Raw genomic sequence first — 144,179 nt, forward strand, 5'->3', positions numbered from 1 at the left:
CCACAAACAAGCAGCTACTGAAGGCAGCCTGTAAAGACGGCATGACTATGTAAAGATGTCTGTAGTTCCTGAAAAGTTAAAAAAATATTTGTTGTTCAACCCATTAAATTACAACTGAAAGTCGACACATGAATCACATCTTGACTGCTTGTTTTCAAATCCAGTGTGGTGGTCCACAGAGACTACATAGTGACAAATGAACTACTGTCCAAATACCTCCAGGTTCATTCAAAATTCCAAAATTCTCATTTTGCATCCATCAAACATCCTGAAATGTTCCAAAACACACCAGATAATGATTTGCTATGTGCTGTATGTGGCCACAGTATGTTGTTTAGCAGAGTCCAGCAGTGACTTCAGTCTAAGACTACACTCACAATCACAGAGTCTTGTTTTAAAGCGGCCTTTTGAAACAAGAAGGATCTCTGCCCAGATCATGAGAATCACATCAGAAATAACGTTCATTCTACACCCTGAAAACACATAGTATCATGTGACCATTCACACCCACTTGTCATGTTCATGCATGTGCTATCAGATAGCAGAAAGTTAGTTGCTTTGTTACAGAGTCGCATGGTGAATCCGATATGAACACAGTGACCGATGAAACCCGATCAGGAAGATACTAACATGGTTTTCAAAAGTCTGTTTCCTTGTGTTCGAGTAGCCTGAAAATCATTACTGTGATACTCTTTCAAAAAGTCAGTTTTTAATGGGCTTAAACTGTTTGCACATTGCCAAAACACATGTTTTACAAATCCTTCTATATGTGTGTGCACAGTGTAAGATCTGGTGAATGTGCTTGTGCTAGTTGAAGAAATATAATGAATTATATTGCAACCATGTGTCTGCCAGCTGCTGCTACTTTAAGATTTTTTTTCCTGTTTTTTCCCCAAAGCAACTCATAATAGTTGCATGCTATTTTAAAAGGAACCAGAGCTAGATGTTGAAATCACCTAAACATTATTAGCAGTGAACCAGGTTGTGCCAGTGTTATCTGAAATAAGGTTTTTCTACTAACTTAATTTTGGACTGTATGTTAAACCTTATACACCCTGTGAAATGTGAAGTCAACGAAGAACTGTCTTACAACTGCAATGTCTCTATTGGCCAGTAGGAAGTGACTCCTTGGGGAGCAAGACAAAGTCAGATTTTATGGAAATCTATGAGAAAATTAGCCTACTTCTCACACAAATGACTTCAGCAAAGATTTGCCTGATAAGTTTATGGTTTCAATCACTAGTTTTAGGAGTTCTTGAACACAATATGATGCTCGGTTTGTAAATTATGGTCCCATTAAGAGGATAACCAAAGATAAAGCATGTCTTCGGGTGAAGCTAACTTGTATTTGATACGTTGCTAAGGTATCATTATACATAGTGTCCTCTCAGTCAGATTTACCCTGGCTCATTGATTCTGATTTTAAAATCCCATAGTGACGACGACCAAATATAAAATTTGAAGCTTAAAAACAGACCAACAGGTCACGTCATGACTGATACATGGATCTTTCATTTGTAGTCTATAATCGTGTCCCAATGCAGAGGCAGCGTCCGTTAAATTTTGGGTCCTTTAAAAGAAACAAAGGCGGCATCTGAGCATTTAAATGAGACGGTCTGACATACAATGGACTTCTTGCTTGCTTTAACATGTCCCATAGCGCTGTACCTGTTGTCTAGCATCTCTTAAATAAGTTGTTTCCTGTTGGAACATATTCATCACTGCAGTATTTATCCAATGGAAGGCTCTTACCTATTTTTACCTCCGCCAAGGAGGTTATGCGACACCCGGCGTTTGTGTGTCTGTCTGTCTGTTAGCAAGATAACTCAAAAACGCCTGGGCAGATTCAGATGAAATTTTGAGGGGATGTAGACTATGGTAAGAGGAAGAGCTGATTTAATTTTGGTGGCAATCCGGAAAGGATCCTGGATTCTGTTTTTTTAGTATGTTTTTTTAGTATGTGGTCCAAAATATGACAAAAACATCATAGGTTAGTATGTCGTCCAACAAAAAGGAACAAGGTGTCCAAATAGCTCAACTGGTTAAGAAGGTGATTCATAAACAGAACTATGTCAGAGACACAGGTTCGATTCCAGCTCATGATCCTTTACGGCATGGGTTTCCTGTTTTCCTCTCTATCCTTGGCGGAGGTCTGCGGTCTCCGAGTGCTTTTCTAGTTTCTTAGTTAAATCCAATTTTTTTGGCCAGGCAGTGTATTTAAAAGTATAATCCTCAGCCGCTGATAAAGCTATCCTTTTAATAATGTTGTGAGCAGTTAAAACTCTAGCTGTTGCAATGAGTCTTGGGATATGTGCGGCTGCGACGGATCCACCTGATGCATCCTTCATAGCGAGGATAGGAGGACGCATTCGTTGGCTGCATTTGAAAGTCTTTGAGTCTTAATTAAGTGGAACAGCCTTGGTCGCAGTGCTGTAGCGTATTCAGCCTGGAAATGCAGCCTTCAAAAGATGCAGCTTCTGACTTGGGACACAGCGTATAGTATCCTCTCAGTCAGATTTACCCTGGCTTGTTGATTCTTTTTTATAAATACCTAATTGTTGATGACCAAATATAAAATCTGAAGCTTGAAAACAGACCAACAGGTGATGTCATGGTTGATCCATGCATCTTTTATTGGTAGTCTATGGCTGGCACTTGCTGTTTGTAAATACATGTAAGCTTATGCCTAAAGTTCTGAGCAGCTAATAGCAAGTTTCATTTTCCAAGTTGAGTTGCACCAGTCAAACCCTAACTTAGTAAAACCTTTAGTAAAGTGTGAAATGGTCACTAATAAAGTTTCATTTAGTGATCCTTATTTCTGCTCACAACTGAATCCACACCTCTGTAAATGTGAACGTGGTGCAGTCAGTCAGTGTTTGTCTGTACGTGTTTTTATTCCTGTGAAACTATTTGGCTGTCATCGTGTATGTAGCAGTTCCATTTAATAGTCAGTAAGTGTAAATATTTAGTAGCAACTAAAAGCTAGGTCAGGGCTTTATTTTAGATGCGCGTAAGGAAGTGCTCCAATCATACATAGTTTGAACTTACAAATGTGTTCACTGTTTTATTTGAACTGCAAACAAGTTGGATTTAATCGATTTGCATTTGTTTTACATCCCTGTATTTATATTTTACTATTGTAGCTTTTCATCCATTTTTCTCTCTTCATCTTTCTTTACACAGCATTGTAACAGAGCTCAAATTATTTACATAATGAAATTAACTAGACACACTACAGGTCAAAAGTTTTGAAACACTTTCTCATTCAAATAAATGAGAACTTGTCTCAAAACTTTTGACCAGTAGTGTAGTTTGTGTTTTTGAGGCCAAGTGTGATAAAGCTGCTCCATTTTCATCCAGTGTTGTGTATTCTTCTAACAGATTTGATGGAAGTACGCAGGACTTGGAGCTGCTGTTTGACCCTGACTTCCTCAAACAGCACATTAGCCTCACTGACGGTAAGAGAGACACTATTTTATCAGGGTTTGAGGCCACTTAGCAACACAACATTTTGAATTACATGATGCTTTTTAAAAATAAGATATCAATATTTATCAAAAAAAAAAACTCAAACAAAGAAAGCTCTGATAAACCAGATGTGATTAGAGCTATGTGTGAGAACAGACTTTTGCAGATTTATTGGATACTTTCCATTCATGCCATCATTTTATCATGTTTTGTTGCAGATTATGGTGAAAGGCCTCTCCCTCCTCCACTGCCACCCAACACTGAAAATCAACCTGACTTTGAGGATGAATACTACTAACAGAAACCCAGCAGAAAAAGCATAATAGAATAAAAACAGATTTCCAAAAAAAACTGCATGGTTCCTTGTAGCCCCGTGATAGACTGATGACCTGTCCAGGGTCACCCTAAATCAGCTGGGATAAACTCCAACCTCTCCGCGACACTAATGAGGATTAAGCAGTGTAGAGATGATGGATGGATATGTCCGTCCTTGTAATTTTGTCCTGTTAAGAACAACAATTTTGAGATTTAGGTTATTATTTGAGGCAAACAGGGACGGCTGGTATAAATTGGCTAACAAGGCTAAGCCATTACAGGCCAACACAAAAAAGATGAGAAAATTATTTTTCAAATAACTTACAACAGATTGTTTTAAGTTTTGGTGAAAACAAAGGTAGCAACAGCACCAATCAGTCAAAAGAAAAACATAGAATATCTCTAAATGGGCTTATTTTTTACAGCCCCAGCAGATACAGTCCGCTTTAATTCATTTCATTCTTGTAAGTGATTGACAGGTGTCATGTCCCGCCTCCGTGATTTACTGATCATTTGGGCTAACTTCGGTCAGCCCACAGGCCTTTGACGCAGCGAGAAAAGGTTAAGCGATGGCGGGCGTTAGCATGAACGAGGTGGATGTTTTGCTTTCATGTACATTTTCCTCAATGTCTTTGGAGGAAAAGCTGGAAGTTAAGAGACTGGGATCACATCGGCCGTCGATGTGAGCTTCTTTTCAAATAAGGTAGGCCCATGTTGACCTGTTAAAGGACTGTGACGTCTTGTTTTTGCTGAGGTCATCTGTTGTACTGAAGGCGTGTTTTGCACTACATGTCGCCAAACAGTTGTAATAAGACAGTTGCAGCAGGATATCTGTGGGCAGTCGTTGCAGTTGGAACACGTTTTGTAGTGGGGTGTGTGTGTGTGTGTGTGTGTGTGTGTGTGTGTGTGTGTGTGTGTGTGTGTGTGTGTGTGTGTGAGAGAGTGTTGATGTAGAGCACTAAATAAGTATAGTGTACCTGTAATTGATGTAACTGTGTGTATCATAGGTGATGTTGCTTTTGCAACTGTGTTAACCATTTAATCGGTATTATGCATTTTTTTTAACCCACCCAACAAATTTCACCACCAGCCGCCACTGGAGGCAAACATTTCCTTCATGAGCTCTAACTCATAACTATGGCTTCTCCACTGCTGTGCCATAAACCACGTTGCTGTTTTTCATAAATGTTATTGATAACAATAATGTTTTGTCATACCCAACCTGCCCATGTGTGCATTCTCTTTTCATTTAAAATGTTAGTTGTAAATCCGTTCATCCATTATCTATACACCACTTAATCCTCATCAGGATTGTGAAGGGGCTGGAGTCTATCCCAGCTGACTTAAGACGAAGGCAGGGGACACCCTGGACAGGTCATCAGTCTACTGTAGGGCAAACAATACATATAGAGACAAACAATCACACTTATATTCACACCTACAGACAATTTAGAATCCCTAATTAACCTTAGCTTGTTTTTTGGACTGTGGGAGGAAGCCGGAGAGCCTGGAGAAAACCCACGCATGCACAGGGAGAACATGCAAGCTCCATGCAGAAAGATCCCAGGAAGCTCGGAACGTGAACCAGGGATCTTCTAGCTTCAAGGCGACAGTGCTAACCACTAACCACTGTGCAGTCATCAATTAAAAATACTATTCAATTCAATTGTATTCATATAGCACAGATTCACAACATATGCCATCTCAGGGCGCTTAAGGTAAGGTAAGGTAAGGTAAGACCTTTCGACAAGCTCAAACAGAGAACGGAGAATACCCAACAATTCAAAATTGCCTTTGGATTCCTGATCAGCGACCGTGGGAAGGAATGAAAAAATCCCTGGGATAGGGAGGGGAAGAAGCAACCTCTGACAGAACGAAGCTCAGGGAAGGTGGCCATCTGCCTCGACCGGTTGGGTGAGAGTTAGGATGAGAGGGGTGGGAATGACAGGATAGAAAAATTACCACATGTTGATCAAGACATAATTCTGTGCACATTCACTTAGCTTCTTCTCAAACTTAAAGAAGCTGAGGGTTCACTGTGTTTCACAATGATCAGGTAGCAACCAAAGCTAAAATAACAACAAAAGCTACTGTTGTGTTCTGTAGTTATAATAAGCTGTCACCAGAAGACGCTACTGAGCATACTAAGGTGATGTACCGGCGGTTTCAGTAAGTGATGGAGAAGAAGAGAATAAAGCTATGAAGTGAAGCACAGAGGACGTTTCTTCGGCTGGTTATTATTTATTTCCTCAAACTGGAAATACCACAGCTACACATGAAGAGTCACTGGTCATCTCCCTGACCAAACAGATACTTGCTTGGTTGCTTAGTTTCGCCTGATGGTGAACTCTGTGAAGAGCTTTGGTGGTTCCAAATCTTTTCCTTTTCACAATTAAAGACCACTGTGCTCGAGGAACACTCAGACTTATGCCTAATCAGTTTTATCGTGGAGTCCTATAGAGGTCTTTGTACTTTGTGGCTTGTTTTTTCTCTCAGTCCTTATCAACAAACACTGAAATAATTTCCAGAGATGGATAAAGTTGCTAACTACAGTATGCTACTGGTTTTATCAGTAACTGCTAAAACAACTGCAAGTGGTCATAACAGCAACAAAGAATAACAATGAACGTTATTACTGGAGGCGCAGGTTGAGTAGCAAGTTAATCCCTGCATTTCACTCACAAGCTTGAAATTGAGGGATGCAGTAACTGTCACTAAAGTGTGAGTCAGACTGCAGCAGTAACATGGCAGTGATTACACAACATTAAAACCTCTATGGGGCTTTGGGACCTCTGGTGGTGTCTGGCATAAGTTTGTTCTTGTGAATCTCACAGATGTCTGCTCAGATCTGGGGTGTTTGAAGGCTGGATGTCTTGGACACTTTTTTGTATTAATCTTGTGCAAAAACCATTTAAGAATGGCTCCTGTCGTGAGTTGCATTGTCCTGCTGGGATGGCAGCTGCATGGGGACTGACACTGCCATGATGGGATGTTCTTGATCTGGATCAATCTGTAGGCAGATTGCAGGGTGAATATTGTTCAAATAAAACACCTGGCAAATTGGGCCACTTAAGCTATTTTTAAGGAGTACATAGAGTAACCCTAAATTACTCATGTAGTGCTGAGAAGGAATTGGATTAAGAAAAATTTCTTGAGTGTGATGTCATAAAAGCTGTTGTGGCATCACGTACAATCACACTTGATCCCAGAATCACAGTGATAACTGAAATGACAGCGTTTAGTGTTCTACACCAAAGGAACTCTTCACAACCCTTTTACATAAGAGGGATTAACATAGTCAAAAGATTGAATCAATGATACACTTATTTTAAAAAGAAAAAAAACCTGATGAAGATCTTTTAATGCACATACATTATATTGCCAAAAGTATTCGCTCACCTGCCTTGTCTCGCATATGAGCGTAAGTGACATCCCATTCCTAATCCATAGGGTTCAATATGACGTCGGTCCACCCTTTGAAGCTGTAACAGCTTCAACTCTTCTGGGAAGGCTGTCCACAAGGTTTAGGAGTGTGTTTATGGGAATTTTTCACCATTCTTCCAGAAGCGCATTTGTGAGGTCACACACTGATGTTGGACCAGAAGGCCTGGCTCTCAGTTTACGCTCTAATTCATCCCAAAGGTGTTCTGTCTTGTTGAGGTCAGAACTCTGTGCAGGCCAGTCATGTTCATCCACACCAGACTCTGTCATCCATGTCTTTATGGACCTTGCTTTGTGCACTGGTGCACAGTCATGTTGGAAGAGGAAGGGGCCAGCTCCAAACTGTTCCCACAAAGTTGGGAGCATGGAATTGTCCAAAATGTCTTGGTATGCTGAAGCATTTAGAGTTCCTTTCACTGGAACTAAGGGGCGAGCCCAGCTCCTGAAAAACAAGCCCACACCATAATCCCCCCTCCACCAAACTTTACACTTGGCACAATGCAGTCCCACAAGTATGGTTCTCCTGGCAACCGCCAAACCCAGACTGGTCCATCAGATTGGCAGATGGAGAAGCGTGATTGGTCACTCCAGAGAAGGCGTCTCCACTGCTATAGAGTCCAGTGGTGGTGTGCTTTGACCACTGCATCCCACGCTTTGCATTGCACTTGGTGATGTACGGCTTGGATGCAGCTGCTCGGCCATGGAAACCCATTCCATGAAGCTCTCTGCTGAAGCTCTGTTCTTGAGCTAATCTGAAGGCCACATGAAGTTTGAAGGTCTGTAGCGACTGACTCTGCAGAAAGTTGGTCACCTCTTGGCACTATGTGCCTCGGCATCCGCTGACCCCGTTCCATCAGTTTACGTGGCCGACCACGTCATGGCTGAGTTGCTGTCGTTCCCACACACAGCTGACAGGTGACTGTGGAATATTTACAAGCAAGGAAATGTCACAACTGGATTTATTGCACAGGTGGCATCCTATCACAGTTCCATGGTGGAATTCACTGAGCTCCTGAGAGCGACCCATTCTTTCACTAATGTTTGTAAAAAGCAGTCTGCATGTCCAGGTGCTTGATTTTATACACCTGTGGGCATGGAAGTGATTGGAACACCTGATTCTGATTATTTGGATGGGTGAGCGAATACTTTTGGCAATATAGTGCATTTTTGCAAATTAAATGGTGTGCAGCAGTCCAATTGAATCTTTTGGAAATGAAATAGTGTGCTCAGATTAAAATGGCTAACCTTTTAGTGTTTGAGTCCATTTTATTTTGGAATGGGATGTAATTATGAATCAAAATCACTAAGAATTAATTCTACACTCTTTTGCACTATTGAAAATTATAAAATATGTTGTTGCATTTTGTCAATGGCACGTATAACAATTTAGATAGCTTATAAATATACACATTTTTTAAGCCAACTAATGAATAGGCTGTTGCGGTGGCCCTGGTCAAAATAGTTTGATAAAACAGTGTTTGGATTAATAAACAGAACAGAAAGGCAACAAAATGCCAACAACATTTAAATCATACTCATCATATTGTTGACACTACTTATTTTAAAAATAATTTTTATTATCAAAAATATTTAGTGTCCCATTTTGCCACGAGCGCCGGGAGAGAAAGTGGTTTTACGCAGCTTCAGATGGAGTCATAATTCATTCAGTTATTTATTTTCCAGCAGAATGTTGCATTGCGACATTATTGATGTAATATTCTGTCAGCGATTTCATTGCTGTGGCTGATCGGTGTAAATAAATGCGTGCTTTTAAGTGACGGCAGCAGAATAACGACAGGACACCGAGAGATCTGCATTAAAATTTTTAAATCAAGAATAATTCACAGCTAAAAATAATAATTAAAAAAAATCCAAAATAAAAAGAAATTTCACATACTACATGTTGAATCAATACAATGTCATATTCATAATTACAGATATTAAATTTTTTATTTATATATGGCATGTCTGTACACCCTTTTTAAGCCCCCACTACAGTACATTTTCTCCTGTCGGGCCTGGTCGGCTCTTGAGAAGGGAATTCATATAAAAGTGAGTGTTGATCTCTTGATGCGAACACAATGGCTTTCAACAACAGCAGACGACTCGTGTGTTTATTTTGAGATTTTTTTGTGTGTGTGTCTTGTCTTTGACAAACTGTGGGAACTGGTGAGATGGCTGAATATAAAATTTCCATATCCTTCATTAGTTAAGCTTTCTTTCACGGGCATTATATCCTCTGTTAAATATAGATCACATGAAATAATCTGTTACAAATCAGTGTTAAATGTGATAAATGATGAAGAACACTTTGCTTTTCACTGCAAAACAACTGTGCTGTACTTGCGTTGCACTCAGGATGACGTAAAGGAAAGAAAAAGGCGATCCTTTGGTTTTCTGGGGTCAAGGTAGGTCAGGTGTCAGGTCAGCGGCAGCAAAAATGATTTCAATTTGAAAAGGATTGGAATATTTATCAAAAGATTTTGATTTCATTTGTCTGTTGCTCGACTAATCTGGTAATTTTTGTGAGCTAACAGCAAATTGAGATGCAAGTCTTTCAGATATCTGAATGCTCACCAGTGACTGACTTTTGCTATTGCTTTGCATTTAACTTTGTGTAAACACTATCTTTCATGTCTGACATCGAGACCCTTTGATGCACTGGCTGAATAGTTTAGACATGGCATTTGGTTCTCCAAAGCTGTCTGTTGCCATCCTGTATATATTTTTTTGCAGATTTTCACCAGATCAAATATGAGGCATTAGGCGGTTCTACTTTCCAATCTCCAGCAAGTTAAGTCTCTTAACATTTGATGTTCCAAGTTTGTATCCAATGATTTAAGTCCAATTTTTAGAGTAAGGAGTGTCTTAAGTGTAAGCATTGAGCATAGGTGTTGATTACTTAGGTGCTTGGCAATTTTTGGGAATTTTTGTTTTCTAAAAAAAAAAAAAAATCACCTGTAGTCGACAGGCAAGGCTTCAACCTCATTGGTTCCAGGTCACATGGTTAAACAGTGACCAGTCTCAAGCAAAAAAATAACTTTAGTATTCTGTATATGCTGATTCATTTGGCATTTGACTTGCTTGGTAGTAGACAGAGCTGGTTCTGCTTTATCACACTGTTTGAAAACTTAAGCGCAAGGTGTTGAGGCTAGTTTGGTGTTTTTGTATGATCTCTGACCACTGAAACCATCGACTTGTTCCAGTTCATACAGGACTAAGCAGGATATTTGTGAGCTTTCATGAGCAGTGGGACCATGTTTATGCTTACGCTTGCTTTGCATGATCCGAAAGACTCTTCAGGATGCTGTAGCCTGTTCAGCAACCAGAAGTTAGAAATGGTATCTTCTTGACTAATTTTCCATTAGCGACAGACTTTTTTTCCTGTGTAACTAAACTGTGTGGCCAGGACACACGTTTGGGTAGGCCCAGTCAACATTTGTTTGTTTATTAAAGATTTTTTTGGACTTATAATGTTGTGGTAATTGGTTAGAAGACAAATACGAAGCTGACGGCTAGATGTCTGCCTTTGTACAGTTTAAAGCTTGTAGTGTTTTGTTCTAAGCAACCACTGGGTGAAAGTGAAATGGGTGCCTCAGGGCAGGTTCACTAACTGCTAGTTACCAGCTAATGACACAGAGCTTCTTCTACAACTGATCAAATGTGCCTAATGTGCTCAACAAAGATATGAATATTGTAGAGAATGGATTTTGCTGTATATTTTTTGGGCTTTGCTGCATTTTTATCTCCTACATACTTGCATACTACATCATTTTCTTGGACTTGGTACACTTTTTCAATCTTGTCTGTTCAGATTCTTGCTTTTGGGTAACAGACACACTCTGCACTTTACATGAAATCTGCACGAAAACAAACCGATTAAAAACAAGACTTGGGTTTAACAGTGCAGGCACAGTACAGCACATTTACTGCAGTGGAATTAAAAGCAATGTCACAGCAAAACCTCTAAATTTGCATTCAAACTCAACACACACTCAATGGCAATCCCTTAAAACATCGTGGTAATGTTCACTGAGGAAGCTTACAATGATCTGATGAAAAAGAGGCACTACTAGTGAAGATCTGAAGACACCAGAGTTTTGTTTCTGCTCCCCTGTTAGCACCTGCACCTCCTGTTCCAAGCGCTGGCCTCATCTTTATCTTACCGCTGCTACACTGAGAGCATTCAATGTTTCTGATGTGGAAACTGAGGAGCAAGTTTCTAAAACACCACATGAAGGAGATTCTGTATGTCGGACCTCTTCTTTATCCCCCTATTTAACATCGTTGTCGCTGATTTCACACCTAGTTAGAAGACACAGTAAAGAAGCGCAGTGTGTCTGCATTAGACTAGGACTCGAGGACTAAGGCTTTACTGGGCCTATGGGGGGGGGGGCTCTTTAGCTTAGCACTACACCAACAGAAGCTGCTAAAAGTTTGAAAGGAAAAATCCACATCCGTACACCCTCACACTGTTTTTTTGCTTGTTTTTCGTAGCATTGACATTTGACGCGCAGCGCATTTTAGGAGTTCTTTATGATTTGAGGTTTTTACTGGGGATGTCCCGATCCGATCCAGAGATTTTTTTGAAAACTGATCAGTATTGGCAAGAAGTTTAGCTTCATCCTTTGTTAGTGTCTGCTGTCACTCCAGTGATGTAAAAGGAGAGCACAATTAGTGCCAGGACAGTAGAGTAGGGACACAAATTTTGATTCATTTTCGGAAATGCAGAATTCTCAATTAATAACTATTTGAAAATACAAATTTAGCACAATGGACATTTGTCTTGCTGTATTTTTAATGATTTGGTCAACAGACACTTGATTTCAGCTGCAAATGCAACTCTACATACGTAACTAGAATATTGATCATGGTGTTTTTCAAACACAAGCTGTAACAGGAGGTTATTAAGCAGTGCAGGAGTCTTTGTCATGGTGCCTGTTGCTAGTTAAACTCTTACAGTGCTCTCTACTAGGCAACACAACTGCCTGAAGTCCGATTGACCACCTCCTCTGGTTGCTACAGCATTAAAAAAAAAATAAGAGACTCCACCTGGTGGTGCAACCAGGTAGTACAGCCAGTCTGCAATATTAGAAGTGTGCATTTGCTAGGAAAATAGTATTATATTGGCAAGCTCTAGCCGGAGGCCATTAACCGTCACAGCAGTCTTTGTCATAGTGCCCGTTGTCAGCTAAACTCTCGAAAATGCTCTCGACTAGCCAACATGGAACTGCCCCTAGTCTGAGTGACCTCCTCGGTAGCAAACAATAAGAGTTACCAGGTACTACAGCCAATCTGCAATTCTAGAAGTGTGTAATACCAAGGAAAATAGTGTTGCATTGGTGCTAAATATTAAACAACTTGGATTACGTTGGGCCCAAAAAACTTGATCGGGACATCCCTAGTATTTAGTCTAGCACACCTTGTATACTCCTATTTTAATTTGTGATGAGCCAGTAGTGTGGGATGTGTTGTTTTGCATCCTAATCTACTGCCTGCATTTTTTGTGTGTGTTGAAATCCCTCCATCTGATTGTTTACCACTGATATAAGCTGAAACCAGGTCATTTTGGCATTTTCACTTCAAATGACTTCATCAGCTGTTAAAAATAGTTTCAGACTAAGGTGAAAAGCAACACAATCCTATGCTGCTCCTGTGCCCCATACAGCTGCTTCTGGATTGAACGGTGACAGCTGTCCCTCCTCAGAAAACATCTAAAGGACCCAAAAATGCAGAAGACATCGCTTATAGCTGTTATTTTTTTAACAGTGATTTAGGTGGATTTTGTAGTTTGAACAATGTGAATAACACCCTTATATGAGGTGTGCTAAAAGGATAAAATTCACCGTTCCTACATGGATTTTTTATTTCATTTAGTGTACATTTTCAGTGTGAGGATGTTGTTTAGTAAATATACACTTCCCTCTTTTCACACTCTTGATATTAAACTCATCACTTCTTAATTTTCCCCCAAATCTCAGCTAATGTTTTTTTTCACGAGTGAAAGCACAGTGTGGTGCAGTCCAGTATGTCTCCTGGGCGTTTCAGTGTTGCACCTGCTGAGATGATGCTACAGGCTAACTAGGGCTGCCAAAGGCTGCAGAGATACAATGTTTGTGCTTTCCACTGACAGCCTGCGGTCACCACTTCATCACCGACGCCATTTTGCATATTTTCTTTTCATACGACGCTCCTCATTTGGCTCATTTTCATCTCTTCCTGCTGCAGTTCCAATACTTGATCCTTCTTTTTCCTGCTCGTTTGTCAGATGTGTTAATTATTTTCTTTTCGTTTTTAATTTAGGTATGTCTGTCCTTCATGCAACATTATGTTATGATACAGGTGTACTGTACAGGGCTGTGGTTAAAGGCAGGGCTATTCCAGGTAGATGTCCTCTGTAGGGCACGAGAACTCCACAAACTCTTTATAGTACAACTGGAAGGCTTTCCTGTAAAACAAAGAACATGTAACACAGTCAGTTCTAGTCCTTGTTTGATGGATTAAAATGTAGCTTTGTATTAAACTGAAGCTGTATTTAAAGAGAGTTTAGCTTCCTTTTTCTGGGTTCGGTGTCCACTGTTTTTTGATAGTTGGTGCGTAACCTAAAGTAAATGACATTCGGCACAGTTAAGCAGTGAACTGCTGTGGACTGAGTCAGCAGCAAAATGTATTTTATCAACCTTAAAAAAAGGTTTATGCACAAAGACTATATCAGTTTAAATGTACGCTGTATTTTGAAAAACAGGTCATGATAAATCTTAGCACTCCAATGGAAGGTAACTGAAATTCTATTTGGTTCCTGAAGACTCTTCACCTCTCATCCATTACTAAAGCATTACTGGAAAACTGAGGTTCATGTCAAACCTTGAATTTTATGCAGGGGGTCCTCGGTTTACAATACCCTCCACCTACGGCGTTTTGTCGTTACATCGGAACTGATTACATGGAACTAGTAGGTGAGCGGAGCAGACGAATACGTCGTCATGCGGCGCTATAAGACGGCTTTGTTTACATTCACCGGTTGTACACCATCTTGGATTGTGCTACATTCACTACCTTTATGCCCTTCATTATGGCTCCCAAGCATAAGTCAGACTCTTCTGATGGCAGTGTTTCTAAGAAAAGGAAAGTCATCTCCATGGAAGTGAAATTAGATATAAAACGGTGCAACATATTCTGCCATCTTCTTGTAAAATGACTCATACATGCAAGAAACTAATTGGTATTCATGATTTTTCCGAAGAACTGATCGATATCTCAATGCACATAACGACTTTGTTTACGTTGTTGTCGGAGTCCCAACTTATGGCAAAAATTGACTTACGTCGATCCGTAGGAACGGAACTCTGACGTAAGTCGAGGGCCCCCTGTATACTGATAAACTCTGAGTGACTAAATAGAATCGTGTCCAGTTTTGCCACTGCAAAAATCTACCGCAAATACAGAAAACACAACACTGCAAAATAGCAATAGTTTGAAAAATGACAACAAAAAAGCCTCTTCCAACGAGGGCTGCAACTAACGACGCGTCGACGAATCGTCTGAGCACGATACGTCATTATAAGCGGAAGTGAGCGCACAACGCAACAGAAATCACCGTCCGAAAAAAAAAAATCGCCGTCGGACCGGAGCGCGGAACACGGACGGACATCGGCCAATGTCTGTCCGTGTTCCGCGCTCCGGTCGGACGGCGATTTGTGTTGCATTGCGCGCTCACTTCCGCTTTTGATGACGTATTGTGCTCAGACGATTCGTCGATGCGTCATTAGTTGCAGCCCTACTTCCAACAGCATCCATCACATTTTACCTGAAAAAAAATCATTGTGGTTTTCACTATTTGCAGTGTGTCTCTATATTTGGTTGTGATTTCAATATTTAGTAATATGATCCATATTTGATGGTGATTTTTGCAGCTTGTTTCTATAATTGGTCATGTTATTTTTTCTTAATGTTGTGGGTGTGTTGTCAAATTGAAGACTCTCCTAATTTGCTTGTGCTTTTCCACATTGCGGTTCACAGAGCAGATCAGAGCAGCCTTAATCCAGACTTTACATCTGTATTTGTCAGCAGAGACTAAGCAAATACGCAAATCTTCTGCATGAAAAGTATTCACTTCGCTAATACATGCAACTCACCCCACTGACTCTGCAAGAGGTTTGGTGGAGTTTTCAGACACAAACACATGGCAGGCAAATCTCTGGTCCGCTGGGTGCTTCGTAATGAAACCAAAATACCTGCAGAGAGGACGGAAAAAAACGTATCGAAGAGGGCATTCATCACAGCACTCTATTCTTTGTGTCACATATCAGTCATAAGCTACTGTTTTACATTTCATCAGTTAGCAGGCAAGTCTACTTTTGAATTTTAGTTGAATTTGGATCTGTTCTCTGCAGATAAACAGCAGCGGGGTATGAAAATGTTGCCCTTTTTGATGGTGTTTCTTTTGCTCTTGTGAGATAGTACAAAACATTTGACTCCTGCTGTCACTTACTTGTTGTTTTTGGGGTGATAGCCGCAGAAGGAGACGTTCTTTAACTGGAAAAAGTGACTGCACTCGTTACTCTGTAGGACACAGGCAAAAATAAATGTCTGAGTGGAACATCAAGAGGACTGTTTGAGTCGTTTATTCTAACAAAAATGCCAAAAATGTTCTTAGTCATTCTGCTTTTCTATGTTAAATATGACTGTAAACTAGACTGATTTGGATTTTAGATTGTTCCTAAACTAATTTAACATAATTTCTTTCATTTTTTTAAACAGATGCAATACTTTTACAAGATGTATCTCATAAGTTGTGTTCACTTTTGCATTAAAATTTAGCAAATGTTCAACATTTAAAACTTAAATGTGAAAAGTAACAAATGACAAGTTGTCAAATAAATGTAGCAGACACAAATCCTTCAATGTTTCTCTGACAAATGTTGACAAATATTAAGTTTAAAGGTGCTGAAAATGGAAATAATTCATCAAATCTCCTCCTCTGCATGTTTGCTTTGCAGTTTCTGTTTGCAGCCACATGGGGGAGACGTGCTACAATCGTTCAATCAGATTCTGGTATAAAGATGAGCTTTTGTTTGACAGAGGGCCACGAAGCTGCACTTAAGTTCTTTCACTTTAGACACACAAAGGGACAGTAAGAGTCTTACTCGGTCACAGGCATAATAATCCTCCTGAACTGCAAGCTTGATGCCTTTCACACTGATCTCCAGGATGCAGGAGGAAGGCGGGTTGTGCTTCACTGTCATCCTTCTGTTGGTGGCAATCTGCAAGACAAATACAAAAAAAGTTTCCTAAAATGCAGTAAGCAATTCTCTGCCAGATATTAATATGACAGTAATACTGAAGCGCTGTCAAACTATGACGGCCAAAAATCCCGTTAGTTCAAAGATTAAAAAGGTAGCAGTTATTCTAGTATATTTCTGTGGATCCAATTATAGAAATTCTTCTTTTTGGGTGTTGTCAGCTGTGTGATGTGTGTTTAACTCTGCCACATTCCTGAAGTGTAGTCTGGTTGATTTCCACAGTTTCATAAGCTATGGATGAAGTTATTTTTCCACTAAGGACACACTAAAGTCATCTATAAAGTGCTTAGAACAAACAAATACAGATACATAACATGCCACAGTTCCTCCTTAAACGTGCTACCACGTTTTCTAAGACAATAGCTGCATATGAGGGGCGATCAAGAAGTTCAGAGACTCTTCTTGGTTTGTAAATCCATATTTCCATACTATATAACATGCCAGAAACACATTTAGTACATCCCAGTACGTAGTATGTTCCAATATGTAGAATGAGAAAAATACCCAGATGTCCTACTACATCCAGTCGGATTCTAAAGTATGACCACAATTGTCTGTGCAGTTACATCACATATGTTGCGGTGGTGGTAAATTTAAACATGCTTAAGGCAGTAACTGTGCACAAACAGCACATTTTGCACTACCAACTGCATGATTAAAGGTTAAGGTATTATGATGTTCCCTGTTAATGCATGTCACATAAAGCATTATGTACTTTACAAGGGAAGGTGTAGTATGTACTTAGAATGAAACGGAAAAGTATGTGATTCAGAACACAGCCTGTTTTGTCACTAGTAGCCTGGAATGATCCAAACTTTATGTCCAGAGTCATCACTGGGATCGACTGATTATCGACCTGACTCTTTATTGTAGCTGATATTTTTGCATTGTCGGTATTAGTATTATTGATTGTGGTCTCAGAAATATCTCTAAAGGAGAGACTGTACAAACTGAACAAGAGACACAAATCAGAAAATTATCTTCTCTCACAGTGCCTAAGGCTACGCTAACAGCTAGCAGCTAAGTTAGAAGGTAGCCACAGATTAACCTGAAACCAAGTCTGGAAAACAATAATTAATAAAGCTTTAAGATCTGGATTTTAGTGGACAATAAAAGGGGTAGAACAGTGAAAGATTAAGAAATCAGAGAAGAACAGCAGGAGAACACTGATCAATCTCAGATGATCCCACATAAACAGAGGAGAGCATCCTAATTTAATCACTCCTATTTCTATTTTACATATTCACTTAGAGTCATCCTTATTAATGAAGATGCCTAGTTATGAATGACAGGTTCTTTGCTATCACATGCTGTTTAAACAATACCTTTATGATATATTGATTCTCTGCCTTTCTCGATTACCAGTAATTGGCATTGTTATTGGCCCTCAAACCCTGTATCGGTTATCTCTACTGATGACAGGATGTAAATCTGTGGCTCCGACTCAGAGACCAAACAATGTTTTCACAGGAGAAGAGCTGCAGTTTCCGAGACCAGATGAATGACAACACCAAGAGCACGCTTGTTTGTTTCTTGACATTTACAAGGTTGTGCATCATGAATTCGCCTTACAGGATCTGACTGGTGAGGCAGAGTTCTACTGTAACGTCCTGAGGCGTCGGACGGAGAACATTTGGCATGATACTGCTCCAGAAGTCACAGCGCTGTGACTACATGTTGGTTTCCTGGCTACGAGAACACAGTCGTCTCTCCACTTGCCTCCACTACCTGCCACATTTGGCTCTCTGTGACTTCTCTGTCTTCCCCAAAATTAAATTCAAACTGACGGATTGCCGTTTTGACACAGTTTAGGAGGCTCGGCGCCCGTCGCAGATGGTGCTCGACATGCTTACATAAGGGGACTTCCAGGGAGCGTTCCAAGGATGACAACAGCTCTGGAAGGGTTTGTGTTGTCGGACAAGGAGACTGCTTTAAACGGACGGCAGCCAAATTTTAACCAAGTATGGATTTAGATTGTATTTTAGGTGCTTTCTCAGAACTTATTGATTGCCTCTCATGTGCATTTATAGATTTAGCACTCCTTAATGTTGTTTTCATACCTGCAGACACACACAAATGTGGAGAAAATGGGTTTTCTACCTTCTGCATAGCTGCACACAGAACATCGTTTCCTTTGTGGTAGGGAACCTGAACTGAGCCCAGGAACTTGAGCCGGTATCTGTCCATCCATTCGCTGCTTTTAACTGCATAGAGAAGAGAGGAAAAACGGGATTAGAGCCAAAACTTAGGAAATAAAAACCTGAGGCAATAAACAACATGGCATTACATAACACATCGCATTAATATATTCAGGTTCTGAAATTCAAATGAGATTTCAGTAGGTTAAAAATAAGTTGCTGGGTTGTTGATCAGCTCCAACAATTGAAACTCTGTTCCAGCTCTGTAGTACTTTTGCATGTTTTAGCCATATGTATCATTTCATATGTTTTCCTCCTGTCTCTAGATGTCTAATCGGACTGAGAGCAGCTTCAGAAGCAGGAGTTAATGCTCCTCAGAGTTCACTTTAACCTGCAGATCACAGCACTCTGCATTTCTAAATGAGTTTGTACAAAACACAACAAAGCCTGAGGCAGCGCTACTGGGAAGAATTACTAGAAAATCTGGGTCTGTTCAGCGGTAGATTTCTGCAAACCCTCAGCAGTGTCTTTTAGAATTTTGATCTGAGCAGAACTCTTTACATGAACCCTAAAACCGAGAATGCAACAGACAAAACATTCACAATCTGTCTTCACTAACAACAACAAAAACAACAACAAACTACCACTATAGTTTCTCTTAATGACAACTTCAGTTTACATTTATTATTGTTATTACTACAAATTTATTCAGATTGATTAGTTAAAGCTACAAAATAACTAAGCCTAAATACAACTGCATGAAAAATACAGACACACACTGGGATGTCTCTTAACTCTTTTAGTCTCCTCCTTGCTGCTGCTTTTCTTCTCTAATATAAATAACTTCTAAATATAGATCACTTTAGCCAAAGTTAGCATGTCACGTGCATCACTGTATTTGTGTGTAAAGACTGAAAAAGTTACTAAAAAACCCACACAAAAATGAAATAAACAACCTTCTCATTCAGAGCTAAAACAAAGCCGTATGGACTTACTTCAGTTTATTGAACACAGAACTGAACGTTGTTTGAATAGAAGGTAAAACATATTTAATAAACTCAAGCAGTACGTAAAGCCTTCACCAGCGTTTTTACAGGATCCGCTACAATGACGGAGTTCATCGAGGTTCATTTTCTGCAATAACACAACTAGCTCTATGATTATCCACTACACTGTATACTTATATATTTTTTCCTAGTACAATGTACATTTTTACAATTAATGCTCATACTTTTCTACTTACATTCACATTTTTGGGGCATATTTTTTCTACTTTTATTCATCTTATTTTTTTTTAATTGCTTAAATATTTAAGACTTTGAATGGGAGCAGCTGTAGAGTAAGCAATTTCCCCTCAGGAACCAATAAAGTGTCTCTGATTCTGATTCTTTAATATCAGTTACTATGTTAGCCGAGTACAGAAAATGAGAGAAATGAAACAGTGATCAGACGGCCAAAGTTCTCTTGTGCTCACAGGTAAATTAGCTTTCCATGAATCTATTTTATTCTGAAATGCTATAACATGATACTGTCCACATATAAAGTTAAAAAAAACAACAATCTACACATGTAGTAACAGTTACATTTTACTATCTCATTATTTAAAAAAAAAAAACCTCAAATTCAACTCCCAGTGAATGCTAACAGTATTATTGTTTTAGATTTGTTGAAATCAGGCGTTTGAATTGGCTTATCAGTGTTACAACAGATTCTTGTTCATCTCAGAAAACATCACTTGTAATGTTTCAGCTTTTGAGACCAAAGGAAGCAAGAAAAGGAGAAAAATATTGTCTAGTATGGAACAAATTATGTGAAAATGTCTGATGTTCAAAGCATGACTTCTCCAAGACGAAACTAAACAGGTTTATAAATCTGGTCTTAGAAATGCTTCATTACACGGTGGTTTTGTGCGCGGGTTGACCTTCAGAGGGCATTTCAGCATCTTCATTAAAACATTCCCCCAAATCCCGGCAGGAACAGTACCTTTGTAGCTCTCGGCGTCCTTGGTCACCTCTATGGCGTAGTAGGCGGGGAAGATCCCACGGGCGCCGGTCCGCATGTTGTAGCCTTCGTACCAGTAATCCTCTGCCTGGACCTCCACCAGCAGCGGGTCGTCCACCTCCAGCTCCAGCTCGTCGTCGTGTCGAGGGACGAACCTGATGAGACAGATGTCATGAGCTGGATGACCATCTTATGCAGCTTCTGCTCCAGAAACATGGCTCAGATATAAAGTCATTGTTCTCTAATAAACAGCTCGAGCATCCAAAAGCAGGTGCCTGCTTTTCATATACACTGACCAACAGAAATCCAAGTTTTGACATTCTGTTGAGGATAAAATACGAAATAATGATGAGACCAAGCTACAGATGGCTAGTCAGATGTGATGCTAATGTCCGTTGATGAAACATAGGTTATAAAACACAAACTACAAAACCCAGTAACACTCTGTACCAAGCCTGCAGCTTCAAGCTATGCATGGATAATGTTCCATACTGTCGTATGATGTGTTGGTGCAGAGAGATGCTCCTGTTCGCATGAATGCATCGCTGTTTCCCACCAATGCTTTTCTCTTTTTTTAATCAGCCTGAGGTGTTTACAGCAGCTGGAAGTCCTCACTGTTAACTGGAGTGTGACTTACTGAGGATATATAAAGAAATTCAGTGTGTTTTGGTGCTCAAAGAGAGAGGGAAAAAAAGGGAAGTGAGTGATGGAGATGGAGGTTGTAAAGGAGAATTCCAGTTTTTAATACACGGTTGTCATGATTAGACCTCTCCTGAGTAGCATTCTAGTCACTGCTGAGAGTCTCTGTCAGATGATCAGACATGTAAAAGGGTATAACGCATTAAACTGTCACTTGAAAACCTTTTCTCACTCTGGTAGTGATGATTCAAGCCTGAATTCACTATTAAATGTCTGAGAAAAATAGCTTGATAGATGCTGGGCTATAATTTTACTATCATTTGACTTTAAAAGAATCTGAGAAATGCTGAACATAGATCAGCTTTTTAACTGATTTCAGCAGCCAATGTTTAACCAACTAGAGGAGTACATCCAACCGGAAATAAAATGTGTAAAGGTGGTAAATAAAATTACAATTATTAGATCCATGGAAATGTCACCTTTGCTGAAAATAAATCTGATGGAACAAGAAAGAAGTGCATTCAGAGAAACCTTTTCTGACTCCAGAGGCATATTATTTTAATTACTTATTTGAATATTTAAAATGCATTAGTCAATATGCACATAGAACATTTTAATGAGTATTTCAGGTGCCCTGATCCTTGCTACAGGCCCGTATTGCTGCAGTGCTGTGTGTTTTTTGTGTTGCAGGGTTTCATCTGAGTGTAACTGACTGTAATGCTGAACACATGGCCAGCGTTGTACGAGGTTATTTTTACTCCATCTGCACGCTGACAAGTTAAGTTTTATGGCTCTTATCCAGGTTGTTTTCTCCTGACTACATTCTTGCTTGTGTTGTATCGACTCTCAGATGTACGCTGCTTTGGATAAAAGCGTCTGCTAAATGAAATTATAGAATTGTCTGTCTCCACACCACGCTTTCGTTTGCGCTACGCTGTGGTTTTGTTTCAGGCATGCCAACACATCTATACACTACCAACTGTGATCTTAACACTTTGTCCTTATTTCATTCATCTATATATAAGCTTATTTACTGTGGCCTGCTAGGTGCGCATAAGTTCCTCTGCAGAGTGCAGAAAAAGGAAAATTCATGAGGTAACAACACAGCAAAGAGTGAGCTGTGCTTAGTTTCCTATCGTCTAACTGTGACAGAAAGTCCTCTTTTCATAGAAATAACGCAAAAAAAAAAAAAAAAATCAAAAATGACCCTCTCACTCATACCACAACTGTCCAAAGAGCCTCTAGGACACACATACAGTACACAGCACAGTCTGCACACATGCAAATATATACAAATGCTTATTCACAAAAACAATAACCTCTCAATGTGGAATCATGCATCTGAAATGATAAATTCATTAAAAATAAGTAAAATTTGAAAAAAAGCGTCATCTGTGTTTTCAACCTGTCTGATGAAAGATATAAAAGTCTGGACAGAAATCACAGAAAATGCAGAGTTTCTAATGACAACTGTCACGCATTGTTTTAATATATGAATGCAAGCATACAAGAATTTGCCAAAATATGATTTCATCGATGCCTGTTTCCACATTTGTTATTGAAGAAACAAACCATCAGGCACAATCTTGTTTGCTTTGCATATTCTGTATCATTTTCACATTCAGTAAGCTAAAACTCCAGTTGTTTTAATGCAGACTATCATTGTAAAATTTGGTGTCACTCAGAAATGTGTATATTTTTGAAAAAAAAGCATTTCTTTTTTAATGAAGATAACACTAAATTAATCAGAAATACAGTCACGACATTGTTAATGTGGTAAATGACTCTTCTAGCTGGAAACAGCTGATTTTTAATTAATATCTCCATAGGGGTACAGAGGAACATTTCCAGCAACCATCACTCCTGTGTTCTAATGCTACATTGTGTTAGCTAATGGTGTTGAAAGGCTCATTGATGATTAGAAAAAATTTGTGTAGTTATATTAGCACATGAATAAAAGTGTGAGTTTATACAGAAAACATGGAATTGCCTGGGTGACCTCAAACTTTTGAGTGTTAGTGTAGGTGGTAATGATGATGATGATGGTGCACTTCTTCCTCACCTGTAAACTGCTCTGTGGCTCTGATCCTTCTCTTCTCCATTTATGATACAGGAATATAATCCAAAGGACTCTGCACCTTGAATGAAAAAGAAAGAAAGCATGTGTGGAGTGTCGGATTCTGTATTAAAGATTAACGAATGGATTCAAATAGCAACAAAAGTTCGTCACATACGAACAGAAAACACAATCGGGGCACTTTGAGTTCACTTTTAAGCACACATGCATTCCTCAGGAGCTATAAATCAAACTTTAATAAGGCTTGAAGCGATGAGCTTTGTGTATTTCTACCTACGTCCCCCCAGAGACGGCCGTGACCGCCTACACGGATAAACTGCTGCTGTGGTGGTTCTAATGAGTCTGTAGAATGCATGGACGGCATCCAAGAGAGCAGCCAGGACGATTAGAGGAAATAACCACACAGAAAAACAAATCCCTCCGCCTCGGTCTCTTCTCATGAATTCTCCCACGCATTCACACCGAGCTGCGGGTCAGTGAATGTCCCAGTGTTTCCTCCAAGGTGAGAGCCAGCATAATGAAGGTAAAACCTGCGATCCTCCATCAGAGGATCATCCTCTGCCTTCTCAGTGCTGAATTTTCTTTGCCACGGGGGAGAGGACAGAGATACAGTCATGAGAAGTCTTTGAACTGACTGTCTGAGGATTACATATTTTAAATTCTCCCTGCGTATGGCTCGTGACCGGCACTGCAAAAAAAAAACCAAAATAAACAAGACGACATGGTCATCAATATCCCCCGTCACATGTGATGTCTATGAGTCTATATCCAAAATAGTGATCAAGGGCCATAACTCTGTTAAATATTATCGCACAGGTCTCATTTTCGAACTTGATCAAGGTGTCCATGGTGTGAAGCTACACACTAAATTTCGTAATCCTAGCTGTAATAGTTTCCGAGAAAAGCTGTCCCCTTCATCTCGGACAGACGGACGCACGGACGGAGGCCAAACCTACATCCCCCTTTTCCACTTCATGGAGGCGGGGATAATAAAATAAAATCACTGAGCAAACTGTCAGCAGTCGAGTTGCATTGTGGGTAATGTAGGCACCAATTTCTGAAAAGAAAAGCTTTGAAAAAGAGTTGCATTTGGTTCTGTTGCACTGATTTGTATCCCAATTAAACCATTTAAACTGGTGGACTACTCTTGTCTTTTGACAATACAGCTCCGGAAAATGCAATGTGTCTGATAGCACTGCAGCTTCTGGGGATTAGCTAACACCAAACACTACAGAAGGCAGTCTTCGACTAAACTGGCACATATGTTCTAAAAAGCTCTGGGTAACAATAAAGATTTGGCAGCTCCAGCTAGGTAAACATGTCATTGCCTTTTTTTCCCTCCCTAGTGTTTCCAAATACCATCCTGAGAACAGCAAATGCCAAGAAAAAGACTGCGTTTGATCTGGACGGCAGAGGAGATGAGGAGGCGAGAAGGAAAATCCAAGAAAGTGCAAGCTGTTTTTGGCTCAGTGTCCTTTCACCCTGCAGGCAGTCTGACTGTCCAGCTGGGTTTCTGCTGCTGTCAGACTGCTGATAACAACATCAACAAAGCAGCACAAACTGCAGCTTTTACTTACAAGGCCGAGAAGCTGAAGCGACAGCATTAAATAATACAACTGCTCTAAAAATGCATGAACATAAATGGAACACTGTCACTCAATGCTACCGGCAAAACCTTTAGTCATCATCGGTTCAGCTACGATGATGAACCTACAGAATGTCAGGGTGGATCATGTCCTGTGCGAGAAAATTCCAGTTTCTGAACATCTCTGTGGCTCTGCTTCATCAGCTCCACTGCTTTAAGCCCTGAACGCCGCGCTGCCAGTTTGGCTAGACAGCATTCACTGCAGTCTTATTGTATGTTTAAAGGGAATTACACAAAACAACAACCTGCAGTTCTTTGGCTGTTTCACACACATTTATGGGGAATTTAAAGCTTCTGTAGGCAACATTCAGAACCACTGGATGTCGCTAAAGTTCCAGCATCTCAGACGAAAACAAAACAGGCGTGCCAGTGACACTTCTCCGCCTCATTTTATGATTCATTTACAACCAGAAAGGATGTTTTCAAGAGCCAAGTAGACACAATTTCGCCACTTGACCAGTCGTGGTCCAGATAGGATATATGAAAACAAGAAAGGCACAAATATGACAATGACAAAAGGCCGCATCACTGCCAAAATCTAATCAGTTGGTCCTTGTGTCATTTCTAACCTTCTCTGAAAATTTCATCCAAATCCATTCATCTGTTTTTGAGTAATGTTGCTAACAGACAAACAGACAGACGGACCAACGCCGATCATCACATAACTCCGTCAAAGCTCAGCCTTCTTGGCAGAGTAAAGATACAGTAAAGGAGAAGCAGCTACAAAATGGCAGTAAAGACTCTCACACTGAGCTGAAATGAAACAAGTGTGCACAAATTAGCTAAACAAAACGATGCTTTTAAATCCGGACTGCATTTTAAACAGAATAGGAGGTCGCCTCAGTCTGTTTTTGAAATGCAGGAAGAGCCATCAGTTATAAAAAGCAGGGACTCATGCACTAACATGGACATGTGGCCAAATCGGATGCCAAAATCAGAGAAGCTATTGGATTACACCCACACAAACCTAGCGTGACTTCCCTCTCTACTAAGGCCGTCACTACTCCACTACGTCTTTACATAGCTCATAGCTGTTTGCTGCTATACCGATGCTATATGTACGTTCCTGCATATTGCAGCTTTATATATTTGGATGAAAGAATATAGTCTGTAAAATGTAAAATAAAGTCTCATAAATGTAGTGAATGAATCAGAACCCACATTAAAAGAAGCATGATGCTGCCCCATATGCAAAGTAGAGGGAATGTATTTGCATGATGTTAGTCTTTCCAGTTGCAGAGCAAAAACTGAAACTAAACACTTCCAACTACAATCACTTGTGCTAGTCTGCAAACAAACTTTAAAGATTTGAGTTTGTCCATTTGTTTACTTTTGTAGCTATCTGTTATCAGGGAATAGCAGGGACTTACTGGAGGAGCGAGATTGTCCATTCATGAAGACATTGAGGAACTTCTTGGAGAAATGGAGGTCTGCCTCTGGAGTGGAGTCTTCAGAGAGGCAGGCTGTGGCCTCCCTCCGGACTCCTCCTATCCGATGCTCGTCGTCCTCGTCTTCCTCCTCGTACTCCTCACCGATGGCCGACTCGTAGGGGGAGGAGACGCAGTTGTCGTAGACGGTGGCCGAGTCGCTGTCATCGCTGTAGCCTTGGTAACACTGCCGGAGACTGACGAGCTCCAGCTGAGCGTGCTCGTCCACCACCAGCGTGTATTTGACTGAGTCATACGATAAACCGCTGGCCTCCGAGCTCATGGAAGTCCTCAGCGGGACAGCTCTGCTGCCGCCACCGTCTCCCCTTCCTCCCCCCTTCCTCATCCTTCTGTCCATTATTATCCTGTCCACCTCCTCATCCTCCCCACAGTAGCTGTCGTCCGTGGCGTCGACGTATTCCACCGACGAACCGCCTCTCAGCATGGCCCCGGCCCCCGTCCCCTTCAGGCTGAGGTCCAGGGCGAGGGAGGAGCGAGCTGAGACGGCCATGCTGGGTGGCGTGATGAGGGACTCTACGCAGGAAGCATATGAAGGTGGGGCAACGTAGACCTCGTCCTCCTCGAAGATGGAGGGGTTGGTCCGGTCTGGAAGGGGCTGGTAAGGAGGTGGACCCTCTGTGTCGGAGCTGATGGACATGCGGCCCTGCTCAGTCTGCTGCGAGAGGAACGGCCGGTCCTGGGCGTTGGTTGGTTCCAGGGGGTCGGCAGAACGTTGCACAGGAGTCAGATAGATCTCCTCCGTGGGCTCCAGGTGAACATCCGTGTGGTACCGGATCCTCTCCCGGTGGTGCCCGCCGCCATCCGCCTTCCCCGTCGGGTACAGGGGAGCTGGTGTGTAGTTCTGCGGCGGCGGCGGTGCGGGCGGCTTCTCCTGGAGCTTCGAACGCGTCGCCGAGGCCGTGGACGAGCCGTGCGAGTGTCCCGAGGTGTGGCTGTGTCTGCAGGGGGCGTCGGTGGAGGTCCCTCGGTCTTTGGTCTGTGCTCCGCCGCCCTGCACCTTGTCCTCGTCGCTCAGGCAGCTGTGCTCACGTGGAGGCGTGAGGTCACCTGGAAGGAGAGCGGACACGATCAGAAACATGCAGGCGACCACACAAACGCAGACGCACAACGGGCAGACGCACACACACAGCAAAAACACGTGAGAGGCAGACATGACCGGCGGATGTGAGGGCAGACATGGCAGCGAATGCACAGGCAGATAAAGTGAAGCACGGAGGGAGAAAAGTAGAAATGGTTAGGTAACGCATGTCAGGAATCAGGATTACGCAGCTAAATCCCCATTACTCATCAAATTCAGAGTGCAGCCAGTAGAAGGTGATTGATGCGTTATGTCATAATCCAGGCATGATATTTATTTCTGCTGTGCATGATGCAGCTCTGGAGTGTGAGGCCACATGACAGCGGCCAACAGGTGACTGCTTTTATGGAGGATGTTTCTCCTCAAACGAGTTAAAGTCTGCATATTTGTCAATGCATCATCACAGAGTATTTGATGCAACAATTAATCCTCTTCTCATGTCCAAACTGACAGCCGGGGATCTCCTCGTGGAGAACTTCTGCACTGAATCGCTTTGATTTGCAATTCAGATTTAACCGAGTTTTATCAGGAGACTCATAAAACAAACTAAAAATGAGTTTTCGGTGCTTGTAAGGCCACGGGATGTCATTTGCGAATAATTACATTTGCCTAATAGCCCCATTTCTATTCATTAGCAACACAGTAGGTCTAAGAATTGTTGGCGAGAGGAGGAAATAACTGCGACTGTGAAAATGACTGATGGAAAGTGAGGACCCGAGGCACCTCCGAATTAGGCGTACGTCCAAACAAACACTTCCTCGTTAGAAAGATTTCTTTTTTAAAGACTGCAATCCTGATTTTTACCAAATGGAAAAACAGGTGCAACACTGGCAGGCACATCTATATAAAGCCAAAATGAATGCTCCAGATACAGGTTACAGCACATGAATAACAGCTGAATTTGCTTTTGTTTGACTTCAGCGTATTAAATACAACTTTTCAATGAATCATGACTTGAATACAGCATTAAGTCCTTATTTTTATGCTTGTTTTCTCAGTTGTGTTTAAAACTGATTCTAATAACAAGTACTATTTCAACAGTTTTCAATGAGTTTGGTCAGTTTCGCCTCACATGGTGTTCTGAAAAGAGCCGTAACAAATGAGCTATGACAGCTCCCAGCTATATAAACTAACAGTCTGTAGAAGAGCCTCGGCTAGCAGCTAATCTGAGCCTCAACAATGTCCCTAAGGACCAGAGTGATGTACAGAATGCAAATCACACATACATCTAGAAGGAATATTACCACATTCTGGTCTGCGCATCCCACTGTTTACCAGCTTAATGAGAAACTTGAGGCCGATAATATAAAACGTGAACTTGACGATATAAAGATGTGCTGGGAAAGGAAAGCTTACCTGTTTTCAGAGGCGAGGACGAGCCTGAAACCTTCTCTTGCCAGCTGTATTTCTTGCCAAAGGAGTTGTTGTTTAATGTGTCCTGGAAAGAAAGAAAAAAAGAGGAAGAAGAAGAAGGGAGTGGTGAGAAATGAATGCAGAGTTTAGACAGAGAAACGGAGGAGAAGCGAGAGAAGAGTTTGGTATCCTGACACAATGTATACAACTTTTTTTTGTCTCTCCCCTCCTCTTTCTCTCTCTCTCACACACACACACACACACACACACAAACCTTTTATTCCGTTGAATGAGCAGGGATTCTTTTGTCCGTGCTCCGTGGTGTGCATTTAAAGGGACCAGACGTTTTATCAGAGCTACTGGGAACACACACAGTCTGTAGTTGCCGATAGAAACCAGGACGGTTCTCAAGTACCTCCTTTCAATCTCTAAAAGGTCACTTTGACCAAATCACACACAAGAAATAAAAACTCAGTTTTATTCATAAATACAGATATAAAGCAACAGATACTCTCCCGGAAAAGACGCATGGATAGTATGATTAATAAATAGAGGAGTATGACTGAATAATGCAGAAGAATTAGCAGCTCAGCAGTGATTTAGAAGAGTATTAAGGTTTGTTTTCAGTGGCAGCAACGTCACTGTTCAGTGTTGTTATATTCAACCCAGTGCACTTGTGACCCAAAACAGCCACACCCAGTCTGAAACAACAGCCAGAGGGGGCAGTGGAACACTTCAATTCAGCCCTAGGTTAAGTTATTCTTTAATTAAGTGCTCTATGAAAATTTCATTCAGTCATGTTTTTAATGAGAAAGTATTAAGTGAGTGAATATGATGGTTATCTGAGTGGAGCTGTCACAGAGGACAAAACCAGCACTCACAGTGCTACAGAACACACTTATAATAGCTCTTTTGATTTAGAAAATACGTCTTTTATGCAACTTTAGCTTTGTGGTTGTCAAAAAAGGGGTGATTCTATTGTGCGTTTGTAATGGAGGACATACAGCCATGGCCATAAGTTTGGACACAAGTACCATGACGCTTGCGAATCTTAGAAAATACCACAAAATTGTCACTTACAATATAAATACCAGTCATAGCCATCAACCAAAATGAAATACAGATATTTCCAGTGCATAAATTTGATGTTTGACAGCAAATAGTATATGAAAAACTTTCGTCTGTCAATGACAAAATTTGTGCAACAATTTGCAGTTAATATTCCAATGTCAATATTTGCTGTCAAACATCAAATTTATGCACTGGAAGTATCTGTATTTCATTTTGGTTGATGGCTATGACTGGTAAGTGACAATTTTGTGGTATTTTCTAAGATTCACAAGCATCATGGTACTTGTGTCCAAACTTATGGCCATGGCTGTAGTAGGTGGTTTAGAAGTATTACTAGAAGCTTCATAAAAGTAGAATTCATGGCAAAGTTGTATTTGATTAGATTAGACACACAAAGGTGTGATGGAAAACACATCCAGTTTCAGTTATTTCCTTTTAAATTGCAAAAACAGTGACGATTCTAACAATAGCACAAAGTTCACACTGGTGGAGAAAAGTAATCAAGTACATTACATATAGGAGTGCTGAGATGCTTCTCCTCTGATACGTTTCACATGCAAATATTGAACTTTTTATTCCACAGCTTTTATTTAAAAGTAAGCCTAGGTGATAAAACAGCAGTGATGTGTCTTATTTGTTTCTTATTTACAGGTCTTATTTGCTTTCTTATTTAATGAGTATCAAGATAAAATCAGTCCCTCATCCTTGTACTTAATTTATTTAATGTGCATTTATTTATTGATTGCTGTATTTACTATAAAATCATTACAAGTGTACTTAAAAAATAGGCTACAGCAGTTAAATTCTTATTTCTCCTGGTCATTCTAAAAAAAAGGCTATAAAAATCGTCATAAAGAATCATCAAAAGTTACAAATATTGACTGAAATGAAAAATTTTGTCATCAACTTTTCAGCTATGTCACACAGTCATATTTTAAAGCTTTCGCGGCTTCGCAGATTAAGATTTTCACTAAAAGAAAGTCCGTGCCCTGTCTTGAAACTTCAACAAAAGTAGTCCAGATTCACACCAGAATTGCGCAAGAAGTTTTGTTACATATAGTTTGGTAGTTTTTGTGTAGTGTTGCTAACAGAGAGAGACGGCATAACAGACAAATATGTGGCACTAATGGCAGCCTTATGCCTTGGAGTAAAGTTATATACTTACATATCAGAGACACGTAATATGTGATTCTTCTAATTAGACAGTCTGCATATTAAATACTACTTCTTTGAGTTCATCTTTGGTATTTTAGGTGTATATTAATCCCGATCCCTTTGGTCTGTCATTGAAGAAAACTTCTAATGTCTGACTTTAACATGTAATAAAGTTATCTACTTTCTGAAATTGCTACATATATTCAAGAAAGTGATTCAAAAACGTTTCCTGTCCCTGACTGTGGTATAATATCACTAAAAGTAGATGCAAAAGCGCCAAAATACTTTGAAAAATCACACATAAGAGCAACATGAAAGTCTCGAGAAAACAGATTTGTTTCATTTGAAGAAGGTGTGAAAACCAGACAGGACTGTGTGTTGCTTAAAGTGATACACAGCTAGTGCCAGTACATTTGTTTTAATGTAACACCTGTTAATTAAAGCTGTTCAGTTATTCTTTCTTGCAGGTTTACTGTTTTTATTCACTCTCACTGCTTTCATAGTTTTCGGCTAATCAAAAAAATCTCTAAAATACCCCTTGTGCGCTCCTTACCCAGCCTCAAACAGGAGACAGACAGTGAATAATGACAACAACGTAGAATTTAGCTCCTAAAGAGGCAGGTATTTTTCTTAAGAAACGGTGGAGGCTGAAAACGACAGTGGACAAAATTTCAAATGAGTCACAGCATCGCTCAGATCATCACCGCTGCATGTGTGAAGAAGCAACCAAAAGGGATGACATGTCAACATGATAATAAGCCGTGAATCAAGATTACAAATCATCCGAGACAAGCTTTCAGCATCTCCCACTTTTTGTTTCTCGATGGTTCAGTCAGCCTCAGAAGAAGACGGTGGTTTTGATACTCGGCTCTAAAAGAGAAAAGATGGTAAAAGGTGGATGTTGAACACACAGAAGGAGAACTGGAAACTCCTGTGACGACAAAATGTCCAAAAATAAGATTCTGGTCCTCCTCCTCTGTCCACCTACCACGCATGACTCACTTCCTGTCTATGCGCACCAGGCGAAGACAGGGCTGTTGCCGTGGTAACGAGTGAATCAGCAGGTGGGAAACAGCAGCATTGATCTAAAGTCTGAAGATCACTGCTGGTGTTAGTGTATCAGTGACTCAATTGTGCATGGACGTGACCGTGATGAGACACGACTTCAACAGGACGATGTTCTCTAACGAGTTATTAATACTGATAATAAACTGGATTAACTGGGAGGGTGTTTGTCTGGATTGACAGCTGTCTCGTACACTTGATTTTTGAGCAAAATTGATCATATTTGGATTTAACTTGTGCTGTAATATCAAAACTGGAAGTGAATGACCAACTGTGTCAGCTGTATTTATGGTATATTTCCACTGAAAGGCTCTAAATTATGAGGATATCTGCTGTTCTAATTAGCACTTTAAACTATTAAGGCTCTTTTTCACCTCACTCTAGAGTTTGATTTTACTCATTTCCTGTTGTATTTGGGTAGAACTTGGAGTGTAGCATACAAATACACTGCATTTTAAAAGAACACACACTTGCTTTCTCATTCAGTTGCACATAAGGAATGTGCCAGATGAGCGATTACAGTCGGACTCGGATTAAGACGGAAGAATCCCTCCTGACGTCTGTCTTTCTGTCCATTCAATCACTCAGTCTGTGAAATAAAACCTTCCCTATTCGTGCAAATGGCTCGTTCTACTGTGCAGATTTGACTACTTCAGATTTCCAATATTTTTCTCTTTCTTTCCATTTATAATTAGTAGTGATTATTTTTAAATTAGTACCAAATATATTCTGACCTGCTCAGCATCTAAAATAACTAAGATTTCCATCCAAGTTTGGCAAATTGGCACAGAGGGATCTAAAAATATTGCTCTTCAAAGGCCTCCAACCCTGAGCAGTGTTCAAGGCTGCTTTTGTTCAACCGCAGAACTCTGCCAAATGATGCAGAGCCAAATGTATATTTTGCATTTTTCCTCATCCACTGACCTGGAAACAGTCACCCAGTGTGCTGCCTCTTTCCCTCCCTATCTTCTAACAGCAACAGTCTGTGGAAAACTGGAAATCATCAGCAATCATCTCTCTCGAATTTGTTTTGTCTGAGCTGCCTGAATAAACGTCACTGTCAGCTCTGCTTCAAATGCCTGAGCTGCTGCAGTGTCTCAATTATAGGTGAGCTGCAGAACAAAAAGCCTCCATGAAACATCATCTTTGTTATGAGGCAGATTTTCTGATGCAAAATCAATTTGGTTGTTTGATTTAATCACCATATGGTCTGAATATGTACATTTGATCTGCATTTTTAGGACAAAGACTGTATGGATCTGCTCTGTACCTCCATAATAATCTGATGAACGCATATATATGTACCAGGGGAGTGTCCAAGCTTCTTTTCATGATAACAATGAGGCATGAATTGGACTTTTTTGCGATTATTGATAGATTACAGATTAATCAAATGCATTACTTTGAGTCTCTCCCTGTCTGCAGTAACTCTCTGGTCCCAGCAGTGTGTCTCTAGCAGAAACACAACCCACAAAAACTGAACATGAAACACTTGCCAGCTCCACAAACCAGGAAATAGGCTACTTTCACAGGGGCTATGGCTAACAGGTAGCAGCTAAGCTAGAGAGTAGCTGCAGCCTAATATTGCTAACGTACGTTGCCAGCATATTCATTAGGTTATGGTAATCCTATTATTGAAGAAGCCCATGAATGACAGGTTTGTTATTATCATGTGCTGCTAAAACAAAACATGTAATGTACATCAGTTACAAATATCGGTTATCGGTCTGTCTTGATTATTTGTATCTGCCCTAAAAAACAAAACAACAACAACATATCGGTCGATCCTCAGAAAATTACCAAGAAATCATCTCTGCTCTATGATGTTCTCAGGATTTATGGCTAAGCTGTTCTTTAAGTGCTCATTCTATAGCAAAAACCTTTAAAAACTTCAAAATAATGCTTCATGGATGCACAGCTAAATCTCACATTAAACCAATAAATTCCAGAAAAAGACAAAATAAAAGAACACCTGTAACTGTGACCAACCTACAACCTGAAGCATTAATATCTCCTGCAGATGGATTCATGTCTTCAATGTTATGAAAATATACATTTTAGGGAATCTTCATATATTTAAACAGTGAAATGTTCACTTTCATTCCTAGGTGTTGCACAAAGGGGGTAAACAACCAGCAGACAGGAAGACCTCCCAAGAAGAAAAAAACATTTGAGAGCAATTATTTCCTTTACACTTCCCTACTCCGACAGCTCGAACAACACACACAAGAACAAAAGGCACAGAGGCGGACTACAGTAAGCTTGTTTCCACTTCATGGAAACTGGGCAAAGAACAAAGCGCAGACAAATATAGAGCTGCTTAGTTGATCATGTTGACAGGCTGCACCGTGGGGGCGTTCATGTTCGAGTCGCAGGAAAACTCACCAACGTACGCGATAACATCCACGTTGCATAACTGCAGGACTACCACACAGGCATTCACTGTTCTATTGAAGTACATTTTCTGTAAATTCATGGCACAAATGGGTGTGACATGAGTAGCGCTGGAATGAAAAGCATTTAATTTGATCCCTTGAATTAATTATTCATGGCCTGAATTACTCAATCTTGTCCTCGAACAAGTTAATTCCCTCAAGTTATTAGGTGCTGGAGAAGGGTGGAGGCTTTGTTTTAGATTTAATTGGTCTGTAAAGTGACAGAATTCATTTTCCTCAACTAATATTTGCATGCTTTGAATGGTTTTAGCATAATCATCAGACAGCATCATGTAAAACTGTTTGTCTCTTGTAGCTCTACGAGTAGAACAACATAATGTAACTCTGGTCTTTTCTATCTGTAGCGGTTCAAGTGCAACAACAGGATTGCAGCACAGCTACTTGTTAATTGAAGTACAGTTATACACATTGGTGTGTCCTACAGTTGGATGCATATCCATCATGCCATATCTGAACATGTGAAAAGTGTGAAGGAAAAATTACTCTTTCCCCTTTCTAAAGTATTTCCTTGCATCTGTTAGCTGACTTCATCCCAAATTATCTTCTGACGAGTAGAAGCTGTGGGAGGAAGACATGCCAGGACTCTGTGCTATGATCAAGGTTAGATATTGTCTATTCTGACGTGACTAAGCAGACGAGTTGTTCACATATCGGTTTGGAATCTAACTCTGACCCCTCTCCCAACAACAATATACTGAAGATCCTCGATTTGGGTTGAAATTCCATTCCTACAGCATGGCATCACTCGATTTTCTCCCTAAGTTGGAACTCACATATTGTGAAGTATGTGGTGTACAACTGGTGAATGTAAACAAAGCTATCTTCCTTGTACAATGCCACGTGACGACGTATTCATTCGCTCACCAACTAGTTCCCGTGTGAAATTTGTTTAACGTTGCAAATGCTGTAAGTCGGAATGATGGAACAAGACTTTCTTAAGAAATTTATGAGAGATGGCAACGTAACCACGAAACACTGTAGGTGAAGGACGTCATAAACTGAGGATCTGCTGATACCCAAAGATCAGACAGATGCTTGCATGTACTGCTGCTCTGTCGGTGTCACTTCTTCTGATATCAGTAAACCTTACTCATAACCCAAGTCATCCGAGTCTCCAGTCAGTCTCTCTGTGTCTGCCTCCTCATCCTCTCTCAACTTCCACAATAAAAGGTGTCAGACCCTTTACTATACTTGTACTTTGCCATTGTACTTTATGTATTTCTTGTCTTGTTTCTTACGAAACCTGCTCAGTCAAATAACAATGATTAATATAAAAACACCGAACCCTGCAGCTCTGTAGAGACCTTCAGTCCATTCTACCACATAGTTTTGGTTCTACGGCTCATTCACTCAACAGTTGACTCAGCTTCTCTAATCAACTTTGGCGTCTGCGGCACCAGACGCTTCGTTTCACCTAACAAGATCTGATAAACCCACTTTGCACCACCTGCCCGGCATTAAAGATGAGGTTAGTGAGTGGCTGGAGCTGAAAGTGGAGCATTTGGCCGCTGAATGTTTTCACAATGAACAAAATCAAAGGCCAAAGTTGTATTAACCTGAACTACTGAACTAAGGAAGGATTTCTTGCATGTGTTTCATGCAGACTTTCCTCCAAAGACGAACAACACTGTCAGCAAGTGTAAAGTAATAATATATATTAAAGCTCAAGTGAGGAGCCCTATAGCTGCCTTGGGGGTTATTACAGAAGCAGGTGAAGTTATTATAGAGTGAGAAAGTTCATGAGGAGGCTGGAGGTGCAGAATATTTGACATAACACGCTGTTCACTTTATGTTACCAACATTTGAACATGCTTATCATTGACAACAAAGCTTTCAGAATCTTTCCCTTTTCCTTATTCACCTATTTAAACCAAACCATCATCTTTCCTTAACCCTAACCATGTAGTTTTGATGCCTCCCCCTAACTAAACCTTACAAAATTGATTTTAAACTGGGATTTACAGCATTTAAAGCCACAAATTAATGGCGTCCTTGTCGAGAAAAGGACTTTACATCAGAAAATGCTTGTATGTGTCGTTGTGGAGTGCCTATACGAACAATTTTCCATGCATACCTACACTCTCACACACACAACCTCCCCCTAACACACATATCCCTGCTTGTATGTCTATGCCGCTTACTGATTCCATACGTTCCCTATGTTAAATGCTAAAACCGAAACAAAATGTCTTCCTTATTGAAGGTTGGTTCTCACAAAGATTGACGTCCGTGGACACAGACACACAGTCACGAGCTCCAGCAGCATTCAAGCACAAACAGAGACAAGCACCAAGGAAAAACAAATCTGTGTGTCTTGACAATTGAGGCTATTGTTCAGTCCAGAAAACACATCCTGTCAGAGAAGCAATTGTAGTGGATCCAGTGGTGGTGTCCGGCCGCTCCGTTTGTCCGCTCATGTTGTCATTTTTAAATGTAATATCTGTGTGTCATTAGGAGACCAGACAGGCAGATGGAAAAAAAAAAAAATCAATCCCACCAAGGCGACATTTTCTCCAATCTTCCTGATTTTTGATCAATATTCGGCCATCTGCCAGAAGCTGGAGAGTGTGTTTGTGGATGTAGATGAGGTTGATTCAGGCCCTACCTGTGTGCGCGGCACGATCGGGAAGAGGTTAAGGGTCGTGGGTCTCTTGGGCCGGTAAGTATCCATGGTAACAGGTGCTGCGGGGTCCTTGGTGACTGGCGGGGCTGCGATGGCGGACGCCTTGGAGGACTCTTTGTCACCGCGGTAACCGTCAGCACCGTCGATGAGGTCCAAATGCAGCATCTCTGCCTGAAGCTGGCCGACTGCTCCCAGCTCCGCCTTCCCAGACATGCTATTGGTTCCTCGCCTCACACGGCCCTGCAGAGATTGGAGGAAACACGGCATCAATCAGGTCAGAGGAAGAGAGAGAGGGAGAGGGAGAGAGAGAGAGACAGAGAGAAGTGTGAGGACGGGATGAGGAGACTGAGCCGGCCAATTAGAAGCTGCTCTGTCTTCAGTAACAACACTCTCATTGCCAACATTTGGCCGCTTCAAGCACAGATTTATTTCCAGCATCCGCTTCTCGTGACAGCAGTCACCTGCAGTAATGAGGTGAAAATGAAAACTCCCTGTGCTCTGCTTCCCAGTGCTCACTTTCATGGCTTTTTCTCATTTCAGTCTCAGTCTTTTGATGCACACAGCAGATAAACTTCATTTTCATTTCCCGCCTCGCCTGATAATCGGACTCAATTTAGATTGTGATTATGATATTTTAGTGTTGTTATTTCACCCGAACCAATCAATAGTGACGGACATATCTGTGGCATAATTTGTATTTGACATCTTAATCAAGGTTATTGCCATTTTTCCCAATAAAAAGCCAAAACATGGCTATGTTTGGTTAAAAATGTCATGTCATTGGATTGCCATGACATTTCACAATCCCCAGAGAATGAATCCTACTGACTTTGGTGATTCCTGGTCTCCATTAGTATTTAAATTTTCAATGTCATATGTTTCCCCCCCCACAAATGTCAGTTATCTCAATATTATGACGTATCACAACATCTATGCATTGAATTAGTACAAAATTGTGTAAATGTGTTCATAGTTCCAAGACAAAAACTCCTACTGGCATTGATGTTTCCCAGACTTTTCCTCAACTGGCATAATGGGGTTGAAAAGATTATTTTTCAAATTCAGAACTCACCATATAATCTTATACAAAATGAGATACAGGCACTCATGGTTCCTTAACTATAATAACTTTAATCCAGCATCACCACCAGTGCAAAATGTCCATTTCTTTACTGCTTTTATGACCAAATATCTCCAAAACTACACTGACTCAGCTGCTAATTAGCACATCTTAGCTGCTAACAAGGTAAACAATAAATGCATTAAACCACATTTAACTAAATCTAAGACATCAGAGATACTAGATGCTCTCATTTATTAGGATAATCTGTTATAAATACCACAGTGGGGAAGGTTTGCAGTGTTACAGCAGAAAAGGGCAGTGTGCAAAAAGGTAAACAAAAATAAACAAGAAATATACATAAATACGCAATATGATAGTCTCAAATATAATGATAATAATAGGAATATGCACATATATTAAATACTGTTATTGCATAGGGATGTTTTTCTTCTAAATGTATCAAATATTGCTCATGATGCACTTGTTCGAATGCCTACATGTTCCACCAGATTAAAATCTGCCAATTTTTCAGACCACTTAGCCAAATTCTACACAATAAACGGTTAATAAGTACACCGGCCAGGGCTGAGGTAATATTCCACACGACATTTCAGCCAAAAATAAATCGGAGCAGTTGATTAATTTTGTGATGAGATTCACTTTGACATGTATGAGCATCACTTGGGAGACAGTAAGTCAGAGGGCACTGGGTTAGTGCAGTCAGCTTCACTTACCATCACTATCTCACTCACACACACACACACACACACACACACACACACACACACACACACACACACACACACACACACACACACACACACACACACACACACACACACACACACACACACACACACACACACACACACACACACACACACACACACACACACACACACACACACACTGTGTATTCCTATCCTTGTGGGGACTTACCATTGACTCCCATTCATATCTAACCCCGAACCCTTACCCTAACCCTAACCAACACCAAAACAATGCCTAACCCTAAAGAAACGTTTTTGCACTTTTACTTTTTTCAGTAACAACAACATGGTCAAGAAAACACTGTTTAAACTTGTGGGGCCCCAAATGAGGTCCCCACAAGTGACATTTCTTTTGGGTTTCCTATGGTTGGGAGGACATTAGGTCCCCACAACCCTATAATTACCCCCCCCCCCCCCCCCCCACACACACACACACACACACAGACAGTAACTCCTGAGTTGATGTAAATGCTTTGACATGGACCGCGGAGTCACTGCTAAGCTTATTACAGTCTTAAGCTCCCTCTCGGCTTCGCATGCATACAAACACAGATACAGGAAGAAAATACAAACAACATATGCATGTAGATATCCACAAAGTCTTAATTTGTGACCTTAATAACAACTGCAGCACGCGCAGAATCAGAAATTACATATAAAGAATAAATCAGCAGGTGGAAGTCACTGTTAGCGAGCATATAACGCTGAAATTTTGCATAAAAAAACGCAAGTCAAAGTTAAGGATAATCCAAACATATGAACATTTAGCCCTTCAAACCCCAGTAGGAGAGCCCCAGACTGAGTCTTGGGCTTTCTAGAATATAACAATATAAAATATATAAATAGCAGACAACAGATATATGCATTTTTGCATCTTCTTTGGAAAAGAGTAATTAGGAGGAAAAAAAACCTAAAAAAAAATAAAGATATATTTGTTTTCATCCCATAGTGGTGAAATTTGCATTAATGCAATAGCATGCAAACTTTAGTAGAAAAATAAAAATATAAATAAACCATTTGCACATGTTGGTGGTATTGCAGAGACTCTTTCAAAATAGAAATATTCAGACAAGTATTAATATTGTACTTCTCTGAGTAACATGGGGCGCAAAGGGGATATATTTTGTAAATTACATTTTAAAAAAAGTTTGACAAGTATATCCTTAGAAGTTACAGTTTAAAAAAACAACATCAAACAAATAGATTTCACTCGGGGGATGCAATCATATTAAAATATGCAACAGATTTTAATGCAACATGATGACTGACACTCACAGATTTCTCTGTAAGTAGAAAAAATAATCTAGCATATGTAGAAAAATAGATCTTAAACAGGGTTTTTACATATAAAAACTATTCATAATTGTCCTTGAAATGCTCTTTGTAAGCGATATATTAGACCCAGAAGACAATCGCCATAATAACCAGATTCACTGCAGCTAGAAATGACAGCAGCGTTCCTGCAGCAGTGAACCGTACATATCCTTAGGAAAAATCATCTGCACAAGTGAATCTGTAACCCAAATGGCCTGATCAGTCCATTTAGCCTTTGTTATAACAGGCAGCATGTGTTGTAGATGAAGCTGAGCAGGTATCAAAACGTGTGAGCTCAGCTGCAGATGGTGAACAAACCCACAGTGGCTGAATGGGATGGAGGTTAATCCACTTCTGCTGGCTAAGTGTTGCCTTCAAGCACATTTGTATGCAGCGAAACACTCATCCCAGATATCCAGATTCCTCCCTCTCTCTGAAGAAAGAAAGCAGCCTGTGTGTTTTTAGGGAGAGGACTGCTTTAATGGTTTGATAAAAAGCCAAAAACCTTTGAATCTGGACAGCAGCGGGAAATGTTTGCCTAGCTGCCTTCCTATTAGAAATACAAAAAATATGTTTCTTTTATAAAGGCCAGAAATGCAGCTTTTTTTAAAAGTGCATTCAGGCAGTATTTGTCTGGTAACACCCGGAAACATCACGTGGCCCTACAGTGTTTAACATCAGTCACACGTAAACACATCATATGATTTGCAGCTCTAGAACAGCACTGTGAGGTGTGGATAACAGAAGCTGGGCTTTCACCCAAATGATTGTTTTCAATGAAAATCTAGAACAAAAGCAGAAGCTATTCAAAAATACAGACATAAGCACAACATAGTAGCTGTCAGGGTGCAGAAACAACAGAGTTCATGACATCTCAGGTGTGCATGAGTAAATTTGGATTTGCTGCCTCAGGCGTAGAACATTTGGTGTTAGAATAAAAGACTGGATGATTCTGCAGGACAGGAAAGGACTGAAAGCAAAGATCAACTTTCTGCATCAGTGCAGTAAACAATGTTAAATATATGAAGTAAAGTACATGTAAAAAATACTGGAAGATTAATACTAATTCCAAATCATCAAATATAAATTCCCTCTTTGGTAGGCGAGTCCATAATGAATTCATCAGAATATTTTTCTGCCATACATCAAGTCAGTTTACACCGCAGAAATGAATGTTAATAGATTTTGATTGTTTTTTTTTGAACAACTTGCTGTTGTTTTACAATTTGACGCTCTAAATCATAGCTAATAACAAGTATCATAGAAAAGAGTATTAATTTGCATATCAACTGCAGTAAAAAAGGCCACACAATTTACACAAAAATACACATTTTTCACCGTTACACAACGCTCTGGTCTGCTTCTGAAAAATCTACAGATGTTATTTTCACAGTGTATGACTGTAAAAATACAGGTTTTTGGACTGAAATCAGCAAAAACATCATTATCTCACAAATGTGTCACTATTTATTTTGTTTTGGAATATAATACTAATTCCTGTTTTTTTAAACATATTTTTCCTGAAGTCCTTGCTGCTGAACTTGTTCATTTTATTTGAATTTTTTTACAGTTAATTTCTCACAATATCTGTTGTACCAAAGTGCTCCCCAGCAGAAAAAACAAAAAGATTTTATTAAACTAACGAGTTTAAACACTGAGACTAAGACCCTGCAGTGATTTTTAAAATGTCAATTTACTATAGTAATTTAAATATTAAGGGTTAAACATTTACAAATGATTATAAATATATTTTTATTATAATATTAAGCTAAGACTCAATAGTATTATTTATCATGGAGATTAATCAAACTAATTTAGAACATTGATTGTGATCCTACAAAAAATACATGAAAGTGCAATACATCCAAGGATCTCCTGGATTCCCCATAAACAAGCTGTTCTTTATTATTATTATTATTATTATTTTGACATGGTTTTTTTCGTATGTCAATCTTTGCATTCACCAGTTGTCCTTCTACCATCCATCCAGTATTTTAGAGGCAACAAAAAGAGAAAAATAAAACAAAACATTAAAAACAAACAAAAAAAAAACCCAAATTGAGTAGGATGAAGTTTAACCGTTTCCTGTTTAAAGCCTTAGACTTTAGAACACCCTAAAGTAGACAGTCATCCATCTATTCATGGATTAATCAAGCATCCATCCATCCAAGCATCCATCCATCCATCCATCCATCCTGCCCAGTCTATCAATCATCCATCTATCTACTTCTGTTCTTTCATCTATCCATGAATCAATCAACCACCCAGCTGCCCATACCGTATATCCGTTTTTGCATCCATCCATCCATCCATCCGTTTTTGCATCCATCCATTCATCCATCCATCCATCCATCCCATCCTGTCCACCAGTCTATCAATCATCCATCTATCTGCCACCCAGCTGTCCTTCCATCCATCTTTCATGCCCACTCTGATCATCCCTTATCTATCCATCTAGCAATCATCCATCTGTCATTCATCATCCACTATTCATCGTGCACCCATGACTTTCTCCATCCACTCCTCCGCCTGTCCATCAACTTGTCCATCTATCATTTATCTTTCATCTCATCCATCCGTCCCATAAGTACACATTAATGACTCTCCTATGTGATGAATTCTGTGAGTAAATGATTCTGCCACTCTTCCTCCTCCTCTTCCTCCTCCTGTATTTTCAGCTCAGCTGCCTCATATCAATATCTCCCTGCATCTCTAATGACAACCATCCTCCCACTGTCATTTTTCTCCTCTCATCCTCCCCCATCTCTCCTCAGCTTTACCCTGTCACCTGCTACACATTAACACCTGTTAAAGCTGCATGTTGCTACTCTGCCTCTCATAATAACGATCGGCCCCTTTAAGACAGCCCTGCCCCCTGTTGCTAGGAGACAAGGAGCTCGGTGGAGATGCTGCTGCCCCGAAGACACCGTGATGCTCGGCTCTCGTCCAATCAGAGCATCCCGAGAAGAGGAAGCACGTAGCCAACAGGTTCAATACAACAACACAGAATGATGCTAGAAATGCTACATCACCACAAACCTGCTGCTCAGCTCGAGAACCGATGCAAAGCATAGAATTCAAAAGATAAAACACTGGTGTGGATCTGTTGAAATATCTGAAACCTAAATATATGCACTTTGAAAGGATGTGAAGGCAAACAGCAAATTAAAGAAATCTCAAAGTATTCCTTTTCAGATAAAATCATACGTAGGTTTTTCAGTTAAATATCAGTCTGCAGGCTTCTCATAAAGCTGCTCCAGCACAGATAGAGATTCTTCTAGCTGCTCTGATAACTTCTGATACAAATATTTTAATTGCAGTGAAGAAAATAACTTTTTGTAACATGAAATGAATCATGTTTGATAGTAGACCCACCAAAAAATAAGCAGAAATACTGCAGCTCTCCAGAGTATGAAGCTGATTTCAGCTCATTGCATCAATCTCACATACAGCAGCAACAGGAAGCAGCACTGAAACTTATTTGACAGATCATCTTGTAAATTATCTGCTGGAAAAATGGAACATAGAGCAGCCAGATCTATGTTTTGTTTTTTTTTGCAAATCAGAAGAGCATTGAGCATAGAGCAAGAACACTGTATCTGAGCTAAAACATGACCCCAAATGAATGCTACTGTTGCTCCTTATCTGTTGGGTGTGTAACTGTCTCCCAACATGTAACATGGCAAAGTAGTTTTTTAAAAATATATAAGAGAATATGCTGCTGCTGTGAGAAAATCTTGTTGTAGCTCTAAAAGAATCCACGCATACAGAAAACGTCCCTTCACTTCAAACTGTGTCAACAGCGGATATTACTGATGCTAATCTAACTGATCAGCTGCAGCAAACACAGCGCCGGTTTCCATGGAAATGCAGAAATGTCAGCAAATGTCAGTAAACGGCAACAACCGGTACGACAACGGATGATGCTCTGAACGGAACCAGACACAAACAAGGCCTCTCCGGCTTCTGTTTGCACTGACGAAGCAGCTCCATCTCCGCTGCTACCACGAGTGGATGAGATGACGTGAGCAGTATCCATGGGGGCAGCATGAGAGAGTGTGTGTGTGTGTGTGTGTTTTCAGCTTTGACACATGCAGTAGGTGAGAGAGACACTGTTGCCATGGAAATAGGCCTGATTCTCCTCTTGTAAACGTTTGGCTGGACTCGCTCACACATTTCTAACCTCTCTCTCTCTCTCTCTGACTCACTCTCTTGTTGTACATCTCCCTCCCCTTCCTTTTCTGGGTTAATAAGATCAGTGTTACTAATGTTCTTCAATATCATTTTTGCCTAGCTATAAAACAGTTTTAAAGAGTTTTACATGAAATCAATCATCTTTATGGGTGCATGAGGTTTAGAACAATATTGCCAAAGCTCTGAAATGCACTAGAAATACCAACAATTTAACCTGAATTGAAACTGAACCCCAAAAGGCTTCTTATCTCAGAAAATTGCCAAAATTCAGCATCACAAATCAAACTGCAAACACAACAGGAATTGTCAGATTTTCAACTTTCTCATGGTTCTCGAACTATATTCCAGATTGAAGCTTAAAATTGTAATAACTCATTTTTTTTTAAAAATCACTTTATTCTACCTGTCATATTAAAAAAAATCCCCCAAAATGAACAGTGTGCACCAATAACATTGTGTGAAAAACAAAAAATTCTCCACTAACAGGTGTAACTCTGAAACTAAAAGCGACTCAGTTGTGACCAACCGTCACGCGACTAAAATTCAGGTGAACTCGGCTGAGCTGCAGGCTGCGTGCAGACTGAGCAGATAGGAGACAAGTACAGAAACAAATTAAAAATGCAAGTAGCACCATGAACTGGCTTAAGCCCTACCCACCCACTGCTGCCCAATGGAAACAAAAACTGCAACACGTCTACCTGATGGAGTGTTTAACAGCCCAATTACAACCCAAAACGGATACGTTTTTAAGAAGATGGTCACATATCTCCACATTTTTCAGTTCGTAGTCTTAAAGTCAATTTGTGTACCTCCCTCTGTATGTAGGGGACTCTTTGTAACTTTCTGCGCCTTTTTTTCCCTCAACACTTGTAATGCTAATTGCCTGTGATTCTGCAGTTTTTGGCGATAAAGTTAAAAAAAATGCAAGTAGTAATTTGTCCATAATGTGTAGATTCACCAATTTTTCCAGCGTTGGTAAACCCAGTGGGCGCTTCTGAAAAAATCGTACATGTTGATTAGTATTTCTTTTTACTTTTTGCTAAATAAAGACTCAAAGAAATTCAACTTTCTTTCAGTCTTTTTAAATAAATTCACGGCATTGCAACTGCACAAAAAGACAGTTTTGAGTTCTTTCTTTTAGCTGTGGTTATACTGTTTCCATTGAGGTTTATATTGCAGCAAAAATGAGTCAACAGTGAGTGGAAATGTAACAGGAGCCCAGAAATGCCCAGAAACTTCTTGTGATCCAGTAGATTAAATAAGATCTAAAGGACTTATGCACACAAGACCTTCATACATTTACAAATATTATCCATATTTTGCACGTGTATATTTTAAACAGTAGGATATTAAAACATGTTCAATCAAAGTTCATACATACAAGATGACTAAAATGCAGCATAATGTTTTAAATGTGCTATGTAAATGATGGTTAAAAATAGAACAAAGAGAACCTGAAATACATAGTACCAACCTGAAAAGACCTGATATGTTGGAGAAAATCTGTGCGATGTGTTCCATTTCAATGAGCTTCTTCTTTATATTCCAATTTTGCTAAAATGTAGTCTCATTTTGTGTGTTTGTGACAGTCCAGACAGAAGAACAGGTCTCAAACAGCAAGCCTGAGTGTACATACTGTGGTTGTGTGTGTGGCTTTCTGCAGTCACTTAAATGGAATTGCCTCATTCTCTCTGACCTCACCCTGACACATGACTGTTCCCACCGTCCACACACGACAAATGGCTGCTAATCAAATCCATTCACCCTGAAACACGAGCGTGGAAGCCCTCTCCTCTCTCCTGAGTGGCCGTGATAATGCATGTTGCCGTTTTATGTCTCTGAGAAGCATCGCATCTCTTTGTTTCATTTCTTGACTGAAGCTGCTCCACAATAAGTCCTCATGACTGCAGCCATGTGTTAGCAGCTAAATCAGGTGATTATCCATTATGCTTCCCTTTGCTGCCGTCTACAAACGCTCGGCCTTTTCAATAGATAATAGTGTCTTTCCTGTCTTTATACAAGAGTGTGTCTTTCACTTTGGCAGCAACACGTTTAGATTCTACACTGCCGTCCATCTGAACTCTGCACTCTTTCTAAAGTGGCTCCAGATTGTGTGCAGATCTGCTAAAGCTGTCTGCACTCAGATTGCTGCACAAATGTCCTGTGTCTCAGTTTGAGTGTGTTTCGTCTCCTTCACACTGTTTTCTGTGGGCTCTGAAAATTAATCTGAATTAATCAACGTCTCACATGTCTCCACAGAGTGTCTTTTAGTTTTCCAGCTCGAAAAACTGCAGAGATGATATATTATCTGGTTTTAGGGCTTTTTTGCTCTTAAAATCAGCCAGCTGGATGACTATTAGTTAATTCAGTGTGAGGTAATACCCAAGTCCAGTTCTTACTGGCTTGTGAAAAACTAATTGTTTTGAGGGCTTGTAATGGAAGAGGTAAATGTCTCCATATATTATCAGTTTATATGTTACAAATCTGAGTTGATAACAAGCACAAAACACAATAAAAATTGATCTTAATCATGTAGGACCTTTACTGGTACTAAAAAACTTACCTTGAAATTCAATCGATAAAGTCATATTTGCACCTGTGATGATAGCTTTGGCTTTCTAGTCTTAATTTTGCATCTATGTGAATCTAAATAGGAGGAACATGAATACATATTTAACTGAAACTCAAGGGTTTTGGTGCATTAGGTTGAGAACAGATCAAAAAGCAGCGACATTGTTGGAAAAGACATACAAAAAACAGAATATTTTTCTTGTAATTAAAGGTGAAAAAACTCCCTGCAAAAAACTGACAATCTGAGGATTCACTGGTTATTTTCCTGCTTTACTACAATTAATAAACCAAACTATGTTTAATTTTATGAATAAATACTGTCCCAGGTGCAGCACTGCAAAACTCCACATCCTAAATGATCGAGCTGCTGCAGGAAAAGAATTGTATCTTGGCCTAAAAACTAAATTTACAACCTGGTACCTTCATCAGAGATGAAGGTTTAGTCGTTTTTCCTGAAAAGGTCCTGCAGTTTCTGTGGATAAGAAGGGAGCAGCGTGTCTATGTGGGGGTTTCCAGTCTCGAGGAAACAAAGGATGTAGATGAAGAAGAATCTTTTTGTATCTAAATGTCCATTAATAACAAAAATATGCACCTTAGAGTAATGTGCAATGCACTGTAGCACTTCATGGGAAGTATTTTTAGAAATTATACTGTATATTTTTATAAACCAATTGAAATAATTTATATTTATTAGTATGTACACCACTAAATGCACCTTAGGGCAAGTGTGCAATGCACCAAAACACTTAAAAAGTCCATTTACTGTGATATTTTGCTTTGTTTGGGTGACTTTGCGGGGATCCTTTGGTTGATCTTTATGGAGTATTGTGGATGTAAATTGTCCTTGTGTCTTGTCTCACTGTGTCTGTCCTACATATTGTCTCTCTTTATTGTTATTGTGATTTGTGATTCCTCTGTCCTCCTTTGTCCTCTTGTATTTGAGAACTTTTTATTTCATGTTTTATGAGACACATTACATCAACCTGGCAGGGACAACAGATGGAAATTAGCCTATGGCTATAATCTGGCATATTTACACTTGTGTTCATTAATATGTACTGTCCCTATGAAATAAATAAATAAATAATAACAAAAATATTTCAGTTTGCGAGCTTTGAACAGCGTGCATAGTTTGCCATGTATTATTAGTCCAATGCATAGACTGTATATAAAGATGGACGTAGCATCTGGTTCCAGAATTGAAGCCAACCCGGAAGTGTCAAAAACTTGCAATATCACCCCGTCCGCTAGGGTTGGCTCCAAAAAGCTTTTTCTCCATAGACCCCAATTCATTTTTGGAAAAACAAAATTTGATAGACTGATGTTCTACAGCTCAGGATTTTTCCCCCGTTAGTTTTCATGGTCAAAATGAGAGATCAGGTGGCCAATCTTAAAATAAATCAATACTGAATTTTAAATAAATCGTTAAAGTTGGCGGAGCCAGGGGGCGTGGCTATACTTGATTGACAGTCCCATAAACTGGTCCTGCGCCGAGTTGCTCTCCGGTCCAGTCTGTTTGATGACGCTTTTTACATCACCGGCCCTAAAAAACCCAAAATGGCAATCAGGAAGTAGCAAAATCCGGGCTTCATTTTCTCGGCGTTGAAACCAACGGGTGACGTCACGGTTAGTTCACGCCTGGTCGAATGCAGGACAAGTACTAAACCTAGCAGTTGAAAATGGGGTTCTTGAGGTTTTGAAACATTTTCCGGAAAGATTTTTGTAACTAAAAAATGTCACAAATTCAAACTACAATTTCAGAAAACTTTTAGGAACAAAGTTGGAGCAGATAGAATTATGAATTATGGCTGAATAAGATTCTTCTTGTATCTGAATGTCCATTTATAAAACAAATTAAATTTTAGTTTGTGAGCCTTGAACAGTGTTTTCAATCAATTATTAGTCCAACTTGGGATAAGAACTCAACCTGGTAGTTAAAATGACGAACTTCTTGAGCTCTTAAAAAAAATGTTTTGGAAGATTTTTGCAACTAAAAGTTTTCCATTGCAGAAAACCTTAAGCAACAAAGTAGGAGGAACAGAACTTTGAATGGCAGTGATGCACATTCATTTCTAGCATCAAAACAGGGGAGGAAACTGACATTTAAGTGTTTTTGTGTTGTTGTGGTGCCATAATTTCTACAACAATCTAAAAAACATGACTGGAATCGCATATTTAAATATTTGTGCACTGGTTTGCGCCCTCCCCATCCCTTGACTCCCCCTCGCTGATTCAGACGCCATGCCTGTCTGAGTGTGTGATTCTGCCTCCATGTGACCGTCCATTATTGATGATGCGTCCTGAAGCTTCCCCCGAGGTGATGAGCTCACTGATGAGGTCACCGCTCGCTGTGTGAACACACTGAGGGCTTCCTGCCGTTTAAACATACATGTTTAAACGGACCAGAGCTCCATCAAACACTTTAAAAACGAGAGCAAAGATAAAGGCGTGTCACTGTGATTACAGAATCTGACAGAGGAGGAGGGAAGATGTCCGTCTGTGTGATCAGCTCATTCAGGCTCTGATCCTCACCCCTGATTGTGTGTCTCAACAATCTCAGTAACTGTGTTTTCATATACAGGACAAATCTGCATGGAAAGCTACAGGAAGTTAAAAATAATTAGAAATACTGTATTGCAACTTTATACCTCCACCAACCAAGCAGTCAGCCAAGTTTATATATTGGTTATTTGGGATTCTGTAAAATACTTTGGATGAATTTTGAGAATTTTGGATGCTTTCAGACCTCAAATTTTTTGTATTTTCTATTTTTTTAAAAATAACAAAAAACCTTGGAAGCCATTCTGAAGGTTCAGTATCTCCAGAAATATGACCCTCACAGTCATGAAATTTGGTGAGGACACAGACAAAACAGCAAATCCAAATGATTAAATGTCACCAGCAGAGACCAGAACTTTAGTTACCGGCCTTTGAAAAGGGAAGAAAGTGCAACATTTTCAAACAAATTCCGTTTTCGGGCTGTATAAATTGTATATATTCATGAATGTATCCATATTTCCTGCTAAAAATACAGTCTTTGATTGACAATTTACCAACTTTTGAGGCTTCTAACATCAGTAGAGTTTGACGTGTAGCACATAACAGCAAGATAAGTTTTGATTTTTTTGCGTTTTGACAAAATAATGACGTGGACGCATTCATAGAACACAAAAACTGGCGTTCTTACAGGTGATCTAAATCCTAAACTCTGAACAGAACCTCCTCTGGAGCAGCTGGACTTTATGCAACTATGAACTAAAAGCATCAAAAAGCTGCAAGTTGGTGCAGAGCTAGAGTGACTACAAAATAAGCACTATGATGTAATTTGTTGTGTTTTTTACTTTTTGTCTTATACTCCAAGCTGCTCCATCTGTAGTCCATACGGATTAAATGCTCAGGAAACAAACAGTCCTCATCTCTCACTTTGGGATTTGACTTCAGCATCATGTTCAGCGGCATCTCAGAAACGAGCTTATTTGTAGACGAGTGAACAAATTACATAAGTTATTTTAGTCAGAAAGCAGATGCATCTTGTTGTCCATTAGCCCGGACAATTATCTGGCTCTGACCTGCAACTACTTGTCATAAGAAGCTTATCTTGGATGTTTCTGTTGTTTTTGTAACCCTGGAAACCAGCATTATTAAGCTTTACATATCTGGATTATAGTTTTCCTATAAAAACACCACATTCAACACACAACGCTGCACACACACTGGAGCTTACAATCTATACGTTGTTCATAAACCTCAACACTACTGTTATTAACTGTACATATGCAGAGGAAGGAGCTTAGAAAAGCAAGAATAAACCATTTTTGTTCTTAACTTATCCAAAACCTTCCTGTCTGTGATGTTAATCACTTTTTTTGGATAGAACCTTTCAAAACAAAGCTACAAAGTGCTTTAGAAATATCAAATTAGACGAATTAAACAAATGTACACAAATAAGATCCCAAACATGTAAATAAAACAAGAAAAAATAGTTAAATCAAGATAGTTTTTTTCCACAGCACATTTAAGACACTGTGCCAAAGCACCTTCCAGTAAAAAAAAAAGAGATCATGATTTGGCATCAGAAAGTGTAAATACTGGGACTAAGACTATTATTTATGGTGGAATTTTACCAGAATAATTTATATAATGGTGTTTAAAACTCCACAAATATTTTATTAAATGCTATTTTACTATCATATATGTTAAGGCTGAGATCCTACAGTGTAATTAATTATGGAGAATAACCTAATTGCTGTAATATTACAGCAGAAAATATGTTTACGCAGATTTTTGGTCATGTTCTACTGTGATACGTCCACCTACAGACTCAAAGAAGCTCAGTAGTTCAGTGAAACTACAAAAAACATCCCACTTGTGGATCCAAAACAGCACAAGTCAGAAAACACCTAAAAAAAGATCCTATAATAAATCACTTCAAATAGTAATAATAAAAAAAATCCAATCTTCCATATTTATGAAGGAAAATCTATATAGCTGCCTAAATACACATTTTTAAAATAATATAAAACGGCTTTAATTGATCAAAAAATATATTATATACACATTATTTCTTAATAGTTTGTGCAATAATAGCTTCTGCATCATCTGTAGCATTTTATTTCACATACAATATTTCAGTGTAATATTTCAGTTCAATGTGAATTATTTAATTATCATGTGCAACATTTCATTTTCATTTGGACTTTCATTGATCACAAATGCAATATTAGCTTCCATGTACAGCAGGTCAATATGTTTAATATTTCATTTTAATTCCATTTTCAAGTGCAAATCAGATTTTTTTCCCATTATCAAGTGTTGTATCACTTATTGCTCCCGTATATTTGCCAACATAACTTTCTATTGCTGTACTTTAGCCTCACTTATTTCAGTGAGGCATAATACTTACGTCTTATTACTTTTGCACTGCATTTCTAATGCTATGCCATTTGTTGTGGGGTTTTTTCTGTGCAACATCTGGCACAATATTTCCTCCAGGATCAATGAAGTTTTATCTTAAAACAGTAAAGCAGGGCTAGTTAAAAGACACCTGAGGAAATATTGCTGATAAAAAATAAATTTAAAAATCTATATAAAATAATTAAAAGATTAAAACAAATGTGTAATAAAACCTTCATTCAGCCTTCCATGAGTTTTTATTTTTGTTAAATTTAGTGAAAATCTGATGTTAATCTTGACTCTAACTTCATCTCTTTCGTCTTTCTGAGCTGTCCAATTGAAAAACTGACGTGCAAAAAAACAAACAGACCCAAGAAGGACAAACACAGTATGGAGTCTAACCAGCAGAGCCTGCTCTTTCCCTTTAACCGACATGTCCTTGGCCCTCCCTACGGGCACGGCGGCCGGTTAGCTCCATGTCCTGACAGTGACGATGCTCTCTGACACGTGAGGTTTGTTGCTGCTGCCGCTGTCAGAACGGCCTAACGTTCGCCGGTCCAGAAGCCATTTCAGATTCTGATCTCTGCCAGACCCCTGCAAGGGGATGAGTCATCACACACACCTCCAGCAGAGAGCTCGCATTCAGTAATCTGGGCTATAATTAGCTCCCTGGATAGAAAGACCAGAAAAAAAAGGCAGTAAAAGAAGCGAAGGACGGGCTTTTAAACCTAAAAATACTCCCAGGCACTCTGTGGTATCGGAGTGATTATTCCGTCAGTCGGGTCACCGATTCACGAGGGACGATCAAATAAGAGTCACAGAAAAGAAAAAAAAGAAAAAAAAATCACTCAGCTGCTCATAAAAAGCCCCTCAACCCTCCTGTTGCCTAGGTTACGGCTGAGCTGAATGGAGGAGGACGTGATGATGGTTTCACTGGGAACAGTGCGGGAGAGATCTGACAGAATAATAAATTTACCTCTGCCTATATTCTCCCCCAACATCTCTTGCTCCAGTTTTGATAATGACCCGCTCACTTCTATGCTGAGAATACTGAAGGAAAAAAAAAACAAAAACACAGGGTGCCAGTGGCCCCAAAACTTACAGAGGCCTTCAACAAACAGTAAACAGCTCAGAGTGAATTATTTAGATGGTCAGGATGGAGCGGGGCAATCGTACGGAATCAGACTCAAGGTTTTTTTACACAGCATCTCTGTCGCCATCTGTCAGGACTCGCTGCCTCTGGCCTGTTTCCTTCTGCTGGCAGGAAGCTGAACGCTGCAGCTGTTCACAACAAAACACTACACAAAGCAGAGTCTGACCCTCAGCTGAGCCCAAACTTCGACAGAGTGTCACTGAGAGGCGACACGGTGGTCTAATAATGTGTGCGACTCACTGTTGTGTTCAGTTTGCTAAAAAAGGCAACAACCCATAAGCTGGTTATTGTTTTAAGTGTGTAATCAGCAACAGACATTCTATCAGTTTCACAACGCAATCACAACCAGAAAGAAAACGTGTTATATTTCACTCAGGTGCAACATCAAGACATTCAAGTTTGCACCGTATGCATATTTTTTTTCATTTATAAAGTCTCTACACTATACTACCGTTTAAAAGTTTGGGGTCACCCAGATCATTTCATGTTTTCCATGAAAACTCACACTTTTATCCATGTGCTAACATAATTGCACAAGGGTTTTCTAATCATCAGTGAGTCTTTCAACACCATTAGCTAACACAATGTAGCATTAGAACACAGGAGTGATGGTTGCTGGAAAAGGTCCTCTGTACCCCTATGGAGATATTCCATTAAAAATCAGCCATTTCCTGCTAGAATAGTCATTTACCACATCAACAATGTCTAGATGGGATTTCTGATTCATTTAATTATTATTATTTTTTGATTCATTTAATGTTATCTTCAATGAAAAAATAGTTTTTCTTTCAAAAATAAGGACATTTCTAAGTGCCTCCAAACTTTTGAACGCTGGTGTATATTTTTGGTACATACACAAGAACGTTGGCAATGGCAGCATTTTTTCCTACATATAGGATAAACCTGTGCAACATCATTATATTTCACATTCAGTGGAATCTGTGCAATATCTGAAATTCTACATATATGTAGAAGCTGTGCAGTATCAATATTCCTTGTGTACATGTCCTGTTTATCACATTTGCTGCTGCAACACTGCAAGTTCTCAACTATGGGATTAATAAAGGCATATCTTATTTCATCATACTGTGTGTATATATATATATATATATATATATATATATATGTATATATAGATACATACACACACACATCATACCATACTTGTGAGGACTCTTGTTCTGTCTCAACATACATAAGTCAAAAACCAGGGTTTCTGTGGGTCCTTCAAAAGTTGAAAATCCAATAATCACAACTTTAACACCTTTTAATGTCTTAGATACAATGTCTGTCCAAAAAAAACTTCCCACCTGGATTTAACAAAGTAAATAGTTAAGAGCCTGCCACTGGATAATTACTGCAGTGATGAATATGTTTTAGCTAGCATGCCATTCCTCGTAAGGACAGTAGCAAAATCTACAAGGATCATGAGAAAATAGTTTCTACTAAAATGACTTTTCGATTAAAGGAAGCACTGATGGATAGATGAAAGTGTTACAAGACATGGTTTGAGAACATTTAGTGCTTTTTAAAATCCTGTTCAAACTAAAAGTTGAAACCTGCAGCACCTTGTGGACGAAAAACATCCCCTTAGAAACCTTGGGTCTAGAGCTTTTAGAGTTGTAAAAGATGCAATAAACACACAGTTGATGTTAAAAGCCACCAGCAAACATGTGGCATCAACAAATATTGTTTTAATTCCACATTGGGAACTGACCTCAGCACAACCCACTGTGCACATAAAACATTTATTCCAGTAACTCCACAAAGTGGACAATGTTTGGATTTAAGGCAACATTAAAAGCTAAGCTACTGTGGCATTTACTTTCATGCATTTTTGCCATTTGCACATTGCAGTGAAAATGGCTTTAATGGGATCTTAAGAGTCATACATTTAACTTGCAGAAATGCTGAACACAACAGTAGAACCATTTTGTGCAGCAGTGACACAGTTTTCCTACAGAGAGAGCGAAGACGCTGCACTTTACAGCATCAAAACCAGAAGTTCAGTGACTCCTGGATTTTATTCAGCATCAATTCTGACCTTGTTTGTCAGCGATATTTTCAAACCCAACAAATGACTCGACAGCTGTCTGTGATGCAGCCTGAAAGCAACCAGTGAGATTCTAAAGAGACTCTAAAACTCTTAATTCCCACAGCAGCACCTCAGCATGTTGGCTGGAGGACTACAGCATGTTTACTGACAACAAACAAGGAGGATAGAGAGGCTGGAACGGGGAGACTTTCCTGTTATGTGGCACAATCTGACGCCATAAACCTGCACTATTTCTGAATACAACTGAACTTCCTCTGGTGCAGCTTCCAGTCAGAGCAGAGGGTAGCATTTGAGAAGCTGATCATTTTAAATACTTCAGCTTTGTTCACTTGTAGCTGATAAATAATCAAAGGAAGTCAAACACCAAATTTATGTTCTGAAGCTCAGTGAGATCCAGTCAGAAGCAGCAGTCTGTGGAGGCATCTTACCTTTATATCCGGGCCGTTGCAGTTGAGGCTCATCCCACATTCATCTGTGATCTCTGTGATCTCCGACAGGTCGTCATCTTCGAACTCATCCAGGCTGATGTCATGGGTCAACCTGGTGGAAAGAGAGAAAAGAAAAGCTGTTAACCCTTTGGCACCTCAGCAGCTCTGAACATCTCAGGATCTGTTGATGGCTGAATCACATCAGACACGTCAACGTGGGTCACAAATAGGATGTAATTAAAGAGTTCTCAGAGAGCCCAGATCTTGACCACAGCCAATGTCTCACAGTATTTAAAAAAATAAGTCCTCCAGATGTGCACCAACATTAAAAACTTCACCTGTCCAACACGTTTCAGCCTGACACAAGACTGTGTCCAAAATCAGTCACTTCTCAATATGAAGTGTGCATTTTGTAGTACTATCCTAATGTTAAGTTACAACTGACACCCTATATAAGGTCACTCAAAGTATCCCACAGTGCACCATGAAAAGTAGTGTACAGCTGATGGTCATTTATCAGCATTATGTACCGTCATGTATTACCAATAGAGGATTGGTGTCATTTCTACAGGTTTCTGACGCTATTTCACAGTGTAAAGTTGTACTTTCTACTGAATATTTGCTTTCTTTAGGTGTTTAGCTTATTGAAATGACAACATTCACAATACAATCTATGATTTATGGTGAGAAAGTATTAAAATTAGAAATAATAATTGGAATTGATATGTTTAATGGAAGCAGAGTGACGATTCGCAACACAAAATAAGAAAAACGGTTATTTTAATGAATTTATTTAGAAAAAATGCTCAGTATAAGATGAATTTATCTCAAAAATCCCAGTCAGTTCACTACCATCGACCTGATAAGTTTTCATTGAGCGACTGCAGTAATGTGATTAACAGAACCGAGATTGAAGTAGTGTCCGAAAATGTTACTTTAGTCGAGCAGCTCCCTAAGTAGGTCACTATATAGTGTTCATAGACATGGAGGAGGGAGTGAGTGGATGATTTTGGACACAGTCCAAATCCTAACCAAGAACAGATAGTACCAGGACTGAGTCATGACCAACAGGGGTTAAGACCAAATCAAGACCAAAGCAGGATGAGAACCGAGACAAACCCAAGATCAGACCAGTCCTTTCCTGCATGACACACTAGTGAAAAAACAATGCAAACTGTTGCAATGCACCACTAAAACTAATATCCTGAAACAAAACTAAGCTAAGCTACAAAGCTAAAGCGCTTTGGGCAAAGAGGGGAGCACGTTTCCAGCTGCACTGCAGAACTTAGATTGATGCTGTTGTTCAGATGAGCTCCTTAAGGCTCAAGTATTGCAATTTTAACACCAGCGGATTTGTCTGGCTTATTTATTTAGCATGCAAGTGTGTAATGGCACTATGGCTCTCCTCTTTAATGCCTGCATTTATTCATTTATTTAATCACCGAGCTTCCAGTAATTTGTTGGCCAGTTCTGTGGGTATCGCCATCTGCTGTTTGTAGAAGAGAGCTAAGATGCTTCACTGGCAGCACTTCACTTCATTCATCACCAGCAGGACAGGAATTAAAACTTGTTGCACAACACATGAACAGAGGAGCTGCTGGTTAAGAGTTACCAACCTGGATGAAGTTACACAACATCAGTGAAAACATATCAGTGCAGATGTTACAGGGATAGACCGATTATCTGCCTGGCCAGTTGGCATTTTTCCGATTATCAGTACCTAAGGACAGTGTCTACATTTTATCACTTCCATTTCTGTACAACATCCCACCGCTCCAAAAAATACAATAAGATAAAAAAGTAGAATAAAATAAGTCAATAAGATGATAGCTCAGTTTATTATTCTGCCAATAAACACGGCAGAGTTATGTGACCACTGGCGTACATTTTTCTGTTTTTTTTATCTGTGTGCAACATTACTCAAAAATGGACTAACAAATTTGGATCAAATTTTTAAGGAAGGTCAGAAATGACAAAAGGACCACCTCATTAGATTCCGTTTCATTGCGAGATAGCAGCACGGCGTCACTGTAGCTATGACAACAAGTGAACACTACATCAGCTGCCTGCTGATGATCACATGATTGTGATCCTACTACAAATCGACCGTTGCGGACTTTTCAGGACTTCTCCATCAGAGATGATACAAGGAACAACTAATTAAATTGTGAGGGTGTTTCTGAGTCCCATCAATTCCTGCTGCTCGCGACATATTTACATCATGCAATTCGGCATCCGTACATAACACACACATGCACAACACAGGCCTGTGCTCAGCGCAGGACAATTTTTTGTTAAAGATTTCATCCATTGGAAATGATACGACTGAGCAGCCTTGGTGGAGTACTGCGCTCTCTGAAAGCTTTTCTTGTTGTAACTACAATCATAACAGGCTTAATATAAGACTGAAGTTACTTCTAATGAGATCCAGATCTTAAAACAACACTTTTTTCGTTGCAGTGCAAACAGAAGAAGGTTTGTTCAAATTGTGCAAATGTGCAAGTTCAAGGAAAAAACATGATGTGAATTTTCAGAAATGCTGGCGTCATGGTACTGCTGGACAATAGGCCAAGGTGACCAAAAACTCAAGGATTCATCATCTGTTGATCAAGAATATCCACTTTAACTGAAATGTCAATCAGGGCTGTTGTTAGCCAAGACGTAAAAGACAGACGGACAGACCAGCTGAGCAACTGGAAGAGTTTTGATGTCAACAAAACAGCTAAAAAAAATAACTGCAAGGTATATAATCGTGTTTAACTCATCTGCCTCAAGCGACAGTCCTGCAATGACAATCATAACCTCAGCTGTTTCCCACACCCTTGCATCCTAATGTTAGTCAAGATAAAAACAAAAAAAGATAAGGAAAGAGGCATTTGTATTTCATAGGACAGAACAAAAGGTCTTGATTGTTCTCGCAGCAGCAGCTCTGGACATCACTCCAATGTCAGGCTGGGAAACATGCAGCCCTGCTGTCTGTGGCAGGATTCAATTAACTTCCAGTAAACAATGCTTCAGTTTTCCCCATCTGCAATTACGTCCGCCTGTTATCTCTTTACCCTGCAGCCTCTTGGGCGTAACGGAGTCAGAGCAGGACAATGTTATTAGAGGGAGGAAGGAGAAGTCGACAGCGATCACAAAGCAGCAGGCTGTCAGAGGAACCTGCTGAACCTGGACAGCCATGATTCTCCCACGATGCTAATGTGATTCCCGGATACATCCACACTGCATTCGTCTCCTCCGGCAAATGTGAGCACAGCTGCGAGTGTCTTCAGCTATCACGTGTCGGAGGACGGGTATCGGAGTCCAATAGCCTGGATGAAAGCATCTGTTTACCTCCATAATGAGGCCCTGAAGGAGGCGGGAAAGAGGAGGAGGGAGAGAGAGAGCAGGCGGAGGGAAAATAGATGAAAACAGAAATGGAAGTGAAGTTTTTCAGATGGGGAGCATCGTGTTTGTTGGTCAGGTTTTCATGAAAGACGAGGGCAGCAATGTTCAGTAGTGTTCTTAATGTCGACAAATCTCACAAAAAGACTAAAACAAGCTATAAAATGATCCTACTGACATGTTGTTTGTGTTTCCAAAGACTGATACAGCTTCGTTCAGTTGGCAAAAGACAAAAATTACCTTGAAAAAAACTATCAATAAGCCTACTTTTGCAGTGGACTTACATACTGTACACTACACTACAGCACCAAATAGCTACCAGCGAATAAGAACTGTCCACATTCATCAGCCATTTGGTTTTTGGAATTATGCATCCAGGAGGAATAGGGTTAAAGTGTGGACAATTAAATATGTTTATGCATAGGACATTTTGCAGTTTATATTTTTATTTACTGCACATTTTTGTTTATTATCTGTATTTATGGTGGTGGGAACTGAACTCTTTCTGCTGTAGAAACTGAAATTCTACTTGGGGATGAAAATAAAGTATTCTATTCTATTTGGTATTTTAGTCCCTTAATTTTAATTTATTTATTTTCTATCTTATTATGAAATGTATCTCTAACATTGTCTTTTATAGTTGTTTTAATTAATAAATTGTAATTATAACATAAATCTGTGTGCACTTTATCCAACTTGCCTGCACTGACTTTAATTTATTTATTACAGAAATTTTGATTACACGCTTTTTTTTTATTTATTTATTTTAAATCTGCCTGTAAAGCACTTTAATAAGCACTGTGTATGATAAGATGCTGAATAAATAAATTTGCGGTTTGGAAAGTCAGAAGAAACCAAGAGAAAAATGAATGCATGCTGGTTTTGTACCTTTTTAGGTAAATTTGTTGATAAATATGGATTATTGCTCAACACTGGCATTACTCTTAATCAGCCTCATCTCCCAAAAGATTACTTTTCTCTACAACTTAACTGCACTTTCAATTATATTTTGAGGAAAATCAATTTTCTGACGGACGATCAAATCATCATCAGTCCTGTTTTTGTTGCAAAAATGCTCCATTCACATATTCCATTTATCTGGCTGCAGAAAATGGGTAAGACTGAACACCAGCACAATACATGGAATTACAGACATCAAGCTAAGCAGTGTGGAGACGAGGCAGTGAAATAAAGGTCCCACAGGTCCTGTTGCTGACGTTCATCCTCCCCTCCTGCCTCCTTATATCAAATTTATGGCACTTCAAAACATAAATGCAGTTAAGTTGTAAAGAGACTTAATTATCTAGGAGACAGAGCTGTCGTAAATGTTTCATTTTGCTTTGGTCAAGTATTTTGGCCACAAGAAGCCAAACAAATTCAGAATACAAGCTCACACAAACACATATCAGCAGAACACAATCCACTGTCATACGTGAATGTAAAGAATCATCACTCCACATGTGCTTCTGTTCACTTAATGAATGTAAATCTCTTAGTTTCTGTCTCCACCAACTGTGAAGGTCTGCAGAATCAAAAGGAGTTGACTAGAAGAGGCTTGAAGCTGCACAGAGCTGCAGAGTCTGGCTACGATTCAGTTTCACATTAGTGTCACTTAGCATTAAAAATGCCGCTTAATGTGTATTTAAGGAGATTTATCAGGTTATTTTGCAATAACATTACAAATGCTTTTACCTCTCTGTGTGAGCACAAACTAATTACCTGAAGAGTTCTCAGACGACCATTTGAGGTTCTTTATTTTACTGTTCAATTATTTTGATTAGAAGATGTTAGCAAAGTCTACTTCACAAGCTCATTTTTGCACTTAAGGAAATTAGTAAAGCAGCAGCACAAAAATGCCTCAAATGGAAAGACGTGATGCTGTAAATTATTTATGCTGATACGTCTCCAGCTTTTCTTGTCTTTCCCCAACAGACACGGTCGCCACTGAGAAATATGATGTGGCTTCAGGTGTCGTCTCAGCTTGGACCGTGCTGACTGAATCGCAGTGACAGGCTTTGGTCAGGGGACACTCCTCTGCCTCGGAATAACAAAAACTGTACGCTTACCACATCGCTGCAGTTTATTACAATGCAGACAGTTTCCCGAGAAAAGGGCAAAATCAATAATCTCCTGAGCGCTCCCTCCGGCATCAACGTCACGGAAAGAAGGAGAAAGGAAGAAACATAAAGCAGGGACGCCAATCAGCCGGAAGTATGATCTGTTGTTTTGACCCCAGACTGCAGGGTTGATCCGGTAACAGGGGCGTTAACAGGACAAAAAGAGGAGGAGGACGAACCGAGTGTAGAACAAGAGGCCCTGACTGTAAATCAAACCTGGAGAGAGGTGCAAATAGAGGCAGCAGACAGCGAGAGGATGGAGGGAGTCATGGGGACGAAATGGGATGGAGGGAAGGAGGGGAGAAAATTAAGTGCGAGGAGATAAAAGCGCCTGGACAGGACAGTGTGACCCCTTCAGCTGCAGAGAATTGCGGGTAAGTAGGGACACCAGAGAAAACCAACAGAGTGTATAATACGAAGCAAATTACATTGTCACACATCAAGGCTCCGACCACATCACAGGACGAACCGGCTGCACATTCCAGCGTGAAACCTTCAATTAACTTTGTCTGATTGCCAGGGTTCCCAAATAAGGATCAATAAAGTGCTTTTAGTTCCCACAAAGATGGTCAAATCTAATTTTAATTCCTGATAGTACCAGTAAAGAACATGAATTTATGCGTTAATAAAGAAGGGAGGAAAGAAAAACAAATTATTCACTGAATTCCTCAGTAGATTCCACATAAAAATCACCCAATAGCCAGTTTATTAAGTGCACTGACACTAAATTCTGTTGTTAATGGAGGTCAGGATGTTTAGCTTTGATTGAAACTACCATAAAGTCTAATCATTTGTCAGCAACTCAAGTTGGATTCTTCCAGCAGAGCAGTGATTTCTTTTGGTCCATCAGTATTTCAATAACAGGATAAGACCAATGACTTTATATAAAGATGAACAAAGCCTCAGTGATGTTTCCAAAGTAACAGGTTTGCAGCTCACTGTTTTTGCTCCAACTGTTGCCGCCTTTGCAGAGCCCAACTTCTCTGAACTCCTGACTAATCAAAAAAATGAGCAAAGTTTGCATAACTTTAAGCTCTAAAACAATTTAAACAAGTGAGTTTTATCAAAAACTTAAACCTGTGCAGCTGTCATGAATGTGAAAATCCCCTATAGAGACCAAAACTGTCTCTGCAGCAGACTGTAAATATGTTTATTTCTGCTGTAAAGGTGGGTGTTTTAACATGGGGGTCTATGGGGATTTACTTGCTTTTAGAGCCTCAAGTGGCCGTTTGAGGAACTGCAGTTTTCAGCTTTTCCACGTTGGCCGTGTTGAGGTTGCCACATAGATAAAGAGAGAGAAGTTTACAAAAATGCACAAGGAACGACAAATAAGAGGAAATATGTGTTTTTATAATCTAGCATTTCTAGTTGAAAAAAAATCCACATAAAACACAAGAGAAGCTGAAACCTGAGGTGGAGTGGTTGGTAAACTGGGCGACTGTCTCAGAAGAAATCCGAAGTATTGTGGGATTTTAAACAACCCTGAAAAAGTTAAATCTGTATGAACGAATTCACCAATCACAGAACAACATTAGACACGTGAAATGTTTGAATCCCAGTCAGTCTATACCTTTACTTCACTAATTTCCCTGTTCTTTTGCCAATGTATCTTTCAAATAAAGGCAAAAATTGAATTAGAATAACCTTAAAACACAGGCCTGCACGCGTTTCTGCTTTTCTCATATGGTAGCAATGAGAACTGTTTTATATGCATCTTTTAATGCTCAAAAATCACTGCTGAAGCTCATACAAATGGATTTTCTGATTGTAGATATGAAGAAAGAAACACATAGTTCAATCGTCATGTTAAAAAGCTAAATCTGATTTGACTTACAAATTCAGAGTCAGGTACAGCCCTAAAGTGCTGCTTCAACACTATGATCATGAACTGTTTAATAAATTGTCTTATTATGTAGAAATCTGTATGTGCTCTATAGATATAAATAGGGTGAACAAAACGCTAAAAATACTTGTCATCTGAATGCATTACGATCTCCAAAACAGCAATCAATGCTTGATCTTAGTTAAGTCTGTGAAATGCATTATTTTAAGTGTAGCACTAAGAACACCTGACCTGAATAGTCGAAGTGAAATCAATGGACAAAAAAAAACTGCTGCTTCCAGGTTTTTTTCTAGCTCTTCTTTGGACTGCTGGTCAAGCAAATTGGGAAGATGTGTTCTTGGACATTTTTTTGACATTTAATGCATCATAAAAACATAAACAGTAACTGAGAAAGTAATCAGTAGGCTAACCTGAAACAAAAGCAACTGCTAAGAAGCACCAGAGCTCGTCCATAGTTTTCTGGTTCACACCTTAGATCAACAGTAGTGTCCAAAGATCTCCAAAAATCTCCAAACTCTCAGTGAAAGTTTTGTCCCACATGTACTTTAGGAAAGTAAGAATATGGACAGGAAAAGTAGGTGAGGTAAGAAATAATTTTCAAGTACTTCTGTGGACAATCAGCACAGAAAGATTCTCAGGAAAGCGTCATTTATTTTCCCTAATGAACTCTACACAGGCATGTCCATATTCGAAAGAAATCCAAATCCATAAATATCCTCGGTAGCTTCCTCTGGGATTGTGTTTCTGTTCTACAACCACCCATCATCTCTCTCACACACACTACATCCTCCCTGATCAATGTGAGCTGACTCAGCAGACTGACGAGGCCGTGCAGGTCACAGATCCCGACTGTGACACATCGACTGTGTCATCATCCCTGAAACTGAGATGCAGAACATCAGGCCGGGTTGTAGTAACAACAACAGCACTGTCGCTGGAACGCTGTTACCTCACAGAACCCTAAAGACTACCGAGGAACCTGACAGGAGCTGACAGTGGCGTTATTTTACTGGATAAGTGAGAGCAGGTTATGTTTGGAAGCCTACAAGCCAAGATGTCGAGGACTGTGACATCTGAAGGACTCATCCTGCCTCCAAAACGCTGGTAACTTGGTTCTCAAAGAAACTCAATTACTGCCTAAATGATGCTGAATGGCAAATTAGATTTTTCCTCACTTGTGGAGGTGTAGCAGGAGCTTAAGAGGGATTCACAGTGCATTCATTTAACTGTGATTAAGGTTTTTTGGTAAATACAAAAAAAAAAAAAAAAAAAAAACATTGACCAGCAGCTTATAAGAATGAAAATAAAATAAAATAGAAAAATTACAACTATTCCTAATACTACTATAGCTGTGTTTCCATTACCCTTAGATATGCGCAAAATGTAAATAGTGCAATAAAAAACTGGTAATGGAAACACCTGAATTTCGAAAAAGGACTAAAATATGGCTAAAAAGTTTTTACGCTCTCATGAGGTGGTTTTTCAGACGTTTCGATATTGAAAAATATCGCAAAAGTGCAATGGAAACACTTTTTCCGCAATTATACATCACCGGACGTGACGTACCTGGTCACATGACCAGTTCTCTCGGAGTAAACATGGCGCGGTACGTGTGGACAGAAGAGGAGACCGAGACTTTTCTTGCCAATATTCTTGAGAAAAACATCACTGCCATACTAGACAGCAAACAGCAGAGGAATGCAGAGTGTTAGAAGGAGATAGAAGCAGAAATGATTTCCTGCAGTGAAATCTCACGGGATGATATTTTACGAGAGTTACGATGCTTCTGCCCAGAACAACCTTCAATGGAAACACGTTCAAAGCGCAAATATACTTTGTCGAAATTTTAGAAATATCGCTTTTATTTTGCAAAAAACTGTAATGGAAACCCAGCTTATGAATAACGTCTTCATTTAATGACCACATGATCTTGTTATTTTGCATGTTTAGGATCTAATTTGTTTAAATTTTGCTTCGTTATTTGTCTAATTTGATATTTGGTTTATCGTAAAGCACTTTGTACTTTGTTCATGAATAGTGCAATGGAAAAATGTATCATTTTTACTCCGCCAAGAAACGCAACAGAGTTATGTGACAATCAGCGAGCGTTTGTCTATCTGTCTGTTAGCAACATTAGTCAAAAACAAACCAACGGATTTTCAGGGAAGGTCAGAAATGACACTAAGTGATTAGATTTTTGGCAGTGATGCGGCTTATAGTCTGGATCCACGGATTTGTTAAAGATTTCTGTATCATTGTGAGATAGCCGCACAGCGTCACTGTAACTATGACAACAAGTGAACACAATGTCAGCTGTCTGCTGACGATCACATGCTTGTGATCCTACTACAAATCCACCGCTGTGGACTTATCTGTCAGAAATCATACAACGATTGAGCAGCCTTGGAGGTCTGAGCGCTTTTCATGTTATTATTGTGTCCGTTATTATTATTGTTGCATCATACTGTGCTCAGATGTTGTTAAATAAGTAAATTTGGTTCCAATATGGAAACAAAAATTTAATATTTTCTATTTTTCTACATACACAGTGTGTAAGACAACATAAACCAGTGCAGGAGCTTGTAGTTTTAGCATTGACTTACATTCAAAGAGACTTCTAATGCAGCAAGTCCGCGTATTGCATATAAAGAACCATGTCTCAATGATTCAATTTAGGATGTAGGTCTCTAAAATACACTCAGCAACAGAACCAGAGAATCCAGGTCTACTTAGACGATTCCAAACATGTTCTAAAATCTAAAGTATTTTCCACAAGAGTTCAGTTGTCCAGGATTAATGTGAGTACTTCAGGTGCTATTCTGTGATTTGAATCTTATTCTAAGCTCGTCTGATCTTTCTCCCACTACTTCAGTGTTAATGACAGTGAATATGTAAAATGTGAACATTTTAACTGTTTAGATAGACAGCCTGTTGTTTCAAGGTTCGCCTGTGACTTACATGCTGATTTTTTTTATATAATAGCACCCATGATGACATAAAAGTTTGACAGCTGATCATTTGTCTCTCTCTTGTCTTCAGTGTCAAAGTCCAGCTGTGGTCGTTACTACTCAGTCATTTTTTGGCTTAAGTTCAGTCCAATCAGGTACTTTGTTGACAGTTTATGTTGTAAAACAACATCAGACACTAACAGCACTGCGGGATGGATGTTTCAGTTTGTATCGCTGAGGATTTGGGGCAAAATGCTGCATTATCCTGACAGTGGGAGGTGACAGGGCAGCCTGCTGGCATTTTGGCGTCTCCTCGGCCTGCCTCTCTGTCGGCGTTAATGAAGGACAGCTTGACCTCACGCTCGGGCCACGATGGTCCCGTCCAGCTCGTTAGTCTTTATCTGAATCCAGCTACGACCCCTGTCGCACCAACACGACTGGACTCATCTGCCGCTTGCTTCAAAATACTGTTTTTGTTTACAAGTTGCATGCAAGGTCAAATACAGAAAAAGGTGCTTAGTTTTAGTACCCTTTATGGGCAATAAATTTGATGTCCCCACAGTCCCACAAGCTGTCATATGTCCCCGTTGAATAAAAAAGGACAGTTTTGCATTTAAAATGTGGAAAAAGGTCATGCTGCGATGAGAACACCACTTCTGGTGTTTGGAAAATATAGAGAAAATGCTGCTTATCATAGACTAAAAATCCTCCCTAGGAAAAGCCTTTCTAAAATACAAAATGGTGAAATTCTTCCACATACATGCAACATATGCTAATTCATTGGCAGGAGGAGGAGGATCACGTTACGCACACAACTATTGATGTTTCTGTTCTTCCCATGTTGCAGTCTCATGAGACGAGCATCTGTGTTGTGCTGCTCTGATCACATTACATACTTGTTAAGCCCTGCATTTTCAAGATCTCTTTTTATACCCCCCACCTCTCCCCCAAATAATTCACACGTTTATGCTCCCGCTAAGAGATTACGAGAGCGCACGCTGTCGGTCGTTCATCAGCTCTGCCCTCCTGCAAGGACGGAACCGGGACAAGGACCAGGATCATGACCGTCCCGTCCCATTCAACACATCCGAGTCAAAAACACCCACCTCCTACATCATCCGCTGTATGAAAACAAACTGAGTTCATTCACACGGTGCTTCTCTCACACCGGCATGCTGCTATAACACACACACACAGCGTCAAGTGTGATGTTCCTCTGGTCCTATTTTTGGTCACCAGCAACCTCTGCTGCACGCTATTTAGATACAAACACACAACACAGCCATATGCAGCTGCTCTCCTTCAAGGGCATGTCTGTTCCAAGCTTTAAGACGCGAGGAGAAGACGTATAGGAAGAAATGTTAGCAGTTCCACACTCACAAGGTCACACACTGCCATATTTGCTGCATGCCGGTGAGGAAAATAAACATCCGGAGAAGAAATGAAAGAAGCTCCCCTACCATTTCTCCCACTGGTCCTCCATCCAACCCTCTTCTCCTTCCCCTCCCGAGTCCATACTGTAAGTGAGGAGGGCATCCACAGCCGAGAAGGAGGAGGAGAAGGAGCAGGAGGGTTAGAAAGTGAAGGCAGGAGGGAGGCGGAGAGGAGAGGGAGGAGCGAGAAGGGAGGCAGCTGGAGGAGAGGGAGGAGGGGTGCAGCTCATCCGGGTCGATGGGAGAGGCGTCGGATTCAGAGCGACACCACCGCTGCTGCTGCCGCTCATCCGGAGGGGAAAAGATGGGGAAATATATGAAGATGAAGCTGCCAGAGATTGGGCAGTGTTATATAATCTACTCTGCTCTCCCTCGGTACTCCCGCTCTGTGATGTTTACTCTGTCCTGTGAGCATCAGATTTACTACGCCACTGCAGGAAAGTGCTGGTGTTAGCAGATCAGCCACGGGAAGCCCAAACAGGAAAACATCAGCACCAGAGGACACTACTCCCTCTCTCTCTCTCTCTTTCTCTCTTTAAAACACTGTCATGCTCAATTATTCATGAAGCCCACTGATCATGCACGCTCCTAATTTTCCTCTTTCTCTCTCTCTCTCTCTCCGTTTCCCTCCATTCATCTCTTCTTAAATGGAAACTCTGCCTTATCGTCATCCATCAGCGCTCTCTCCAAGGGTAATGCTGAGGTCTGGGAACATGGCGACATTGATTAAAAGAAGTCTGACAGGGCAGAAAACACAAGAAATCCGATTATCAGCAAGGTTGCAAACAATCTGACAGTATATCCAGAGTATTTAGTACACTTATTTTAAGTTAAACTGAATCAAAACTGCAATCATAACTTGGCATCTGTGATATCTGTTGTAGAAATCTGTCTCTAGACACAATGTGTAATCATTTTCCTGTTTGTCTTAGTTTTCTCTGACAACTATGACTCACTTATGGGGTTGCTTTCAACCTGCATGATTGTCTTTCTACTTATATTTCTTGTCCAACGGTGCACCGTGGACCTATATTGGAGACATAAACTTAAAGCTGAAGTATAACATTCTAATCCACATCATAAATCTGCCACTCGTCCACAGCCCTGGCTCTGTAAATGGGAAGCTAAGTGGCTCGGACTGATCCACCCGACACTATTCCAGTGTCATGTGCACATTCATGCAAAGGCCCGGGGGAAAAGGAGATGGAAGAAAGATGGGGGAAGCAGGGAAGTGAGAGCATAAGGGACAGTAAATCTGGCACATGCTGACTGCAGATGGGTGAGAAGTTGAAGGAAAAGCCTATTCGGAGGTTTGTATTGTCATATGCAGCAATAAGAAAGCAAGCAAAGCAATGAAATTCTTACTTCCTGTGCCACTAACTAGAATCATGTTTAGACTATTTGCATTCCAACACCACCGGCATCTACTCATGCATACGGAGACAGATAAATATTGATTATAAAAAAGGACATGTATAGAAAAATGTTTCACAAAAAGCACGTGCTGCATTAATGGTGCAAAAGGTCAACGTACAGTAGTACAAAACTGCATTAAGAGGATAGCTATAGTTGGATCTATAGCGCATGAAAGGTCACTGAAAGCACTGATGGATAGAACAAGGACTTTAATCATGCGTTACAGCCTCCACAGTCACTCGATCTCAACCCACATTGAAGATGTCATCAATAAAACACAAAATGAGGGAATATCTATTGAGAAAATGGTGCTCCGTCTCTACAGCAGAGCTCCAGAGACTTGGAAAATCAATGCAAGGTGAACTGTTTTGGCAGCATTTGTTGATTTTTTTCCCTTTAATTTGTCACCTCTTTGTAACTAAATATGCTAACAAGCTAAATAGCAACAATTTCTTCTTAAAATCACACTCCAGTTCTGAAATAACAGATAAACCTGCAAAAAGGAGCCGAAACACTCAGCAAATCATGATTGTCTTTTAACCTGAGCCGGTTTCTGCTTGCTCAGGCAGGTGGTAAAGCTTCATCTCAAAAAAATCAATGCCTATAGGGAACAGTGAACCCTACAGTTCATTAACACTGTGAACGCTGCTGACCTGAAAACCTCCTGCCAGCACCTTAGAGGCCAAAGCGTGTCCACAGAGATGCAAAGACATGAACAGAGCTGTCAGGGTTGTTTGTGGGGAAGAACTAAGGACGCAAATTTTAAACAAATTTCTTTACCGATAACCAGCAGCCTTATCAATCAAGACTTGATTAATAATAAGATGGAATCATCTACAGACATCCTGCTGTCCTTTGTATGGCATAAACCACTCCACTCCAGTCACAGGTTTTGGCCGTTCCAATGGCAGTTGGAACGGCACGAGGCAACATTCACAGTCTCTGTGCACTTCAACTTGCATACAAAAGGTAAGTGGGCATTAAGCATCACAGAGGACCTTCTCATGGTGCCCCTTTACTAGCTAAACTACCACAATGCTCTCCTTCTCAGTGTTAAAGAGCAAGAAGCTCCACCTGGTGGTGTTATCAGGTATTACAGCTAATCAGCAATGACCTGCAAATGCTTCACCGTCTGCGTCATCAATTAATATACTTTTGAATGCTTAAATTATTACCTGAAATAAATCGATTAATAATTAATCAGCAGGATCCAACATGACAAACATACTAAATAATCAACTATATCTTTGGGCCAACAGATCTGCTAATCAACCTCTTTTTCTACAGCAAGATTCAGTTGTTTAGAGCAAACAAGTAATCAAGCAGCTATTACAAAAAAAAAGGAACTTTACCCTAAGTGGTGGTGGAGAAGACCAAACGAGAGCGTAAAAGGAGAAGATACTGGTCTTACTGGTCTGCTGAATATGTTTACTGGCAACTATGTAAGTTATACTGACTCTTTTCTATAAGTTAATCGATTATTTTACCAATTAGGCAAATAATGCAAGTTCAAGTTCATTTTGTTTTGACAAACTTTAAGTGACTGTATAATGCAGAACAATAGTGCAATATGTGAAGAAAGATTTACATATTACAATGTATACAAACAGGACAAAAATGAGTAAAAAAGAAAAAAAGAAGGCTAATTATTGAAGTCAGACACTATAAAAGAAGCTTGTATTATAGTTCAGTCTTATTAAAGAAAGTGCAACATGGTGGAATCTGTTGCCATTGTCTAATATTAACACACTGACAGCATCTAACTGGTGACTGGAGCCAAAAACAACTGACATCATGATGCAATAACTACGATACTGTAGAAAAACAAATGATACATTGAACTGAAGAAAAAGAAAACACGTAACTGTTAAAATGACTGCTGTAGCTGCATTTTCAGCAACAACCTCACTGATTACGAGGACGGCTTGCTCAACATGCTAACGCATCCATCACCGCATCTACTGTGACTTAACAGAAACAAACCTAGGCAATAATACATAATACAGGTTGTATTGTGGAAAACCAAACTCTGCACTTCACTTCATCAAGGTCAAAGACACTGAATCCTTCCCTTTCTACACTCTGAGCTAGCAGCACGCCACCATATGGCCATAGAGAAAGAACCTGGCAGCCAGCCATGTTGTATAGATAGGGATAAAAGTACTCTGCAGGTTGAAGAACAAGAGAAAACGCTATTTAAGCACAACTGTATAATATTTGCTTTTTACTCCGAGAGAAATATTCATGCCAGAAGTGAGACAGAGAGAAAGAGAAAGAGAGAGGCCTCTCTGTATTGTGTGACGTTTAATCCTCGTTCAGCTTGTCAGCAGCAGCAAATTAACCCTGTAATGTCTATGAGGGTCAGAATACCAGAGTTCAGAGGAGAACAAGCTGGAACCATTAGCTGGGTATTGATTGGTTGGAAAAAACTGCTATTTTGCTTACAAATTTTGAGTAATTGATTGATCCATTTATGACAGAACTTACTTAGTTCAACTGATAATGAGTATTACATGCAGTTCCATCCAAACATAACAGGGCTACATTCAAGTAAACACCAATGTGTTTGCTGTAATTCAAAACTTTATGTCTAAATAAAACTCAACCTGCACAAAAAAATGTCAAAGCAGCTCATGAGGCAAAAAGCCTGCCTTCTCTGTTAGGGTTTAACTGTCTGCATCTAAAGGAGCTCAACTATAACAACATTTTCTTTGAAAAAAAATCTGAATTCAGAAATGTCTGCTTTGAGCATTAATGTTTAAGCATTGTTTTCCATGTCAAAAAATAGCTTTATTATCCTCATAACATTACAAAAATGCAGATTCATTCATATTTACTGACACAGGTGTAAGTAGAATGCATTTTTTTGTTAATATTTAATCATCAGAACAGACAACAGGAAAGACATGTTTTAAAATAATATACTATACTATACACAAAACAGGAAGTAAAACCTTTTAAATCAGGCAAAATTTTTTGGATAATTGGTCATAGAAAGACTAATTGAGAAATAGAATAATGTGGAACAGTAAGAGTGTTGTTGGGGTTGCTAAAGAGGTATCAAAGTGTAAGGTTTAATGCTAACAGGAAACAGTAAAATATGAGATGTACAGATCTGTAGGAGGTAGAAGGTAATTAATTATACCCTGTCCTACTTGCTTTCAGACATTATTTTAGATTTCTGCTTGGTTTTGTTTTTTATTTTATGTTTTTTTATGTTCTCTTTTGCCTTTATTGTCATAAAGGCAAAAGAGAACATAAAACACGATGTCTGAAATAAATCAAACATCCCTCTTTTGCAGCTGTAAAATCTAGAACTGTATTGTATTTTTGCAGAGAGAAAGAGCAGCAGAGGGAAACAGAAAGAGAGGGAGGGGTGTGCACTGTAAAAGCAGAGGGGAGTCGCCGTCACGTGCAACATGCCCCGTCAGCAGAATAGCGAGACGGCAGTAAATAATCAGCAGAAGGGAACTGCAACCGGAGCAATTACTGTCCACTCTGTCAGCTTCTGCTGTGGCTGAAATTCAAATCAGCTCCATTTAAATTCCCTCCTTGTGTCTCTCTTTGTCTATGAGGATAAAAAAAATAAATTAAAAACAGCTGAAATCTTGCTAAAAACACTGATTTTAAAATCTGTCTTTTAAAGAAATCATCAAAGTCAAAGCGAGACGGATGCTGCGAATCAGAAAAATTGACACTTCAGAATCTGCTCCCTCATCTCCCTCTCCTCTCTCACATCCCTCTCACACCCCACACCCTATGAAACCATCTGCTGGAGCAGATCTCATCAGCAGAGGCATGTCAGTTTGGAAGCAGCGAGTGGAGAGATGAAAGAAAAGGAAGAAGGAACGCTAATGAATCAAGTGAGCGAGACGGAAGGAGGGACGGACAGATCGTTGACACCTCTGTGCTTCCCACTGATATATTCAGCAATCTGCACATTTTGAAAGACATGTCTAATTGTATCAGATGCTAATAAGGACGTATTTCAAGCTAGATGCAGAGAATAGTGAAAACACTGCTACTGACACAAGCAGACACAAGGTATTGCTGATCATAATCAAGTACTGGGGATGCTTAACCAGATTAAAAAGGTAGTGTCTACAGATACGGACCCGTACCCGTAGCCTGTGGGCTACGGATACGGCACTTTCCATTTGCCAGACAGATACGGACCCGTACACGAGTCTCGCGAGTCAAGAAGCTGCTAACCACTGCAAACTGTTGAAAGGTAAGCAAAGGTTAAGGTTAGGGTTAGTGTTAGGGTCAGGTTTAGGGTCCGTACCTGTAGTACCGATGCTACGGGTCCGTACAGCTAGCGTCTACCGGGAGTCACGTGACCAGATCTCACGTATCTGATTGGCAAATGGCAAGTGCCGTATCCGTAGTCCACAGGCTACGGGTACGGGTCCGTTCCTCTAGCAACAACCGATTAAAAATGCTGTACAAGGGTCCTCAACTTATGTCGCAGTTCTGTTCCTACGGATCAACGCAAGTCAATTTTCGTCGTAAGTCGGAACTCTGGCCAAAATGTAAACAAAGTCAGTATGTGCATCACGATGTCGATCAGTTCTTCGGAAAAGTCATGATTACTGATGACTTTCATGCATTTTTGGGTCATTTTACAAGAAGATAACAGAATATTGTTGTTGATGTTTCAATGTTTATTGTCCAGTTCAAGATTTACCTAATGTCAGTGAACATGCCATCCTTCTCACCTGTGATTGGCTGAGGGCTAGCAGTAGTGTGTTGAGCGAGAGAAAGCTGGGAACACCGGCTAATTCTGGAAGTAATAGGTTTTCTGTAGTTATTTTGGCGTTGCCTACGGCCCACAGTAGCCTGTGTGAAGGTTCAATAAACGACCAGAGAACCATTTAAAGTCTCGCTCATTCATCACAGAGGGTCGCGACAATATGTTGTACTGTTTTCACAGATGTTCGTCTGTGTTTCGCCTGTTCTGAGCATTTTATGTAATTTCATTTCCATGGAGATGGCTTTCCTTTTCTTTGAAGCACTGCCATCACAAGAGTCTGACTTATGCTTGGGAGCCATAATGAAGGGCAGAAAGTTAGCAAACATAGCACAATCCAAGGTGGCATACAACTGGTGAATGTAAACAAAGCCACCTTAAAGTGACGTGTGACGACATATTCATCCACTCCGCTCACCAACTAGTTCCAACGAAACGACGAAGTGCCATAGGTCGAGGACGCCGTAAACCGAGGACCCCCTGTATTCATTTTATCGCATGACTGGACATGCTGACGACAAACAAATCATGCAGGGTATCAAGAGTTTTGTAACTTCACAAGACTGCTTAATTAGAATATCATTAATGTAAAATATAATCATGCCAGCGTAAAGTTCTTTTACAACATATTGGCTGTTGCAAATGAATGTAACACAAACATAATTTTTATCTCTAAATGTTGCACTACAAAAACACCCCTAAAAAATGAAATGTTTAGAATGACAGCAGCATTCAAGACTTATATCCACTGTGGTGTTTGATGTAAAGACAGCAAAAATGCATTAATGAGACAGCAGGTATCTTGAATCTAAAGTAGAGACAACAGTGTCAATGAAGCTGCTACGTTGCCATGGTAACTGATGCTGCACAGTTAACCTGCTCTGGAGGAGGTTACGTTCAATGTTTGGGATTTAAATCACCTGTAAGAAGCTCTGGTTCGTTCCCTGACCGTATTCTCTGTGAGCGATGCAGATTCTCCAGGGAATAAGTTTCATCTGCAGGCTTATTGACCCGTACAGCAGTAATCCCACTGAGTGAATCCGTGCAGGAGTTCAACCTGTGTTCATCGCGTTGCCAGAGGAACCCACAGACATTCAGTTAATGATGCAGAAAATACATAAATATATTTTTATACTTCCATTTACGCTGCTGGTACTGCAGCTAATAGAACACAGATTAGGACACTGATTAGACCATTTACTACAGAGAATATCCAATCAGGAACAGCGATTTCTACTTCAATTTAGCTAAAAACCGAAGTGATTTCCACACATCCTCTATTGTGGGACAGTGTCAGACCTAAATACAACTTTTGACTATCATGTTTTAATGTATGAAGGTAAATGTCAGGGTAAAAAAAAAAAGTGGTAAAATTAGTATGTTAACTTAACTTCTTTTATGGGAGTTTGTTTTTTCAGGGAAACCTGGTTAACAAAGAATGTAGAACTACCACTGTGATACCTTTTATCTCTGATTAAAGTTTTAGGTTCAGCTGAAGCCATTGTGAACTTCCTTCACATTACACTCTTCTGGTCATGTACCATCAATAGAAGTATACCACCAACTCCATATTAGGACTACATCTACATTTTTACCAATGAATAATCTAATGCTTATTTTCTCCATTAATCATTTTGTCTATATAATACAGGAAAATTATTAAATATTTCACATTCCTACTATTATATACAACAATGAAAACCATCAGATTCTCACAGATCACACTTTCTCCTCATATTTAATACTTACTATTTCTATTTTTATGCTTTAGACTTTTTAATCCTCTTTTTTTATTATAAATACCAACACCATTTTGCGCCTTATTCATTCTACCAGCACGTTCTCCTGCACATTAGTTTCCTTATTGATGATTATTCACTGATGTAACATGTATGAGCAACTGGATACTTTGATTTTCCCCAAGAGGATAAATAATGTATCTATCTATGAAGCAGGAAATAGCAAGTATAAAATATTAAATAAATTAATTGACAAGTAATTTTCAATTGAACGAATAATCAAATTTTCACTTCAGCTCTATTTGCTGCTGATTGAATGTTACATTTCCGTTCAGGTTGGCAGTCACATTCATTACATAAATGAACTTATTATGACCCATTTAGGTCACTTGCAACAATAACATCACCTCCCTGATATGTTTTTTCACATGTGGAAAGAGATAAATAACAACAAAACATGTCCTCAGAAATTCTGCATGTCATTACTGTTGACTAGTGCCTATTTAAGATGACAAACATTATCATAACGGCCCATTAAAGATAGGATAATAAAGAGTTGAGGGGATTAGTTTCGCCTCAAGAAGGATCTCTGGTTTCATGTCTCTGATGCCATCATGACTAAATGATAAACCCATTTCTTCCCCCATAATGCACAGGAGAATAAACTGCAATCCTACACTGTGTTCATGCTCCTACATGGGGCTTTGTACGCAAGGATTCAGATTTCCTGCTGCGCCCTCTCGTGCCTCAGACGATCAATGCAGTGCAGAAGAATTTAAAGGAGCAGTTCAAAGAAATGTGGCGTACAAAAAGTCAGTTACAATACGGAGATTTTCTCCTTCAAATCCTAAAAACCTGCTGATTTGGACACTTGATCTCATATTAAATATAAAAGAACCGCTGCAGAGGAAGGAAAGATTGTCAAAGCTGATTGTTTAAGGTATTTTAAGGGATTTTTAAGGCATTTTCTTGATTTTGTATTCGATATTGTGCAGCATCACGGTTGTATTTCTTTAACACCTATGAATAAACGACTGCAGGTGTGAATCTGCCGTTTCCTTGATGTTTGAACAGTCCCCTTCTATCACCTGCACGAATACGAAGCTGATGTTCAAATGCAGTTTGCAGCCAACTGCACCACTTTGGACTATTTTTAACTCTGCTGTAGTAGCTCACTGTCAGCCTGCATATCATTAACTTCACACACCACTCTGTGTTCAGGTTCTGTCAGCGGAAAGGTGTGGTTGTCACTGAGAAGTCAAGCTATTTAAATCTGTTCCCACTTGATGCTCTTTCACTCTGATGTTTCATTTTCTCTCTGCAGCGACACTAGAAAGCTGTTTTCACATCCATGTGCAGAAAAGTCTCTAAAGGCTCATTTTAAATCTGAGTTTAAGTTTAAGAAGTGCGATTTTGTGACACCACAAACAGTCAACTATGGTCCAATATGCAGCTTATACAGAAACTTTCAGTGCACAAACAATGAGAAGAAACTTTTCAGTGAAGTAGTCAGGCATTTAAAATAAGAAAAAATAAAATAGTAGAAATAGAAATAGGAGGATGCTTTGATTATTCTGGTGATTAATCGAGTAATCGGATTCCCTGCTTGGCATTACAGCATCAAAAACAGAAGTGAGCACACTGTGCAACAGAAATAGCTGTTATGGAGGAACATGGGCTGACATCTGCAGTATATTACACATATATAGTATAGTATAGGGTTATTCAACTAAATCCAAAGCTATAGGACCCCACATGCATTTAGCTGGTGATGCAGGAATCACATAAATCTGTTTTTATGTTTGGTTTGTTGGTTCTGCTGCTACTGCAGCTGATAGAACATAAGAAAACTGATCAGTTTATTAGCATTTACTACAGAGAATATTCAATCAGTAACTTTAGTTTCCTTCATTATGAGACAGTGTCAGACCTACATGCACTTCAATACAATATCATGTTTGAATATATGAAGTTTGATGGTTTTATTGTGCAGCTGTCAGTTATCTTTGATCAGCTGCATTGATCGGTAAAATAAATACATTAATGCATGTTTAACAGTTTTCTACCAGCATTCCTGTCTTACCTAATGTCCAGTAGCAGCTTTATACCGTCATAAATTTTTGTGCTCCTCATTGTTATCTATTAAAACAACCTGTTCACGATCGGTTCGTTCTGTGCAGAAAATGAGCCAAATGATGGTTGAACGCTCCTGTTTGTGTGACGAGTTTGAAGCAGAAAGTCTGAGTTAAAGAAAGTTGATGAACACTTTCATAGCTGTTAACACCGACTGAAGTTTTAGTTCTTGTTGATTCACACAAAGAAAGTCTGACTGTTGAACATCCTTACTAGTTCAGCCTCTGATTTGCTAAACCAACACTGTAAACACTAGAAAAGCTGTGCTGGTCAAAACAGGAGTGTCCTGTCAAATCTAAAATCCCCTTAGAATTTATTGATCATAGGTCCGGACTCAGACTCGTTAGTGACCTGAGGTCTTGTATGTAGTGGCTTAAACGAAGTCTCGAATCAGAGAATTTTGCCTCGAGGAATTTTAGGAATCAGCTCATAACTGGAGGAAATGTTTCAGCTCCTAGGAATAGACCAATTATCAGTCTGCCTGACTATCATGCCCAATATTTGCCATTCTTCTGATTATCGGTAAATTACTGACTGATAATTGACAAATGAACTGTGCCATTTAGCTGCAGTCAATTCCAGCCATTTTCAGTACAAAAAAAAAGAAAAAAAATCGCTAATATTCTATTTGTAAATAAAAATATGACGAGAATACAGGGAATATTGGACGCGCATCGCGAGGTGCATTTCCTTGAAAACGACCGATGCGTGGATTATTTACCGACTTCAAGACATGTTTTGGACAAAATATGTTACTGGCTTGTTTCGTCTGGATGTCCAAGGTTGGATTATGGCCGGTTTTTGTGGAATACTTTCGTCTGTGTGTAATAATGAACCCGGAAATGTGAGTCGCGCTGTGTACGTTGAAGCCGTGTATAGAGAACGGATGGATGGATATTCGTTGTTTGTTGGACAAATGTGTTTATATTACCCGCTGTGGTAATCACATCTGAAAGTGGTTTATACCGGCGGATTCATGAGAATCTAAGCTTTCCATCGGCGTATAGTGTTTGTATAATCACGTTTGCAGTTTCAGGCATTTAGCAAATTGCTTATGCAGATCTCAAAGTGTACCGCGGGCGAGACACTGAAGCGTAACGGGTTAAGGTCTGATTCAGTCATTTCATCACTCCTATTTCTATTTTACATATTCAGTTATAGTCACCCTTATTAATGAAGAAGCCCAGTTGTGAATGACAGGTTCTCTGCTATCACATGCTGTTAAATCACTACATTTATCTTCTATCGGTTCCAAATATCTGTCACCTTTGTTCATTACCAATAATCAGCATCTGTATTGGCTCTAAGATAGAAATGAAATACAATAAACATTATTATATGGGAAAAACCATATCAGTGTATTTTTATGTGTCATTAAATGTCCACAAAGTGAAAATAAAATTTGAAAATCTGCATACTTAAGCAATAAGATGTTTAATAAGTATTTAATCACCAGAATGATTATTGTGTCATACGGAGGCTGCTGTGTTGTTTCTTGTCATAGGAAAAACAGCAGACATGTGGAGTCTGTGCTCCTCCCTGAAAACTCCTTTATAAAACCACCAGAGGAACATTCACTTCCATTTGTGTGGCTGAAATATTGATATTTCTTCAAACTGAATGCATGTTTTTGCTGTAGTTTGATCCAAATAAGTCCTCTATCATCCTTTGCTGTTCATTAAGTCCAATGCAGAGATATTTTGCACTCAAATTCAGCTCAAAAACCAGCTTGACTCCTCTCTGTTGACACACTCTGAATATTTTAGGTGCCTGAAAATGGGGTCACATTTAAAAAGCTAAAGAAGACTGAACCGAGGCTGGAAGGAGGAGGATGCTCCTGAATCCAACTCACCGAATGTCTCCACATACATGACATGAAACCTGCACAGACGGCAGCAGATCTGCTCTCCAGCAGCAGCAGCAGCAGGTCGGGGAGAGTCGGAGGATTCGACCGTAGCATGTGGAGGGAAAACATGCCAACATATGGCTGATCTGGGACCAGGCCAACCCTGAGGTGCTCGGGTTATCTGGCTTCCCTTGTCTAGCCATCACAACTCGAAAATGTCAATCAAAGTGTTCCAATCACAGAGACACAGGATGACAAAAACATGTTGAACTGACTATTTTTATATAAGCTGGCTGCATTTTTTCTACGAATAACTGTAGTGTCTTAGATAGGCAATGAGATATAAGTAGAATATATTATAGTAAAGACTTAAACTGGTCTGTAATAGTTGTTAATATATCAGCACTACTCACCACACAGGCTTTAATAAGAGAAGACAGAACGTTATTACTCCTGAAGGAAATTCTTGTGCCACATATTGTTCATAAAATGTCTTAAATAGAGAACAAATGCAGTGAAGACAGAGAAAGCAATAAGATATCAGTAAATTACATAACTGAAGATAAGTAAGAAGTAATACTGAAGCATTAACTGCACATGGAATTTTAAGATTAGACATGATGTTTCATGATATAAACTAATTAAGTGGCACCTTCGTCCCTTTTGATAACCAATAAGTATTTTAAAGTATTGCAATTTAGCCAAACTTGAAGTCGTCTGCATGTCCTGCATGTGCATAATTTTAATCAATTTTACCAACATTGTTGGTATCTTTGGAAACTGGAACATTTTTTACTGCAAGACTGATTCAAATTGATTAGAAGTAAGTGTAAATGCTTTCCCCCCCAACATTTCTGGTGTCTTTTCAACCCTGTATGAGGAATTGATTATTGTCGTATTAACTGGTTTTTAAAAAATGCTTTTGTTATCCATTTGGCTTGTTTTTGCAGTGGTTATTGTCATTTCTCTTTTATTTTAAAGGCACCAAATGTATGTTTTTGTACAGTAGCTACAAAAAGAACACCTCTGATCATCTTTTTAATGCACGTTCTTCATTTTTATGTGCAGCTGCTACTATCGCTGCTTCCCTTTTGTCTCTCTTCCGACACTTATTTATATATTTTCCTGTCAGACAAAATCAAACGCTTACCGGAGCGACTCTGATGCCACCCTAATAAAAACCTGAAGAGGGAAGATTGTGGATTCGGCTGCGTGGAGCTCAGCTAATGAGACAGGCTGAGCCTGAGGGTGTGTTGCTTCCTCGGTGGGGGGAAATCGATCACAGGCCTCCATCCACTCAGTAACGACACCGAAGGATCACAGCTTCTCCTCAGGCGCCACTGTGAGGGTCTCTGAGTGCATGTGAGACCCTGAGCCTGGTGACAGCATGCAGCTACAGAGCTCTAACCATGCACGGATCTCCAACATGTTGAATTCTGACTGATCACCAACCTGATGAACTCTGGCTTGAACCTGTGCAGCATTATTTTCATACAATTCCACACAATAAAACACCCATTTTTACCTCCCAAAGCACAAAGAAATAACTGCTTTTTCTGCAAGAACAACACTGCATGAAACACGACTGATTTAAAAAGAGATTAAAGCAGAAAACTGTCCAACTAGAGTCTAATATTTCCCTCATTACATGCAAATAATTGAGTGTGCAGATTTAAATCTGTGGCCAGACTGTGAACTGCTCAGCACCTAAATTATACATTCAAAAGCCTTCATTTACAATGCAAATATGCAGCTTTAATTCAGAAAACAACAACAAAACAGCAGCTAAGACATTTTTTTTCTGTCTACATCTCACTCTTCTACAATGATGCTGCCAAACTTCAAAGTTCACTGCAAATATTCAGAAAAAAATCAGCTTATATGAGAAGAATTAATGACAGAGGTGCAGCTCTAATTGGATAGCTACAACTCATCAACATCATTAATTCCTCTAATTGCTCATTAGAGTGATAGAAGATGCTGTAAGCTGTTAATGAAATCACAACTGATTTGATTGCAGGGATATGACAACAATAAAACTGTATTTTACAGACAAATTTAGCTTGAATCTTGCTGTTGTTGCAGGAGACTATGTGTCCAAATTGGTGGGTAAAAGCTTATTGACGCAAGGCAAAAGAAAAAACTACAAAGCAGAAAACGAGGCCAACACAAGGCAAAACACATTATTCAAAGCTGCAACTCGTAAAGCCGCTGTAGCTACTGCTGCTGCTGGAGGGATTATTGGCTGGAGAGGATCCGCAAAAATGAAAAATAAAAGTATGCGACATCTTTAAAAACATGTTTGCTGTGGCTGCAGGGAGCTCCGTCCTCCGGGAGCAGACACGCCCAAACACGCACCGAGCCGCCCAACAACACTCCGAATCCAGCAGCCCAACGCCGCTGCAGCTGCCTGGATCAGCAGCTCCGGGTCTGCAGAGAACCGAAGCCCGGCAGAAAGAGCAGGCAGGCGGCCAACAGCAGCTCCGCCGACCCGCTGCAGGCTGCCTCCCCCCGGGGCTCTTACCTGAAGCTGGCCGGGGACTTCACCCGGACGCTGCGGCCGGACGGCGGAGTGGCTTTCCTCTTGTCTCGGTCCGCCATGCCGCCCCGTTCTCATCGCTCCGCTGTGAAGCCGCCGGTACGGACACCTGAGAGATCCGCCGATGCCGCGATACCGTGGTGCCTTCATGGACTGTGGGAAAAATGACAACTAAATTGTGTTGGATGCCAGAATGGCTAAATAACACCAGTACCTTGCCAAGATTTCTAAATGTATTGATTCTCTTTTTTTAATGTTTAATTATATTATTCTTATCTAAATCTAAAAAAAAAATCTAATTGTGTTGGGTGCAAAAATGACTATTTTTTCTATCATATACATCTAAAAATCAATAATTAAGAATTAATTCAATTGTGTTGACTGCAAGAAATACTAAATAATTCTGGTTGAATTTTTACATTTATTGAGAACCTTTTTGTTTTGTTTTGTCTTGTTTTTTATGTCTTTAGGGTTAGGGTTGGTTTAATCTATATAAAAAAAACACAAAATAAAAAAATAATAGTCTAATTACATTGGGTACCAGAATGACTAAATAATACCAGGAACTTGTCAGGATTTTTAAATGTATGGATTTTTCTTTCAAAATTATTTCATTTTATCGCTTTTTTATATCTAAAATCCATTATTTAATTGTGCTGGGTGCAAGAATAACTAAATAATACAGGTAGCTTAGCAGCATTTCTCCATTTATTGAGCGTTTATTGTTTTGCCTTTTTAAAACTGAAAATCGATAATTCTAATAAATTGAAAAAATTAAATTAATTAAAATAAATAAACTATTTAAATTCAGTTATTTAATAAGCTTTAATAAGAGAACATTGATAGTTGATAGTTAGTTGGAAGATATAAATATTTGGTACAATGTCAAAATCTATTCGGAACTCATTAGTCATTGGAAGCAAAAACACACACACTTACAGAATGAAGAATAACAAACTTGATATTTCACATTTTTAATTAGCATGAACAATTGCTAAACATTGCTAATACATTAGCACTGCTCACCACACAAGTTTTAATATAACAATAGAGAGATTTATTATTCATGAGGGAAATGCTCATGCCAGATATTGCTCAGAAAATAGTCCTAAAAATAGATCTATCTTGAATCTATTAGGTCAAAACATGAGTGGTGAGATAATCAGAAGCATTGCAGAAAACACTTATTGGAAGTCAAAATAAACGTGAGGTCACCTTGAAATCCATCCGACTTATTAAACTGTATGGTAAAATAGTTTAATCTGAATGAGGATGTACAACTGTGCTAAAGTTGGTGGGCATTAAATGTGATGTTTAAATCCAGAAAATATCCTTGAAGATCTTCTAACAAGAAATCTAGATTTTTTTTTACTTTTGTTACAAAAGTTATCATTTCAGACACACACATTTTAATTTAAGTTTTGAATCTCTAGAGTGGCTTTTAGAGTTCACGTGTGGGATCTATTTACCTCAATAAAAATCCACTTGTACAAAAACCCCACAAAAATCAACAAAACAGTGAACATTTTCTGATAACTGCTTTGAAAACCTCAATATTTAATACCATCAGTGATGGCCCTAAATGTTAAATGAGAGTGGCTTGCCATATTTTCCGTTTTACTAACATTCATTGTACTGATTTGGTAAAAACTATATAGTGTGTTAAAAACACACATCATCAAAGTTGTTGGTTTTTAAGTTCATTTCAAAGGTAAAATATTCCTCAATAGGACATTATAAAACCTTTAAATGTCTACTTTTTGATCTCAGAAACGCACCATCACCAGCTTAATTTTTGTTGTTGTTGTTGAATTAATTCAAAGCTAACATTTTGAACTTAAATTTTTATAAGACTGCAAAAATGTATAAAGTAGACCAGACTGAAAACTGTTTTGTTACTGTGTATAATGAAAAATTTGTGATTTTGTCAGAGTACAAGCACTGGAAATAAACAACACATTACATGCTGACATTTCAGAGGAGACCTGAAGGCAGCAGCGGCTCCCACAGAGAGGAGAGGGCTGGAGACTGGATGGAAAACAGATGAGAGACAAACAGGGCTGGATACGAACATGGAAATCAGGCCGCAGTATCACACTACAATGAAAATATCATCTAAAATATTAGTTCAGACTATTTTACAGGTGTAATTTCTAATGTAGATGTACAAAATAACAGAAGTGTATTAGACCAGAATGCAAATACTTTACAGTGCTGGAAATTAAAGGTGTTAGATTCTCTTTTTTCATTCAGTGCAAAACAAACAAACAAAACTAACAGAACATTGACATTGTCTAAAGTGTGTCATGGTCCTTAACATCCAGCAGAGGTCAATACTGTACAGAGAAACACACAATAGAGTCCTGACAGGTAAAAAGAGGAGTGCAAGGACACAAAACAAAATGAGTGAGATTTTCATGAATTTATTACCTCAAACTTAAACATTTGCATGAAATAAATCCTTCAGAAGAAAATTAAATGTCAACTTGCATTAAAAACCCACATGTGGGAAACTGGCATTTCCCCATGACTTGTGTGGTCACTACAAAATGCATAACATACTGTTGAAGTTGAAAACATCCGATCAGTACTTTTTAAAATATATATAAATATTTAAAACAAGATGTCTAACATATTCAGCTACCTAGAGTCATTCACTGCTTTGAGTTAAAGGACTAAATACTAGACAAGTTTAGGAATATTCTCCCTCAAAAACATCAGTTTCAGGTAGTTCTGTGTGTAGCTCAGCTCATATTATTATTTTACAGTTACAGTTACAAATTTAGTGCTGCTACTCACAGTTTTAATGTCCTTGTCAGGTCACCGAGTGAAATGTTCATACAGTAAAAAGTATGGGACATTTTAAGAACACTTTCCCATAAATTATAGGTTTTTTTCTCAAGGCAAGCTTGTTCCAACCCAGTTATCTATGATATTCACTCTGAGAAGAATATTCACACAAGCTACAACTACCACTCTCTTCTCCTTTAGTAGCTCATATTTTTGCATTCACGCCCCACTGGAAATAGTCTAGATGTCTAGTGCATTTTTCATTTCTTTACAAACTTGGAATGCTTTATCTTTTCAGACACATGGTCTAAAAATGCTTAAAGTTAAGTGTTTAGGTGGCAGTCCGTAGACCTGATTCCGTTTAGGTGCACAAAAAATGATCAATTCACTGGTAGGCCACTGGAAACACCTTCCAAACACTGGACTATGTTCTTTAGAAAGAGCAGCAGGGATTTGTCTTTCAGAAAAAGCAAATGTGCCGCTCTGTGAATCAGGCTCATGAATAGCTGACTAATCCTGACACTTACAGGTTGTTCAAGTCAGCAGTGTTGAGTTCCTGTCAGCCCTCCAGATAAAACAGAGCGGACAGCCTCTCTCTGGATAAGAAGTTTGCACCTGCTGAACCAGCCCAGGCCACAAACAGCTCAGACATCACCGCCATGATCAGATCCCACATCTGTCAAAAACTCCCAGGAGAGAAAGCAGCTGTCAGTGCTGTGGCTGTGCAGTTTATTTGATCTCATAATGAATGATATCACATGTTTCTACCTCCATTCTACCAGTTTTATCAAGATGCACAAGACTGCATTGTGTAGGGTGACCTTCTGGAGCCCCTTCCTGCATGAGAAGGTCTCTGGAGACGGTCTGCACCGGCTTCACCAGGTCATGTCTTAAGGGTTAAGGGTTAAGTATACTTAAGTTATACTTAAGGGTTAAGTATAGTTTGTGAATTGAATATTCTTGGATGAAGGGATAGAAAGAGTTTAGCTGCCCTTGGGATAATTGCTCTCTGTTACATAACTGGCATGTCATCCATCTAAATAGCCAACAGTGTTCGTTGTTGGAATGAACAACCAAGCTAGAAGTGCAACTACCACAAATCTCAACAGTGATCAATGGAGGCTTTAGTCTTGCTTCCCATATACGAGGGTACTTCATAAATTTCTCTGTCTCACCACAACATGTCACAGGAGAAAGATTGTTGTATCATTATTCAACACTGTACATTTATTGATCATGTGCAGTAGACACAAAGACAGAACAATCACTGCATCCAACAAAGTGTGCGTATATATACAAATATACTGTATATGCATATATTCTTGCATAAACACAATTAGGGAAGTTCGGTGCATGTGCATGATTTATAGTGGCATTTCTATCTTAATCTCTGCATAGTTTAACCCTTTGATTTAAGGGGCTCCACTTCTACACATCACACTGAGAAGTCACAGAGAAAAAAACAAAACAAACAAAAAAATAGTTTGAAGTCTTTGTGACAGAAAAAAAACTTGCATTTGCAAAGAGAGACAAGGGGTTCAAATACATGCATGTTTACCAGTTGAAAAGGATTTTTAAAGGAATGGGTTATATGAAGTATAGGATTGTTTGTTTTTGAAAGTGCAGTGAAAATCATGATATTTTATTGTCTGCTCACAATTTCTTCTTTTGTTTTTTTTGAATGACACAGCTCCACACTGCACTTTGATCTCATTATTTATGAGTATATGACAAATAAGAACTCTTGAATTATGAGTTACTGTAGCTCCCCTTTAAAACACTTGGGCCTATTTCTTGGTTTCCTTCACAATAATGCTTCCATATGACAAAAAGAAATATCATCAGCATTAGAATATTTTAATTCCATCATAGCCTAAGAGAAATATAATACCACATTTAATTCTGGGCCACCACATATCCTTAGCATTGATTCTCAAAGTCTTTGGAAATCTAGTAGAAGGATGAACACAGTTCTTCGTAATTCTTCATTCATAATGTGATGGTGGAGATGGCTGTCTGACATGTCACATAGATGTTGAGATTCTGGTGACTACAAAGGCCATATAACATTTGATTTGCGTTGTTTTTGTGCTGCCCTGTGACAGACTGGTGACCTGTCCAGGGTGTCCCCTGCCTTCGCCCGAGTCAGCTGGGATAGGCTCCAGCACCCGCCGCGACCCTAATGAGGATAAAGCGGTGTATAGAGAATGGATGGATGGATGTTTTTGTGCTCATCACACCATTCAGTAGTGATGCGTGATACTGCAAGATTTGGTATCGATCCAATACCAAGTAAATCCAGGGCCAGTATCACCGATACCGATGCTCCAAACTAAGTTTTTCAGTAGTCACACTGGTTTGACAGACATTGTCAGTTCATTGCCCCTACCTGGTTAGAGATGAAACACCTGAATATTTTTTTTCAGAAAACTTCATTTGTCCGGAGGGGGGCAATTAAAATATATTTGCTTATTGACAGATACTACATTTACCAGTGTTCCCTAAACGCCTCACAGTGTAGACTGGTAGATGCTGCATAGACGGGCATGTGAACAAAAATTACTTTGAAAATAGTGAGATAAAGTGTCCTCATTTCAGATTTATCCAAAATGAAAGCCATTGGTTTTATCCATGTGTTGTTTTCTATGAGTGAAGAAAATAGTGTACGTAAGTGTGCTACGTCTTTTAGGAGCGGAGCGCATTTTTAAATTTTAAAAACTGAAGTCAGTCATTTTCGTATAGTGATTAGAAGCTAAAAATCATGACTGTGAGTAGTGATTATTTAATTTTGTAGCCCTGCTACAGCACTGGTCTTTGTGATTGGCTCACTACTTCAGTATCTTCCTGCCTGCAGTCTGATCATCAGCTGTGTCTCAGTCATACTTCTCCTTCTCTGCCTTATCTTTCCTCAATGTTGGTTGAGGATTGTACAACAGTTAAACAGTGCATTTTACATATCAGGGAGGAACAGACCGACAGAGCCAAGTTACACTTTCCACCACTATGATATATAATGTGGCTGCTCAGCCTGTTTAATTGTTTGTCTGCTGCCACTGAGTCACATGACGTCATGAACGTCCAGTCACAAGAGGAGGATTAGCAAAGTGCTGCTCCACTCTGACAGGAGGAGCTCTGACAGACAGTCAGGTCACCAGTTCAGACATACAGGACAGAACCTATGATTCCTCAGGGCCAGTGACCCCCTAATTAACTTATTCAGCTGTCAGGGAATCACCGGACCAGCTCTCCGTCTTACGGGTCCGGTTCCACCGCCCCCTGAGATCTTACTCAGAGGGATGCTGCAGAACAGGAGTAAGCTGGTAGACGAGGAAAATTCGCCCAGCTTTCTCACTGCCTACATCCAGACGCCTATCCCTGCTTCCTCTGATAATTAATTTAACCGAATAGCCACTTCGGTATAGTTAAACTTAATCACCAGACACGCCTGTTAACGGCAGCTTTTCCTCTCATGGATCTTGCACTTGGTAAGTTGCTAGGTTTAATTCAGAGATTATGGACATATAGATAACCTCTAGGATATGTTTATACCATGCCAATCTGGTCCCTATAATTAGGTAACCCTTCAGAACCTCTACTATTGTTATGCACTCAATAATCTGACTTTTTACATCCAGAGCTAGATGTATAAGTATTTATTCAGGGATAAAAAATAGCACTTGCAATTTGTTGTCTTTAATTGCAGAATAATGCTTTATTTAAATATATTTAGCAGGGCAAAAGCATAGCTCTTAATCATCAGACAATTAATCAAACATCACTATTCTTTCAATGGCTTAACATGACTCATAAGTGGAACTATGCTTTCATAAAAGAGATGTAATAATCACCCAGATTACATAATTTGGAGGGAGAGCAGACGGCTATGGCAGTAGTCGACTGCTCACCTGAAACCCGACAAGTGTTTGAGACCCGCCGGGGCCCAGGGGGAAGTGGACATGGGTCCGGACCACATTTAGATCTGCATGTATCCAATTTTGTTGTTTGGGCCAATAAACTTTGTAATCCACTCTGGGGTAATTCCTTTGGAAATAATAAATTGCAGTAATGTTCCATCAGTCAGTGTTATATCCAGATCACAGTTCTGTAATCCTCAACACTGCAGAAAAAGCAGTTATTTCGTCCATGATTCCAATAGAACAGTTATTCCTTTGCAGATCATGTTGAATCCCCCGTCTGAGTTGCGTGATAAAATCCCCTTAGCTCAGGGCATTTCTACCCTGGTTTGCATCAAGCGACTTCCACCCAACGACTCCCAACAACTCCCAACTTGCGTCTCGATCAGATGTAATTTATAGTTTACTGAACCTTATGCATATGCAATGACTCCATCTTTAACATAGCAATGATCTCATACTAAATTAATTTGAGGAATAACTTCATCTCTACCCCCTCCCAACTCACACACTTGTACGCAACGACCGCATGGACACCTCCACTTTTAAGGAACTGAAACTGTCTGTTTTGGACTGTCCAGACAGCCCATCTTGCCCCCCCCTGATCTCTCCTGTCTGCACCTCAGCACAGGCTCCTGATCAGGAAATGGAAAAACAGGTGTCAGCCTCTAACTGTCGCTGACATCCCATTGTGCAATCTTTTGGACAATGTTTACAGACTTCTAAAAATCCCCAATCTATTGTGAGTTTAGCAACCTTTACGGTGAACATTTCACTCGAGTTCACCTTAGCTTTTGACTTCTCACCTCATTACCAGGTTACAACCTCTTATATTAACAGTTATCAAAACTCTTCCTAAAACATCTCAGTTTCATAGTAATCAAAACTCTTAAAAGCATTCCCATTTCATAAAGCATAAGTTCCTCTTTTATGTCAAATCTATCAAACACATCAGTTTCCTATGGTAACCAAAAACATCACTTTTCACAGTGAGCTGCTCTTCTGATTTTTTTTTTTACACTGTTTCAACATTAAAGAATGTAAGAAATAGACACTTGGTTAGTTCAAACACATTCATTAGGTTATGGCATAATTTGATCCTAAATCACAGGTTATAACATCACAATGTTCCCTTATTTAGCTGTTGTTCTGTCAGAGTCTCCCCTTTGTGGCTGATTCTGGGATCTCATATCTCCATGCTTCACAACACCCCCTTCTATGAGATCCCAGTCAGCCCCTATAAATGGCTAGTTTTGGGATCCCATATCTCCATGCTTCACAACAAACCTTAAACTAAAGTATCGATCTCATTACACTGGTATTGTTCAATATCAATACCAACACTGGTATCGTTTTTATCGATATTTGGATTGATGCACCCAGCACTACCATTCAGTGAGCCCTCGTCACTGAATGGTTTGAGGAATTTTCCTCCTAAAAGAGGATTGGATAGAAATGCTTCCTAACAGGCTAAAAGTGATCTTTCAGTACACTTTGATTTGCATCGATCCTTCCCTCTAGTGGAACAAGGGGACCCAAACCATGGCAGCATTTGATGCATGTGTTTGGCCATTAATGGTTACTCCACAGCAAAGGCAACAGGATTCTACTGCAGGAGGTAATAATGTCTTCCCATACATTCAAAATGAGGTTCACTTGCATTTGACAACCCAGTTTGAATATACCAAAGTCCATCAGTCAAACTTTAGGATGCAGGAGTTGCCTGTCACACAAGTATTTCTTGACCCAGCCACTGGGATTGACTTCGAAATGAAGAAAACTCTGCAGCCATGGACTCCTCTGTGCCCCCTCGAGGAACTCCACTAGTGTAATCTCACCTGCAGCACAAATAGAATGGATTTGTTTCTTAGTGTTGAGCAAACCTGTTGTTTTTGTTTGTTTGTTTGTTGTTGCATACAGTAGGTGAATGTGACTTTGAGCATACAGTCAACTCACCATCATTGTTGACATCAACTTCTTCAAAGATGCGAGCACACACCTGCCCAGGAGTGAGGTTCTCTATTCCTGCTTCGTTAGACATAGATCCTTTCTTTATCCTGTAGATGATCTGAAAAAGACAAATTGCAGACTGTGAATTCAACCCTAGAATAATTCAATAGCTGTGTCAAATATCTACGTGTCCGCTGATTATCATAAATAACTCCGTGCCTAGCTGGACAGTTTGGTTTTTCCCTTCAGGGTTGCTACAATCATCTGCCTCCATCCAACCCTACCCTCTGCATCCTCCTCTCTCACATCAACTAACTTAATGTTCTCTTTCACTACATCCATAAACTTCCTCTTTGGTCTTCCTCTAGGAATCCTGCCTGGCAGTTTAGAACTCAGCATCCTTCTACTGATATATTTACTATCCCTCCTCTGTACATGTCCAGACCATCTCAGTCTGGCTGCTCTGATTTTAGCTCAAAAACATCTACCATGCTTTGTCCCTTTGATGTACTCATTCCTGATCCTATCCATCCTGGTCACTCCCATTTTAGCCTCTGCCACCTCCTGTCTTTCTCTCAGTGCCACTGTATCTAAATCAGACAACATCGCTGGTTTCACCATCGCTTTGTTCACCTTTCCTTTCATTCTTGCTGATACTCTTTTATCACTTCAAGTCCTCCACCTTCTTTATCTCTACTCCCTGTAACCTCACCCTTCCACTCTCATTCACACACATGTATTCTGTCTTGCTGCAGCTAATCTTCATTCCTCTCCTTTCCAGGGCATACCTCCACCTCTCTAGATTTTCCTCCACCTGCTCCCCGCTCTCACTACAGATTACATTATCACCTGTAAACATCATAGTCCATGGAGATTCTTGTCTAACCTCATTTGTCAGTCTGTCCATCACCATAGCAATCAAGAAGGGACTCTTAAGATCTTGTTGAACAACCCAGTCAGAAACTCTGCTGCCACCTCTCGTAGACACTTCCATATCTCCACAGGTATATCATCGGGACCAGCTGCCTTTCCACTCTTCATCCTCCTCAATGCCCTTCTCACCTCACCCTTATTAATCTTCGCTGCTTCCTGGTCCTCAACGGTCACCTCTTCTACTCTTCGTTCTCTCTCATTTTCCTCATTCATCAACTCTTCAGAGTACTCTTTCCATCTTCCCATTCCACTTCTTGTGACTCTCAACACATTTCCATCTCTATCCATAATCACCCTAACCTGCCTCCTTACTGTCCAACCTAGACTACAAGTCATTGTACACCCTATGTTTGGCCTTTGCCACCTCTATTTTCATCTTACGCTGCATCTCTCTGTACTCCTGTCAACTGTCTTCAGTCCTGTCAGTGTCCCACTTCTTCTTAGCTAATCTCTTTCTCTGTATACATGCCTGCACTTCCTCCTTCCACCAACAAGTCACTTATCTACTATCCTTCCAGATGACACACCAAATACTCTCCTACTTTTCTCCCTGATCACATAAGCAGCAGTTATCCAGTCATCTGGAAATACCTCCCAGAGCCTCTCAACTCCTCCATAAAAAGCTTGCAACACTCGTCCTTTCTCAACTTCCACCATTTCGTCCTCTGCTCTGCCTTTGCCCTTCTCACCTTCCTCACCACTACAGTCATCCTACACACCACCATCCTATGCTGTATTGCTGCACTCTCACTACTCCATGCAGATAGATCATGGGAAGGCTGAAACACAAACTTGGGTCTTCTAGTTGCAAGTGCTAACCACCAAGCCACTGTGCAGCCCACAGAAAAATGTGACTCTTGTAAGTCATATTTAATGTTGCTGCTCTTCCTTTGATCTCTTCATCGTCCTCACCACTAGAGCCATCCTACACATCACCATCCCATGCTGCCTGGCTACACTCTCACTACTTTGCAGTCACTGATCTCCTTCAGATTCCATCTATACAGGAAGAAGTCTACCTGTGTGATCCTACCTCTGCTCTTGTAAGTCACCCTACGTTCCTGCTTCTTCAGGAAGAAAGAATTCACTACACCCATTTCATCCTTTTTGCAAAATCTACTACCATATATCTTTCTGTGTTCCTATCCTGGATACGAAACCCATCCATCACTTCCTTGTTACCTCTGTTGCCTGCACCAACATGTCCATTGAAGTCTGAATTAAATAGAAAGACGGTCTTATGAAAAATGTATGTAAACTGAGACGGTATCAGTTTTACTGAGATTCTGAAGCAGTGATTTTTGTCAAGGCAAGATTTTTTACCATTACAATCTTTTGAAGTTCTCTTCTGTCTAGGTAGCCATTGTCATCGCCATCAAAGACCTTGAAGGACCACTTCAGCTTGTTTTCAGGTTTTCCACGTAGAACAAGATTAAGTGCGGCCACATACTCTAGAAAATCCATCGTGTTGTCCTGAAAAGAGCGGAATTTCATCTTTAAAACCCATAAAGCATGCTTGGGTAGATCAGGAGAAGGGACATTTGATGTGGCTTTTCAAGAACAGAAACCAAATATGAAAATACTGTTACTCAAATTGCCGCCACTTTGATTTGAATACTGAAATGTTTTACTTCAACGCGACTTTGTAACTCACATGATTCATGTCGAATGCTCGGAAGATGTTGTCCATGTACTGTGCCTCTGGTGTACCATTCTGTACTCCAAACATCCTCTTAAACTCGTGCAGGTACAGAGATCCACTCGGGCACTCGGTGATGAAGAATTTGTAGAGGTCATAGATGCTTCTTAGCTCCAATTCTTCGTCCGGTGTCTGTATTTGTTGATTTTGACCCATGCTAAATCTAAATCCTACAAGTACAATAGAAAATGTAGAATTTCTTACTTTGTTTGAGAAATATAAAAATACAGATGCTTTAGTGAAGTATTAAGCGTAAAAACTGCCCGTGCTGCTTGCAGCAAATAGCATAGCGTCCACCTCACAGCTGCTGCTGAAGGTCTCTGCAGGATTTCAAGAGTTGAGATCTTGGTCGAGGATGATAATCGGTTCATGTGATGCCTGACCTCAGCCAAGAAGTGTATTTTTGTCCGAAGGCTTCAGCAAGCTGTGTTTAAAGCAGTAATCCACAGGCCTGATCCTATATTGAACCTTTTGTGACCTAAAGCCACTAATGCACTGACTGCAAATACTTACTTAAGTCATTTGTCATAATAGGGTCTAAATGCCTCTTTCTCTGTAGCTGTTAAGATTATCAGGTTAATCGTTTAGAGCTGATTTAATTAACCACGCCTGACGTACACATCAGCGGGGTTACTGCATTCGCTTCGGTATCTGGCTGGCTGGCTGGCTGGCTGGCTTGGTAAGTATGTATGTATGTGGGTGTGGGTGTATGTCCGGTCAGATATCTCTGCAAGTGCTGAAGTCAGGATGATCAAACTTGGCACTGACGATCGGTCTAAGGTCCCCTGCTCACTTGTGGAGTTAGAGGTCAGCAGATCAAGTAGGAAGGGATATACGTAGGATGATCAAAATTGAAAGCTACATGTGTGACGGTAGGGGCTGCACAGTGGCTGCCAGTAGATGCCATCTACTGAGGGCTTGTCTAGTTCATCTTTGCTATCTATACCTAGTCTATCAGGAGAATCAGTCTTTATATTGAGTCTTGTGACAGTGTTAACAGTTTGTTTCCTTGTTTATGATTATCGAGGCATCATTATTTTTATATTTAAATGTGTGCTTTGTGATGTGTCAGAATATCCTCTGGGAAAAAATAATTACGGTTGTGAACAAAAGTTTCTATTTGTAAAGACTGGGTTTATCATGGCAGTCTTGAATTTCCAGTGGCTCCTACAAGTAATAATTTTCTGTGATGGAATGCTTGAAACACATGGAAATTTGTCACACATAAACACCTTTGTGCATTTTGCTTAGTTCCTAGATGTATTAAAGTTTTTCTGGAAATATGACAAAATCTACTGGGTCATAAGTATACATACAGCAATTCTAATATCTGGTTAAATGTCTGTTGGCTATTTTCACCTCAGCTAGGCACTTTTGGTTGCCATCCACTAGCTTCTGATTGTATCTTTGAACATCCCTCTTTAGAGAATTGGTGCAACTGAATTTATTGTCTTTCTGTCACAGACTGGTTTCTTCATCACAGCACATGAGCTCTTGATGAGGTTTAAGTCGGGACTTTGGGGAGATCTGGCTAGAAACCTACTTTCGAGCCAGATTGAACCATTTCCTCACCACTTTTGATGTGTGTCTGGGATCGCTGTCTTGTTGGACCACCCAGCTGTATCCAAGATCCAGTCTTTCTGAAGAATGCTGAGAATCCTGTCTGTTGATTTCAGATCAGTGTTCAATACATTGCACCGTCCAAACTCAAGGTGTCCAGTCTGGGTCTGAGCACCTCCCTGTATGACTGGATTCTGGATTTCCTGTCAGCCAGAACCCAGTTGGTCCGAGTGTGCAGATACATTTCCAAATCCTGCAATCTGAACACCGGAGCCCCCTGGGATGAATCCTTAGCCCTCATGATAATATTATTGTGAAATTTGAAGATGCCACAGTTGCGGTTGGATGCGTCAGTAACAGTGATGAGCAGACGTACAGAAAGAACGTTAACAGTCTGTCATGGTGGTGTCAGATTAACAACCTGTTGCTGAATGTCAGAAAACCAAGCAGCTGATTGTGGACTTTAGGAGAAACCAAAAGAAAAAATTATCCTTCACTGAGGATTAAGGGATCATTTGTGGAGAGGGTGGGCCGCTTCGAGTACCTGGGAGTGCACATCTCTGAGGATATGTCATGGTCCAAACACATGGATAGTCCAGGTAAAGCAGGCGAGGAAGCATATTTATCATGTCAGACAGCTGAGAAAGAAGTCTCGCTGAAGGTCCTGAGGACTTTCTACCATGGAGTGGTGGGGAGCACTCTGACAGGGAAAATCACCAAATGCAACCGGATAACCCTGCAGAGGGTGCTATGATGAGCAGAGTGTACCATGGTTATGCAATGCAATGCAATGCAAATATCAGCATCTAAAATGCAAAGGAAAATAACATGTCAATGTGTCTGCAAACACTGAAAGGCCAAACTACAGGTGTTTCCCTGAGAAGACACCTCTGTCTGATCACATCGTTTCTAAAAAATAAATTGAATATTACAATCAAACAGTTTCTCAGTACTTGAATAGTCTTTTCACCAAATACCTTTTTACTCTTACTTGAGTAATTTTTTTGGATGACTGCTTTTTACTTCCACTTGAGTGATATTATTTTGAAGTAATGTTACTCTTACTTGAGTACATTTTTTGGGTACCCTACCCATCCATCCATCCATCCATATACCACTTTATCCTCACTAGGGTGCTGGAGTCTATCCCAGCTGACTCGGGCGAAGGCAGGGGACACCCTGGACAGGTCACCAGTCTGTCACAGGGCTACATATACAGACACACAATCACACTCACATTCACACCTACGGACAATTTAGAATAATCAATTAACCTCAGCATATTTTTGGACTGTGGGAGGAAGCCGGAGTACCCGGAGAAAACCCACGCATGCACAGGGAGAACATGCAGAAAGATCCCAGGCCCACCCTGGGATTTGAACCGGGGATCTTCTTGCTGCAAGGCAAACGTGCTAACCACTACTACACTGTGCAGCCCGGGTACCCTACCCTCCTCTGGTTATTGTTATTGCACGGCCTCGAGAACAGTCACTTTGCATTTCACTGCACATACCGTATGAGCATGCGACAAATAAAAACTGTTGAATGTTGAGAATGTGAAGTTAATCCTCCTTCTTCATTATGCAATTTCCTTTGTGTAAAGCACCAGTTCCACCAGGAGAAAAACAGCCCCAGAGCATGAAACTGACCATGCTTGATGCTAGGTTAAAGCCCTTACCTTCTCTCTTTCACACATATTTCTGTTAACTAATAGTTCAATTTTTGTTCCATCTGACCACAGAGCTTTCCTCCAGAAGGCCTTTTCTTTGTCCATGTGCTCAACAACAAACGTGAGTGGAACTTTAGGGAAGTTCTTCTAGAGGAAGAATTTCCTTCTTCATGAGCTTTTTCAAATGCTAACACATAAAAACATGTCATGTAAACACAGTTAGCCAGTCCCATGTGATTTAAGAATGTGTTTTTTTCTTCTCTATTTCTAGGTAGGATAATTAAAGAAAATGTAATAAAGAGCAGCGTTTCAGCTCTATGCCAACAGAGAATGATCATTCATTTGTATAGGTGGAAGCAGGACTCAACAATGATGTTGACACATTTCTTTATTGAACTTGAATTCATATGTAGTGAAATCTGCCTTTAAAAGTAAAATACAACAATGTTTCTCACAGTACTTTTATTCAGTTTATGCCAACGTGTATACATAGTGATGATATATTATGTCCCAGTAATGTTATTATTCGCTTAACAACAAACAAAACTGAAAATAGTAAAAAACAAAACAAAAAACATGACAATAAAAAAGCACAATAATTCGTTATTTACACATTGACACTTTACAACAGAAAGGCTCACTTAGAGTTAGCATGCCATGTACTGTATATGCACTTGTTTATAATTACAGTTATGTGTTTCTTGAATGAAAATAATATAATTAAGCTTGACCATTAGTATAGCTGTCACAGAATGCTGTACCCAAAGAAATAAGTAGTGAGTATACACTTTTCAGTATGCTCACACTCATTTCTAAGTGTCCCTTTGCTAAAAGATAAATAATGGCAACATAGACACTATAATGACCAGTCTGTAAATATGAAACTGTAAATGCTGGCAAGAAGAATCTAGATTTTCAGTGTTAACTTGTGCACTTAACACATTATATAGACGTGACTAAATGTCTTAATTGAAGCCGTGATTGTTCCACATTTTGTCCACATGGGGAAGGCTGAGGTGTTTTGATGCTTCAGAAGTGTGCACTCTTTCTCCGGTGCTCCATGACCCATCGGGCCGGGTTCATGTCCAGCTTCAACATGTTGAGCACCCAAGGGTCTTGCTGTGCACCTTTAATGAACTCTTCCATGGTGATAGTACCTGTGGAACAAGAAAAAAGGCAAAAGAGAAAAGGACCGATATTTTCTCAAATACGATTTGTCGTCTGTGTTTAACTGTGCTGCAAATGTCGCTAAATATGACGGAATGCTCACCATCTCCATCGCTATCTACAGCCGCTAATATTCGATTTACAACCTCGTCGACTGTAAGCTTTGAGTCTTCTGTGTCGGTCTTGGAGCCTCTCTTGACCCGATAGATGCTCTGGATGGGGGAAGATAAAGAAATGCTCCATTTCATTTTTGTAAGACAAGAGACAATTGCATCATATCAGCTACCATTTGAGTAAAAGCTACTGCAATGAGGATGCACAACCTTTTCATCAACTGCACAACATAGAAGCTTATTTAGAGGAATGACGTAACAGAATGACTCAGGATTGAGCAGCAGCATTAAGCTCACTTTGGCATAAATCCAGAAAACATCTTGATTACTCTTTTATTGAGCACTTTTTTAAAGATGTATTCACTAAAGCACGAAGAAAAAATACACCTATACACCTGTAGTCATTTTAAATAAAGGTTTGAACAGTAAAACATAAGATAAAGAATAATTATACTGAATTACTGTCATTTTAATTATATACACTACCAGTCAAAAGTTTGGACACACCTTCTCATTCAATGGCTTTTATTTATTTTCTACATTGTAGATTAATACCGAAAACATCAAAAATATAAAAGAATGCATTTGAAATTATGCTGTAAAGAAAAAAATGTTAATCTCCAGGATTAGTCTACACTGCAGAAAAGAATACAAATAAATTAAATAAATTAGATTTAGCAGGAAAAGCACAGGATTTCAGAGTAAAATTTAAGACTTTTTGGAGTCGAGCAGTCATTAATTATCTAAGTACAGTGAAAATGCAAGAAAGTGAAGTTATCTGGCAGGTTTAAAGAATGTTAGTGCATGTGGGAGCACTTGATGTGAAGCTAAACGCCACAGCCAGCCTGCTCCTAATCCACCACACTGCATCCTAGATTAAGACGTTGAAAATACACCAGGTGTCGCTTGGAATTTGGAACCTAGCCATTGTGTGAACGGGAATCCATCTGTCTACTTGTTTGTTATTTTAGTCCATAAGTTATTTTGTTGTCGTTGACATACGCACATACATCTATTATGGACCGTAGTTCATCCCGGTCTATGTAGCCGTTGCTGTCCTTGTCGTACACCTTGAACGACCAGCGCAGTTTATGCTCCAGGTCTCCACGGAAAACAAGGTTGAGTGCAGCCACAAACTCCAGGAAATCTATTGTGTTGTCCTAAACGATGAGGAAAAATTGGGTTACATGTTGAATTTTGCAGACAAACACAATAAACCAGGCTGTCACAGCTTCCTTTGGTCTCTCACCCCATTTTTGTCAAACACTCGAAACATGTTCTCCGCATACTCAGACGCTTCTCCAGTTGGATCCACACCGAAGAAACGCTTGAACTCGTGCAGAAAAAGTACTCCACTTGGGCACTCTAAGACAAACCGTTTGTACATGTCCTGCAGGGCTTTGACATCAATCTCCTGACTGTTCTCTGTCTGCTGAGCCTGCCCCATGGCTGCTCTGTCATTTAATAGTCCATAGTCCTGAAGCGTTTGGGTGTCGTCTCCACGGTGGAGTGTCCAGCTTTGAAATGGGTGTCTCAAACTCTTGGTGTTTCTAACACCGTGGAATCCCAAAGCACGGGTTTAAGCAGGAGGCATGTGATTAGTGCTGTCCCAGGATTACCGTGGTGTTAAGATGGCTGGGTTTCCTCTCACTGCGTTAATTAGGTCTGCTGCTAAATGTGAGTCGAGGCCACACCGGTTAGGATCCATGCGTTTTTTCCAACATGCATATGAATGGTATGCAATTAATGGTGTGATTCTGTCTGGGCTAAAATGAAGACACAGAAGAAACTGAGACTCTGAAGAGTGGTGCAAATGTCCCTGAGCAAGTGAGAATTGGTACGATGCCATTTTACAGACAGAGAGTGGCTGCTTATCTCGTTTCTGTTTGCATGAAATTGTGCAGCATTCTGCTCAAAAGTTTCTTCACTTTTAGATTTAGTGCCAAAAAACCTTTAGACACTTCTGTAAGGCCAAATTACACTTTCTTTTTCTGCTCTTTTGGTTACGTCTGAGAAAATATCTGGCTGTTTAGTTGCTGGTTGTCCCTCTTTACTAACAAGCTATTTGCAAAATTTGAATATCTGTTGTTTCGTTTGTATCAGGTAGTGTTGGTTTAGCATTTTTGGCACTGATTTGCAGACAAAACCAAATGAAAAGAGGATAAAAAGTGCTAAAAAATTAATCGTGCTTAGTTCGTTTTTGGTAATCCATCAACTTTTCCTCTATCGCTGTCATCATTTTTACCTAATTCTTTGATTTATGACCAAATACTTGAAAAGTGAATGATGCTTCCAGCAGCACCAGCTGTACTTTGTGCTTTGAAGAGTGAGAAACTAAACCGTGTTTCTCCACCTGTCCTATAAACACTTGTGTCCATGAATCTATCTGCTGATGTCCAGATCTAATGCTGTCCTTAATCAGTCTCAGTGTCACTGTTCTGTTGAGAAGAAGCTGAGAGATTAAGACGCTCTAGGTCATGCTAATTTGGAATTGGCATATCAATCTCATTTAACTGCATTAGTGCTGCCGAGTGACAGGATCCCTCAGTGTGTGCAAATTAAGCATGAGTGTCCAGCAACAGCTTAGGATGAGCTGTTGGTTGCTCATTAGATGCTGCATAATTTGAGTGATTTATTTAATATTTAAACCTGAAACAGCAATGATGTTGCAGTAATTTATGCTAAAGCCTGCTCCCAAAAATCACATTCTTATAGAACTAAGCTGCATTCTTAATTGTGCTTCAAAGGAACATATTTTGTCCGTGATTGTGATTGTGTGTCATATAGATAAAAAAAAAATTAGTTGCCCTATCTTTACCATTTATTGGATTTCTTTGGAGCTGCTGCTCAATCAAACCCACTCTTGTCTCCTAAAATTTGCATTCTGACACAATTAAGCTATTTTCTCGGTTATATTTTGTATTTTCTCCTGCATATCAACAGTGGTGAATCACAAATATGTCTTAAAACAACACACCTAACTTTCTGACAGCCATTCTTCTTCAGCCAACCAATCATATATTAGATGGGATGGGACGTGTCACCCGAGTAACCAATAAAATAGAGGATAAACCCAAAATATGTTGTAAAATGGTTATCATTCACTTAAAACAAGCTTCTAACATGCAGTTCATGTTGTGAAAGGGGCAGTTTTAACTCAAAGCAGGGCGATTTCTAAACCTAATCTAAAAAGCTTGGTCTCCTAAAAATCTATTTCTATGCAACTAAACTGCATTTTCTTCTGGATAATGTCTGTGATAGAAAAAATTCAAACCCTGAAAATGGATGAGAAGCTGCAATGACGTTGTGAAAAGGTCATTCTTTCATTCTCAAACCAAACAAAATAATTTTGGTACCCAAAACTAACTAAGCTACGAGCATGTAGATAACATTGTAAAAGAGTCATTTCCAACCCAAAGCGTGATATTTTCCTCAAACTCACCAAGTAACTTTGGTGTCTAAACCCAACTCTGTCCAAGATAAGATCAGTTTCTATGCAGTTAAGCTACATTTTGATGGAAGCATAAAATCTCCTGGGTTGTCATTGTTTATGGTGTGTCATAGAAACATTTCTAACCCTGAAAATGAATGAGAAGCTCCAATGATGTCGTGAAAAAAAATCATTCTTTAACCAAAACCATGATGTTTTCCTGAACCTAACCAAGTAATTTGGGTACATAAACCTAACTAAACTACTAACATGTTAACATTGTAAAACACTCAATTTTAACCTAAAGCAGACATTTTCCTTACCTTAATCATGTCATTTTTGTATCTAAACCCAGCAGTGTGTCCTAAAGACTGCTTCAACCGCAGTGTCTAAAGGAGAGATACCACAGGTCCTTCCTTCCTGCTGCAGTCACTTTACAATCTAGCCTGCTCCCAGTAGTTTCAGTTCACCCACTTACAGACTGTGCAAAAAAAAAAAATGTAAATAGTGATGCTGTGAAATTTCATAGAAATTTCCTGTAAATGCTGCTTTCTTTTCTTCTTTTGAAGAAAATATTTTTATTTATATATATATGCACTGTGTGCATTGTGTGCTGCATTCTTTTTCTGATTCAAATGTTCTATTTACTACTGTACACTGTAAATTTCCCTGCTGTGGGATAATCTATCTGTCTATCTATCTATCTATCTATCTATCTATCTATCTATCTATCTATCTATCTATCTATCTATCTATCTATCTATCTATCTATCTATCTATCTATCTATCTATCTATCTATCTATCTATCTAAAACACATTTCTATACAATTTAAACTGCATACTCAGTTATGTTTTGGGGGAAACATATTTTCTCCTGGATTCTGCTTGTGATGTGTCATAGAAAAGTCTGTATTCCTGAAAATGGAGGAGAAGCCCCAAAGATGTTACAAAACGGTCATACTTTCACGCAGACCATGATATTTTCTCAAATTTAAGGAAGTAGTTTTGGTACCTAAACTTAACTAAGGTCCTAACATGCAGTTAACGCTGAGAAATGGTCATTTTTACCCCAAAGGAGGATTTGTTTCCTACCAGTTAGTTTTGGTGCCTTAATCCAGCCCTGTATCCCCCCCAAAAAATGTATCTTTGCAAGTAGACTGCATTCTCTATTATGTTTTGGGAGAAACCTATTGTCACCCGGGTTGTTATTGTTTGTAGTGTGTCATAGAAATGTTTCTAACTCTGAAAATGGACAAGAAGCTCCAAAGATGCTGTGATAGAGTCATACGTTAACCAAAACCATGATTTTCTCCCAAATCCAACTAAGTAATTTTGCTACTTAAAACTTAAGATTTGGGTTAAACATATTTTCCCTTGGATAATATTTGTTTGTAATCTGTCATAGAAAAGTCTTAAACCCAGAAAAAAAGATGAAAAGGCTTCAAATATGGTCCAGCAGGGTCCTACTTTACCCAAAAAAACCTTGATTTTGTTTTTTAACATAACCAAAAAGCAAGTAAAAATTAAACTCAGCTGACCTACATGGGATGTAGGCCTCAGTCTCCTCGCTGAAGGTCGTGTTGGAGACTTTTGACTCCACCTGCCTTCCAACTTCTTTACTTTATGGAGCTCTTAAACTGGAAATGTTTCCTACTACGTCATGGACTCAGTATCCATTTCTAAGATTTTAAAGTATTTGGCAGTGTATGCAAAGTGAAGTCATCCTCGCCAACGTGAAGTTCTCAAGTTAAGCAGCCGGTAGATGAGCTAGCAGCCTGTCAGTCAGCCTTAGCTGCTAGCGGTTGTTAGCTGTGGTCCTTTGGAGGATATTCAGGCTTACACTGCGTCACTCTTCTCACTTTCAGATGATCTCATGAAATATAATAGTGCTGGTGCCAATTGTAGGTGTGTTTTTGGTGTAACATGATGGTGAAACTGCAGTTTCTGGGGAGGAAACGCAAGAAAAAAACCTGAATAATTTGGATTGACAGTAGCCTGATAAAATGCTAAGCAGTTTTGGATTCCTTTCATGCTGATGTCCGTTGGTTTATGGTCACTGAATTAACAGTGTGATCCACTCTTAAGTCCCTGAGTCCAGATTACCGCACTGCGGGAGGTCTAAACAAGGGCATCAGGAAATTAAAACACCTGTAATTAAATGTGCAGCATCTCTCATGATGGTGTTTCTTTGTGCACATGTTTGATATTTACTGCGCAAATGCAGAATAAACATTTCACTGCTTTATTCTTTTCTGACAGCATTTCCAAAACAGAAGGTCAAAGGTAGCCCGTTATTCATTTGAACAATTCAACATCTTGTCCCTTTTTCTTTTACACATTTTGATTTCTCTTCACCACTTCTTCCTTCTTTCTGTGCTGTGACTTAAACAACTCGGCTACTTTTCCTTCTGTTGATCTGATTATGTGGCTCAGTCCTGCCTGATCTGTAAATCTTTTTTCGCCCTGAGATGATTCCCAAAGTGCTGCAGAAACAGACTCTGGAAAGAAGGTTTGAGCCCACTGTAATACATACCCACGTTAAAAGTAATATATGCACACTGTAAATGCCCTAGAATAAAGAAAAAATATAAATTTGAGGCTCAAGGATGCATTTAAATGGATTTTAAATTCAAAATTGAAGTGTTTCTGATCAAGATGTACATGTCAGTAGGACTGTTCTTCTTCTTCTTTGCATTTTTGACCAACAGAAAGTTGTTTTATGTGCCAAATGCTGTTATTTGTGTCTGTCTGTGTGCTCACATCTGAAAACCGCAAATGTAAGAGTAGGACGTTAGAGGACATTTGTCATTGTTAACTTAATCTGTGCCACAAACTTGGAAAAATTAGCTTTAAATGCAATGCTTCTCACAACTGGGGCGGGTTACAAATAGGAATATTTATAAAACAGCACTTTTAATGCTACTTGTATTTGCTTTTCTCAATATTTATACTGTTCTGAGCATACAAATTGGCTGTCGTCCGTATTGTCTTCATGCTTACGGTGTTTTTTTCCAGCTCTGCCTCGGTGCTGCTGCCACAAATGTCCTTCAAGGAATTAAAACCGAGCTCTCCTTGTCCTACTGACTGTCAAACTTAAGCACATCTCTAATAGGAGATGAAGTAAATCACAACAGGCCACTGTGAAGATGTCACCATGTGTTTTACCAACCAAACACCTCTGGTTTGTTGACCTGTTTAACTGATGCTAATGAGGTCAGGGCCTGGTAATGGGTTTGCCAAGTTAACCTGTAAAAGCATGCAGAGCTCTGCCCTGTAATCCCAGATCCTAATTTGAGGGTTAATTGTGTTAACTGCGTGCCTGTATTTATTTTTTTGCCCTGCCTTTACTGTTACTCTACATATATATACCGATATCATACAAAATTACTTTGAATATTCAGTATTATTTGTAGGAAAGCTGCAATCCTTTCTCCCATTTGTGTTTAAAAAAAAAAAAGTAGCCACTTCGTGTTGCTCCAAACATCGTGTATGGTTTAATTTTTTAATCCCAGACAACACAGCTAAAAGCAGGACAAATGTTGTCTTAAATAGATGTAAAATGAACCTTTAGGGGGCATCTAAAATTAGCATTAGGACCAGGTTTAGAAAGGGTTTACTTAGCGTGTCTCTAAGAAAATGCATCATGGGATTTTCTATTCATGTCTTCAGGTGGGAAAGGGTGAAAGGAAGGACAATAAAGTTTGCGATTGTATATGATGTTATAATGTCTGCTTTCACATCACTGTTTTGGAATATCAAGCTTCAATCAGACTGGATCCGTCTGTGAGCCATTTATTATCCCCAGAAGTCAGACTTATGGGTTCAGAAGTTCACCAGAGTGAAAGTTACACTGAGGGGTTAAACTGAGGTTAATTAGAACAGGGCTTATACTGAATCAATTTTCCCATTCCATCACTCTGTAGAGCAATTTTATTTCAGGTTGATTGTTATAAAATTTGCATCGCACAAACCCAAGCTACTTTGCAGCGTTTTTTTTCTGGACTTACATACCAATTCTTTACACATACCAAAATAAAAATGTGATTTTGTTTTAAGTAATATCTAACCAGTGCTTTGGTGATCACCTGATCAAAAATACACCACATATACAAAACAAATTAAGTGTTGTGTTGCTTAAATTCATGAAAAAGAAAAGAAAAACAGGGACTGGACACACTGGTGAAGAGTCTCTGGGGGTGAAGTGGTGTTTGTGATGTGTTGGTTGCTCCTAAATAATGTTTAGCCAACAGTCCAACAAGCTCCTAACAGGATTATTGTCCTGGTGAAGGGATTCTCCTCACAGAGCTGAGTCTGGAGCCTCTTCTTCACCTCCTCTAGCTGCCTTTTCATACATACTGCATTGTCAAATAACTTGGCTAAAATTTTACAATGTGTTTGCTTTAATATTCTATAACTTCTGCTCCTATGCTTTGCAGTGATTGATTCTAAATAATCAATTTCAGAACCTGTGATTTCCTGCAATTATCAGTACCTATCCAGATCATATTCACTAATATATGGGTATGTTTTTATTAATTTATTTTAAAAAAATTTAATGAGGGCCTATAGATCAACTGATTAAAATGCTTCAGGTTATATTGATCTGGTCAGATTATGTCCACTAGATGGTGACATTGCTTCATTTTTTCACCTGTTGGGTTGTAGACTGTAAGAGCAGCTTCACTCAATTTCCAAAAAACAATCTCAATACATGTATTATTAATCCTCAACTGTACATTAATGCAATTAGTAAGACAAAAATCCAAAAAAATTGACAAATTAAAAGTTGAAAAATGTCAGTTGTAATTCAAAACATTTCTAAAGGACGGTGAGAGATGAGAGCAACACAAATATTGTTGGCATAAGTTCTTTTCTTAGCTTATTGACTCATAAAATACAAAAATATTCACATTATCAAGCAAAACTCTTAATGAAGAAGCTAATTTAAGGTGCTTTTTTAAAGTGCTACCAAAGAGAGGGAAAATGATATTATTCTTTTCATTTGCACCAGCATGACTTATGTAAAATCCTGCAGGTCATACTACAGGATTATTTAATACACTATAATAATAAACATGTCAAGCAGGACTTTTGGGATTTCAGATCAACTCCAAATCACAATCAGAATCAGCTTTAATGGCCAAGTATGTACATGCAAACAATTTGGTTTCGGCTGATGGTGTCATAAAAAGGAAAAGACAATAATAAAATAACTATCACAAGAAGAAGAGAAAAAATATATAAATAAACGAAAATGTATTTTAAAAAATAAAAATGAAATTATAAATAAAGTAATATAATAATAATAATAATAATAATTACTCATTAGTTGTACATTCTCAATTAACTTTCCTGTTATGTTGTGGGTTAAACTGATCCATTTTAAAGTTGGAAAATCTGAAAAAAACTTCTTCTGCTTGGCTTAATGAGTGTAATCAACATATAAAATGAGATTGCTTCATTTCACATATTTCTGGTCCAAACACAGTGATTAAATAAAGTTTACTTTCAATACAAATCCTCATGACTCATTTATCTTGATTTTAAGACAGCGGATCAATTTGACCCTAAATAAAAGATGGGTTTTCATTAAAAAACAAAAAAAACTCTAAACATAAATTGATTTTAAAAAGTAGCCATGTTATTTTAAACTATTGTATTTTATATGTAGCTATTTCCAATGTACATTAAAAAAAAGTTTTAACATTTTTTAAGGAAAAACGAGTGAATTATCTTCATTGAATCATGATCGGAGCGAGGTAAAGAACATGATTGCACTAAATATTGATTGAAATTATTATTAATGGAGTCAACAGTTAAATATAAGTAATGTTTATTGGGATTTTTGGGTTTCTGACACTTTTGGATAATTAGACATTCCCTGGGTCAAACTGACCCCAAACAGTTTTATTGTTTCTGACAACTGAACCTAATGTTTTTGGAGCTGATGAAGAGCAATTAAAACTCAGCGATCAGCTTCAGTCACTGAAGTTTAAAACCTCAAACAGATCCAGAAACCTTGTCGTGATCATGAACTCTCAGGTTGTCTGACTACTTTCTGTCCCCAAAGTCAAAATAAAGCACAGGGAGGCGATATTCACTTTTTCAGCTCATACATCTGGAACAAACCCCCAGAAAAGACCAGGTCTGCTGCAGCTTCCACTTCTTTTAGGGAAAAACTCAGTCAAATTTCAGGCTTTTGAGTTTTTTCAGCTGCACTTTAATAACTTTATTTGTCTTGAAATGCCTTTTTTTTTAAAAATTGCTTTATGTTCTTTTACACTCTGTCTGGATGCTTTTTATGTCTCATATAAGAACTTTGAATTGCCTTGTATAAATAAACTGATATTAACTTACATGGACAAATACAAAGATTCAATTTGCAACACTTGAATGGCTTTTTGCATAATAATGCTGAGACCCAAAATCTAAATCAATATATCAATACTGTATTTTTTCCTGCAGTCTGTACTTGAATGTCCACTAGGTGGCGATAAAGGATCACATCAACGGCAGCAGCAATGCTCTATTAATCTCACCTTTATTACTCATGTCTTCTACAAACTTTTTGTACTTGCAAGAGTTTCTTCCTCCATCTGTTACCATCTGCCAATAGAGTTGGAAGCTCTTTTCTGTGCTTTTTTTTTCTTCCTAAAAGGTTCAGATGACAAACTTGGCTTAATTTTTAATACAAATGAGCCTCACTCTTCATCTTATATGTACATATACAGGATATAAACGCACTTTTTCAGTATGAGTTCAGCACACGTGTAAAAATGTTCAAATATTGAGTTATATTCAGCTTCATATGCATTTAATGTCATTGCTGAAGGTATTTTATTATGAAGTTCGAGTAAAAAAAAAAAAGATGAACAAAATGATTCTTTGTGGATTTGTGGAAAGAGGCCGAAAAACCACAAATCATCTTCCTGAGCTCACATGTTCTCATTCACCTCTGAACTTTCTGATGAAGGATTGTTTCTGGTGGTGATAGCTGCAGTTTTTCCTACATTTGATGTCTGCCATCGCACGTACCAGCGCAGGAAAGTCAGAAAGCATTCCCTGTTTTGGTAGGGTTATTTGTAGATTTTTCAAGAAGCCTTTCACATCTTCCAGCGCTCGAATCCTTCACAGACAAAGCATCCTCTTCAGATGCTCTCCAACCAAAGCGAATCTGAAACTCTCTATTTCTGAACGCATTGTACCTCTCGAGTCTATAAACAGCCATTAAAGCATAGAGTAAAGCGTGTAAACACTCCCATGTGAACACTTTCTGCAACTCCATTCTGTCATTAAAAGCCGAGAACGCCGTTTGTGGGTTGGTTAGTGTTAGTCAGTGTAATAAAAAAGACAAACGTAGCCATATAATTTGCTTTTCTGTCATTTTTTAAAGATACTCAGAGGAGAAATATCTAAATTCCGAGTGACATTAATACAGAATTAATGTTGCATTCAGTAAAATAATAATAAACTCAGTGCAGAAAGTGAAGTGACAGAAAGTGAAGGAGAAAAACATCAACAGATACAGCAGATGAAGATCAAAAAGCTCGTGGGGGGATTAAAACAGCAATGAAATGGCACAAAAAAAGCATTTCTGAGACGCTACAAGCAAAGACGTAAAATAGATAATTGTGTTTTTAAGTGAATCAGACACATTTAAAGAGAATAACTTGCAGATTGTTCCAAAGCTTTGAGCATATACAGCTGAATCTTGGTCCAACTTAAGCTAGCGGTTTACCTAAATGGTAAATTATGAGCTGAATACGTAATAAACAAAGACATATTAGATGTTATGGTGCTGGTTAAGAAAGTGGCTTTGTTTATAATTATGCTTCTGTGCATTTGGCCCAAAAAAAACTGTATAAAAATTTAGAATTCATCAGCTCCCACTGCTCTCAAAACTCCTGTTACAAAAGGTAGAAAAAAGGTACAAAAACGAACATTATTTACAGTCTGTGAGACATTCTCTTTTTTATAACAATATTATTTCTGATATTTTGAAATTATGATTCATATAAACTGCTTATCGTGGTTTAATGTACATTGCATGTTATGTTCTATTCTCTTGCAAACTGACTTTTCTAGAATTTCTTGAGAAAAAGTTACCATTTTTATTAGGACCCTACTGGAAACCAAGGAATTATTTTTCTAAGGTGTTTTTTAGGGCCTAAATGTGCTCAAAAATTCATGGAAATTTGCACACACACATCAGAAATGGCAAAAAAAAAAAAAATGTTATTGGAGCTGTGCATGTGTGTGGCAAAATGGCTCCATAGCGCCCCCTGGATAATTTGTAATATCTACTACCGGCAGGTCTACCATATTTGGTAGGTATATGTAGCAACAAAGCAGTGGCATCCAGTGGACGGTGCTACTATTGTTAGTCAATCATCCATACTCATATTAATTATTTTTTTCTTCGTTCTTCTTGCTCCCAGTTGTTCAGCTTCTTTACTGCCTTTCACACTGGTTCCTCCTTTGTTGCAGTTTCTTTATATTGTCTCCCAGTATGTTTCAGCTGCTTTACAACAGTTTCCCAGTATGTATTAGTCTCTTTATTTTGGCTCCTGGTACATATTACTCTCACAGTATGTTTCAGACTCTTTACATTGGCTTCAATATGTGTTATCCTCTGATTAGTTCTACATCTGACTGTATGCAGGATGAACTTTCTGATGCTGATAGAATGTCATTTCATTTTCTGGGTGTAAATAAGCATTTTTCTGCACGATATCATCTGTGTATCTCCATAAAAACGAATGAATACATCTATATTTTTCCATCTGTGTGTTTTATTAGTTTGTCAGTCTGTTGATCCCCTCAACTGTCTCCAGTATTATGCATCAGAGTCAGAAAGTTTCCATTTTTTCCACTGGGAAAAAAAAAGAACAACCCAAATCCTCTTCTGTATTACATAACCAGACAAGAGTTATAATCCCTTCCTAATAATCGTCCTTGAAACAGACATCCTGAAATGACCGAGACCAGGTGTTTTAAACCTCTCCGGTTCAAGCGTGAAAGAGGTGAGAGAGGCTGTTGATTTTCTTTATGGTTCGGTTTCTATCGAGATTAATGTTGATTTCTCACTTAATGGACAATTTCATCAATCGTAAAAATACAGAAAAATCAAGGTCGAAGCTGTGTTTCTGCAGACTTTCCCCCCTCTGACACCTCGTGATGAAGAATCGGTGGAGGTCATCGGTCAACGCTGCTCGTGATGAAAAAGACGAATAGTGCGGATGATAGGAGGACGCATTGATTTTTAATTCCTCTCTGAACAACACCCTGTTGACATATGGTCCTAATGCTTCCTTATTCTTTCTCAGTGACACACAGTAAAGTAGCCCAAGGACGAGGCAGATGTCTGGCTTCTTTCACAGCACAGGCCCTCTGCTTGTTCCCCGGCTTTATCACGTCTTTATTCCTCAGGTGCAATAAACAGCAGTCAAAATAGGAGACACTGAGCAATATATTTAAGAAAGTCTTGTCTTTACCAAGACTCGTGTTCCCCTGAGATAACTTGGGTAATTTGCCACCTAAATATTAATTTTCCCGCCTGTTCTCGGTTGAAATAAAAGAAAACATCTGCGTGTATAAATTACAGGCTTTTACAGAAGAACTCAGACTTTCATCAAGGTCTAGTAACCTCCCCTGGCCGTTACATTCACCGACAACACCATCGTGGTGTATATATGTATGTATATATATATATATATATATATATGAGAGAATAGTTACACCATTAGGGTCATACTGTGGTCGGATGTGGGTTTCTTCCACGAGGGAGGATGAATGTGCACAGAATGGTCGGTATCTTTATGAGTGATGAATCATTGGAAAGCAGTTGGTGGGAGAAAACAAGAAGGTCATAACATCCCAAAAATCAATGTTATTTATTTTTAGCTCTATATACAATAAATCTAAAAATCAAAACACTATCTTGAAATAAAAACAAAACACCTTGACTGTGAAGAAAAACAAACAGACCAAAGCTGTAAATGAAGTTCACATCTAAAATTTGTATTTTTTTAAAACAAATAGTAATCTATCCTTTAACAATGTTTTGTCAACAAAACAAAACGTTATTGTTTTACAGATCACTGCCATTATTTGAAATAATAACAATAATAGAAAAATTATAATAAGGATATCTATATTAATGACTGAATAATTGCTTGTTTAATTATTATTCAACCTGTTTTTTCTTAAATAATAATAATAATAAAAAGATTGATAATATCTACTAAAATCAGAGGGGGAAAATATATGTTGAGTGTGAAAAAGAACAAAAGATAAATACTGTCTAAATACAAAATTTAGATTCTTTACAAGTACTTTTTTTCTTTTACAATGTGTGACTAGAATATTATGCAGCTTTTCTATATTAACATCTTCAAAAATATAATTTTACAGATATTTGCTATTACTTGAAATATAAACTATGTCCATATTATAAACTGAACAATTATCTATTTTTATTTTACAGATGTCCCTTGTTTTGAATATATAATACTAATATCTATGTAAATCACAGAGATCTTTTGTACATGTCACAGTTTTTTTGTATTAAAAATCATCACATAATCATTTTTAAAAAGCCTCTATTTTCACCATTTTCACAGTTTTTGAATAGATCAATATTCCACCATTTTTAAACATTTTTGACACATTTGCTGCCTAAGTTTTACTTTTTTTACTGCTTGTTTTTTTACAGTGTGCACAGCAGGCTTATCGAGCCTAGAATTTCTCCACACGGCAAAATAACGTGTTCTACAGAAAACATCCAGAGCCACAACAACAAAAGATGAAAATTACAAAGTTTGCTGCACTCTCGTGCTTTATAGCCATTTCTATTTTAGTTCAGTGTTTCTGGCCTGCGAACACATTTAATACTTTCTAAATAGTGAATGCAGTTATTTTTGGGGTGGTGCTGAGCTCTCCTGAGTGCCTGAGAGTGTGTTTGTGTATTTTTATTTGGCTGGGTTTTTTGTGCAAAGGGGTGTTGTGGGAATAAGAGCCCAGGTTTGGGTTGAGAGCTATAGGAAATTCTGAATCATTTATACAGTTTGATCCCTGCAGCGCTGCTCAGCTACAGCAGGAAAAACACCCAAAGGCACGTGAAAAAGGCTACGGAGAGACAAATCAAACCAAGAAGCTCTGCGGCAGAGACACCGGACGGCGCTCAACAGCATCCCGACATGCCACTACACTTGGAAACTACATTACATTGATTTTGTTTCCTGAAATGTCTCAGGATTTAGAGTCATGTCTTAATCTGTAATAGCCGGCTGAAGATTGCACATATTTTCTGTCTAATGGCAGAAACTTAATGAGCTGTTTCTTACCCCGACGTTTCTGCCAAACTTCACTGAAATACACTGAATTTCTTTGGAGATATCATATTGACAGATGGTGGCTAATTAAATATTAGCATAACCTCCTTGCCTGAGGTAAATCCTATTGGGAAATGCAGGATTGTGATAAAATCTTCTAAATGGTTCTCTGGGAGTTTAAAACTTTGCTCACAAACCAGCTGGGGGATTCTGAAATTTGGAAGAAAAATGGAAAGTGTAATTGTTTGAATAGCTCCTCAGTGTGTGTGTGTGTGTGTGTGTGTGTGTGTGTGTGTGTGTGTGTGTGTGTGTGTGTGTGTGTGTGTGTGTGTGTGTGTGTGTGTGTGTGCAGTTTTATATTTAGGAGTGCCAGTGAGACAAAACAGTACGGCTTTAATGTCTCTTAGCCTGCTGGAAAGGCACTGAGTTCTATGTTTTGTAAACCCCAGAAAGTTTGTGAGCCCAGAGTAAACCAGACTGCTTTACACCTTAAAATAAATGGGCTGATGTGCCTTATTTTTAACTTATAGCAAATTAATTATGTGTTTAATAGGCACTGGGGTTCCCTGTTCCCATTTCCTGGTTAAAATGCATGGAGGAACCAAAGATTTTTAGCTTTTACATGCACTTGTGTGTTTGTACAGTGAACTGTAACACATATATCATCTCATTTGGATTTCCAACCAAATTTAGCTTGAAGTCCACAGACACTAGCTTTCAGTCTCCATCTCTGGCTGCCCAGACAAACACTGCATAAGAGGAAGTGACAAACACAACTTTTCGGTTGTGTAGTCCTGGAGCATCTGAATATTATGCCGTTCTGTTACATTTCCACGTCAAGACCGGCCTATAAACATTCCAGCGGTCACAAAAGACAGATGTGCATCCAAAAAATTTTCTACAAGTTCACAGATGTTCTCATTCATCTTGAACTTTCATTCATCTCCACAGTTTAGCATCTACAGGGCGTCCCTAAAGTCATAGGAAATCTCATTAACTATATATTTTTTTTGCCTCCACAGATTAAATATGGCTTTGTCAAAAGAAGAAACAGTTGATTGGACGTGAATGATGGACATATTGAAAGATAGCAGATGAATTTATTGTATCCAAGTAGGATTCCACTTGGCTTCTCACAAAAAGTTTAAAGAAACGGGCAGCATCATGGACAAACCCCATTCTGAATGACCAAATGCATCAGCCGAAACTAAAGAATTGGTCATGCTATCCCCCAAAAAATCACTCCCCTAACCCTATCTTTCAACGTGTCCATCCTTCACAGGACTTCAACCAGAGGCTCCAACTTGGAAGCACCCAACCCAACCAGCAGAGCGACACCAAAGCACAACAGGACAGCAGTCTGGCCCAGGTAACTGATTCACACCCACCACCACAAACCAAAATAGGGAAGAGATGTGGACCCAAGGCTCATTCCCAGTGGGATTCAAACCAGGACCTCCAACTGGAAGACAACCAGCTTAATCAGGTGAGCCATACAACACTACAGTACCAGTCTGCGCGAATGGGCACAATTTATGACTGGACCGTGGACCAGTAAACAGTAATTTTTTACTGGACCGAAACAGTTTTTACTGGACCGAATATTTTATGCACAAATGTACCAAAAATTACCGTTTTTATATAGAATAAACCATACAAAATTAACTATTGGATAAAGAAAAGCACTCATTTGAGATCAAAACATAAATCATGTACTCAACCATGCTAGAAGTACTATAAATCACAGAGCAATGTGGCTGGGTCAAGCAGAGCGACCTTGTAGAAGCGAAATGAGGTGTGGTTTATTTATTTTCTGTTTATATCATGTGTTTTTATCGCGTGATATCGCTGTTCACACGAGAGCCTCTCTGAGGAGCAGCCCTCCCCATCCAGACGGCGCGCCGCTGCGCTGCGCTTGCTGCGCTTGCTGTGTGCTTTGACTTTCGGAGCAAGACAGCGGCGCCTCTTTCCGTTGCGGCGCGGCGCGGCGCGATCGCATTATGTGGAACTTCGGGGTTACAGGAAAAAAATTACACCGGACATGAGACCAGTAATGTAGTAAGTTTTACCGGACTTTTGGTACACAAATCGGATTTGACCGATGCTCTGATGTCATTGGCGCACACTGAAGTACAACAACAGATCCCAGACACTGCATTGGGCACACTCACCTCCACATAAATACTCACACTCAACTCTTCGGCGCAGTAGGCCAGAACTACTTAATTTAAACCAAAAAACATAATCCTGACCCTAACCCAACCCTAACCCTTACCCTATCAATGACTCTAACCCTAACGCTAACCTTAACCCTATCCTTCGACATGTCCATCCTTCATGTCCACTGTCAAACACCAGTTCACCCCTTTCTTCTTCAGCCAAATTTAATCTGTGGAGGCAAAAAAAGAATTACAGTTAATGAGATTTCTTATGTGTCCAGACTTTAGGGACACCCCGTATTACTGATTCAAATCAATTTACTAATACTGCTGTATTATTCTGTCCATCAAAGCAAAGAGTTGAATTAAGCCGAGTTTTATAATTACTAATGCACAAAAAACAATTAAATCCATAGAGAGGACTTTCCAGGCAATAATGATTTTTTAAAAATACAGGAAATCCTTCAATTCAGCCCTTAAAGGTATCATTTCCTAGAGCAGACTGAATTCCCTCAGCGTGGTGTTCAACCTGACATTAGCTGAAAAAAACATGCAGCCCACTCAATTATTTCAATGAAGCCAGTGTGTTCATGCAGCGGGGTGCGTACTTTGGCTAAAGATGCTGAAAAAACAATGAGCTTGTCTTTGCCAAATATTGGATTCACAAGGTGAAGTTCTTTCAAAAGAGCCCCGGAAGGTTACATGAAGTGTAAAAAAAATCTTTTACACCTGTTCTGACTTCTGGGTCACAGTTGGACAAGCAATAATCATTTTAAAAAGTAGTATTTTGTTCACAGCTTAAGAGCCAGATCAGCAAATTCCCAATCGAGTTAAACTGAGCCAGAGCAGAGATTTCACATAAGTAAATGATTGTCCTTTCTTTCCCATTTTTTTTTAAACTGCTAATGTTTCAACCTTGTTTTTTTGTGACCAGCTGTTGATGTGTTATTTTTCCTCTTGGTCTTTCTGTCTCCCTATTTCGCTAATTCACGCTCTCCATGAGTAAATTGTGCAAGGCCGAGAGCCAAATGTAAGCCTTTGTTGAGGGGCTATGAAGTAGAAAAATGATTTTCTGCCGCTAGTTTTCTCTTTGGTGAGAGAAGCAGGGTGCAGTTAAAGAGGATTAGAGGCATCGGGCCTTCCAACTAGAGTCTGCTTTCACTGGTGTCCTGGAGTCATTAAAGTAGAACAGAGATATCACAGGAAACTATACATAGGTGTTTCTTTATACCTATCTAGTACCTATTCAGCATTTACACTGCAAAGAAGGGGATTAGTAAGTCGAAATTTCCTTTGAAACTCAACAACCTTGACTGTAAAAAAGGACAACTGATGAAAGTTGGCTAAAGTTAACCTCCTGCAAATACTCCACACTCACGCTTTCTGCTCTTTTTAATCACATTTTTATTTGCTTAGCTATTTTGTAGTCTGTAAACTTGTTCACATGTTACATTTAAGAAAAAATAATGTGTAAATTGTAATGAAGACCAAGTTAAGGTGCAAGAAAAAACAGATGGTGCTGGCATCATTTTAAAAAAGGGTGCTAAAAAGTAGAAATATGTCTCGAAATTATTCAAGAATGTTTGTACAATTTGAACGAACTTCATCCATCCATAATGGGTGAGATATGACATGAAAGGACACAGAAAAATGAGAATTTAAAGGCCCCATGTGGTGAAAATCTATTGTGCTCTCTGGTTGCTCTAAACTTAGAATTTGTGAACTTAAAGCTGCTTAGATATGGAGATGTTTACTGCTGATATTTCTCAAGCTATTTAGAAAGAGCTGCTACCTCACAGTCCATCAGGTTTATTTACTTTCTAGAGCTGCTTCTGTTAAGCTCTAAAATGTCTCATTCACCAGTAAAACTCACCAAATGCTGGCTACAAGAGTGAACACAGGAGTCTTCATGCAACCCCCATGTACCCCCCAATGTAGTCCGACACACTCGCCTAAATCTGAATTAAAAACAACGGTTGTACTCAGAGATATTTCCATGTAAAGCAATCATTCAAAGTTAAACATAGAAGAAAAACAGAAGTCTGGTCAGCTGTTCCCCCCCCCCATACTCTCAATCGCAGATGCAAAGAAAGTTTTTATCCTGAAGGGGGCGGGGCTAGCAGCAGCTCAGCCACACTTAAAGCTACAGACACTGAAACAACCCGTTTAGAACAGGGCTAAACAAAGCAGTTGCACAGTGATGAAATGAATCATCCTTGAGGTATTTTGAGCAAAAAATTTGAAAACACATCCTGGGAACATGTAGGACTTTCATTAATTTGCTGAAAAGGGGCTTAATATGGGACCTTTAAAAGATAAATTCAGTTAATAACAACTTCAGTCTTGTCCTTATAGCTTTGGCTTTCATTTCTATTCACTGTGACAAAACTGTAGTTAGCAGAGCAACTGGTAATTGGTCAACCTACCCGTAGACAATCCTGACTGCTACCATTGCTATATGTGCGTGTACGACTGCTACTGCAAGCTAGTAGCACTTAGTAGCATGAGTGAATTTACCACACTATTAAAATTGATGTGAAATAGGTTTGTTGTAGTCAGCTATGTTTTATGAGTGAAAAGATTGTAGACAACCAAATTAAGGTGCAAGAAAAAACAATGGTGCTGGTACAATTAAAAAAGAGCAATAAAAAGCATAAATATGTCTCAAATTGATGCGAGAATTGTTGTATAATTTGGGTTAGCTACAATCCATTTGTAAGTGGTGAAATAACATACAATGATCAGAAATTGAAGGTCCCATCTGAGGAAAATCCATTTTTAGCTTTAAGAGTGAACACACGAGGCTTCATGCACCTTCAGCATCTGAAGAACTCAAGATTCAGTGGATTTTTGGAATGCAACTTGGTTCTTTAGGCAGCAGTAGTGTGCAGCTGTAGTTTAATTAATGCAGCCTGAAAAATAAAGTGGAGTTTGTAGAGAGTGGCTTGCTCTTCAGTGTAGCTTCACCGTGAGTATATTTTCATTAGCACGTGTAGAAATGGAGCAGGAAGAACTACCAAATGCTCCACTGTTCTAGACCATGACTTCTGCAGAATGCATTCACATAATGCATGTGCTCACATTTCTGTCATTAACGAATGCCTAAAGAACAATGCAAACCTTTCTCCATGTGGGAAAGTCATTGTGTCCGACAGAGTATTTGCATCATGAGTTCCCATTTTAGAAGAGACAGAGGACAATCGAGTCAAACAGCCCAGAGACTGTTTGCCTAATGAGAAATAATATGGGAGCATTTTAGGGAAATCCACACTCGCTGTCTGTACATCAATTATCGTTCCTGTTTAGCCCTCTGTGGTGTGTTGCCTGCTTCCTTTCTCCAGTCGAAATGGGCACAAACGGCACACAGGGGAGGGAAATTTTGCCCTTTTACCCCATCATTAACCTTTGTCTCCCTTCCCCAGACACAGTGACATGCATCGGTGAATATCGACCACATGGCTAAGCAGACAGGCAGAGCAGCAGCGTGTGCACGTGACTGTGTGTGTGTGTGTGTGTGTGTGTGTATGCCCACTGTGGTTATCTGTAAATCATGTCTTTTGTCTCCAGAAACAGCGTCTGGGTCAACGATCAAGGTCACAGACTCGGTCCTGCTTCAGTTTGCTGGAAACACTGACCGTCCAACCCCACAGAGAGATTTACTTAAAAACAAAGCCAGGAGGAAACAGGGAGGAATGGGCAGCGTCTGAGCAGTATTATTAACCCTTTGATGCACAACATGGGTCAAAAGATGCCCCTTTTCCATTGAATATGGGTCACTTTTGACCCAAAACAGTACTCACTTCTTTTCTGATTTAGCGCATCTGTTTCGACTAGTTTTTGGACATTCTGAGTAGTTTTGGCACTTTCCAAATGATGTCGCACAAGCACCAGTGAAGAAATAATTAATGTCAACACACTACTTTATAACTTCAAAATAATACTTTTGACAGATATCTCCCTAATAATGTACATTTTCTTGTAAAATTTTTCTTGTAAAATTTTCTTGTTACAAATATTTAATTTCCAAATATTCAAAAATTATTTTCACGTTCTTCTGAAAGATTTCTGGTGTTTTACTTATTAGTAAGATGTATTATTAACAGTTGTCAAACATGAATCTTTTCCCAATATTTTACTGAGATTTATTTTTTTAAAACTTTATTCATTGAGTTTACATCAACTTCAATCTAAGACTTTATTTCTTTTATTTTTTTTGATTTTATCACAATAATTGTCCAATAATTCAAACATGAGGATTTTGTCTTTTGTGGAGAGACTTAATAAGAACTGACTCTGCTTTATATTTATGTATGAAGCAGAATCAATGTCCAGGAGTCTGACTGACATCATTTAGGATTATAGAAAGACGATCTGTGTGATTTAACTTCCATTCTGAATGATGTTCGTGATGCACTGTTAAAGGAAAGTCATTCCTTTTCCTGTCAGCTGTGTTGCTTTTAGGCAAAGTCAGGGCGTCTGTGAGGTTAATCCGGACCATTATGCGGTCCAGAAACCTCCTCTTATCTGCTGCTGTCCAGAGGCTTAGTGGCTGCAAAAGTGTTCGGTTTTGTAATTACAGCCATGTGAAATTGTTCTAGAAGGAGCTAAGGAGGGACGGATAAAAAGGTAGCGAATAGCGGAGCGGCTGGAGGGCTGCTGTTATCACACACAGAGATGAAAATGGCTCTTTCATTGCATTACGGAACATAATGCTAAACAGCGGCAGATTTTATTTGTGTGACGGAGCTTAGGAGAGCGAAACGAAATGTGAAAACCCAGCACTGACTTCAAAATTGTTTAAATTTCCTTTCCTTCTGTTACTTTCCTGAGCCTTTAAGAAGAAAATGTGTCTTGTGTTCTATTTAGAGTCAGAAAAGTGGCTGTGCTCAATGCTAATGATCACATATTAATGATCAATGACCTTTTTACTAACTAGAGCACCGAGGGGAGCTTCGGAGGGAAATTCACTTCTGCTGCTGCTCCTGTACATAACAGAAAATGGGACTGAAAAAGAAAAAGCACAAGGCAAGATGGAAAACACGTCCAAGTCCAGTTACTTTTCACTGAATCTCTCAAGAAGAAAATATTCAACATTCGATGTTAAAGTACGTCACTGAATAATTTGACCTCAAAGAATCACTACAGGCATTATTACTGATCTTTATGGCCTATTTATAGACCTGACCTTTAGTCATTTCCCAGATTGTCTTTGTCCTCTAATAGAATTCGTGCCTGTTTATGCCAAATTCTTGAAAGATAAGCATCTTTTCTCTAAAAGGTAAAACTGTGACATCATAGAAAACCCTCCTAGTTTGACAAAAAGTCACAAAATCTGCCAGAAAGTCATCTGAAGAGGAGTCTGTAGGACATTCATGCAAGAGATACGGAGTTTATGTCCAGTTTGACTCAAGATACTGTCACTTTTGTTTTGCTATTTGGTAATGTTTAGGCATCAGTACTACTCAGTTATGTTCAGGAAAATGTCACATTTTGTGTTCAAATATGACTCTTTCACCACATTTTTGAAGCTTCCCTTTCATTTTTCTGGGTGATCAGAGCCACATGTCCCGCAACAGCTAATATATGACTGGTTAGTGACCAAAAAACAATCCAAAAAAATGTTAAATTTGATTAGAAAATGTCTCAAAACCTTTAAAACTGCACTCTTGCTGTATAGGAATGTCATATTTGTGAGACAGGAGTGCTGTACTAAAATCTGCCTGGATTAAGTAAAGACTTTTTAATCTTTTACTTGACAAAAACATGTTACACACCCTTATAGAGATGAAATAGAAACAGATTCTATTCTATAAGTATATCCATTCTCTATACACCGCTTTATCCTCACTAGGGTCATGGGGGGTGCTGTAGTCTATCCCAGCTGACTCGGGCGAAGGCAGGGGACACCCTGGACAGGTCACCAGTCTGTCACAGGGCTACATATACAGACACACAATCACACTCACATTCAAACCTATGGACAATTTAGAGTAACCAATTAACCTCAGCATAATTTGGACTGTGGGAGGAAGCCGGAGTACCCGGAGAAAACCCACACATGCACAGGGAGAACATGCAGACTCCAGGCTGGGATTTGAACCGGGGATCTTCTTGCTGCAAGGTGAAATTGCTAACCACTACTCTGCTGTGCAGCCCCAGGGCTGGCTTAGTGAAGTAAATTTAGTTTAAAGTTGAAGCAGAAAGTTAACAAAGAAAGTTGAAAACCACCTTCTGACACCTGAAATCTCTGAGTTTTCACACAAAGAACGCCTGAACATGTCAAACTGGTTCCACAGTAGAACCTTCACTGTAAAAACGTCATAGTATGGTGTGTTGCTCAAAAAACATTACAACTGGCTGTCTAGGGTCACCGAGGAGTGACACAAAAACAGGACAAACTCTGGTTTCCAGGGGGTTGAAAGAGTGAGTTTACAACAACACAACATGTGAGCAGAAAAATCACAAAGTCTGTCTTTAGTTCAGCTGAAAATATTAGTTTTTGTCTTTTTTATTGACCAAACTTTCCAGGAAGTAGATGAAGAATAATTAAAGCTCTCATGTAGAAGTCCAGCTTATTTTGGATCCTTGTGGAGAGTTTAATCTCAGAGTTTGTAAAGCTGTTGAGCTTTTAGAGTCACATGGATTGTTTTGACATTTAATAACCGAGTCCTGAAATAAAATTGCAGTTGTGGATTTCTGTCATTTAGTCTGGACTAAACAAATCTGTAAAATCACATCTCTGCTGCAGTGATTTTGTTTCACATTTTAATATTTATGTTCCAAGATTCACATCAAAACTGACAGAATGTAACAGCTGAAAATGCTCATGCTAATTGCTATTTTCTTATTTGTCAGTATATTTGTCATTTTCATAAATGATGTTCTTGCCATTTCTACTCTCCATCTGACATTTGTTTCACACCTACCATCTCATGTCACCTATGAACCGAGATATTTGAAATGTTGAACCTGCTTCAGTATTTCTTGGTCTAATTCTATGTTGCTCCTCTATGATATTTTTCTTTGAAATTACCATTACTTCACAGCCGACTCCAAAATTCCTGCCATTTTCCGACCAATTCTATGCTGTTATGAATTTCAGGAAAGTCCCAGTTCCCGGTCGTAGGCTACAATTTTTCCCGATTCCCGGTTCCTGTGAAATCAGGAATATATTAAACCGTAGTAGTAAAAGACTCATACACATCTGCATATTCTGTATATCTCACAGTTAGAATCAGTTAACTATAGTGTGTTCTAAAAACATTGATGCAATTCAAGCCAGACAGGATGCTGCTGCTATATATTGATTGCAGTTTGTTTTGCATCATCAGTTAGCTTACAATCAATACTGGCATTATCTGTTTCTGATGAGTCACAAATACAGAGTTAACAGACTTATTTTTTTCCCTCTTTGTACCATCAGCAGCGTCCTGCAGTCCCTGACATTTTCCACCCAGCACTCCATTCACCCAAAGCACCACCTGATGTCTGGGGCTTTCTGCAGTGTGACAAACACAGACACACTCGGTGACTAAGCACTGCACACATGAGACGAGGCGCACTCGGTCTGAGCAGCTTGGATGTACTCGTGCACTCACGTTTCCTGCAGTGCACAGTCAGATTTGGTTAATATCCCTCTGGAGGACTGTGTTGCATTCCTGCAGTATTCAGGAATCGTGCAGAAACGCAAAAGTATTCAGAAATACGTTAAAACTACCAGACACAAGAGCAGCTTCTTCCCCACTGCTATCACCACAATAAACAGCTGAGCCATTCCTCCACATCTGTACAATTTACCAAAGTATATGTACATTATTTTTGCACTAAGAACAGCATTCTCTGCTTTTTGCACTGTATTATCACTCTAGCAAGTATCATTTTGCACTACCATGTTTACATATTCTTTTCATATGTGTAAATGTCTATGTTTTATCTTTATTTTATTACTACAGTAGATCCTCAATTTATGACGTCCTCAACCTACAGCGCTTCATGGTTATATTGCCATATCCCATAAATTTATTGAGAAGATCTTGTTCCATCATTCTGGCATACACCGTTTGTGACAAAACAAATTTTGCGCTGGAACTAATTTGCAAGTGGAGCGGATGAATACGTCATCACACAGCGCTATATGAGGACGACAGCTTTGTTTACCAGAGGGCATCCTTCCAGCCTAGCCTCGAATGCTTTTTCAGGAAGGTATAAAGGCCTGCAACAGATCCCGTAACCTCTACCTCATATGCCCCTCCAGACTCACCTGCCCTAGTATCTCTAGAACCTTCTGCAGGTTCTGCCTCTCCAACTTAGTCCCCCCAGTAGCCTTGTGTAAGCCTGTCTCTGCCTTCTTTGCAACACAAGGAGTTGTTCTCTTTTTTTAAGATTTATTTTTACTGTACAGTGTTTTTATGTCCTAGATTACGATTTTACCACTGTGGTAGCGTAGGTAAGAGACATAGGTAGTTATGTACACATGTGAGTTCTGACTTGAGTCGAAAATCGCGTCGCATCATGCTGTAGGAACGGAATTCCGATGTAAGTCAAGGACCCCTCTTATTTGTTATGAGACAATCTGCATCGGTTTGCCTGTCTGTCTGTTTGCAACATTCCTCAAAAACAGACTAACGGTTTTGGATGAAATTTTCAGGGAAGGTCAGAAATGACACAAAAACCACCCCATCAGATTTCGGCAGTGATGTGGCTTATAGTCTGGACCCATGGATTTGTAAAGAATTTCCCAATGTGAGATAGTGGCATGGTGTCCCTGTAACTATGACAACAGCTGAACACTACGTCAGCTGTCTTCTGATGATCACATGACTGCCGTCCTACTACAAATCAGCCACTTGGAAATGATCAAAGGAACAACTGATAAGATTGTGTTTTTTTTTCTGAGTCCCATCACTTCCCGCTGCCTGCTACATTTAGGTCACACGATTTGGCATCGGTACATAACATACACATGCATAACACACGCTTTTGCTCAGACCAAGGTCACTTTTTATTAAAGATTCCATCCGTCAGAAACGATACAAAGTCGAGCAGCCTTTGTGGAGTACTGCGCTTTATTTCATTTTTTTATCTTCTTTTTCGATAGTTATTTTATTATTCTCTTTCTTTATTCTTGGAGTGTGACACCAACAGTCGAATCCAAATTCATGTATGTTGTATACAAACTTGGCCATTAAAGCTGATTCTGATTCTGAAATACTGCAGTATATTTAAGCGCTGTAACAGTTAATGACAACTTTTGCATATATAGACCCAGAAAGGCGGTTATTAAGGTGCGCTCACATATTCTCCACATCCCCCCTCTTTTTCTTTTTTTGACTGCCGGCTTTGTTATCAGCTCAGATTCTATTGCTGCGTTTAAAGTTCATTTATTCCATTCATGCATAAACATATGCTATTCTTCAAAGTCTTGCAGCCTTTTTTTTTCTTTTTTTGAAGATGTCATATTACTTCCACGCATAATCACTTCTGTCCCGGGGACGCTGTAATGAAAACCGGCCCGGATTGTCGCTGGCAGCCGACGCTTATGCTGCATTAAGCCTGTAGATGATTTGAGCCATTGAAGCTGTCTGTGTTAGGAGATGGGTGTGTCACCGTGTCAGATTTAAAGGTTGAAGGCCAAGTTCTCTGTAATTTGTATTTCAAGATGAGGCATTGAGTAGCCTGGCAGTGGAGAAAAAAAATCTATTGTCTAGCAGGGTGTGTTGTCTGACAGCTGGCCTATCTGTGCACACAAAAACGTAATACAGTTGCATTGCTTTTTTAATATGCAACAGGGAGTAGCCCTTTAATGAGCAATTAAGCTAAAAGCCACATTTCTCCTCTTAATCGGCGCCCAGCTGCTGTGAGAAAAAAATAGCAAGGCTATTGTTGTTTACGCTGAAATATTTGGTAGTGAAACATGCGTGCACTTCATATGATTAACATCAAAACTAACATGTCCTTGAAGGAAGCCCGGAGTACCTTCGACGGAAAAATAACGAGCATGTCAGATGTTCCTCGGAGAGACAGTGGAGTGAGAAGGATGTCAAAGCTGTCACGTCGAAACAAAATTGTAAAAAATCTTTGAATCAGACCTGCCTGTTTTCAGAACCAATCAGGATCATTGTCAAAGTCGGAGAAGTCAGCGGAATAAAAAAGCAAGCACATCCCAATCCTAACAAGGAGTGAATATAGAGACCGTAACAGAAATGTAAAGTCTGAGAATTCACAGCTGCCCTCGAGGTGAATCGTAGGAACACCTTCACAGTGTTTAAGGCTCGAGGCTCATCAGCACACAGAAGGAAAAAATGAATGACTTCCCCAGAGAGAACAGGAGATTTGACTCACTGCAGGATGCCAAAGAGTTTCTGATGGAAACCACAGAACTCTGAAAAGCCCACATATAAAAGGAGCTAATAAATTTATACACCTGAGAGCAACTTAGGCTGAGTGGATGGCACTTCTCTTCTCAAATCAAAAAAGGCAATTTCCGAGTGGCTTCGGTTCTACTTTTTCCTGATGAAAGTAAAGAGAGAAACAATTAACTTTGAGCATGCAGGGAAGAATGTAGCACATGAAAGTGATAAAGTTTGTAATGAGACCCATAAAAAGAAGAGGAGACACCTCTGAAATCTGATCATTAGCTTCACAGACGTCTGGTGCGGAGATATTGTTTTAGGTTTTATGTGAAATGACGAGCTGGAGAGGGACATTCCAGTCTTAAACGCATTAGAACAAATTGCTTCTTGGATCTAAAAGCAGCAGCTGAACATTCTGGTTACAACATGAAGAGGTTGCAGCTGCTACAATACAATTCCATAGCAGAAACAGTACATTTTTGTTGGCACCTTTTAAGTAGCATGGCACAGTCGAGCATTGTCAGAAAGGTCAAGCTGTGCAGTCTCATTTCATATGCACCACACCTTCCTGCAATAAATACTTCCAGAGCAATTCAAGTAATGAGAGGGGGATGTGAATTTGGACGCCAAAGTGGCTAAATTCAAATGAGTCCGACAAAAGCACAACAAAACAATTTCCTAAAGCAGTTCTCTTGAACATGGGTCCTCCGTGGATTCAACTCCGACTCCAATCAACCATGTCTACCACCAGTTTAGTCCAACAAATACGCCGCAGAGTCGAATGCTTCCCATCTTTCCACACTTTCTGCACCGCTGCCTGTTGCTGGTTTTCACTGAATATGTATGTTGAAGCTGGGGGTGTATTGACTTTCCCTCTTAGTGAAGAGTTGTGAAGTTGACATTTGTTTGGAAAAATAAATGCTGTTGCTGTGCATTTAAGCGAGATAGAATAGTGGCAAAATGACTGATGTGACCACTTCAGGAACAATATGTGACAAACTGAGGCCTTCGTAGTGAATTATAGCCCTTAGACAAAAATAACAGTTCATTTTGACTTTTATCTGCCGTTATTGCAGCTGCTGAGGTGCTGTGGATTGAGTTTGCTCTCGAGATTTAGGAAAATAAGGAGTCAGAGATAACAGCATGCAAACAAAATATGAGTCATTCCAGAAATGGAGGACATTTGGGCTTCAAATTTTTCAAAAAAATAAACCTTTTTTATTATTTTTTTTACAACTTTCTGCTACATATTCAGCAATAATATAAACTATAAACTAAATGCTTGATTGGCTAAGCTTACACATCAATGGTACCATTTTTATTCCATGTTTTATTTGTTGTTTGCTAACCCTGCTCTAATCACAGTAACAGGGATGCTAATCCATGCTAATGTTAGCTTTTTCTCAGCAGTAGAAGCTAGATATTTAGCTAGCTGTTACTGCTGACCAAGAGGACAGACTGACTGATGGGAAAAAGTAAAGAAAAAATAAAAACAATTGTTCTTAAAATGATAATATGAGGTAGAGTGAGACATTCAATCAAGGCTGATAATGTTATGAAAAGATAAAAAACAGAAGAGAGGACACAGCTTTGCTCTACCCATTCTTTAGGAAAACTGTTTGATGATTTTAATTCCAGCAGATCATGTGATTCACTGCTTTCTTCTTCTACCAGCTGTAATTATACTTATTTAAAATATCACATTGATTAAATTTTACCCCCAACAATTACAAGAGACATTCATGGGGAAAAAAAGGCGGTTTAAGGTTTCTTTTTTTTTTTATTTGACTTTAAATTTGATCATCAGGGGTGTGGGACAAGAGAAAAATGGCATTTTAGGGGGAACTCCAGACTTATTTGGTGTTTTAAAAAATATTTTCAAACATCCTTTTCTCCTAGCTTTTTAGATTTGGTCTCAGGACAAGTACATTTACACAACTGCATGATTTAGTATTTTGTATGTGGATTGTTTGAAATTTGATGGGTGGGACGTTAAATGTCCTCCAGTTCTGGAATGACCCACACATCAGGGCTGCTTTAGAATGTTTAAGGAGGTCAAATATTTCATCAGCTTTTTGTTTTCCTTTCATGTCGCAGAGTATGGAGTCACAGGAGTCCCACATCAAAATATAAATAAATAAATAAATAAATGTGGAAATATAAAGAGAAATGAATAAATAAATAAATAAATAAATAAATAAATATGGAAATATAAAGAGAAATAAATAAGTAAATAAATAAATGTGGAAATATAAAGAAAAATAAATGAATAAATAAATAAAAGGAAAAAAAACAGAAAAGGTAAAAGCAAAGACAAAATTTTAATTTTTATTTATTTATTTATTTATTTATTTCTCTTTATATTTCCACATTTATTTATTTATTTATTTATTTGTCTTTCTATTTCCACAGTTATTTATTCATTTATTTATTTCTATTTATATTTCCACATTTATTTATTTATTTATTTATTTATTTATATTTTGATGTGGCACTCCTGTGACTCCATAACAGACAGGGGTAAAGGAGAATAATTAAAAGGAGAACGTGAATGAAAGGTTTAATAACTTTGAGCTATTTGGGAGTATTTATAAGGACCCATCCCCACTTTCAAAGTAGACAACCTAAAACCTAAGAGCTTTGCAGCAAAGTCTCATGAAGTTCAATATGAACAGTGTCACTGCAAGTGAGGTTTGTATTTTCTGGCCCAACAGTGACCAGCAAACCTGTGATCTCAGCACTACATCCATGTTCCTCTGTGTTTTATTTCAGTGAGCTCAGAGCAGCATTTGTGCGATTTCAGCGCCTCTTTTTTGAATATTATAATAATATAGTACTTCTACCGGCAATCCTTTGATTGAAGGCGAGCGCTTCTATAACTTTAAAGACCTTGAAGAATACAGACAGTTTTGACAATTTCCTGCATAAAAGACAACCTCATTAGAGCCAGAGAAAACATGCTGCAGGGGATCAGTCGGCAATCAAGCGTGACTGTCTCCTCCTCAAACGCACCAGTCGACGTCAAGTATCTGCTGCTTCAGCCCGCTGAGACAGTGGGTGCTGTCAAAACCCTGTGAAATCAGATTTTCTGCCAATGATTACTCACTCCTGATCCAATCTAATAATTGCAACTGGAAATGAGCCTCAGCCAACACCTGTGGCTGTGACACTTCTATTCATTTTAAAATAACAAAATTAGTTTTCTCCGCACTGCATAATAATCCGAGGCCTCTCTAATGCTCATGAGCAGGTGAGTTAGCGTTGATGCTAACATGCTCGAGCTCCGGATAGTGTTTGTATTAGCAGGAATCCATTCAAACACTTTCTTGAAAGAGAATATTCCTGTCAGGTAAGGTCTCATACACCCTGCGGTTCTTGCAGGGCACCGAGCAGCAACAAAGCAGCAGCAGATCAGACAGCTGTAGATCATCCTTGGTGAGCAGCTGTTCTCTTGCCTTGGGGCCTGCAGAAATCTCATGGCATTCTGATTCATAAGCAAGAGCCCCGGCTAATGTGGCAAGGACTGAACAGAGACCTGCATAAAATTTTCATGAAATCTGTATACGAGACACTGATTTGTTTGCGGTACCGAAGGATGACTTCTCTAGCATGGATGTCAAACACTTTTCAAGGCTTATTAATACTTTAAGCCATGCTAGCTGCAAGTTTCTGTGTTGTTATGCTAACCTTGTAGGTTAGTCCACCACTTTGGTCTAAGCTGAATATATCAATAACTGTTAAATGGATTGCTGTCAGAGTTTGTAGACATTCAGGGATGAATCTCACTGACTTTGGGGATCACATTAAAGCATTTTTAACACAGGATTCTAGCCGTGGCTATACGACTGCATAACTCAACACCCTTATGCAGAAAGTACAGCAGAGAATATATCCTTTGCAGAAACAGTTTCACAGTTATGTGCAATTTTTTATTGTCATGCACAATATTAATTTATGATTTCAATATTTGCCAGTATCACTTCTTTCCTACTCAAGATTTATTGTAGCCTGGTTTCTTTTACTAAATGTACTAAATCCTACTTAGTGCTACTTCATTAGGCACTGCTTTTAGTTTATATTTAAGATAAGATAAGACAGACTTTATTAATCTCACAAAGGAGATATTTCATGTACACTTTACATTTTACAGCTATTTTTTTTTTTATCTTGTTGGAGTAGTAAAATTTTATTTCATCTTCTTTTAATATCTGTCTTTGACAAACATCACAAGGATTTTGAAACAGAAACTAAAAGATGAAGAGAATAACTTTGAACATCCTGTTACAATGCAACGCTCTGAGGTTTCTCCTGGCATCCATGCGGACGTTATGTACCTCCTACCTAAACACTGCTGCAGACCAAGTACTCCCCAACAGCATCAGCATCCCACAGCAAAATAATGCATCCCACCACACTGCGAAAACTGCCCAAGAGCAGCTCCAGGAATGCAATAAAGAGCGCAAGGTGTTGACTTGACCTCTGAATTCCCCAGATTTTGATCCAGTTGAGCAAACACAGGATTCGCTGGAACCACCTGATCTGCAGAGGCTCCCTTCAACCCAGAGGACTCAAAGGATGTCCATCAAACGACAGGTCTGAGCTGTTTGGGCAACATAAGGGGGAACTACACAATACTGAACAGGTGGTTTAAATGTTGTGAATGAGCATATTATGCACAGACACCATAGGTACCATAGATATTAGTGGTTAGAATCGATTTACCAGTGGTGATCCCCTCACCTCATCCTTATCTGAGTTTGACAGTTTTCTGTGAAATGTGTCACCAGATGCAGGATGGATCACGATGACATTTGCTGCACACATTCACACCCTGCTTACAATGAATCACTGTGACTTTTCTTCTTGAACCACTGTCAGATCAAATTTCAGCTTGTAACACTAATACTTGATTGGTGCTTGTCCAAACACTTAAAACAAAATCTAAGGACATACAGTGCATAATCCTGATCATATTAGAGTTACAAAATTAAAAATGGTGATCAATCATTAAAAAAAGTCTGAAGCTGATGAATCGGTTTAAACTGGTTATGTTCTGATCTGATCTCAGTGATCAAGGTTGATCAAGGAGTGTTTTTAATTGATCAATATCAGCAAAAACTTGATGTTTTGTTTCATTTGTCAACTGCTATAATTTGTGTTTTTGTCATTTAAAATTGTCAATCCCAGCTTTTCTCAAACGTATTAACTTCAGTCGGAGGTCATTAAGCGCCACAGAAGTCTTTGTCATGGTGTCCTTTGCTTATTAAACTCCCTTAATGATCCTGATTATCAACACAAACTGCCCATAGTCTGAATGACTGCCTTATCTGGTCACTACAGTATTAAGCAGCAAGCTACTACAGCTAATCTACAATACATTTTCTGACATGCATGAAAATATAGGCTTTCTCCGTCTTTTGGTAGTTTTAAGAGTACATCTCAGACAGCTTTACAACAAGGTTCAAAAACTCCTACCTAACAGCTTGGATGCAAAAATGCTACTTTTTACTCAATGCATTGCAGAGCTATTCAGTTGTCAAGGATAAACACTGTACTTGAAGTGTGTCTTCTCAAGGAAAATGGTATTGGACTGAGACTCTGTAAGGGCAGATACTAAATATCAAATGGTTTAAAACAAATTGGAAGCAAAAGCAAAACTTGATCAGAAAATCTCTATCCAGTCTACAACAATGATTTTGGGAATCCAGTGAGTTTTCCTCTTGCACCATTAACAGGTCAAATGTCAGCTTTTAACATCAGTATTTGAAGGGTGTTTATCCAAATACTTGAAAAAAAAACACAATTAAAAACTAAAGGAAAGGGAAGGAAAACTAAGGATATACAACATATAATCATGACCATATTGCAATTGTCACTGTAGGCATGTTTGCTTTAGCTCATGATAGCCACTCTGCTGACTGAATGTAGAATCTTAGGAGACTAATGTCGTTCTGCAACAAACATCACAGATAAAGCTCCGACTTGGTGATGGCTCATATCTGTTTCTGGCACAAAATCAAAGACAATTTTATCAACAAGATCCAACTAAATACTCAGATATGCTCTCAAATGTGGAGCAACAACGGAACAATGCCTTTAATGTAAATAAACAATAGGCTTAAATATTTGTGTTTGAACCAGGAATGTTGGTAAAGCTGAATCTATAAATGATTTTTTGTTCAAGTCTGCTTTAGATGGTGTGAAAAGTTTCTCTGGTGATTAAATCTGCAGGACACATATGATGACAAACCTGCATTGTCCAGTTTTGTGCACAACTCTTTACCTTTTCTAAACCATGTGCATTAGACTCCAGTCTGCTACAATAAGACACACATCAGACTAGTCAGTTACAGCTCTGTTGTTCATGTGGGAGCTGCTGGATTACGGTGTCATTGTGTGCCATTGCCTCCTCTCCAACATTCTCGCTGGTGAAAGAGCATTTCATGTTTTATTCTTGAAATGCATTGTGGTGCAAATGGCGCTGTCAGATTTTACGGTGTAATGGGATCACTCATGACGTACAGTAGAGATAAAACTGAAATAGCTCGGATTGATGCAGTTACATAATTGGCTTCATCAACATTTTTTATTAGTTTTTTCTGTCGTCGTTGTGCGAGATGAATTGAAAACCCACGCCATCTGCCTCTCTCTCTGCAGGTCGCGCTGCTCTGCGTCATCCAGACACCGGTCTGATTTCCTGGAGCTGTTTTCGACTTGTTGTCATGTGTCGCCGTGACTGGTGCAGCTGTTTCCGAGCGATGGCACCAGTAATGACACTGGCTAAGAGTGGACATATTAATCACCACTATATTCTATCTCAGCCAACCATTTTGCACATTGCGCTGCTGCACCTACATGGACCAAAATAGCAGGCGAGCGTAGAGATGCCCACACAGTCTGGATGCTCAAAATCTACTGCAGAGTTTTGTTTGTAAAGTGTAAGCATTGCTGAATGGTGAAAAAATACCTGTTTGGCTGAGCTAAGCAAAAGGAATTTAACAACAGACTGATGCAACGTTAGAGCTTAGATTACAGTAGTTGTGATTATTATGAAACAGTCTATTACTGTCTTGTTTCTGCTCGGATTCCAGTGGAGCAAAGTAGTGAACAGATTTGCTTGTACAGAAGACTTCAGTGCTCTGGAGCTTGTCCATCCTTGAAACTTCAATGGCAAAGCATTCTTAATAATTGAACCAAACGTTTGAGTGGGACATGAGCAGGAATTTAACATTTTAGAAGGAAAATGAAACTGAAGGAAAACCTAATGCAGATGCACTGCCTGACCAAATATAAAGTCGCCACCTGGATTTAACAAAGCAAAGAGGTAAGAGCCTTCTATTGGATAATTACTGCAGTGATGAATATGTTTAAGCTGGAAACAACTTATTTAACCCTAGCTGATGCAGTGAGGAGCTTCTCATTTCTTAAACAACTGTTGGAAGACATATCCTGTGGAAAGGATGTTAATCTGTCTCAGAAGGGTCAAATTATTGGTCTGCATCAAGCAAAGAAAACAACTAAGGAGATTTCTGAAACTACTAAAATCAGGTTAGAGAACCGTCCAACGCATTATTAAAACCTGGAAGGGTAATGGTGAACCATCGTCTTCAAGGAACAAATGTGGTCGGTCATGTGGTCTGATGAGTCCAGATTTACCCTGTTCCAAAGTGATGGGGGCATCAGGGTAAGAAGAGAGGCAGATGAAGTGATGAACTCATCATGGCTAGTGCTTACAAGCCTGTAGGGGTTAGGGTTATGATCTGGTGTTGTCAAGTTCAGCAACGTTATGTTCCCAAAGAATGAGGTCAGCTGATACCTGAAGATACTGAATGACCAGTATATTCAGTTGATGACACCGCTGTTGCCGGCCTCATCAAAGGGAACGATGAGGAGGAGTATAGTGACACAATGAACAACTTTGTTGAATGGAGCGCATGCAATCACCTCCATCTCAACACTGTTAAAATAAAGGAGATAGTTGTGGACTTCAGGAGGGGCAGGAGGAGAACCCAACCAACACCAATCACCATCAAGGGCACTGAGGTAGAGGCGGTCGCCTACCACAGGTACCTTGGTGTGCAGGTTGACAGAGAACTGGACTGGAAGATGCATATGGAGGCAGTGTACAGGAGGGGACCAAGCTGACTCTATTTCTTAAGGAGACTAAGGTCATTCACCGTCTGCCAACCCCTGCTGTGCAGTGTCTAACACTCAGTGGTGCTCTGTTTTTTGCAGTGGACTGTTGGGGAGAAAGCGCTTGCACAACTGACAAAAACAGACTGGACAAGCTGATTAAAAAGGCCAGCTCAGTGGTCGGGGCTGAACTACAAACGGTCCAACAAGTGGCAGAGGCCAGAATGCTAAACAAGCTGAAGGCAGTAATAAACAATCCTGCACACCCACTCCAGGCCCTAAAGGTGATCAAGAGCAGCATCTTCAGTCACAGACTGATTTCACCAAGGTGCAAGTCTGAGAGGAACAGAAAGTCTTTTATTCCAGCTGCTGTCAGATTTTACAATGCTCAAAACTGACTTTGCATTGTTCTTTTAACTTATTATGTATGGAAGTGTGTGGTGTTGTGACTGTTATGAAACTGCTGTGTCACTGTAATTTCCAGCAAAAGATTATTAAAGGACGTTTGATTTGATTTGGTTGACCTGGTCTCTCCATCAATGGAGTTTTTCTTCCCTGATGGTATGAGAATTATTCTGAGATGAAGATGCCAGGATTCATGGGGCTCACATTGAGATTGAGTGGATCAGGGAGCATGAGGCATCATTTTCACACATGGATTGTCCTCCACAGAGTCCAGACCTCAGCCCCATTGAGAATCTTTGGGATTTTCTGGAGAAGACTTTGTGCAGCGGTCCAACTCTGCTATCATCAATACAAGATCTCGGTGAAAAACTAATGCATCTCTGGACAGAAGTAAATGCTGTGACACTGCAGAAGCTTGTTGAAACAATGTCACAGCAAATAAGTGCCATACTCAAAGCCAAAATATTAGTGTGCAACCTGTATTTTGGTCGTGCAGTGTATTCACACCATTTTTTCCCCTTTAACCTTGTCTGTGACCGATTTCTGGTGTTTAAAGGTTGAAAACCTTTTACACACAACTCAGAGCGTGAGTGTGTCAGTTCACACTCTGTGCAAAAGAGGTAATTAAAAGCAGGTGTTGTGCATGTTATTGCATTAAGAAAAAAGCTTGGCGAGATGAGGTTCTGGCTGATACACCACAAATGGAAACAAGCAAAGACATACAGTATCCTGCTTGTGTAAGATACAGCAGCTATATATGGATTTTATAACCAGATAGTGTGCAGAGAATTTAAGATGTCTGATTTGCAAGGGGGAAAAAAGAAATGGGGGAATTTGGTAAAGATAATCGTCATGTGGAAAGTGCAAGACAAAAATATAAAACAGGGATATTTATGAATTATGTAAAAGAGAAGCCAGATCAGAGAAAATGCACTGAAATGCAAGACTGCACAGAGACGGTGTGAGGATACAAGGCAGCAGCTCCCAAAACACAGATGCAGGTAAGGATTGGCAAAGGGGAACAAGAAATATTGGATTAAACATTAATGGATGCTTCATTAATACATGTGAGGCCATGACAGTGCAAAGTTCAGCTGAGAAAACGTTTTTACTTGCACTGTTTTATGGATGTAGCTTCATTTGATGCTGCGAGATCAGGGGGCGAGTGGTAGAGAGCTGCAAGAAAGAGGAGCTGAAGAGAGAAAGATTGAATTAATTTGAAATGTGAAAAAGAACTGCACATTTCATAGTTAAGTGTTAGGCTTCTTTAATTTACTTAAGACATGCAAAAGCTGGAAAGGAGCAATGACAATTAGCTTTATTTGTGAAAGCCTTTTAAAAGGAATGTTGCAAAATGTCACAGCGATGAACAGTCAAAATGGCAGCTTTTAAGCGTCAGTTTAAAAAAGCGATCAGTGATTAAGAAAAGTCTGACGTTGATAAAGTGGTTTGAATCAGAGATGTCTGAACTGATCTCAGTGATCAAGGACAATCAAGGTGTGTTTCTAATTAAATGATAGCGGCACAAACCTGATGTTTTGTTTACATCTACTGTCACACAGATGTGATAAAGGGAGAGGATAACTTGTGGCTGGATGCTTGGGATTTAAATTATCAATCATTATTGATTGATCCAGTGTTAGCAATCAATAATGGATCAATTAATAACAAGAGCTGAGCTCAACAGTCATTGGTTCTCTGCTACAATTTGTTTTCATCAGAGGAAACAAGTTGAGCCCAGCTTCTTTTTTCAAACATATTAACTTCAGTTGGATATGCTCATTTTGTCATTTCTTACTTGAGAATAGCGTTACTTTTAAACCAACATTTAAATAAGCAAAGTATGGTTTTACCTTGCTGACATGTTTCGACTATGTCTGCAGTCTCCTTTAGAGCATCATCCGACATATGATGACAAGTGCTTTTTTTAAAAAATAACCACATCATGGACTGGGATAGGTTGAGAATTTTAACAATGGAGGGTAACATACAAATGAGGGATTAAGGAGGGCATAGCGATCAGGTTCCATGAACCAGGATGAGAGGGCCTACACCCTCTCGCATACATGGGATTCCATCCTCCAGAGACCACCAGAAGGGCGAGGTGGTCTGACAGATAGGTCATGTGATTAAAAAAAGGACTCGTCATCACATGTCGGATGATACTCTGAAGAAGACTGTGGACGTAGTTGAAACATGTCAGCAAGGTAAAACCATACTTTCCTTATTTAGTTGTCGGTTTATTTATTTATTTATTTATTTTTTGTCTGCAAATACGCTCAAAAATGACACCAACCACCCATGGCGTCACTACTGAAGCTTCATGCAATTTTTTTCTTCTTTGTGACTGTGACCATCACCTGCCCTCATGGCAAATTAACCTATCATGTTTATTTCAAGCTGTTTCCTACATTATGCCATTGAGGGCTGTGCACACCCAAGTGAAACATAAAACAAACACAGGACAGACAGAAAGGTGAGGCATAGACAGTGTTCTAAGAGAAAAGGTGCATTTTATTTATTTGTGCTCTTTAATTCACACCTTAAAACCAGTTACAAATCCAGGACCCTTCACAAACACCAGATACGACAGAATCCCAACTGGATCAATCATGGAAATGTCAGGAGGCCACAAGAAGGATAGATAGAGCAGAGTGAGATCCACAGACACTAACCCAGCAACCTCCATTGACTCAGCAACCGGAGGAACACACTCTATTGAGTTTTGGTAAGTGCCGGTGTGGTGGGTCTGGCATGCATGAAAACCTCCACCAAAAGGAGGGAACTGTCCCCCCCAGCCCAAGGAGGTCCACACAGCCCCCTGCAGGAGCTACCGAGCGGAGAGCCAGCCCAGGAACCCGGAGCGACCTCCGCCGACACAGCCAGAGCCCCAAGGCCCGCGCAGCAGAACGGGCCATAGCAGACCCCCACGGCGCCCCACCGGTCCACAACCCCACCTCCCCCATGACCCCCCCCCCACACACACACACACACAGCCCAACCCTCCCCGCCCCCCCCACCCTCGTACTTGAAGTCTGACTGATTAAGGAAAATGATATTGGACTGAGACTCTGTATAGGCAAATACTAAATGTTAAATGACTTAAAACAGATCAGAAGCAAAAAAAGAAAACTTGATCAGAACATTTTGAGTTTTATTTTCTGCTTGTTCAACTTGTTATTTAAAGAAGTGGGATCTATATGTATAACTAAAAAGACAGATGTTACCTTAAAATTGGGGAACTGTAACAGCAAAACAAAAATAATTAAATTATTGTAAAACTGCCTCATGGTCTTTGTCTGGTAGCTTCTTGAGTAGAGATCCAAATTGGCATCTCCTCTCTGAGCATCTCTTTGAAATGAAGCATCGAGAATCTGCTTTTTATGAAACACATTATACTAATGAGTTGAGTCAATCTTCCTATCATAGTCTGGTCGGTACAATCTGAAAATCTATTGAAGATTCAGAAGATTAAGTTATTTTAAAGAGAACTCTTGATCAAAAACATCTCTAATATTCATGTCTGCTTGTAAAACTTGAGATGTAAAGAAATGAGATCAGCTAAGGTTGCATCCTGTACCCAAATATTCTATAAGAGTAAATAAAAAAGGCAGATTTAAAATGAAATCAGGGAAATGTAAGAGCAAAACTGGAATAATTAAGTGAATGTAAAACTGCCTCTTGGTCATTGTCTGGTAACTTCTTGAGCAGAGAAGCAACTGGGATCTACTCTCTGAACATTTAATAGTTTGAAATGAAGCATAAAGATTCTGCTTTGAATTAAATACATGATGTTAATGAGTTGGGTATACTTATCCTATCATACTCTCATTTGTATAATTCTGAAAATCAGTGCAGAATTCAGAAGATTCGGTTATTTTATTAGTCTTTGGAGTGGAGATGCCAATTTGCATCTCCACTCCATTTGAAATGAAGCAAAAAGAATCTGCTTTTTATGAAACACATCATAAAAATGAGCTATTGTATCTTATTCTAGTCTAAAAATCTATTCAGAATTCAGAATATTTTGAGTATTTTCGAGAGAACTGTTGGTCTGAACATCTCTGGTATTCATGTCAGCTTGTTAAACTTGTTATTTAAAGATGTGAGATCAGCTAAGGTTGCATCCTGTACCCAAATATTCTATAAAAGTACAAGAAAATTTAAAACAAAACTGGGAAACTGTAACAGAAAAACCGCAATAAATGAACGAATGTAAAACTGCCTCATGGTCTTTGGAGTGGAGATGCAAACTGGCATCAAATGAAGCTTAAATAATCTGGATTTATGTGAATTACATTATAAAAATGAGTTTAGCTATGATATTCTAGTCTCTACCATCTGAAAATCCATTCAGAATTCAGAATATTTGGTTATTTTCGAGAGAACTGCTGGCAAATATGAACTAAGCCGTCTCTGTCTGTGAATCCAGGGTCGTATAATCCACCTTTAAACATTAGAATTTATTTTTCTTCCGCCTCCTTGCGCCTTCCTGTACCTCACTATTTACTCTGGCTCGCTCCCTTTTCCACTTTCATTTCTTTCTCTCACTCTGTTTCCATCCTTGCCGCCCAGCCCTCCCCCTCCCCCTCCACTCTCTTCCCCACTGTCAGAGTGTGACAGATCGATGCTGTATCCTTTCGGCTTCCCCTTGCAACTGTATTCTCCTGGTAATTGAGCTCAGCTGGTCTCCCAGGGGGCCGCTGATTTTCACAGGCACTTCTAGGAGCTCGCTGCTTCTTCTGTCATCTACATCATCGCTCCTTCCCTCCATCCACACTCCTTTTTTTCCCCCTTTGTCTGCCATCCTTTTCCCCACCTGTAAAACCAATACCCCAAAGCTGTAATTGCTTTTGATTTCCACCTTCAATGTCATCGCGCTCACCTTCCAGTGTCTGCTGAGTGCGGCCATGCCACCAACATTTTCCCCTCTACGCATTCAAACCGTCAAACAATGAAGGAGACTGAATATCTGCTAATTTGCTTATAGCTTTAAGGGACACCTAATGGGAATTTAAAATAATTCTGGCTGCAGTTTTAGGCAGTAACGCCATTTGATTTTAATTAAGTGTGCAGCGCAGACTTAATACTATTCCTCTTAAATGTTTGCTCTTTTTATGCTTCATATCTTTTAATTGTATGATTTTATTTCACTTTATGCTTTATTTGTTTGTTTCAGCCCATTTCAGGGTTTATATTTGAAAGCCATTTGCTTGAATGTAACCCAAAGCTATCGGTAATTGTTTATTAATTCTTTATGGGCTGGAAGAGTCATAGCGTTTCCATCCAGTGTTGTTTTCTCATCTATCCAAACACAGACTTGATGGTTTCTTCTATAGATCAGCATTGGCTAAAAATCTAGTCAACAAGATTAGTAATAGCAGTTGATTCAAACTGAAATGTGACTTCTTTTTTAGTTGAGAGTGTTTTGAAATTAGATTTAACAATTAAGCATGTTTTTGGACTTTGGGAGGAAGCCGGAAAACCCAGTGAAAACTCACGCATGCACAGGGAGAACTGAATGCAGAAAGATCCTTGGAAAGCCAGGATGCGAACCGGGGATTTTCAAGCTGCAAGGCGACAGTGCTAACCACCAAGGCACTGTGCAGCCTGATTTAAATTACAGTTTTAAAAAAAACTTGTCATTAGTTTTGGTTCATGTTCCCCAAAAAAAAATAAAAAATAAAAAAGCTTAAGTAAAGGATCTTAAGTAAAACAAGTAAAAATGAGACACCAAAGTTTGGATTATATGTTTGTATTACCATATCACTTGCAAGCACCTTTATCATTTCTAATCAACTGAAAAAAGAAAAAACAAAACGTGATTTTCGCTGCATAATTTGTCCCGCAGCTTTCAGGAAACCAATAAAAATGAAAATGAAACAACATGCGAGTCAATATGGTGTGCTGTGACTTTGAGAAGCAATTTATTGTACAGATTTTATACAATTTGTTTTAAAAAAATTCTGTAAAAAATCCTAATTGAAATGAAATGGAAATTGGATTGACAACTGTCAAAACCCAGGTATCTTTGAAAACTTGTAGCTGTGGTAAATTTTACAGAAGAAACTTCATTTAAAGTTTAAACAGGTCACAAGGCTTTAATGCTATTCTTGTAAATCCATGATTTGAATTCTTTCACGGTTTTGACGCGATCACAGTTTAGATTTGATGAATTTTTTGAAAACCAGTTCGCTTGTAGCTTCATGGCAAACCTAATGGGAATTTATAGTAATTCTGGCTGTGGTTTGAGGCAGTAAAGACATTTAATTTTTAACATTGTTTAATATATTATTGCTATGAGTTATTGCATAGCGTCCAGATTGGCTTTGGAAATGGATTGCATTGATCAGTGTTGGTGAAACTCTCAGGGTCTTTTGAGAAATAGTACAGATTCCGGCCTAGCAAAGGGAGGAAAGCATGCATTACAAGCTATTTTCACCATGTTGCAGGAGCATGGAGATGGATCGTATTGGAGAACATGCAACTGCAGAGACGATATGGAACACAAATTCATTCAAAGCCACAATATCTGATCAGAGATAGCACAAGACGGCTTCATAAACCCGACCATGTGAGACATATTCAGAGCAAATTCTAGTAAGTACCATACATGTCTGTGAAGGTGTTAATGAGACAGCAGAAGAATGATGTTATGCTTTCTACAATAATTTGTAAGTGTGAAAAATCACCCCACCGTCCTATTAATGCGTGCGCCAACAGCAGATATAATGAATGTTTATGAACCTTATGTTCCGTCCTTATTCTGTGCAATTCTGGTTATATTAATCAACAGTGTATGTGTCGATTCGAGTGTCCGACTGGAGAGAAAAAAGAAGTGTTGTGGTTTTGTTTTTTCATTGCCTCATTGCAGTGATGGCTGTGCAGAAGACGGGACATAAAAGTGAGGGAGGAAAATATGGACACCGATGGCAGATTTGATTTATTAGCACAAGAGGCTCGCAATTATCTTTTAATTACACGTGCTATTTTAAAACTAAAGCAGGAGAGTAATAAACACGAGCACAGCGAGCCGGGCTGTGATTAAACTGTGTCAGTGAATGCATCCATGAGTGTGGAGAAAATATTGCAATATACTGTATTTAACTTTTATGGGATTTCGGTGATTTATAATAATGAACAACAGTGAGGTCTGGGGTGACAGCAGATGCTAGGAGACACGTAAAGATTACATGAATGAATAATCACATAATTGGCAAAGTGGCAGCCTTGAAATGCTGAATGAAAAAACATTTCTGCATATAGAGGACAAAAAATGGTAGAAAGAAGCAAACCTACAATTTTCCCCAGGCAGGTTTTGCAAATAAAATACTTGTTTGAGAAGTGAGTTGTAATTTTAGACTCTTGAAATAATCACAATATGGCAGTATACATGTCTATGTATCTAAAAATGTTGAGCCCAGTAAACTGCAAAATCCTGTGTCTTTGCTTTCTGTCCTACATATTAAAACAGAGGAAGCTCTTCTCTGAAACAACAGGGCCACTGCAGAAAGCTGAGAGGAGTGGCTCCTGCAGCTGCTGCTAGTATTGATGGTTTCATCAGAACAAATTAATGGCACCTGGCTTTGCTTGCTCCTCATTTACAATCCAGATGATCCATATTTCATGAATTTCTATTTACAACTAGCTCACACCTGCTTTATTTGTGTGTGCAAACTTCACAAGGATGTCAGATGGAGTGGTAATATAAGTCAATCAAAAAAATTACGCTAACGTTTCCTTCAGCAGTGAAACAAAAATCTACGGTGGCCTGGCGACCTTCCGTGAATTTGCAGCGTCTCTCTCTTGCAGTTGTTTCGGGGTTTGTATGCAGCATTTCCCTTTTGCATTTGTTTTGTCGGTTTGTGTGTTTTTGCTTTTGCAGCATTTCTGTGAATGCATCGTTTTTTTGTTGCAGCATTTCTCTGTTGCATTTGTTTTATGTGTTTTGGGGTTTGCATCATTCCTGTGTTTGCAGCGTTTTGGCCGTTTGTATTGAGTTTTTTTGTTTGCAGCGCGTATGCCCTTGTCGGCCACCGTAAAAATCACATACTAATATTTGGATTAATCACAAAGCACTCTCCTTAATAGAGTCTTTCTCAGTTATGTTGCTTTTCCGCAAAACAATGAAACATATAAAACGAGAAAAGCACTTTGAGAGCGCAGTACTCCGCCAAGGCTGCTCAGTCAACCCAGTCTCACATCAAATTGTGACATAGTCACGTTTGTCCACGATGCAAAACGTTACAATCTCACAATTTGGCCCTGAAAATTGTGAGATGCTCACGTTTTTTCCCCCAATTCTTTTGTATTGGTCTGACGAAGGGTCATGTGACTGCTTGCTGCAGGCTTCTCAAAATGAAAACATGGCGGCTATTCCTTTTATTTTCCGTGGAAAATGCATTATTTTAAGATAGTTTGGACAGAAAAAAACATTTTGAAGACATTTTTAGTGAGAAATATATATAATACTTTCACATTATCCATTCAGTTATTGGAAATGATCTGTGGTTTGGTTTGTTTTTACGCTGAATTTCACTTCACGGCATTAAATTGTGACAGTGTCACATTTTGTGCGTTATGTTGGTTGATTAGGACGCTGCCAAAAACGAAAACAAGCGGTGTGTTTATTTTTGTATTGTTGCATTGTGTAATTTTTTGAGTTGTTAAATCATTTATGTAACTCTTGGTGATTACTGCTAGTTACTGAGATGTCTTCCCCGGCCTTTCATCAGTTGACGCGCTTCGCTCCCTTGTTAACAAGTTGCATTTCAATGATCCACAAGTCTCTCGTTGTCAATGCAAACAACCGTATTTATTTCCATGAACGTGCTTTTACCGCAATCATTTGTTGAGCTCATCCATACACCAGTCAGCGCACAGCGATCTAAAAACTTTATTCCTGCCCACAACAAGATCCCCCTGTCTTTCTTTAGCCCGTGGAAGCGTCCATAGCAACCACCATAGCAACGGTGGGAAACGTAACAGTTCCACTCCAAGACGTGAAAGATTCATCGTCATAACAAACCAAAGATCATACACAAGAACTGAACGAATATTGTGAAATTAAAATGTATATATTTTTGGTGTCGCTGTAATGCCTGAGGCTTTGCTGCTGTCCGCTTTCTGACCGTGGTCGGCAAAATACAGGGGAGAACTACGTGCAGAACCTGCTGCACCTTTCTTCTTCGGTGGTGTCTGTGTAAAACAATGTCCAACATGCAAACAGCACACCTAGCGCCATGAAGCACAAAATGCAGGTGTAAATCAATGACATCTTACAATTACAATGTCCTGTCTTTTAACTAATAAAGACACATATATAAAGAACTTTACATCAGTTTGTTTGTTTTATTAAGATCCCCTATTAGCTTTTGCAAAGCAGCAGCTATTCTTCCTGGAGTCTTCATAATTTCATTTGTGACAACACCAAAAAGCAACATGTACACAAAATACATACAAATCAAATTACAAAATACATAAACAATACATACAAAAATACACGTATACAATACAAATAACATACATATACTAAACCTGTCCTAACCAAAAGCATACAACACATAATACTCCCACCTTGAATTATAAAAATAAAATGTTCTTCTTCAAAGATATCATGACCTAATAGTAATAATTAAAGAATAATCTACCTCAGAAACCAACCATAACATAAATCACATAAACAGTGACATTACAGTCACTACATTTAAGTTTAAGATTTAATTTAATGAATTATTGTATTTTACAAATTTCTATTCCCAAGCAACCCACTAAATTAATAACTAAAATGTTGTGCTACGTAATGCTCTTTTAGTTTTATTTTAAAGTTTTCAATATTCCCCGTTTTTGAGAAAATCCGGATGTTATCGCTCGCTCCCGACAAAAGCATCAGTTTTTTAAAATATTTTGGATTTCGATTAATTAGACAATGAACAAATTGACGTAATTTCCTGGTGGGTGTGTTTATGCAGCCTATTAAATACTTTTTTCCCCATGAAATAAAGTACAATCCATACATCATGGTCCGGTGTTCATTGTTTGTTTTGTTCACTGACATAGTGCAATAAAGTTTTGTTTTTAAACCATCCAGTACCGTAATGAATATTGAATGAATATGGCATCTCGTTTACATCTCTAATTAAGGAGCAAGAAATTTACTGACATTGATTTATGATTCAAGACAAGCAGAGGACACATTGTGTGCCCCTTTAATGTCCAAAAGGCCAATTAAGGTCAAAATCTCACAAATACTTTGACCAATTTGGACCAACCTGCACATGCTTGATATTGGGTCCTAAAGCAATACTGGTGTGCGTTTTCAGACCACCAGGACTTACAACGGCAAAATAGGAGCAAAGAAGACAATGGAACAGGGGCCTTTGTTAAAATGAATGAGAAACAGTGTGAGAACATCAATCAAAGTGCACCAAAGTGCATAAAGTCATAGAACAGGGTGTGCTGAATGCTCTGGGAGCAAGTCTGCAGTGAAAACACCTTTTATGGGGTCAAGGGTCACTAAATCTGAAGACTTCAAATGAAGGAGACATTTTGTGCAACATATTAAGTATCATAAAAGTCATTCCCAGTGGAATTCAAGTCTGATATTGTGTGGGCCTGTTCAGAGCAGTCACATGAAGCACTGTATCTGTTTACAAGGGTCTAGCCCAACGGGAACCTGCTTTTTTCAGCAGTGAGGCCTGCTA

At 39.3% G+C, this 144,179-nt stretch overlaps 3 protein-coding genes across 4 annotated transcripts; all 3 read right to left on the reverse strand.

Moving 5' to 3' along the window:
* Positions 1 to 9,034: 9,034 nt before the first annotated feature.
* Positions 9,035 to 82,012, reverse strand: mapk8ip1b (mitogen-activated protein kinase 8 interacting protein 1b). 2 transcript variants are annotated; one of them, XM_022216737.2, is made up of 12 exons: positions 81,854 to 82,012; positions 55,718 to 55,829; positions 37,258 to 37,515; positions 28,909 to 28,990; positions 26,397 to 27,521; positions 23,367 to 23,442; positions 20,648 to 20,820; positions 18,627 to 18,730; positions 16,371 to 16,487; positions 15,716 to 15,786; positions 15,360 to 15,458; positions 9,035 to 13,672 (listed from the first exon to the last, which is right to left on the reverse strand). In XM_022216737.2, exons 1-12 carry the CDS (start codon positions 81,928 to 81,930, stop codon positions 13,600 to 13,602), a joined length of 2,367 nt encoding a protein of 788 aa, XP_022072429.2. In that variant the 5' UTR covers positions 81,931 to 82,012; the 3' UTR covers positions 9,035 to 13,599. The 2 variants fall into 2 exon arrangements, with proteins under 2 accessions (XP_022072429.2, XP_022072430.2); XM_022216738.2 differs by lacking the exon at positions 81,854 to 82,012 and adding an exon at positions 67,473 to 67,807.
* An 8,258-nt stretch (positions 82,013 to 90,270) lies between these two features.
* LOC110967211 (guanylyl cyclase-activating protein 2-like) lies at positions 90,271 to 93,310 on the reverse strand. Its single transcript, XM_022216739.1, has 4 exons — positions 93,110 to 93,310; positions 92,779 to 92,928; positions 90,529 to 90,640; positions 90,271 to 90,410 (listed from the first exon to the last, which is right to left on the reverse strand). Exons 1-4 carry the CDS (start codon positions 93,308 to 93,310, stop codon positions 90,271 to 90,273), a joined length of 603 nt encoding a protein of 200 aa, XP_022072431.1.
* A 3,475-nt stretch (positions 93,311 to 96,785) lies between these two features.
* On the reverse strand, positions 96,786 to 99,250 carry LOC110967212 (guanylyl cyclase-activating protein 2-like). The gene is made up of 4 exons (XM_022216740.2): positions 98,913 to 99,250; positions 98,674 to 98,823; positions 97,654 to 97,762; positions 96,786 to 97,540 (listed from the first exon to the last, which is right to left on the reverse strand). Exons 1-4 carry the CDS (start codon positions 99,108 to 99,110, stop codon positions 97,413 to 97,415), a joined length of 585 nt encoding a protein of 194 aa, XP_022072432.1. The 5' UTR covers positions 99,111 to 99,250; the 3' UTR covers positions 96,786 to 97,412.
* Between the last annotated feature and the right edge of the window lie 44,929 nt (positions 99,251 to 144,179).

Source organism: Acanthochromis polyacanthus, chromosome 2, assembly GCF_021347895.1.
Source record: "Acanthochromis polyacanthus isolate Apoly-LR-REF ecotype Palm Island chromosome 2, KAUST_Apoly_ChrSc, whole genome shotgun sequence".
Classification (NCBI taxonomy): domain Eukaryota; kingdom Metazoa; phylum Chordata; class Actinopteri; family Pomacentridae; genus Acanthochromis; species Acanthochromis polyacanthus.

Bases quoted from the DNA above. Each gene is read 5' to 3' on its own strand.
- LOC110967211 (XM_022216739.1), bottom strand. From the start codon at position 93,310: ATGGGTCAAAATCAACAAATACAGACACCGGACGAAGAATTGGAGCTA. The intron at 90,641-92,778 runs GTAAAAAATCTT...TGTCTTTTTCAG, and splicing joins AACTTCAAAAGATTGTAATG to ATCATCTACAGGATAAAGAA. The intron at 90,411-90,528 runs GTGAGTTGACTG...TTTGTGCTGCAG, and splicing joins AGTTGATGTCAACAATGATG to GTGAGATTACACTAGTGGAG.
- LOC110967212 (XM_022216740.2), bottom strand. From the start codon at position 99,110: ATGGGGCAGGCTCAGCAGACAGAGAACAGTCAGGAGATTGATGTCAAA. The intron at 98,824-98,912 runs GTGAGAGACCAA...CTCATCGTTTAG, and splicing joins GAGTGTTTGACAAAAATGGG to GACAACACAATAGATTTCCT. The intron at 97,541-97,653 runs GTGAGCATTCCG...CTTGTTCCACAG, and splicing joins TGTAGATAGCGATGGAGATG to GTACTATCACCATGGAAGAG.
- mapk8ip1b (XM_022216737.2), bottom strand. From the start codon at position 81,930: ATGGCGGACCGAGACAAGAGGAAAGCCACTCCGCCGTCCGGCCGCAGC. The intron at 18,731-20,647 runs GTACTGTTCCTG...TTCTCTATGCAG, and splicing joins GGACGCCGAGAGCTACAAAG to TTAAAAGCAGCGAATGGATG. The intron at 13,673-15,359 runs GTGAGTTGCATG...TTTGTTTTACAG, and splicing joins CCTCTTGCAGAGTCAGTGGG to GAAAGCCTTCCAGTTGTACT.